Below are 144,179 nucleotides of genomic sequence, written 5' to 3'. Positions count from 1 at the left end.
GGGGAGGGAGTGTTCACACGTCTCCTAGGGACATTTCAAACTGCATTTTTGTTAAAAATACTTCACCACAGAGTGGACAACAAAACAGGATCCGGAGGACATCTCTCATTTCCTTCCTAATAGTAGGATGAAAGCCCAACATACCAGCATTGTAGGTCAAGCATTGAGATCTGCTTTAAATGTCAAGAATAATCCGTTTGAAATGGTTTGGAAATGGTTTGGATGCTTTTGTATCTTCTAATTGAAGGACTTGTATTGCTCCCCTATGGCTGTCCTTCCACTACAGCTTTGTCATTGTGAGTGACAGGGAAATTATTACACGGTATACAAGACCCTTTTATCAAGACTTGAGAACAATTGCCTGCTGAAGAAATAACTTATTTCATGGGAGGAAAGTCTCATGTGAACTCACTTCCATCATTGAATTTAAACTTGAAGAGATGTAACTCCTGAGCCCTCTGTCGCCCTTTTTTCATGGCACCTGCAGCTGGGGCCCTGAAATTACTCCTATGTCTTTAACAGCTCAGGAAGTCTATTCTGCGTGAACACAGCAATCAAGAGCAGAGTCATTTACATCCCAGGGTTCTCTATCAATCAACAATTCTACCTGATTACTATTGTTTTTTTGCATTGCATTTCAATGTGTTTTATTGTGTAGTCTGCAGCAACGGAGAATAATTTGACACAATTCTGAAGATTCAATTCCCGCATCCTGTCGGGATGTATACTGGTACGGCAACTGCTCCGCCCATAACCGTAAGGCTCTCAAGAGGATAGTGAGGTCTGCACGCATCACCGGGGGCAAACTACCTGCCCTCCAGGACACCTACACCACCCGATGTCACAGGAAGGCCAAAAAGATAATCAAGGACAACAACCACCCGAGCCACTACCTGTTCACCCTGCTATCATCCAGAAGGCGAGGTCAGTACAGGTGCATCAAAGCAGGGACCGAGAGACTGAAAAACAGCTTCTATCTCAAGGCCATCAGACTGTTAAACAGCCATCACTAACATTGAGTGGTTGCTGCCAACATACTGACTCAACTCTAGCCACTTTAATAAAATTGATGTAATAAATGTATCACTAGCCACTTTAAACAATGCCACTTTATATAATGTTTACATACCCTACATTACTCATCTCATATGTATATACTGTACTCTATACCATCTACTACATCTTGCCTATGCCATTCGGCCATCACTCATTCATATATTTTTATGTACATATTCTTATTCACTCCTTTACACTTGTGTGTATAAGATAGTTGTTGTGAAATTGTTAGGTTAGATTACTTGTTAGATATTACTGCATGGTCAGAACTAGAAGCACAAGCATTTCGCATTAACATCTGCTAACCATGTGTATGTGACAAATAAAATTTGATTTGATTTCATTTTTATGCATACTCAGCAAATTGGATGCAGTCTATCACAGTGCCATCCGTTTTGTCACCAAAGCCCCATATGTTACCCACCACTGCGACCTCTATGCTCTCATTGGCTGGCCCTCACTACATATTCGTCGCCAAACCCACTAGCTCCAGGACATCTATAAGTCTTTGCTAGGTAAAGCCCCGCCTTATCTCAGCTCACTGGTCACCATAGCAGCACCCACCCATAGCACGAGCTCCAGCAGGTATATTTCACTGGTCACCCCCAAAGCCAATTCCGCCTTTGGCCGCCTTTCCTTCCAGTTCTCTGCTGCCAATGACTGGAACTAATTGCAAAAATCACTGACGCTGGAGACCCATATCTCCCTCACTAACTGTCAGAGCAGCTCACAGATCACTGCACCTGTACATAGCCCATCTGTAAATAGCCCATCCAACTACCTCATCCCCATACTGTTATTTATTTATTTATTTATGCTCCTTTGCAACCCAGTATCTCTACTTGCACATTCATCTTTTGCACAACTATCACGCCAGTGTTTAATTGCTAAATTGTAATAAATTGCCACTATGGCCTATTTATTGCCTACCTTGCATTGCATTTCAATGTGTTTTATTGTGTAGTCTGCAGCAACGGAGAATAATTTGACACAATTCTGAAGATTTCTATGGGTGTCTGCATGTAGCTGATTCTCATGTCATTTCAGTTTAAGTTGCACCAAGTGTCTTTGTATTGTACATCATGACAGTCTTCTGTCATCAGGACACTGACACATCATAATGGCATGACAATGGGGCTGCTTTTGCTTAAATAAGATCTACTCAAATCACTGTTACTTTTCCCAGGTCTCCACAAAGCAGGCCTTGAACATTGGTTTTGAGTTGTGAATAACAAATGTTCATATTTGTATTTTAGACAGGTGGAAAGAAAGGATCAATCTGAATTTTGGTGTCAGAATAATGATTATATAACGCATTTGTCTGTCATGCGTCATACTTCAGGACAGGAGTGGTAAATTAAAACCCATCAAGCATTGCAGCAATATGACAGACAACCACCTCTTGAAGAGCTTAAGTGCTCAATGCAATATGTATGGGAAATATTTGCCACCAGAAGAACATGATGAGCTTTTAAGCAATGGAAAGACATTGAGAAAGTATTAGTGGTTTATGAAATTAGTTTTATAACTGAATACATTATTATGTTTATAGGGAGCAGATGTGGGGATGAATCCTTAACTGACATCCTCATGTCCTCCATCCGCCAGGATGTCACTCTGGCATAAGAACAAAAGGAGCCATCTACTAAGTGTTGACCTCTCTCAGTAACAACATGCACTATGTGTTGACCTCTCTCAGTAACAACATGTACTAAGTGGTGACCTCTCTCAGTAACAACATGTACTAAGTGTTTACCTCTCTCAGTAACAACATGTACTAAGTGTTTACCTCTCTCAGTAACAACATGTACTAAGTGGTGACCTCTCTCAGTAACGACATGTACTAAGTGTTTACCTCTCTGTAACAACATGTACTAAGTGGTGACCTCTCTCAGTAACAACATGTACTAAGTGGTGATCTCTCTCAGTAACAACATGTACTAAGTGTTTACCTCTCTCAGTAACAACATGTACTAAGTGTTTACCTCTCTCAGTAACAACATGTTCCCCGACCACAACAGCTCTCTTGTCAACCTGTACAAAATAATGGACAAATACAGACCTAATTTCTCTGTAACACATTATTATTCTGTAAAACACATTTCCTTAATGTTTCCAGGAACATGACAATATCTCCAACCCTGGGAGAAAGGCATAGACAGCACTTTGCAATTTTACAGATGGTTCAATAGCCTTGTAACAGAGGGGATTGGTGGTGTTAAAATACGCCCATATTAACATTCTGGCTTCTGTACATCCTTCTTTGAGGCATAGCGTCTATTTTCTATTCTGTAGCTTTCTCACAGGCACAGCACAACATACTTGTTAATGCATTATCCTGCCAACAACAATAACATGCAAGGCGGGAACATTATACACCAGGCCAACAGCCTATATTATTGTGCTAACACACTGTTTCTTAACACCTTCAAGCTACTAAACCTCTTTTTACACCTAGTTAGTACTGGACCATTTGGAATTGACATTGATTGGGCAATAGTTGCTGCATTATCAAACTATATTCAGCTAAAGTTATAATAATCAAATACAGTGTACAATTTTCTAAATATGTATTTAAAAAAAATATGTTTCATGAAATACAAGATGCATTTTCATACTGAGAAAACGTTTATTTATTTTTATTTAACCTTTATTGAACCTTTAGACAGGTGGAAATAACAAAACAAAGGAGATGATCGTGGACTTCAGGAAACAGCAGAGGGAGCACCCCCCTAGCTACATCGACGGGACAGTAGTGGAGAAGGTGGAAAGTTTTAAGTTCCTCGGCGTACACATCACGGACAAACTTAAATGGTCCACCCACACAGACAGCGTGGTGAAGAAGTCGCAGCACCGCCTCTTCAAACTCAGGAGGCTAAAGAATTTCGGCTTGTCACCAAAAACACTCAAACTTTTACAGATGCACAATCGAGAGCATCCTGTCGGGAGGTATCACCGCCTGGTACGTCAACTGCTCCGCCCATAACCGTAAGGCTCTCAAGAGGGTAGTGAGGTCTGCACGCATCACCGGGGGCAAACTACCTGCCCTCCAGGACACCTACACCACCCGATGTCACAGGAAGGCCAAAAAGATAATCAAGGACAACAACCACCCGAGCCACTGCCTGTTCACCCCACTATCATCCAGAAGGCGAGGTCAGTACAGGTGCATCAAAGCAGGGACCGAGAGACTGAAAAACAGCTTCTATCTCAAGGCCATCAGACTGTTAAACAGCCATCACTAACATTGAGTGGTTGCTGCCAACATACTGACTCAACTCTAGCCACTTTAATAAAATTGATGTAATAAATGTATCACTAGCCACTTTAAACAATGCCACTTTATATAATGTTTACATACCCTACATTACTCATCTCATATGTATATACTGTACTCTATACCATCTACTGCATCTTGCCTATGCCATTCGGCCATCACTCATTCATATATTTTTATGTACATATTCTTATTCACTCCTTTACACTTGTAAAGGTAGTTGTTGTGAAATTGTTAGGTTAGATTACTTGTTAGATATTACTGCATGGTCAGAACTAGAAGCACAAGCATTTCGCTACACTCGCATTAACATCTGCTAACCATGTGTATGTGACAAATAACATTTGATTTGATTTCATTTTTATGCATACTCAGCAAATTGGATGCAGTCTATCACAGTGCCATCCGTTTTGTCGCCAAAGCCCCATATACTACCCACCACTGCAACCTCTATGCTCTCATTGGCTGGCCCTCACTACATATTCGTCGCCAAACCCACTAGCTCCAGGACATCTATAAGTCTTTGCTAGGTAAAGCCCCGCCTTATCTCAGCTCACTGGTCACCATAGCAGCACCCACCCATAGCTCGAGCTCCAGCAGGTATATTTCACTGGTCACCCCCAAAGCCAATTCCGCCTTTGGCCGCCTTTCCTTCCAGTTCTCTGCTGCCAATGACTGGAACTAATTGCAAAAATCACTGACGCTGGAGACCCATATCTCCCTCACTAACTGTCAGAGCAGCTCACAGATCACTGCACCTGTACATAGCCCATCTGTAAATAGCCCATCCAACTACCTCATCCCCATACTGTTATTTATTTATGCTTCTTTGCAACCCAGTATCTCTACTTGCACATTCATCTTTTGCACATCTATCACGCCAGTGTTTAATTGCTAAATTGTAATAAATTGCCACTATGGCCTATTTATTGCCTAGCTTCCTTATCTTCTTACCTCATTTGCACACATAGACCTTTTCTCTATTGTATTATTGACGGTTTGTTTGTTTATTCCATGTGTAACTCTGTGTTGTTGTTTGTGTCGCACTGCTTTGCTTGATCTTGGCCAGGTCGCAGTTGTAAATTATAACTTGTTCTCAACTAGCCTACCTGGTTAAATAAAGGTGAAGTTAAGAACAAATTCTTATTTACAATGATGGCCTACCCCGTCCAAACCCTAACCCGGACGACACTGGGCCATTTGTGCGCAGCCCTATGGGATTCCCAATCACGGCCGGATGTGATACAGCTTGGAATCAAACCAAGGTCTGTAGAGACGCCTCTAGCACTGAGATGCAGTGCCTTGGACCGCTGCGCCACTCGGGAGCCCCAACTTAGAAATGTCCACTGTGTTCCATCCACATGTACATTTCAAGTACTTTGTTTTTTTATTCCACAGTCTGTGCTTCCCTTTCAACGTCTCTGTGTACATGCTCAGAAGAGGAACGACAGAGAAAATATATACAAACAGAAGTCAGTGGTGTCTGGTTGCTTCCGAGGTGTATTAGCATAAGCCCATCTGATTGGAATGGGAGCCACACCACGTAGGAAGAGGCATGGGAAAGATGTGGGCTGTGCCGGTGGTGGGCGGTTGTCAGAAGATATAAATGGTAGTGCGAGTAAGAACCCTTAAGCCCTGTGCACACTGGCGGCAGTGGAGCACAAATATAATATATGCAATTCAATGGATACACTTCCACTGACAGAGGGATTACACCTCAGACAAGCCCAGCAGATAGCCTGGAGAGCAGTACTTTCACAGTATTGACCAGTGGCTCTCTCTGTTAGCTCTGTCAGTCACCGGGCAGCTTTGCCAGGCATGTGACATCAGTTATAAATTGTGTGACGAGGCATCCTCATGCTAGATTCTATGCCAGATGTAGCAGGGTAGAATGTCAAGTCACGTGACTTAAATGTGTCTTATGAAGTATGACCTTTGTGTGGGTTTGCATTGCAACTCTTCATTTTCACTCATGCTGTAAAAAATGATGTCAATACCTTCTCAATATACACACAATTCCAATCACATATAAGTTTACAGGTATGTTGCTAAATGCTTTTTGTTGACAGATATTAATCACATTTAGAGAAAAATACTTACCTGACTTTTCCTAACTAATTAATAGGAGTCTTATTGGAACAGACATGTATACAACTGAGTTTCACAGCCAATATACAGAAAATACAACTTGAGATTCACCTTGAAATCCTGACAAATAATTAAGAGTTGTCTCATGTTATTAAAGGTCCAAAGCAGCTGTTTTCATCTGAATATCAAATCATTTCTGGGTAACGATTAAGTACCTTAAGGTGATTATTTTCTATTAAAATGGTCAAAAATAAACAAAAATAGCAATTTATCAAGCAATAATTTAGCTAGGACTGACAACATCTTGCCTATGCCGCTCTGTACCATCACTCATTCATATATCTTTATGTACATATTCTTAACCCCCTTACACTTGTGTCTCTATAAGGTAGTAGTTTTGGAATTGTTAGCTAGATTACTTGTTGGTTATTACTGCATTGTCGGGACTAGAAGCACAAGCATTTCGCTACACTCGCATTAACATCTGCTAACCATGTGTATGTGACAAATATAATTTGATTTGATTTGATTTGATTTATGGGAGTGGTCTGAGTGGGAAACTGAAAACTAGCTGTTATATGCAGAGAGGTTAGGAACTCTTTCTTATTGGTCTATTAACTAATTTATCGCTCGGTGATGTCACCAGGCAGACAAACTCCATCCCACCAAAACAGGCTGAAATTTCAGGCGGTCTTTCCAAACAGCTCTCACACCAAAAAGAGCATTATCATAAGTTTCACATTATTATTCCAACCTAATAGTGTGCAAATGTATATAGAACACAGGAAATCACGTTTTTGACTGAACTGGGACTTTAAGCTAAGCTTTGTCGTTAATTGAGTAGATACTTAGAGGGATCTTAGCAAATATCAATTTGCTGCTAATATTGGTCTTTAAGATCAATTATAAAATTAAACAGATTCCGTTAGTGTTGGCATCAAATAGCCAGGACTAAGATGTCTGTGGCCAGAACATATGTGATATTGTTTTTACAAAAAAATAACAAGTAGAAGTTTGTAAGACATTGAAGGAAACCGTATTTCAACTAAATGACAGGCAACCTTATAACACAACAATCTTCAATAATTGTATATTCATACTTACATTAGTGAAAATAAAGTTATTGAAATGAATCCAACCATGTCAAAATATCTTGTGACTTGAAAGGAGACATGGCAGATGGCAGTGCACCATAATGCCCGTTGTAAAATGAATTGTTTTGGCGAAGACGCACATGAGTATTTGTAAATGTTTTAGTAGATGTTAAAAAAAAAAACAGCGAGTTTTTCCAGATTTTCTTAGATTCTCTGGGGAAGGGTCAATCAAAGCAGCTTCATATATGAATGTTATGCATGAGCTGTGCCTATTAAAAGTCATGCATAGTGCATTGAAAACTATAGCTGCAAAATTCTGAGAAATAACATTTTGAAAAATTAGTAGCATTGATATAATTTGATGCAGAAATGCTTAACTTCAATTTGAAGTGGGAAATATCCGACTGAATATATGCCTGTGCGCATGCATATATTGAATAGAAAATCAAAGGGTGCAGTAAGCATAATGTATATAGAAGAGATGTATATATTCCTGACTATTTTCCACCCCCTATTTGTGAATGTGACCTTTTTTGAACTTGTTTTTCATTTCGTTAAAGAATAGGTCACCATATTCAAAGGGTAGAGACCCAGTTTAAATGAATTATAGCTTTGGTACATTGTAGTTCAGTGCAAACTCCTCATTCCACCTTTTTGACACTTTTTGTTTGGTCTATTTAGAAGGTAGCACAGGTGCACACAAAGCTCTTTACTATTTTATTGGTTGGTCACCTTCATCGATGCTCAGTCTCAACTAAAGACTTCACAATTAACATTTTGGATTTGGTTCATGTTAGTCTAAATGACATAAGGGGCTGGCATAATAGACACTGTATTAGATGATGTCAATCCCGACAAATGAATCATAATCGTTTTCAAGTTTGCCATGTCACTTTCAATTGCCTTGCACCTCACTGCACAACTGTGATTGTCTTGGATGGGAAAGTACTGTTTCATCACCTAGACCGAGAGATGGATTGTTCCCAGAAGGGTATGCAGCCCTTTTGCTCTTACCAGCCACAGGGAGAACTAGGCTTTAGTAAAGGGGCTAGGATACTATCCTGACAAAACCTCACCGATTTTTATCCTCACAATTATTCAGACAGTTATATATTAAATATGTTTTGTTTCTCTCTGTGTACTCACCCGCCACCCCAACCCCCCACCCCTCAAGACATTAATTCATCCTAGAATAGACAGTCAAATGTTAGATGAGAAAGTTCCCCAGTAACCTAAATGTCAGGCCACCAGTGGTCTAGTTTATTCTGTGTGATATCCTAAAGCATAAAGGAATATAGACTTTAAAATTGAGGTCAAAGTGTCTCCAACTACTCTCAAAGAGGAACTTGGATATATTCTTATCTCAGAGAAGGAGTAGCTTGCACAGCCAAAGTAATGGGGGAAATGATGAAGATGAAAACTACAGTTTATGACCAAAATATACTGTAGAGGTGAGACATTTTCATTAAGATTGGTGTTTTTCATTTTAAAACCACGTAATCACATCCTCTTAAAACAATGGCAGAACATCTGGAACATACAGTATTTAGTGTTCCTTCATAAAGTTGACAATATAACAAACATTTATCATAATGTTCTAGGAACGCCATTCTTTCACTTTTGTAATCTTATGTCTGCATTCCTCTTTATCTGAAAATAAGAATCTGTCCCTGTCTGGCGCAATATCTCATAAACAATATGTCATTTATTACGGGCTACATCACACCATAAGAAAACAGGCAACAACGTACCATCAGCTATAAACTTTAGGGAAAATGTTTATCTTCCAAAGGACATGTTACATTTGAGTTGAGACATAAATTAATGTGGTCCTAATTTAGGAACAAAAGCAGCGCAAACTGCTGTAGGACACATTGTTCCGGTCAGCTCATTAATTGGCTGACAATTAAGGGAACAATTCCCCCAGGAAGTTTTTTTTTCTTCAGTAAATGTACAGTATGTCTGCGTCATACTGCACTCTTGGATCTATTAGTCACAGTGTTGTGTGTCAAACAAAAAAAAATGGCTTTAGCTTGAAGACTGTGATAAGTCAGTCATCATTTCAATTCATGCAAGTAAATTGGAGGCGCTTTTATGGATTAAGCCAGCTAATGTGTGCAGAGTTCCTCCACTGAGAATAAACGAAACAAGAAAAGGTGAGGTGTATCAGACTATATGATTACTAATACTAGCTCCCTTTGGCAATGAATTCCTATATCCATGCCAACCTGAACAACAGTATCCAATTAACACCAAGAAAGCAAGCACAGGGAACGAGATGACATTGGCAGGAGAGTATTGAGTGTCCAATGGATCACATTGTTTTTCATTTTTGTCTTTCATTTGGAGCCAATTGGACTTCAATAACAGGGTTTCATTGCAGGGAAATTAAACCCGAAAGCACCAGAGGAGTGGAGTCTGAAAAATGATGAAATTAAAGTTGTGAAATTGGTTGACAATTAAAGTAAACAGTGAGCCAAGTCCCACTCAGGCCTTGTTATGAGGAAAGGGCAGTTTGTTATGTGGAATTATAGGCAACTTAAGATCAAAGTGTTCATTCTATACAAAACACCACTAATTGACTGCTCTGTGGCGTTGGAATATGATAATAGTAGCATGTCAGTTCTTTCTGCAGCGATCTTCAGAGGTGTCTATCTCCATTTTTGTTTCAGACAGGGAGTCAATGGGACTTTTCTATGTTCATCCCACATTTAGTTACAACCGCCTCGGTATTAACTCTGTATTTACTCCTTAAGTGAAAAGTGAAGGTGTGTCAAAACTCAAAATGTGTATGAAACTTTAAGCCTGTGGTTCTCAATCCAACTCTGGAACAAAATAAGAAGCAAATACAGCTGCAACCCAACTCATCAAGTTATGCTACAACACTAAATGAGAACCGTTTTACAACAAGCATGCAATTCCACATACTGTAGTAAATGAGAATATTACAAAATGTATTTGAGAGTTCCATGTTTCACATTCGACTATAACTGCGATCCATTGGAGGTACTGTATCACCCTCAGCCCCCTCTCAGTCAATGCCTCAGCATTAGTATGGAAATAGTGAGAGGATTCAAGGATATGACAAGCAGGAACGTCCCTGTAATTAACTCTAATCCGCTTTAGACCTGCTCGCCAATCTGTTCCCCAAGTCTGGTTGGTACATCCGGCATACAAGCTAGTCACAGCAACCTGCACATTTCAACAATGATTTGAGCATGATCCATACAACACAGAAAGCCGAGTACAAATTGTAAACATGGACAACTTGTTCACCCTTCGTATCAGTGGTGTGGAGTCTGCAATAACCAGCTCCTAGGCTTAACGAGAACAATAGCAGGATGTTCAAGATTGCACCATATATATATTACCTTGGCAACATTGGGTTCCACTGATGATTGTTAGTACATAACACTTCTGAAACGCATGTTTGTAATTAGCTGTTGTTGACAGAGACACTGGCTGCTGTTTTATCTTCATCATATTTTTTAACACTGGCACTCGAAAGACTGTTGTTTGTTGCATTTTAAAGTACCCAGGACATAGACCTTCTCAAAGCCATATTTATATTTAATCATAGGGTTCTGTTAGAGGTGAAGGTGTGTAGAAATGCTTCTCTCTTAATTACTGACTGTGAAAGCCCCGTAGCACCTAGGTGACACTGGTGTCGTTGACTGTTAGACATAATTAGAATTTAGCGTCGGCAATAAAGAGGGCCTGTAAATCTGCCCAAGTTTCATTTGGTTTGAGGAAGCATGGTTGGTGGCACGTTCATAAACCCAACACATTCAAATAAAAATAAAACCAGTTTTTGAAATAAAATATTCCATCCCTGTTTCCTTTTTGCATTCTACAGACTAAGCATCATCATCATCATCATCACCATCATCAATGCCTGCAGGCCATTGTTTATTTCAACCACTCTCTTGTGTGCCATCGCTGTAATAAGTATGGTTTTAGGTCAACTACTGTGGTAGTGTCTGTGTGCTTTATTTTAGGACAAAGGTGACCACAACCTCTACTTTGACAGGGTGAAGAGTGCAGTGCTTGTTGGCCCACTTGGTCCTCTGAGCCCAAACAAAGTGCATGGCTGTGGAGCCTGAGATATAGTTCCTGGATGATACATACGCAGGGTGATGCAGGCATTCATTATAAACAACCTGCTGTATTTATATTCAGCAACAGAACATTATTCACTCATCGTTTCCTCTCAAATCTGACATCACATTCATTCACGCGTTATGTTCAAAATCAGATATTGACAATTGTTTCAAGAATATTGATATTTCTTTTTTCACACACCCTTAGGCGTTGACGCACAGGCCTAGAGTTACAGAAAAACAAAGCGAGTGTGCTTCGAAGCGCATGCAATTCACACAGTCAAACATCACTTCATCCTCAGGAAAATCAGATGGATACATATTGACAGAAGGGAAATGTGTCCAGATTGAGTGAAGGAAGTGAAAATGAACCCCCATGCCACATGCTGCATCTGACCAAATTCAATGTGAAGGCTAACAAACACTTCTCACGTTTACTGCCTACTCTTCTTTTTTCCCGTTCTCAGAAACATGGCTATTTTACAACAATGGGGAAGTACAGCTTACAATTCACAAAGTGAAATATCCTTTATACGTGTTTACATGCAAATCAAGACGGTTTTCAGCCATAGTATAGAAAAGTAGCTATATCCAGCTATATGCAAGTCATCCAACCAGAAGGGATTTGTTTGTGTTTGGCTGTCTATTTTCAACCAGCATCCTGATGATTCGTTATTCATCAATTTCCACTGTGATTGCACATCCTGTGCGACAATATAGACTGAGCTCATTTCAATTTTTGTCATGGATAATGCCACTTCATTTTCTGCCACTGAATCACAACAAAACATCCATCAAACTACCCTCATAATATCATCCCTGACAGGGCATTTAAAAACAAATGCAGAAAACACAGGATAACTCTCAATGCTTTGGAAGTGCATTTGACTCAATCTCGGCGTCAGTTATTGGACGTTAAATTCACATTCAGCACCAGCTATTCTACAAATGTATCTCCATCATTACCCAAGATTATACTGATTAACACTGACATTTCATTTCGGTTCTGTAGATGACTTGCAATTGCAATGTTTCTGTGTAACTAAACAAATGTGCACAGTACAATAAAGAGCACAGACAGGATCATTGTGTCATAAAAATCCATATCTTGGGTCTTTGTGCATGTGTCACTAACAACCGAGTACCATTGGTGCATTTTTGATTCAGCAAGCAGGAATTTGGAATAGATTTTGCAATGCTAACTATCCGGTTCTAGAGACCAGAATGAGAAACCACCCTCAGCAGGATGGGCCATGTTTGGATGAATATGTAGAATCATGGTTTCAATAAACACTGATGCAGCCATGCCGTGCAGACAGATTTGCTGTGCTTCTTGTCTGAGAAAGCCAAGACCTCTACGTAAGCATAAATCAATAAGTCTGAACTAACATCTTTGCCTGGAATTATTCTTGAATGACTTGGAATAATTCTGACACCCTGACAAGAAGGAAGAGCAGTACACTGTCTTAGAAGACACACACAGAGAGATGCTCAATGGCTGGCTTGTTGCTAAAACAAGATAATAAGGAAACTGTAACATATACACCAGGAGTCAGGACGCAGGTGAGTTTAATAGTGAGTATAAGCAGATAAACAAACCAGGAGACACGTACTGAACGTGAACAAAAGCAACACTGATGGAAAACTGATGGCTAAATAAAGGGGAACAAGTAATCAAGGTAATGATGAAGTCCAGGTGTGCATAACGATGGGGAACAGGTGTGCATAATGATGGTTGCCAGGACCAGTGGTTAGTAGACCGGCGATGGCACTCGCCAGAAAGATGGAACGGGAGTAGGTGTGACAGAAACTCAACCTATTGACATAATTACTAATGTACAGTACGACACGGACAGACTCTACTGTATATGGAAGCACATACCAACTGACACAGATGTATGTCATGGTAAATAAGCACCACCATCAATTATTCCCCATATATATCTACCTAACAGATCAGGTGTTGTGCCTAATAAGAAAATGAAATATTAATCAATAACTCACAATATTGGCAACCAAAACTGGAGGCTTTTTATTTTTGATTGTATAAAATGTATATTCATAACTGAAGCCTAATATGAACAAAGGCCCAGCAGTTATCGTTTGAGGAACACCGCTATATTTTTGTACCTACTTTTCTCCCCTCCACGATGTATTAATAGATCACGATAAAGTGCTTTGGCGCTCTCCTGATCCCTTAGATATCAATAATAGGCGGTTTAAAGTCAAATCAATAACTTAAAGCAAAATGAATATAATTGCCTCCATGTTATCACGTAAAACAGACCCTTGAGTCCAGCTACATAATTCAGCTCAAACAAACAGTGTCCAGTTCTGTACAGTGTAGAGCCAATATAGCTAATCAAGAGGTTACTGAAGGACATATACAGTTCTTCATTTGTCTTAGTCTCGTTGCCCATTCGATCTTGAGCTTTAGCTACAATAATTTTCTACAAGAGAGAAAAAAATGAACAACCAAATTACCAGAGCCTGTTAAAGGACTAGTTCACTATTTTACAATGTTATGTTAGACGGTTCCTTACCCTGAAAGTAGTCTATGGACCAGGAGAAACTGTCATCCATGGTTCAGTTATCTTTAAACAGCCATTACGAAGTTCAGTTCACTTTAGCCACCGCTAAAAATCTATGGAAGTGACGGGGATATATGAGCATGTTTAGAAAAACAACGCTCAAATCACCTGAAATGAACTCCATATTTGGTTTGATGTTACTTAATTAAAGTTGATTTGGCCATAAACAAACAACAACATGCTCACAAGCCTCCCATCACTTCCATTGATTGTTAGTTAATGCTGGCTAAAGTCAGCTCAAGTTTGTAACGGCCGTATAAAGAAAACTGAACCATGGATTACAATTACTCCTGCTCCCTCCCTCAGGCGCTCGATGCCACCGGTCTACTAACCACCAGTCCTGGCAACCCACATTGCGCACACCTGGCAACAATCATTGTGCACACCTGCTCCCATCACTACGCACACCTTCTCATCATTTTCTCCTTGATTACTCCCCCTTTATTTAGCCCTCAGTTGCCATTAGGTGGTATTGTTCTCTCTCACGTTCAGTACACTTCTTATGTTTGTTCTTGTTTATCCTTTCATCATTAACTCACTTGCTTCGCGGCGTATACGTTATACATAGACTACTTTCAGGGTGAGGAACCATCTAACCTCAAGTTGTAAAATAGTGAACTACTCCTTAAACAATAACCCCATAGCCTAATAGTGGAAACTACCCTGTGAAAACAGGGGTGCCCTGTCAAAATGTAAAATATATGCTGCTTATTTATGAAACATCGATAATATGGACATTCTGTCTGCAACTTGGCACTTTGATTAACTCACTTCATTTGGATCATCTCTCTGGGGCTTGCCCTCCGACCCCAGCTTCAGACTGCACTGCAGGCTGGCTCTTTGTGGCTTTGCCAGTTGTGTACTCAAAAGCTTCCTTTTTACAGTATCACTTTTGCAATGGCATCAGTTAGAGTTACATAATGCCCATCAGCAATTTATTGTAGGCATTTATGAGAAACAAATCTCATAAAAAATATGAAACAATTAAACACAAAACGTTTTAAGCATTTCTTATTCTTCTTGAACTCACAATGCCTGATGTTGTTGGGCCAGACGATTCACAGGGGCAACTACATTACAATGGCAGTTTCAAGGGTAACTACAATAATAGAGCCAATGAAAGTATGAAGCAAAATGTCTCCTTACTCAGAACGTGTAACAGAAAAATGCAGCAGATTCCAAAGTAGAGAACCTAATAGACCTTCAATCTTCTCTTTACAGCGGCAACCCTAATGACTCCTTGTCGATACAAGGGAGGATCCTCTGGAGCAAAATAGAATAATTACTAAGAGACGTTCTCATCATTAAAATAGCTACCTTTGACATGGGTACCTACTTTATTGATCCCCTGGACTTGCAGACTGAACCACTTCAAAGTCTAGGCCTGGTGAAAAAGCAAGATGTGTCAATATTGTCTCTTATGGAATATTTTGGGGATTTTTCAATGAGAATTCCTGTCTCCTTGTTTAACTTTATCACGTTTTTGCCAGACTAATTATCTTCTACTTTCATGCATCGACGGAGAGAGAGCCTTTGAATTACTTGCTCAACTCTTGTCAAGCTCGGCCTATCAAGAGACAACAGCATGCATTATTCATCTCTACAAAACTCCCTGTGCCGTGTCAGAAACTACATCAACAGCCATGACTAGTCCTCTGATAACTACAGTGCCTTCAGAAAGTATTCATACCCATGAACTTTTTCCACATTTTGTGTTACAGCCTGAATTTAAAATGGATTCAATTGAGATTTTATGTCACTGGTCTACACACAATACCCCATCATCTCAAAGTGGAATTATGTTTGTACACATTTTTACAAATTCATTTAAAATGAAAAGATGAAATGTCTTGAGTCAATAAATATATTCAACCCCTTTGTTATGGAAAGCCTAAATAAGTCACATAATAAGTTGCATGGACTCACTCTTTGTGCAATAACAGTGTTTAACATGATTGTTTAATCACTACATCATCTCCGTACCCCACACAATTATCTGTAAGGTCCCTCAGTCAAGCAGTGAATTTCAACCACAAAGACCAGGGAGGTTTTCCAATGCCTCACAAAGGGCACCTATTAGTAGATGGGTTTAAAAAAAAGCAGACATTGAATATGCCTTTGAGCATGGTGAAGTTATTAGTTACACTTTGGAGGGTGTGTATTAATCCACCCAGTCACTACAAAGATACAGGTGTCGTTCCTAACACAGTTGCCGCAGAGGAAGGAAACCACTCAGGGATTTCAACAAGAGGCCAATGGTGACTTTAAAACAGTTACAAACTTTAATGGCTGTGGTAGGAGAAGCCTGAAGAGGAATCAACAACAATGTAGTTACTCCACAATAAATCAAACCAAATCAAATTTGTCACATGTGCCAAATAAAACAGCTGTAGACCTTACCGTGAAGTGCTTACTTATAAGCTCTTAACCAACAATGCAGTTCAAGAAATAGAGTTAAGAAAATATTTGCTAAATAAACTAAAGTAAAACATTAAATAAAAAGTAACACAGTAAAATAACAATAACGAGGCTACAGTTGAAGTCGGAAGTTTACATACACTTAGGTTGGAGTCATTAACACTCGTTTTTCAACCACTCCACACATTTCTTGTTAACAAACTATAGTTTTGGCAAGTCGGTTAGGACATCTACTTTGTGCATGACACAAGTCATTTTTCCAACAATTGTTTACAGACAGATTATTTTACTTATAATTCACTGTATCACAATTCCAGTGAGTCAGAAGTTTACATACAGTAAGTTGACTGATCCTTTAAACAGCTTGGAAAATTCCAGAAAATGATGTCATGGCTTTAGAAGTTTCTGATAGGCTAATTTACCTAATTTTAGTCAATTCAAACTCAGTGTCTCTTTGCTTGACATCATGGGAAAATCAAAAGAAATAAGCCAAGACCTCACAAAAAGAATTGTAGACCATTACAACTCTGGTTCATCCTTGGGAGCAATTTCCAAACGCTTGAAGGTACCATGTTCATCTGTACAAACAATAGTACACAAGTATAATGGGACCAGGCAGCCGTCATACCGCTCAGGAAGGAGACACATTCTGTCTCCTAGAGATGAACGTACTTTGGTGCGAAAACTGCAAACCAATCCCAGAAGAACAGCAAAGGACCTTGTGAAGATGTTGGAGGAAACAGGTACAAAAGTATCGATATCCACAGTAAAATGAGTCCTATATCGACATAACCTGAAAGGCCGCTCAACAAGGAAGAAGCCACTGCTCCAAAACCACCATAAAAAAAGCTAGACTTTTTTCAGCTGCACATGGGGACAAAGATCATACTTGTTGGAGAAATGTCCTCTGGTCTGATGAAACAAAAATATAACTGTTTGGCCAGGATTCTCTGGAGGCTCCTGAACATCCTCAGTGTGTGCTTGTTCCATTATAGCTTCTGCTATAGCAGCACCTTCATCAACACGTTTCCTTCTTTCAGCCTGGGGTCTCTTTACTGCCCCACCGTCCTCTACAAATCAAATCAAATCAAATTTATTTATATAGCCCTTCGTACATCAGCTGATATCTCAAAGTGCTGTACAGAAACCCAGCCTAAAACCCCAAACAGCAAGCAATGCAGGTGTAGAAGCACGGTGGCTAGGAAAAACTCCCTAGAAAGGCCAAAACCTAGGAAGAAACCTAGAGAGGAACCAGGCTATGTGGGGTGGCCAGTCCTCTTCTGGCTGTGCCGGGTGGAGATTATAACAAAACATGGTCAAGATGTTCAAATGTTCATAAATGACCAGCATGGTCGAATAATAATAAGGCAGAATAGTTGAAACTGGAGCAGCAGCACAGTCAGGTGGACTGGGGACAGCAAGGAGTCATCATGTCAGGTATTCCTGGGGCATGGTCCTAGGGCTCAGGTCCTCCGAGAGAGAGAAAGAAAGAGAGAATTAGAGAGAGCATATGTGGGATGGCCAGTCCTCTTCTGGCTGTGCCGGGTGGAGATTATAACAGAACATGGCCAAGATGTTCAAATGTTCATAAATGACCAGCATGGTCGAATAATAATAAGGCAGAACAGTTGAAACTGGAGCAGCAGCACAGCCAGGTGGACTGGGGACAGCAAGGAGTCATCATGTCAGGTAGTCCTGGGGCATGGTCCTAGGGCTCAGGTCCTCCAAGAGAGAGAAAGAGAGAAGGAGAGAATTAGAGAACGCACACTTAGATTCACACAGGACACTGAATAGGACAGGAGAAGTACTCCAGATATAACAAACTGACCCTAGCCCCCGACACATAAACTACTGCAGCATAAATACTGGAGGCTGAGACAGGAGGGGTCAGGAGACACTGTGGCCCATTCCGAGGACACCCCCGGACAGGGCCAAACAGGAAGGATATAACCCCACCCACTTTGCCAAAGCACAGCCCCCACACCACTAGAGGGATATCTTCAACCACCAACTTACCATCCTGAGACAAGGCTGAGTATAGCCCACAAAGACCTCCGCCACGGCACAACCCAAGGGGGGGGGCGCCAACCCAGACAGGATGACCACATCAGTGACTCAACCCACTCAGGTGACGCACCCCCTCCAGGGACGGCATGAGAGAGCCCCAGTAAAGCCAGTGACTCAGCCCCTGTAATAGGGTTAGAGGCAGAGAATCCCAGTGGAAAGAGGGGAACCGGCCAGGCAGAGACAGCAAGGGCTGTTCGTTGCTCCAGAGCCTTTCCGTTCACCCTCCCACTCCTGGGCCAGACTACACTCAATCATATGACCCACTGAAGAGATGAGTCTTCAGTAGAGACTTAAAGGTTGAGACCGAGTTTGCGTCTCTGACATGGGTAGGCAGACCGTTCCATTAAAATGGAGCTCTATAGGAGAAAGCCCTGCCTCCAGCTGTTTGCTTAAAAATTCTAGGGACAATTAGGAGGCCTGCGTCTTGTGACCGTAGCGTACGTGTAGGTATGTACGGCAGGACCAAATCAGAGAGATAGGTAGGAGCAAGCCCATGTAATGCTTTGTAGGTTAGCAGTAAAACCTTGAAATCAGCCCTTGCTTTGACAGGAAGCCAGTGTAGAGAGGCTAGCACTGGAGTAATATGATCACATTTTTTGGTTCTAGTCAGGATTCTAGCAGACGTATTTAGCACTAACTGACGTTTATTTAGTGCTTTATCCGGGTAGCCGGAAAGTTCCCAGTTCTACAGTTCCCTGTGTGTCACTCTCAGGAGTTCTCTGTGCCTGTTCTCTCTCAATTGTTGTGCTGTTTTCCGTGGAATGCATTTGGTTAATGTGACGCCGCCACATTATGCCTGGGCTCACTTGAACCTGGTAAGTTCTGGGTCCCGTTTTTGTATGTACGGTCCCTCTTGTCCATTTCCCTCCTTCTGTAGTCTCGCACCATCACTTCCTGTCCTGTTTGGAGATGGTGCTCCCGGCCACCGGAGAGCATCTTGGCTTGTTTGTTCAGCACTTCAGTACGCCTGTTTGGCTTCATGATGTCCAGCTGTGTGCGGAGAGGCCTCCCGAACATCAGTGCGGCTGGGCTTTCATTTGTCGTGGCATGTGGGGTGTTTCGGTAGGAGGCCAGTAACTTGGCCAGTTTTGTTTGCAAAGTCCCTTCGTCTCGTTTTGCTGCACAGTTCTTGCTTTAGGGTTTGCACATAGCACTCTGCCAGCCCATTGGTGGCAGGGTGGTACGGAGCTGAGTTTGAGTGTTTGATTCCATTTACTGACATGAATCTTGTAAACTCGGCACTTACAGAAGCTTGCGCGTAGTCACTTATCCGGAGTGTGCAAACATTGTTCTGAGACACTCTATCCTCTGAGCTGAGGTGGAGGAGTCAGTGCAAAGCACCTCTGGCCATTTGGAATGGGCATCAACTATAACCAGAAACATGTGCTTTTCAAAGGGACCAGCGTAGTCCACACGAATTCTCTGCCATGGCTCTGCGGGCCATTCCCATGGGTGGACTGGGACAGGAGCAGGCCTGTGAAGGGTTTTCAAACATCCACTACAGTTCTTCACCATATTTTCTATCTGTTGATACAGACCTGGCCACCAGAAGTGGCTCCTTGCGAGCAGCTTCATTTTGACAATTCCAACATGACCTTCATGTAGTTGCTGCAAAACCTGATGTTGGCATTTCTGGGGTATCATGACTCTCATTCCCCACATCAAACATCCTTGGTACGTTGTAATTTCCTTTCTCCGCTGGAAATACGGAGTCAGCTCTTTTCTGCCAGTAGCTGGCCATCCTGACATGATGTAGGTGTCCACTTTTGACAAGGTCACATCTTTCCTTGTCTCCTGTTTGATAACTGTGCTTGTGACCGGTAGTGCCTCGAGCTGAGCGGTATGGAAAATGTCCACTGCATCCACACTCCTTTGTCTTTCTCTTGTACACAGCAGTCTGGATAATCCATCTGCATTTGTGTGGAGGGACGACGGCTTAAACTCAATGTCATACATATGACTGGCAAGAACAAGGCGTATCGCTGTAACCTGGCTGCTGTCATTGCCGGAATGCCTTTCTTTGGACTGAAAATGGAAAGCAACGGCTGGTGATCTGTAACCAGTGTGAAACGCTTGCCATATAAGTATGCGTGGAATTTCTTGACGCCCCACACTAGTGCCAGTGCTTCTTTGTCGATTTGTGAGTAGTTTTTCTCTGCATCATTCAATGTTCGTGACGCAAATGCAACTGGCCTCTCAACTGGCCTCTCTGTGTGCCTTTCAGTGTGTGTGAAAGGACGGCCCCTAAGCCATAAGGGGACGCATCACAAGCCAACTTCACTGTCAGGTCAAGGTCGTAATGCATCAGGACCTGTTCAGATGTGATGAGCCGTTTTGCCTCAAGAAATGCATTTTCACACTGCTCTGTCCACCGCCATGTCCTATTCTTCTCCAGGAGCTGATTTAGAGGCTGGAGTACTGCTGAAAGGTTTGGGAGGAATCTTCTGTAGTAATTGATCAGTCCCGTAAAAGATCTCACTTCTGTGATATTTTGTGGTCGTGGTGCCTGTACCACTGCTTAAATTTTGTCCTGTGTTTTGTGCAATCCATTGCGGTCGATTTCATGTCCACAGAAGACCATTTTTTAAAATTTTCTTTGAAAAACTCACACTTCTGTAAGTTTGCCTGTAGACCATACTCTTTCAGTCTTTTCAGGACCTCTTCCAGGTTAGCCAGGTGCTCTTTGTCGGTGCGTCCTGTTATGTTCATGTCATCCAGGATATACTGGGTTCCTGGGATTCCTTGCAAAATCTGGTTAATAATTCGTTGCCAAATGACTGGGGCTGATGCAATGTGTGTGTTTATTATCAGGTACTGTTTGGAGCTCTCTTCAACCGTTAGCTGCAGGTAAGCTTGTTTCAGTTCGATTTTACTGAAGTGTTTCCCACCAGCTAGTGCAGCAAAGATGTCATCCAGACGTGGCAGGGGGTATTGGTCCACATGCAACATTGAATTCATAGTTACCTTGAAGTCCCCGCACATTCTAACAGACCCGTCTTTCTTCACAATAGGAACTATGGGTGTGGCCCATTCACTTCTGTCCACTTTCGTCAGGATCCCTGTATCCTGCAAGCGATCGATTTCCGCTTCCACCTTTGGTCTCAGGGAGTATGGAACAGATCTGGCTTTGCAGAATTTAGGGGTTGCGTCATCTCTTAGTACAAGTTTTGCTGTGAAGCCTTTTACTGTTCCCATCTGATCACTGAAAACTGTGTTGTATTTCTTCCGCAAGTGTTCCAGTGTTTGGTCTGTGGCTTTCTCTTTGGACTGGAACGTGTGGAGCATTCTCAGGTCACACCAGTTCAGCTTTATTTTTGAAAGCCATTCCCTGCCAAATAATGGGGGGCCAGTCCCAGGCACCACATACAGCTAGCTGTAACTGCTGTGTTTGCAACCCATAACGCACTCTGACCTGCAACACCCCCATTGGGCTCAATCTCTCTCCTGAGTAGGTCTTCAGTAACACATTTGTGTTCTTCAGCTTGATAGCCTTGAAGTGCTCATTGTAGACAGTAGTGGAAATTATAGACACTGAAGATCCTGTGTCCAGCTCCATTTTGAGGGGTTTGCCTTCGATATCTGATGTCATCCATATTATGCTACTGCTGGGAGAAGTCACTGTGTTTAACTCCATTGTACCAATTAATCGTTCATCTGAATACCTGCCACTGTTCTATGCTAGCTCCTTCACAGACCCTTTACTTTTCTCAGTTTTCCTGTTGTGACTGAATTTTGAATGTGCCCCCTTCTACTGCATGTGTGACAAATTTCGTCTTTGAAACAGCAGTCCTCTGCTCTGTGACCATCTCTGTCACACCTGTTACATTTTTCGGCCACACGGGGGCGCTGTCGGCTGCGTGAAAACTTGTGCAGGGAAGTTTGTGATAGGTCAGTATTTATTTTACTTTGCAACTCAAATGCATCTTTAGTCGCGATTTCCATAGCCACAGCAATTTCAACAGCCTTTGCAAACGTGAGATCTGATTCTGTGAGCAAACGTTTCTGAATGTGTTCATGTTTCAGTCCACAAACAAATCTATCCCTTAATGTGTCATTTAGGTTCTCTCCAAACTGTCAATGTTCCGACAGTTTCTTCAACTCTGCTACATATGTACTAACACCCTCCCCCTCATTCTGATCTCTCTTGTGGAAACGAAAACGTTCCGCGATGAGGAGTGGTTTAGGTGATAGGTGATTTTGCAATATCTCCACAATCTCTGTGAATGTTTTATTTGAGGGCTTCAGAGAGGCAGTCAGATCTCTTAGCAAACTGTACGTTTTTGGGCCAATTAAACTCAACATCGCTGGTACTCTCTTGTTATCAGCAATGTTGTTTGCAATGAAGTACTGTTCCAGTCGTTCAATGTAACTTTCCCAGTTTTCTTGCGTGTCATCAAACACATCTATTTCCCCGATGCTAGCCATTCTCTTTACCTCCGGATCCACGGGTCTTTGATCTGCCGCCTTGTTCTCGTCAGCTCTCCCCTCGTCGTCACTGCTTGCTAGCTGTTATTCTACAGGGTCAAAATCTTCCTCTCTTACAGGGTCAAAATCTTCCTCTCTTCCTACGAGGTTCATCTGCATTCGTGATGCACACTGCAGGTAATCATACTTGTCGCCATTGTAGTGTCTTAGCTCTTATTACTTATTTATATAATAAGAAAGACTGAATACAAGAGATTGAACTGGAGCTTCACATTTACTAAAACAAGTTACCAGAATAACATAGAACAACACTGTGCATGACCAAGGGTGCTCCATTCTTAAAGGGGACATCAGTAATTAACAGAACATAACAGCCAGAATGACCATCGTTATGTTTGGAGGAAAATGGGGGAGGCTTTCAAGCTGAAGAATACCATCCCAACTGTGAAGCACGGGGGAGGCAGCATCATGTTGTGGGTGTGCTTTGCTGCAGGAGGGACTGGTGCACTTCACAAAATAGATGGCATCATGAGGGAGGAAAATGATGTGGATATATTGAAGCAACATCTCAAGACATCAGTCAAGAAGTTAAAGCTTGGTCGCAAATGGGTCTTCCAAGTGGACAATGACCCCAAGCATACTTCCAAAGTTGTGGCAAAATGGCTTAAGGACAACAAAGTCAAGGTATTGGAGTTGCCATCACACAGCCCTGACCTCAATCCTATAGAACATTTGTGGGCAGAACTGAAAAAGCATGTGCGAGCAAGGAGGCCTACAAACCTGACTCAGTTACACCAGCTCTGTCAGGAGGAATGGGCCAAAATTCCCCCAACTTATTGTCGGAAGCTTGTGGAACGCTACCTGACATGTTTGACCCAAGTTAAACAATTTAAAGGCAATGCTACCAAATACTAATTGAGTGTATGTACATTTCTGACGCCAGGGAATGTGATGAAATAAATTATTCTCTCCACTATTATTCTGATATTTCACATTCTTAAAATAAAGTGCAGATCCTAACTGACCTAAAACAGGGAATTTATACTAGGATTAAATGTCAAGAATTGTGAAAAACTGAGTTTAAATGTATTTGGCTAAGGTGTATATAAACTTCCGACTTCAACTGTATATACAGGGGTACCGGTACCGAGTCAATGTGCTGGGGTACAGGTTAGTCGCTGTAGTTTGTACATGTAGATTGGGGTTAAAGTGACTATGCATAGATAGTCACGGGGGGGGGGGGGGTCAATGTAAATAGTCTGGGTGGCCATTTGATTAATTGTTCACAGTCTTATGGCTTGGGGGTAGAAGCTGTTAATTGTACCCACAAACACCAGTCTCAACGTCAACAGTGAAGAGGCGACTCCGGGATGCTGTTAACCTAAGTTCCTCTGTCCAGTGTCTGTGTTATTTTGCCCATCTTAATCTTTTGTTTTTATTGGCCAGTCTGAGATATGGCTTTTTCTTTGCAACTCTGCATAGAAGGCCTCTTCACTGTTGACATTGAGACTTGTGTTTTGCAGGTACTATTTCATGAAGCTGCCAGTTGAGGGCCTGTGAGGTGTCTGTTTCTCAAACTAGACACTAATGTATTTGTCCTCTTGCTCAGTTGTGCACCGGGACCTCCCACTCCTCTTTCTATTCTGGTTAGAGCCACTTTGCGCTGTTCTGTGAAGGGAGCGGTACACAGCGTTGTACGAGATCTTCAGTTTCTTTGCAATTTCTCACATGGAATAGCCTTAATTTCTCAGAACAAGAATAAACTGACGAGTTTCAGAAGAAAGGTCTTTGTTTCTAGCCATTTTGTTTCTAATCGAATCCACAAATGCTGATGCTCTAGAAGGCCAGTTTTATTGCTTCTTTAATCAGAACTACAGTTTTCAGCTAACATAATTGCAAAAGGGTTTTCTAATGATCAGTTAGCCTTTTAAAATTACAAACTTGGATTAGCTAACACAACGTGCCATTATAATACAGGAGTGATGGTTGCTGACAATGGGCCTCTGTACGCCTATGGAGGATAATCTGTCGTTTCCAGCTACAATAGTCATTTACAACATTAACAATATCTACACTGTATTTCTGATCAATTTTATGTTATTTTAATGGACAAAAAATGTGCGTTTCTTTCAAAATCAAGGACATTTCTAAGTGACCCCAAACTTTTGAACTGTAGATTTGACAAACATGTTTTAGAAATTTGACAAAAATGTTACAATTATTATTATTATTATTACTTTGTCATTATGGGGTATAGTGTGTGGCTGGGTGAGAAAAAGCCACTGTAAACCCATCTACATAACAACACTAAATGTCTATATCTATTCAGCATTCATCTTAAAACATTTCCGGCCCTCTCTCTCTTGCTGTTGTTTCATTGTAAATGTGTTGAGGTCTCTAGACATTCATGCTCACATAATGTTCTTATGTGTTTAATGTTGCTTTGCTCCTAACGTTGTGCGTTTGCCATCGTAACCATGCAAATCGTTTTTTATTCAATGAAGATGGTCTTGTATAATTAACAGGCATATATTCTGTGGAACTGAATGTATTATGATGACTTGGCCAGTAGAGCCTGGATCTTTTACATTAGAAGGTGCAAGCTTTCCCAAGTCATCTGACTGTCAGCTCAGCTGTTGTTACCATGGCACCCCTGGCTGGTAAAGGAGGAACCACAAACTGCTGCAGACAGCAAATGCAAGAATAGAATAAGAATGGAGAAGAATGGTTGTGTTCTTTGCATAATTTGGAGACCATTTTGTGAAGGCTCTCAAGAGTACAATATGCAAAGTCCAGTTCAGTTAATTCACCTCAGTAGGAGAATTTTAAATACATTGACATGCCATATCTTTGAGCCAGAACTGTTCAAATGATGTACATAACACGGTTATTGTATCTAACTTTGCCACATCATTTGGATAATTGTGTCAAGATAAAGAGAGTATATAGTAGATAATTAAGTTCCGAGAAGGGCAGGATATGAATTGAAACAGGCTATCGTAGAGATACCTTGCACATTAAAGTAAATGGAACTTAAAAAGAATAGACCAAAATAATAACTGGTTTATTTCATCAAAAATAATGCATTAACAATTATTTATTTCTGTCAAGTATATTTGATAAATGTTTTTCCTTTAGCTAAAATTCATTAAGGGAATACCATTCAATTACAGCTGTAAAGGTTTAGAATAACAAAGGCTTTTGGGACACGAGGACAGCATTAAAGAAAATTACAAAAAAAAAACAGAGCTATCTCAGAACCCAAAGTCTTTGAGAATACTGCTGAAACGAGAAATTCTCCAAGCCCACTTTCTTCATCACATGTGTCTTTGAGAGACATGGTGCTGGATCCAAAGAGTTAGGGAGCTTTTCACCAGAGTTTGAGGCAGCTTGTTCGAAACCATTTATTGTGTGGAAAGTATTGGCAGCTTTTCCCCCCTCGAGGACTCAGCAAACTTCTCTTTAATGAAGGGGAATATCAAACACCATTCCCAGCGGTACTCATTGCCTGTAGAGGCTTTCACTTGTTGTTTCACAGCAGTAGAATTACAGTGGAGCTTTTTAGTCTCACCACCAGTTAGCAGTGTGCATTGCACAGCACAGAGTGTAACAAGTCTGTGGGGTCTAATTGAAGTCCGAACAACAGATTGTCTTTGATCATCCTTCCAGATGGAGAGAAGCACAGAGCGATCTCAATGTCAGTCGCTGGAGCAAAAACCTTTGTCTAATCAAAAAGTCGACCTAACGACACCTCTCACAATGGAGGAAAATCAAGCGATGGCTTTCTGGCATCAGAACATACATACTAATTGTTCCCCCTTGACTCAGACTAATAGTAACTAACAACATTAGTTTCAGGTTTTAATGTCACATGGACAAGTACAGTGAAATGCCTTTCTTGCGAACCCCAAAACGCAATAATCAGTAACATGTAATACTAGAAAAAAAACACATGAGAAATAAGAAGAAATATAAAGAACACAATAAGTAAGTAGATAAGCATACAGGGTCAGTTCTAATACCATATTTATAATGTGCAGGGATACTGGAGTGATGGAGGTAGATATGTATAGGGGAACGGTGACTAGCCAACAGGATATAAGATAAACAGAGTAACAGCAGCGTGTGTGTGTGTGTGTGTGTGTGTGTGTATAGAGTCAGTATACAGTGGGGCAAAAAAGTATTTAGTCAGCCACCAATTGTGCAAGTTCTCCCACTTAAAAAGATGAGGGAGGCCTGTAATTTTCATCATAGGTAGACTTCAACTATGATAGACAGAATTAGAAAAAAAAATCCAGAAAATCACATTGTAGGATTTTTAATGAATTTATTTGCAAATGATGGTGGAAAATAAGTATTTGGTCAATAACATAAGTTTAACTCAATACTTTGTTATATACCCTTTGTTGGCAATGACAGAGGTCAAACGTTTTCTGTAAGTCTTCACAAGGTTTTCACACACTGTTGCTGGTATTTTGGCCCATTCCTCCATGCAGATCTCCTCTAGAGCAGTGATGTTTTGGGGCTGTTGCTGGGCAACACGGACTTTCAACTCCCTCCAAAGATTTTCTATGGGGTTGAGATCTGGAGACTGGCTAGGCCACTCCAGGACCTTGAAATGCTTCTTACGAAGCCACTCCTTCGTTGCCCGGGCGGGGTGTTTCGGGATCATTGTCATGCTGAAAGACCTAGCCACGTTTCATCTTCAATGCCCTTGCTGATGGAAGGAGGTTTTCACTCAAAATCTCACGATACATGGCCCCATTCATTCTTTCCTTTACATGGATCAGTCGTCCTGGTCCCTTTGCAGAAAAACAGCCCCAAAGCATGTTGTTTCCACCCCCATGCTTCACAGTAGGTATGGTGTTCTTTGGATGCAACTCAGCATTCTTTGTCCTCCAAACACGACGAGTTGGGTTTTTACCAAAAAGTTTTATTTTGGTTTGATCTGACCATATGACATTCTCCCAATCTTCTTCTGGATCATCCAAATGCTCTCTAGCAAACTTCAGATGGGCTTGGACAGGTACTGGCTTAAGCAGGGGGACACGTCTGGAACTGCAGGATTTGAGTCCCTGGCGGCGTAGTGTGTTACTGATGGTAGGCTTTGTTCCTTTGGTCCCAGCTCTCTGCAGGTCATTCACTAGGTCCCCCCGTGTGGTTCTGGGATTTTTGCTCACCGCTCTTATGATCATTTTGACCCCACGGGGTGAGATCTTGCGTGGAGCCCCAGATCGAGGGAGATTATCAGTGGTCTTGTATGTCTTCCCTTTCCTAATAATTGCTCCCACAGTTGATTTCTTCAAACCAAGCTGCTTACCTATTGCAGATTCAGTCTTCCCAGCCTGGTGCAGGTCTACAATTTTGTTTCTGGTATCCTTTGACAGCTCTTTGGTCTTGGCCATAGTGGAGTTTGGAGTGTGACTGTTTGAGGTTGTGGACAGGTGTCTTTTATACTGATAACAAGTTCAAACAGGTGCAATTAATACAGGTAACGAGTGGAGGATAGAGGAGCCTCTTAAAGAAGAAGTTACAGGTCTGTGAGAGCCAGAAATCTTGTTGCTTGTTTGTAGGTGACCAAATACTTATTTTCCACCATAATTTGCAAATAAATTATTAAAAATCCTACAATGTGATTTTCTGTAAAACAAAATCTAATTTTGTCTGTCATAGTTGAAGTGTACCTATGATGAAAATTACAGGCCTCTCTCATCTTTTTAAGTGGGAGAACTTGCACAATTGGTGGCTGACTAAATACTTTTTTGCCCCACTGTAAATGTATGTGCAGATGATGGAGTGAGTGTGTGTGTGTATAGGGCCCTGTGAGTGTGCATAGAGACAGTGCAAAAGTAAAAGGTTAAAAAGGATACAAGGTTAACTCAGATAGTCTGTGTAGCTATTTTGTTAGCTTATTTTGTTAGCTATTTATTAGTCTTACTGCTTGGGGATAGAAGCTATTCAGAAGCCTGTTGGTGTCAGACTTGATGGTGGTGCTATTGCCATATCAGGCAGTGTTGCAGCCAAATACTCTCAAAGGTACAGCTGTAGAACTTCTTGAGAATTTGAGAGCCCAAGCCAAACTTTTCCAACCTCCTGAGGAGGAACAGGCGCTGTTGCATCTTCTTCATGACTGCGCACACGATTGGACCATTTTAAGTCTAGTGATTTGGACACCGAGGAACTTGAAGCTCTCAACCTGCTCCACTGTGGCCCCATCGATGTAGTCCACGGTCAGATAATTGGTCTTACTGACACTGAGGGAGAGGTTGTTGTTCTGGCACCACACTGCCAGGTCACTGACCTCCTCCCTATAGGCTGACTCATCATCCAGTGATCAGGCCTACCACCGTCGTGTCATCAGCAAACTTGAAGATGGTGTTGGAGTCTTGCATGGCCAATCAGTCCTGAGTGAACAGGCAGTACAGGAGGGGACTAAGCACACAGCCCTGTCGGGCCCCTGAGTTGCGAGTCAGTGTGGTGGAGGTGATGTTGCCTACCCTCACCACCTGGGGGTGGCCCGTCAGGAAGTCTAGGATCCAGTTGCAGAGGGAGGTGTTCAGACCCTAGGTCCTAAGCTTGGTAATGAGCTTGGAGTGGACAATGGTGTTGAACGCAGAGCTGTAGTCAATGACCAGCATTCTCACATAGGTATTCCTCTTATCTATGTGGGTGAGGGCAGTGTGGAGAGCAATTGAGATTGCGTCATCTATGGATCTGTTGGGACAGGATGCAAATTGGAGTGGGTCTATGATGTTTGTGATGGTGGAGTTAATGTGTGCCATAACCAGCCTCTCAAAGCACTTCCTGATTACAGGAGTGCTACAGGGCAGTAGTCATTGTAGCGTGAAGCCTTAGAGTTCATGGGCACGGGAATGATGGCGGTCATCTTTAAACATTACAGTCTGGGACAAGGAGAGGTTGAAAATGACCGTGAATATGCCTGCCAGCTGTTCTGGATGCTCTGAGATCGCACCCTGGAGTTCCGTTGGGCCCCTCGGCCTTGCGGCTGTTGACCTGGTTAAAGACCTTTCACACGTCGGCCTCGGAGACCGAGATCACCCAACCCTCTGGGTCGGTGACGGCCCTCACACCCAGCACGATGTTGTCGTTGTCAAAGCATGCATAACATGCACAGTGTTCGTCTGGTAGAGAGGCGTCGTTGGGCAGATCACAGTTGGGTCTTCGTTTGTAACCCGTATTAGCTGTAGCTCCTGCCACAGGCATCGGAGCCCGTGTAATATGATTCCACCATATTCCTATATTATCCTCTTGTTCGTTATACCTCAGATTTACATCACTCTATATCATCCATAGGTTCATATCCATGCACGTTAATGAATGACTTGCCTCATAAATAATGCAGCAATATGGTCAATGCCCTGAATGTAAATAATGTTCACAACTTTTGTGCGAAGCAAAGGCAAGCTCATTTGACTTACCAGTTGTCATTGACTATCACCAACAGTGTTCTGTTAAGCTGTGATTTAAACGCACAATCTGTAAGATTTCCGACTGTTCATTGGCAACTTAATGATATATATACCAGCAGGATCAACCTGTTGAAACAACAGATTGTGCCTTTAGGCGGGATATCTGGATTCCTCAGTAAGGGCTTCAGGGTGATTCCCTTGAGTGAGACACTCTGGTTTGATTCTCATCCAGCTCATTCCTGGCATTTCTGAGTGTTTGGCAGCCCCTTCATTTCTCTTGACAATCGATTACTTTAAAGTTCAATGTAATTAGTAATTATTCTTAACGTTTAAGCTGAGAATAATAGTTCATCTTAACCCTAATGGAAGAATGTGCCATCTCAGACAACCTTTCCTGAGTGAATGCATGCATCATTCTCTCTAATGTAGGATAAAAGGAAACAGTCATTTGTCTACTCAACTTGTTTTGTTAAAAGTCAAACACTTTTCCTATGTTCGATTCCCCCAAACCCCCCAATCCAGATAGTCCCTTGTCAAATAGATGTTGGATTGAACACTCATCAGAGCTGTGTAAATGAAAGAGTTGCTTTGAGGGCATCAATTACATGTTACACCTACAGTGGCCTCTTGATTTCTATACTCCCAGTGCCACGAGATAGCAATTCGATGTCAACTATCTTCAAAGCTATGAACTCTGCATGGCTGGAATGGAAAGGCTAATTAGCCAATTTCCATTGAAAAGATGAAAAGACAGTCAGTGTCTATTTATCCTGTCATTTTAAACCCCTTCTTCTCACTATATGATTGGCAGCAATAAACAAATTAATTCGAAAATATATGGTGCTGTATGCAGCAGTATGGTGTTGGATGCTGCAGTATGGTGCAGTATGGAGCTGGATGCTGCAGTATGGTGCTGTATGCTGCAGTATGATGCTGTATGCTGCAGTATGGTGCAGTATGGAGCTGGATGCTGCAGTATGGTGCAGTATGGAGCTGGATGCTGCAGTATGGTGCTGTATGCTGCAGTATGGTGCTGGATGCTGCAGTATGGTGCAGTATGGAGCTGGATGCTGCAGTATGGTGCTGGATGCTGTGGAGCAGATATGTTTTTATGGGATGAAAAAGTTCTCAAAGATTTCATAAACATTAAGACCATGCCTTAGATTGTTAGCAAGCGAACTTCAAAGCCAAACCGAATGCCTTTTTTTGTAAGTTCCTGTGGCAATTAGACAAAACAAGAAACATCCCTGAGCAAATCATGTTTATGCCACTCTGTATATAAACACGTTCAGAATATCTTATTAAACACCAGTTGATAATTTTCCCGAGGATAAAACGGGTTTGAAATTGAATTTCTCTGCATGTTTTATTTATTTTACGGCAAATATACATCAAGATTACGTAGTAATTTGCACTTTTCCTCTTTGCAAATGAATCAAAATATCCTTGGCAGAGGCAATGCAAAAGACAGATTAAGCTTAATTAAATGCTCCATTTGGTTAAACATCAGGTGAATAAAGTAGCGATGTGCAACTTGTTTTTTTTAACTTCTTTATATTGAGCCATGTGCAGTTTGTGATGACAAACTGGTACTGCATATCCTATGGTGTTGGCACATTCTGACACATTCTGATTCTGAAGAAAAATCGGTCATTCCACATGAATATTCAAATCTGATTCAAGTGAAGTGCTGTACCTCAGAAATGCAAATCTTAAAAAAAAAAAAATTGCAGCTAAACAAGACCAAAGTGTCATTTAAAACAGGTCACATGTATAATTCAAAGCTGTTGTGTAACAGCAAGAAGAGTCGTTTTCCCCCTTCATTTGTAGAGTTCCCGCTGCTTTCCCTTCTGAGAGAAATGTTAGATGTCTTACCAAAAAGCCTTGTCTCCTGCTGCTAGCCTGAGAACTATCACCGAAGGTGAGTCAACAGGAATGACCAGCAGAGCACCGTGGGAGCTCTATGGTTCTCCAGACAGCCAGTCAGAACAGTTTAGCAACCAACACCCCTCCATAAACACAGGGGAGGCTGTTACAACATACACTTCTCTATACTGACTCGGGCCATATAGTGGAACTTACCGTAGTGCTGTGTGTCAAACTCTGCCTTCAGCATCTTTAGAGAGATGTATGGCTACATGTAGTCCAAAAGACTCCATAGTTTACACTGTGAGTTCCTAAGTAATCCAGGAGGGCATCCAGCTATAACCAGAGAAGCAAAGTGAGGGAATTTCTCTTCAAAAGGGTTTGGATTTGATATGCAGGGATCATTTATAGCAATTAAGACTTGGCATGAAGGTCTGAAGGGGATGAACATTTGTACGCTTCAGTGATTTGTGAATAATATTCTTTGGGGAAAAAAACAAGTTCCCTTAACCATCATCAGTGAATTTTAAAAACAGGAATATTTTCAACTGTACACTTACTTACAAATCAGTCAATTAGAATAAATATATTTGTTCAAATATTTTAGTGCTTGCCCTGAGAGGTCCGTTCTATATCATGTTCAAATTACATGTCATGGGCTAATTTGTAGGAGATAGTTAGAAAGTGCAGATAATAAATGTACTTGGTCCGTTTTTATGAATAAATCATGATCTCCCATGTTTTCCATGTAGTGGGATCCAAATCATTTCCCGTCTGACAGGTAACGAAGCAAGATGCCCCAGAACTAGCCCTTGCACCATCTGTCTCACCACACGCTCTATTCCGGCAGTAACTTCTCATTTACACTGTCCACAGGCCTGCGATCCAGCCCTGCAACCCTAGAAACCAGTTACACACCTGTCCCTTGACAAGTTAATTAAATGAAAGGAATAATTGGTCCATGGCAGAGGATCCTAATAGCTCTGTCAAACTGTCATGCAATTAAAAGAGAAACTTCTAATGGGGACTGTATGGAAGTCCATGTGGCGTATAGGTACTTTATACAGTAAGAACATATCTGGGGTTTCAGATACGACCTGAATTAAAGGAGAAGCTGCCCTCCATCTCTTTATCTCCTCCCTCTCTCCAAGATGGAATTCAATTGATCTGCCTTAGACTAGCCTGACTAGCCGGAGACAGCTGATGAGGAGAGCTAACCCTTGAGTACTCCCGGACGGGTGTAATTTTGAACATTTACGCCAGAAAGAGAAATGTCTAATTGAAGAGTGAAGTCTGGACACCTGTCTGAAGCCTTTTGCCTGATTTCAAGACTGTTGTATGTGGGCAACCTAATGCCTGAACGGGTATATATATTCAATTGCATGCCTCATTGTACCCTCCCACATTCTTCAGGAGGGCTTGCACCTAGATGTTTGCAGACAAGTCTCTCAGTGTCTCTGTGCCAATTGGTGTAGCTGAACCATCAAAACTATGAACTGTAAGTGTCAATGATAACACAAAGAAAGACAAATATACATCAAGAGATTTCTGGATAAGAGCATCTGATATGAGCATCTGCTAAATGTGTAAAATGTCAATTTCAAGTTCATTTAACTGTCAGCGCAGTTATGAATGCTTGGCCAGTCAACCATAATTTGCGCTTGCTTATAAAATTGGATAAGTGGATAATGGCCTAAAAGTCTATTCAACAAGCTAGGGGGTGTGTGTTGGTAATGTCGTTTAACTTCATCCATTTCTTCTTCCAAGAAGTGAATGCAGCGTCCTGATGCAGTGAACTGATTATTGAGTCAACTGTGTTGTTCTAATGCAGTCACATTTGATGCCATACAGATGTGAGCACTGTGAATCAATGCTCCAAAAGTTTGTGTTTTTCTGCTGTGTCAGAGTAAGAGGAGGTGACTAGAAAATACATACGTTTTCCTGGAAATGTACTTTTGTTTGTACTGTGTTCACATCACAAGTTTCACACTTTGTTAAGCAAAGGTACTCCCTTAACAAACAGTAGCCAAGTGTCAGGATCTGCATGCAACGCTCGGTTGGCAACTTTCTTAGTCCTTCTCTAATGACCGAATCCTAACTTGACCAAGCACCAATTTATCACGTGTCATCCAACTCTGAACTCAAATGACTGCAGACAACATCCCTTTACGTTCAGGCCCAAGCCACTTCCTGAATTTAACCACTAAAAGAGAGGCTCCTAATCTCCCGGATGCAGGCTTTTAGCATAAAAGCAAATCAACTCATTGCTGACGGAGCCAGGTAGCTACATCTATTAACAATCCCCGTGGGAATACATTTCCACCACAATCCATGAGAACGTTTATTGGAAATCCCTAGTGCTGCCTGAAAGAAAGGAAACACATTAGATAGTTAACTTCAAACAGTTCCTCTGAAGCAGTGGAAGTTTGTTCACAAGCCAGATGATTAAAGAGGTGATCTCATTTCCATAATTGAATTTGAAGGAATTCATAGTCCCTCCAAAATGATTATTTTTTATTTTTTAAGCTTAATTGGCTACTATTTACATACAAGCCACCAGCTGTCTCCACAAAGGTAAATGAACCCGCAAGGCGTTATGCCTAGCCCTTTCAGCAACAGCAGTAACAAGTGCAAAGGAATTGTAGGATTGCATCTAAATATGTGTCAGCAGCACACAGTGTTTAGGGAATAATATTAAAATGTGATCTGAATACCAAACGAAGTGGACGATCAACAAGTAATGAGCAGAAATCAAAAAAAGGGGCCAGCTTTTCACATTTTTCTCCATCAACGGACAAACAATTGGGATTCAAGAAGGTTTCTTCTTTATTAACGTCATTTCAGCATGGCCAGAAATGTGTTCAACAAAGTATACTCAGTCATCACTCCTAAAGAAAGTGACAGGTTGCCTAAAGGAAACCAAATAAGCCGATTTAATTAATACATTAACATGATCTATCTATTTCATTGGTGCCATAAATACATGCAAATCAAGTCATAATTAGGTTTAAAAATTCGATTTCATGGGATAATCGGACTTCTAAAAACTCAATTTTAGATTTTAATCAGATTTCAACAAGGATATTAACTCAGTGGTAATTTGAAGGGCATTTATTCATGTAGAGTATATTCAGCCTAAGCCTGAGAGCAGTTGATTAATTCAATAAAATTAAATCATTGGAGAGCTTTTATTCAGTAGAAATGTTAAAACACTGTTAGGCACTATGATAAAAGAATGATGTTTTGTTTCAACAATTTAGCATGAAAAACCCCAATTGAAAGATACGGTCAAAGGTCTACTTGAAAAATTCATATTCTTTTCAAATTGATTTAAGAGGTTGTTGTGACCCATACAATACTTACATGTCTCATGCTTTTGTAACTTATAAAGGCTGTACAATTCTGAAAAGCAGCTGGTAGACATTATACTTGGGGATGGCTGAACCCAAATGCTGGCATCAGAAGTCGTGTTGTGTGTCTATTGAATACTAGGACTATCTTTACATCAGGGTTTGTAAAGATAGCAAAATGCCCATTTATAAACTGGGAGATTTGAGCTCTGAATGCTGATTGGCTGACAGCTGTGGTACAGATGAAGTTAGATGTTTACATACACCTTAGCCAAATACATTTCAACTCAGTTTTTCACAATTCCTGACATTTAAACCGAGAAGAAATCCCTGTTTCGGGTCAGTTAGGATAACCACTTTATTTTAAGAATGTGAAATGTCAGAATAATAGAAAAGAGAAGGATTTATTTCAGCTTTTATTTCTTTCATCACATTCCCAGTGGGTCAGAAGTTTACATACACTCAATTAGTATTTGGTACCATTGCCTTTAAATAGTTTAACTTGTGTCAAACATTCCGGGTAGCCTTCCCACAATAAGTTGGGTGAATTTTGGCCCATTCCTCCTGACAGAGCTGGTGTAACTGAGTCAGGTTTGTAGGCCTCCTTGCTCGCACATGCTTTTTCAGTTCTGCCCACAAATGTTCTATAGGATTGAGGTCAGGGCTGTGTGATGGCCACTCCAATACCTTGACTATGTTGTACTAAAGCCATTTTGCCACAACTTTGGAAGTATGCTTGGGGTCAATGTCCATTTGGAAGACCCATTAGCGACCAAGCTTTAACTGATGTCTTGAGATGTTGCTTCAATATATCCACATAATTTTCCTCCCTCATGATGCCATCTATTTTGTGAAGTGCACCAGGTGTTCTTCAACTTGAAAGCCCCCCCCCCCTTTTCCTCCAAACATAACAATGGTAATTTTGGCCAAACAGTTCCATATTTGTTTCATCAGACCAGAGGACATTTCTCCAAAAAGTATGATATTTGTCCCCATGTGCAGTTGCAAACTGTAGTCTGGCTTTTTTATGGCGGTTTTGGAACAGTGGCTTCTTCCTTGCTGAGCGGCCTTTCGGATTATGTCGATCTAGGATTTTTTTTTTACTGTGGATATAGATACTTTTGTACCTGTTTCCTCCAGCTTCTTCACAAGGTCCTTTGCGGTTGTTCTGGGATTGATTTGCACTTTTCGCACCAAAGTACATTCATCTCTAGGAGACAGAACGTGTCTGCTTCTTGAGCGGTGTGACGGCTGCATGGTCCCATGGTGTTTATACTTGCGTACTATTGTTTGTACAGATGAACGTGGTACCTTCAGGCATTTGGAAATTGCTCCCAAGGATGACCCAGACTTGTGGAGGTCTACAATTGGTTTTCTGAGGTCTTGGCTGATTTATTTTATTTTTCCCATGATGTCAAGCAAAGAGGGACTGAGTTTGAAGGTAGGCCTTGAAATACATCCACAGGTACACCTCCACTTGGCTAAAATGATGTCAATTAGCCTATCAGAAGCTTCTAAAGCCATGACATAATTTTCTGGAATTTTCCAAGCTATTTAAAGGCACTGTCAACTTAGTGTATGTAAACTTCTGACCCACTGGAATTGCGATACAGTGAATTATAAGTGAAATAATCTGTCTGTAAACAATTGTTGGAAAAAGGACTTGTGTCATACACAAAGTAGAAATTTCTGAAGTGGTTGAAAAACGAGTGTTAATGACTCTGACATAAGTGTGTAAACTTCCGACTTCAACAGTATACAGTGCCTTGCGAAAGTATTCGGCCCCCTTGAACTTTGCGACCTTTTGCCACATTTCAGGCTTCAAACACAAAGATATAAAACTGTATTTTTTTGTGAAGAATCAACAACAAGTGGGACACAATCATGAAGTGCAACGACATTTATTGGATATTTCAAACTTCTTTAACAAATCAAAAACTGAAAAATTGGGCGTGCAAAATTATTCAGCCCCTTTACTTTCAGTGCAGCAAACTCTCTCCAGAAGTTCAGTGAGGATCTCTGAATGATCCAATGTTGACCTAAATGACTAATGATGATAAATACAATCCACCTGTGTGTAATCAAGTCTCCGTATAAATGCACCTGCACTGTGATAGTCTCAGAGGTCCGTTAAAAGCGCAGAGAGCATCATGAAGAACAAGGAACACACCAGGCAGGTCCGAGATACTGTTGTGAAGAAGTTTAAAGCCGGATTTGGATACAAAAAGATTTCCCAAGCTTTAAACATCCCAAGGAGCACTGTGCAAGCGATAATATTGAAATGGAAGGAGTATCAGACCACTGCAAATCTACCAAGACCTGGCCGTCACTCTAAACTTTCAGCTCATACAAGGAGAAGGCTGATCAGAGATGCAGCCAAGAGGCCCATGATCACTCTGGATGAACTGCAGAGATCTACAGCTGAGGTGGGAGACTCTGTCCATAGGACAACAATCAGTCGTATATTGCACAAATCTGGCCTTTATGGAAGAGTGGCAAGAAGAAAGCCATTTCTTAAAGATATCCATAAAAAGTGTTGTTTAAAGTTTGCCACAAGCCACCTGGGAGACACACCAAACATGTGGAAGAAGGTGCTCTGGTCAGATGAAACCAAAATGGAACTTTTTGGCAACAATGCAAAACGTTATGTTTGGCGTAAAAGCAACACAGCTGAACACACCATCCCCACTGTCAAACATGGCAGCATCATGGTTTGGTGGCAGCATCATGGTTTGGGCCTGCTTTTCTTCAGCAGGGACAGGGAAGATGGTTAAAATTGATGGGAAGATGGATGGAGCCAAATACAGGACCATTCTGGAAGAAAACCTGATGGAGTCTGCAAAAGACCTGAGACTGGGACGGAGATTTGTCTTCCAACAAGACAATGATCCAAAACATAAAGCAAAATCTACAATGGAATGGTTCAAAAATAAACATATCCAGGTGTTAGAATGGCCAAGTCAAAGTCCAGACCTGAATCCAATCGAGAATCCGTGGAAAGAACTGAAAACTGCTGTTCACAAATGCTCTCCATCCAACCTCACTGAGCTCGAGCTGTTTTGCAAGGAGGAATGGGAAAAAATGTCAGTCTCTCGATGTGCAAAACTGATAGAGACATACCCCAAGCGACTTACAGCTGTAATCACAGCAAAAAGTGGCGCTACAAAGTATTAACTTAAGGGGGCTGAATAATTTTGCACGCCCAATTTTTCAGTTTTTGATTTGTTAAAAAAGTTTGAAATATCCAATAAATGTCGTTCCACTTCATGATTGTGTCCCACTTGTTGTTGATTCTTCACAAAAAAAATACAGTTTTATATCTTTATGTTTGAAGCCTGAAATGTGGCAAAAGGTCGCAAAGTTCAAGGGGGCCGAATACTTTCGCAAGGCACTGTATCAGACCATATACCCCGGGTATGACAAAACATGTATTTTTACTGCTCTAATTACGTTGGTAACCAGTTTATAATAGCGATAAGGCACCTCGGGGGTTTGTGATATATGGCCAATATACCACGGCTAAGGGTTGTGTCCAGACACGCCGCGATGCATCGTGCATCATTTTATAAATGTTTTTATGTAACTAGGCAATTCAGTTAAGAACAAATTCTTATTTACAATGAAGGCCTACCAAAAGGCTTCCTGCGGGGACGGGGGCTGGGATTAAAAATAAAAAAATAGGACAAAACACACATCACGACAAGAGAGACAACACTACATAAATAGGGACCTAAGACAACAACATAGCAAGGCAGCAACACATGACAACACAGCATGGTAGCAACACAACATGGTAGCAGCACAAAACATGGTACAAACATTATTGGGCACAGACAACAGCACAAAGGGCAAGAAGGTAGAGACAACAATACATCACACAAAGCAGCCACAACTGTCCGGAAGAGTGTCCATGATTGAGTCTTTGAATGAAGAGATTGCGATGGACAGTTCTATCTTTTATCAAGAACAGCCCTGAGCCATGGTATATTGGCCATATACCAGACCCCCTCGTGCCTTATTTATGAATTTGAAATCATTCCCCATTAATGTCTTATAGTTGGTATTAAAAAAAACATTGCTATGAGCCACAGGTAAAGCGGTCTATCAGGGCTCTGGTAAAACTACAGGCACTTCACAACCACCTGTATTGTGGATTTACACTACATTACAGAAACTGGTGATACGCAACATGTCCCTGAAGCTGGAAATTGAGGACTTTTCAAAGACAAGAATGAAAAAGCAAAGGACTAGATACAAGGTAGCTAGCCTAAACTACACGGAGACTATGAGGAAGCTTTGGATCTTCTTACCAAGGCAATGCACCAATATTGGAACATGGAATGCCAAAACAATGTATTTATTTATGATTGTGTTAGGCCTTTCAACCTTTCGCCTCTAAACATGTCTAGTTTACTTCAGAAGTTCCTTGCACACTTTCCTGCTGGAGCAGGTGAAACCTTCACACGTGCTGTGGTTAATCGTACCACAATGACCTCTGCGTCAGCAGCAATAACAAATCGAACTTGGAGGTTACCACGGAGGTGGAAAGAAATCTGGACAGCATATCAGCTCACACAGTGTACAACGTAATCTATTATGTCCCCCTCCTACCTACATACAATGCTTGATGGTAGAGGTGACTGGCTTCAAACCACTCTATGGTGGAACTTGTATAGCCGGTGCTAGTCTCATTTATGGCAGTGAGGTTGAAGGAGTATTGAATAGAAATGCCTTGCTCATTCAGTCTGTTCTAAGGCATTTAACTGGACATTTATTGTGTCTTTGGTCATCAATGATTTGTGAAAAGTCAAGGCTTTTGAAAAACATAGTTCAAGGTCGAGTTCAGTGGTCGATACCATGAAGACGATGTTTAAAACGAGGTTGATTTGTCGCGCACATACCTAATATTTTTATGCAGGCTGATGTCCACATTACTATTCATTCTTTGTGCTGTGTAACACAAGTCATGTGGAACCCAATACGCCAACAATGAACCCTTTACAATCTAGCTGCGGATCACATACAACTGAGGAGATAACAGGGAGGTATCCATGGCTTGAAAGTCACAGCTCACTGGCTAATTGTATGAAGGTTTATAATAGCATCATGGAGACAGGGCCCCTCCACCAATGTATGGTATCAAATATATGAAATCTTCCATGTGGATCTTTATGGTGAGGTTCTTTTCATCATATTCTCCATTTTAAGGGACATTTGTATCTGTTTCTCCTGGCCCCATCACATGTAATTGTGTTCTCAGTGCATTGCACAGTTCTGATACATTTGTTTCTTTGTTCCTAATAAAATCAGCAGAGTACTTTCAAACGCTGAGAGGTATATAATTACAGCCAAATCAACACTACCGTGGGCCTTCATCCCGTGGTATTTAGCTCTGTATATTTTTTATATGTTTCACCAGGCAAGCCAGTTAAGAACAAATTCTTATTTTCAACAAAGGCCTAGGAACAGTGGGTTGTCATTCTGCCAGCTCTGGGATTCAACCTCGCAACCTTTCGGTTATTATTCCAACACTCTAACCACTAGGCTACCTGCCGCCCCCTGAGGGAAATCTCAACCAGTGGCAGTCCACTTGGCAAAAATAATTCTAAATCACATCATTTCAAGCAGAGCATTCAAATGCCAGCCTGATGATGTACTGAAGAGCACATCCCCGCTCTCTGAGAGTGAAGACCAACACTATTTATAATGCACGGCTTCAGTGGCATTAGCCTTTTCATTAGTCATGCTGTCCATGGCTCTTTCATCCAGCCTGTTTTCCCTATACAAGCCCTAAATGAGAGAATGATTACATGTTACTACATGGCTGGCAAAACAGATTATAAGCATTACAAATGGCAAACTGGAATATTTATTATCAAACAAATACCAAATGTACTTTGTAATACTTCAAACATGCCTGACAAAGGAAAAAATAAATAGTTCTGACGTGCACAGAAATTTACTTGAGGAACACGGTGGCTCTGATGATAAGGGCTTGATACATACAATACATTCTGGCCCATAGCTGTTGATATCACCTTGTCTCTCGGTAAAGATGAAAACAGCCCATACGGAGAAATGATTGGCCTGCAAATGCACAGCTTATTGATACCTCAAGGGCACCATCTTATGGTAGGCTAAATATTTCAGCTCAATAGAGAAATGAATAATGCACGCTTGATCCAAATTTCTTGTTGTATTTTACAGATGTGGTATGGATGTGACTTGTACTTACAAAGTATGTTTAAAATATTTCAGGGAAGGTTTCAAGAATTGTAGATGTTGAATAATGTAAATCATTGTAGAATATCCATCGATTTTAATGAGTTGGGTAAAGATATCATAGAACACTATAGATTTTTACAAAAAGTACATTCAGGAAGGAGAAATAGAGGGGCTACTCAAGTGCTTGAGCACCTAAAGCCTTTCATTACAGGTGAACAAAGCTTACGACACGCATGAAAATATACAGTCAGACTATTTTATTTTTTCTGTACGACCGGGCAAGGAAAAACAACTCTGACGACTCCTTTCGGCTGGCTTTTGGTTTGACTGTCCTGACGTCACGGAACACAGCTGAAAGCTTCTGCTGAAGCTGGTGCGCCAATGCCCCGTCCCAATACTTACAAATCAGAGAGCCACCGGTCTGCAACACCTTCTCAGCCAAGTCAATCAATGACAATGACATTGTGATGAGTTTTTCATGGTCCATCTCCTTGAAACCACTGGCATTGGGTGCCAATATCACTCATAATGACATGAGCCTGGGCACCAGGGAGAAGTTCAAGCAGCTTGGCATGTGTGACTGAGTCGGTGATGTCATGATTGGACAGGAAGTGAGCTCCATCTAGAGGTGCTATATGCAGAAGGTCAATTCCAACGACAGTGCCACGGGGGAATTCTCCATCTGGAAGTAACAAAACATGCAAGAGGTCATGAAGTGTAGAACTGCGGTCATAACTCATTTTCACAGCTTCTTGTGCTAAAAGAACATTGGATAACACTGTCAAGCCTTGACAATACATTTCACTGATGGCACACTGATGTTCTACAGATGATCCTAATGCTTGGCACAGAGCTCTCCACAAGACCAACAATGAACTTAAAATGTCAAAAAACAGAACAATGAGGCAACTGTACATTGATTCCACCCCCAAAGGTAACATTCATATTTATTAGAACAGCGCTGAGAAGGTTCAAGGTTCGGAGGCCAGTTTGGATCAATTTGTACACTACTTCGACCAAATAAAATGTCTTGTTGCTGAACTTAAAACCTCTCCACTGTCACTACCTACAGCAGCCTCCACTCCCTCTGTGCCCTAGAATGTAGTCCCCAGTGTCGCTCTTCCTCCCTCGCCTGCAGCAGACACAGCCCTGAGCATGCCTCTCTCACACGGGACACCTGCTGTACCACAGCATCTTCTAGAGGAGGAGATCAGCCTGGTGCTTCAGCATAGGGATGAGGTTTGGGAGCCGCAGTGTGCATTGAAAAATGTTGAGGAGGAAAACCAGGCTTTCAGGATAGAAGTGTGTAGACTTGGAGAGGAACTGTCCAGCACAGTCAACACTGGCCACATACACGACCTGCAGAAGGAGCTACATGAGCTAAGGCAGGAATTTCTCAGCCGTAACCATCCACTCTACAAAGAGTCCCACAAAAACCAGGACAAGAGCTGAATCAGAACACACCAACCAACCAATGCACTGACCCAACTGACCACTCCATCCCCAACTCACAGCCTGTAATTCTCCAATCACTCCTGCCATCCTTCATAGACCTGACGAAAAACCAGACATTATATTAATGATGAACTCAAATGGGAAGTTTTTATTAGAGAATAAACTTTTCCCAAATAAAAATGTGTCAAAGTTATGGTGCCCCACAACAGAGGGAGCTTTGGAGATGTTGACTGTGGCCCAGCTTGTCTCCCCCAGCCATATCATCATTCACACAGGGACCAATGACTTGTGTCCAATAGGAGCGAGTGGCCACATCACTAAGGGGAGTGATATAAAGGGCCTCCACCATCTTCCCCTTCGCGAACATAGTAATATCTACCCTGCTCCAGAGGAGAGATTTCCACTCTGCCACCATCCAGAAGGTAAATGCCAGCCTCTCTCGGGACTGTGTGCTAAGGCCCAACATACACCTGACCCACCATCCCACCCTCAGCCTGGACTGTCTTTATGACAATTCACAAAGAGACAGTCCCCACCTCTGCCAGGATGTTAAATGATGTTGCTCTGGGTGGCAAGTCCACCTCACATGAGCAACAGAACAGGCACCAACTACCTGAGACAAATCAGATGCTCCTTTAGGCCTGCATCTGGTGGCGCCTCACAGAGATTGGAGAACAGCCAGCAACACTGCCCCCCCACACCACCCTCTACCAAGGAACTGAATACAGATACTCTGAGCTATGCCCAAGCCGTACGCAGTCAAAGAGGCCCCATGCAGAGTTTGGAGCATTGCCGTCCACACCACCCTCTTCAATTCCCCTTACAATCTCCCTCCCATGGTACCAGACCAGGCCCGCCTCAGCACAGCTCAACCTGGCCTATCACAGCACAGCTCAACCAGACCTGGCCTATCAAAGCACAGCTCAACCAGACCCATCACAGCACAGCTCAACCAGACCTGGCCTATCACAGCACAGCTCAACCAGACCCGGCCTATCACAGCACAGCTCAACCAGACCCGGCCTATCACAGCACAGCTCAACCAGACCCGGCCTATCACAGCACAGCTCTACCAGACCAATCACAGCACAGCTCAACCAGACCTGGCCCATCACAGCACAGCTCTACCAGACCAATCCCAGTACAGCTCAACCAGACCTGGCCCATCACAGCACAGCTCTACCAGACCAATCCCAGCACAGCTCAACCAGACCTGGCCCATCACAGCACAGCTCAACCAGACCCATCACAGCACAGCTCAACCAGACCCAGCACAGCACAGCTCAACCAGACCTGGCCTATCACAGCACAGCTCTACCAGACCAATCACAGCACAGCTCAACCAGACCTGGCCCATCACAGCACAGCTCTACCAGACCAATCCCAGCACAGCTCAACCAGACCTGGCCCATCACAGCACAGCTCTACCAGATCAGACCCATCACAGCACAGCTCAACCAGACCTGGCCCACCTCAACTCAGCCCAGCTCTACACTGCACCGACCACTACCCCCTAGGGTCTAGCAAAACACTGTTGAGGGTAGTGCACCACATGATGCAGTCCACACCATGTATCATTCACATAATCAGCCACACTGTCCTCCATACCACCCTCCTCAATTCCCCCACAACCTCCCTCCCAGGCTAGTTTTGGTTACACTCCCTACTCCCATCCCAGGGACAGGCCTGGGACACTCCTGCCCCCCATAGCAGCTCCAGCCCTGCAACAGGAGCCACAGCAAGGCCTCCTGTGCACACCCAGAATAGAGCATTGGCAGCCACCTCCTTTGGCGGGAGCTTAATCAGGGTGGACTGAGCTCTGCCAACACTGCTCTCCCAGTTCCCGCCCCAGCCACTGTATCCAGCGACTTGAGAGTGGTCTGTCAAATGCTGTCTACTCTGCTCTCACATGGGTGGGCCAGAGACCTTGGCAGAGTCTCAACTCACTCAACAAATAGCTGCAGATGACCCTATGCCTGTTATCTCTTATGGGACTGAGCTGAAAACGCCCTCTGACTTTAAATCCCGTAGGGGTCTTGGGCTAATGCGCCTAAATGTGCAAAGTATGGTTTTAAAAAATGGACACAATTAACATTTGGGTGCAGGACTCGTGTCCTGACATTCTGGTTCTCTAGGAAACATGGTTAAATGGTTCTGTATCTGATAAAGACATTGAAGTAAATTATTATAATTTATTTAGATGTGACAGATTACAGAAAGGGGGAGGAGTGCCCATATATGTCAAATCTATTTTCATGGTGTCCCAATCTTTAAATATTTATATTCCCCATAAATGTTAGCTCCTGGTTGTAGAAGTGCACATAAACCAGAATACACACTTATTTCTTGCTGGGATTTACACCCCCAAGCTGCCATGGCAGATGCTATTGGTGCTATAACTGAGTGTTTAACACCTTTTTTTGTCCTCGGAGCTGGTCATTTTAGGGGATCTTAATCTGCATTGGCTATCCCCGGCCTCAAATCAATTTAAGAGCATATACATTGATTTGAATCTGACTCAACTGATCTCAAAACCCACACAAATAAATGTGAAAAACTCTTGTTAACTCCTCATTGATTAATTTAATTCTTGCTAATAACCCCCAAAAATATATATTTTAGTATTTGCGTATATCTTGGTGATCATTGTCCCAAAGTATGTATTAGAGATACAAAACAGCAAAATACTAATCCCTGTTTAATTAACATTTGAAAACATTTTCTCCTCAAGGGTTTTTAAATGACATGTTCTACTCTGATTTAGCCACCATATCCTGTATTCCTGACCCCGAGTTGGAACTACTCTGATTTTAGAGCACTCTCGTCTGAGTGTGCCAGAGTGCAGAATAACTGATGAATTTTGGAATGCTCAACACCCGTTAAATATGGCCGGTGTCAGTAAACCTCAGCAAAAAGTTGTATTTAAAATTGATGCCAGCAGGACAGTTACAGTTTCCAACTCTCTGAATACCTTAAAAACAGCCTAACCAGCTCTGCTAGGGCGAGAAAAATGGTCCGAGTGAGGTGTTCTCTCATTTATGCCTGGAAGTAGCTAGCCTGCTAGCTAACTTTAGCCAGTGAGCTTGGGCGCTTGACTGCCGCTGTGAGGTCAGAACGCTCGGATCAACAATACTCCTCAGCCAGAGCGTCCGGTGTGCACTCAATGCTCTGAGAGCGAAATGCTCTGAATTTACAAACGGACAATCTGAAAATGCTCTGAATTTATGAACGCCCAGAGCGCACTGAGCTCTCTCTGGCAATCCAGAGTGAATTTACAAACGCACCCCTGGTGAATCTTTGTTTTCATTTTAAAAATGTACTATCTGTGATGTGCTAGATGCCTTAAGATTGGGCTGATATGCTTGATCCATTTTCTGCTGCAGCTCTCTGCCCCCCTGATAGCTGAATCATTAACCCATATGTTTAACCTGACGATTATATCTGGTACTATCCCCAGGGTTTGGAAGAAGGCCCATGTACTCCCTCTTCACTAAGGTGGTGACCCTAGTGACCTAAATAATTATCAGCCTATTTCTAAACTTTCTTGCCTCGCTAAAATATTAGAATCCTTGATTAATTCTCAGCTAAGAACTTTCTTATCTTTGACATGTATTCTAAATGTACATCAGTCGGGTTTTAGACCAGGTCGTAGTACTATCTCTGCTGCATCCCTAGTTATAAATGATGTGGTTAACTGTATCGATAAAAGGCAACATTAAGCTGCCCTCTTCATTGACCTTTTGATACTGTTGATAATTCACTGCTAATTCAGAGGCTTTCATCAAGTGGTCTTAGACCAGGCTGAATGTAACGTTTAAAAATGACTTGACACATAGAACTTAATGTGTATCTACTGATGGTGTTAAATCAGGTTTCCTGGATATTAAGAAAGGTGTTCCGCAGGGGTCGATTCTGGGTCCTGTACTTTTTACTGATTACATTAACAATATTGACTGTAAAAAAATATTTTACCTGCACTTGTACACCGATGATACTGTTGTGTATCCTATTGCCCCCACGGGTGACGAGGCTCTATCTGAGTCTGCCTTCATTGTACTGCAGAAAAACTTTATTGCCCTGAAATTAGTAGCCTACTGAATGCAGGTAAAACTAAGTACATGTTGTTCTCTAGAGCGCATACAAATAACTGATGATTTAAGCATGCGTCCTTTGGATGGTTTTCATATTGATCGTGTCCCTGCTTACAGGGATAGATGAAAACTGTCTTTAAAAAGCATACTGATGAGTTAGTAAGAAGCTTCTTCTATAGAAATATAATGGGCTTCTTCTATAGAAATAGGTCCTGCCTCTCGCTAAATAGTAGAAAGCAGATTCTTCAGTTGACGTTCCTATTGTTCCTAGACTATGGCGACATCATCTATATGAACGCAGCTGCCACTTCATTAAAGCCATTAGATACAACTTATCATAGCGTACTATGCTTTATTATGGGCGACAGTTTTAGTAGTCATCACTGCATTCTCTACCAGAAAGTTGGTTGTCCCTCTTTGATGTCCCATTGCTATGTTTTCATTTATAAAGCCGATTTACAAAAAGTCCCACTGTACCTAACATCTTGACTAAACTTTAGACACAGGAGTTAGCACACCCGGTCTCAGGGATGGTTAACTCTGGAAATGAACTAAAAGCTAACTAAAAGCTGATTTACCCTTCTTGCACCTTATTTGTGGAACAATCTTCAAAATGTTCTTAAATGTGATGTTCTGGTGCCTCTAGGTCCATTCAGAAAGCTGATTGAGGACCGTATTACTGATGAATGTGATGTTCTGGTGCCTCTATGTCCATTCAGAAAGCTGATTGAGGACCGTATTACTGATGAATGTGATGTTCTGGTGCCTCTAGGTCCATTCAGAAAGCTGACTGAGGACCGTATTACTGATGAATGTGATGTTCTGGTGCCTCTAGGTCCATTCAGAAAGCTGATTGAGGACCGTATTACTGATGAATGTGATGTTCTGGTGCCTCTAGGTCCATTCAGAAAGCTGATTGAGGACCGTATTACTGGTGAATGTGTTTGTTTTTTAGGACCATGTTGTTCTTTCGGCTTGTGTTTATTTTATTTCTATTGTGCGTATTTTCTGTAGTTTATGTCATTCAGGGCTCATCTGTAAAAGAGACCTTGGTCTCAGTATGACTCCCTGATAAAATAAAGGTTAGATAAATAAATACAAATAAACATGGTAATCAAAAGAATGTCAGACGCAGGAAGATATATATTTGGCCTGGCTGGTAGGTTAATTATAACAGTATGTCATGTGTTAATCTGCCAGTTGGGTAAATACAAGACGTACTCACTAGCCGCAGTTGAGTTGACCCTGTGAACAGCGAGCTGGCTCCAAGCACCCGGTGCAGCACCACAATCTATTGCGTTGAAACCGGGTTTTAAAAGTGTGTATTTGTCATCAATCTCCAGCAGTTTGAAGGCGCTTCTACACCGGTAGTTGTGCACATGGGCAGCCTTCACAAAGGGGTCATTAAGCTGCCGAACTATCCAGCGCTGATCAGCAGTACTCTTTCCTTTTAGATTATGCGCAGCCTTTTTTAGGAGATATACAGAGGTGTGTAGATATGATTTTTGTAACACTGAGTACCACATTATTTAGCTAAATGTAATGGCAACGATGTGCTAATGCTGCTGGCAAACAGCATTTCGTTCGATTTTGTAGTTGCACTTCCTGATCACATGAGTTTGTTGGACACGCTCGATTTAGTCAAAGACAGCCGAATCCGCGATTTAGCTCTCCCGGGAGTCGTGCAGGGTGACATTAGAATCACGCCAACCCGGTGCGCCGCGCGAGCTATATTGAACGCAGCTAATTCATGTGTCCGAGAACGTCAATGATGCACATAATCTGCGCAGATCGATTTATTTTGGAGAAGTTATAACGGGTGGCAATTATTTTGTTTTCAAACGTGTTAAATTATATGAGGATGCGTAATTAAAGATGATACCGTAATACTACAGCAACTGATATCACCAGTTATGGAATTGTTTTGATATGATGTGGCATTATACTTTTGTTTCCAGTCGACAATATTTGAGGGTAACACATTTTCACAGATCTTTAACTAAAACGACCAACTTTATCCTATATTGTTTTTATCAATGTCGAATGCTACAGGTCAGTGCCCGACACATTGAATACGACCACATGGCAGTGCACGACCCATTGAATACGATCACATGGCAGGCATTGCCACAGTCAACGCGGGATTGGAGAAATTCGTTATTTATTCTGGATAACTCAAATCTACGAAAACCATTTAAAGGACTAGATTGACAACCTAAAAGTTTCTATAAAGGCAAGTTACTTGCATGGATTTTTACTTCTAGTCTACTTGAAGAATGCAATAAAAGACTACTTTAGTTTGCTGCTGTGCACTGTTGTAATGTCTTCTTGCGTACCAGAACTCTTACAAAAGTGTTTTGGCAGAAAATAACTTTACAGAATGCTGCTGAATAATCTGAAATGTATCATTTCTAGAGATACTGTAGCTTCGATGCAACCAAGCGAGTGAGGTCATCCATGGATTGTGGTCTACTGATTATTACACACTGATTATGTATATTACAGGTACAATGTTGACCAACAAGCTGCTGACCCTGGTGCTGGTGGTGCAGCCTGGACGGGTGCTGCTGGGCATGAAGAAGAGAGGGTTCGGAGCAGGGAAGTGGAATGGGTTTGGTGGCAAAGTCCAACCTGGGGAGACTATTGAAGAGGCTGCCAGGCGGTGAGATTGGTTGCAGTCCTCGGTAGATGCATTGTAAGGTTTTCCTACTATTTGGTTGAACAATTTGCTAACATATTCCAGCACTGGGCAGCGTCTGATACTACATACCCCCATAAATGTCATATTGTGATGTTACAGTAGGTATGGTCTGGTCTGATTGCCTGTTATCTGAAGCTTACACACTTTCCTGCTACTTTCTCTCTACTTGCAAATGTTTTTTTTTGTTGTTTTCCAGAGAACTGCAGGAGGAATGTGGCCTCACAGTGGATGCACTTGATAAGATTGGAAATATCAAATTTGAATTCATCGGAGAAACAGAGCTGCTTGATGTGCATGTTTTCCGAGCTGACAACTACAACGGGGAGCCAACAGAGTCGGATGGTATTCCTTCTCAATCTCATGCATTCTATGTAGGGCCTGGTTTGGAGACCAGGATAAACTCATAGCCCAACAGGCTATAATCATAGACCCCATAGTTTTCCTGGAAGAGACTGCTGACCCTATACTACGTGCCTTTTTATGAACATTTCTTAGACTGTTGTCTGACGAAGTTCACTAACTTATATATTTTCTCTTATAGAGATGCGGCCACAGTGGTTCGACTCGGACAAGATACCCTTCAGTCAGATGTGGGTTGACGATATTCTGTGGTTTCCACTGATGCTTCAAAATAAGAAGTTCTTGGGCTACTTCAAATTTCAGGGTCATGACTTGATCATCGAACACAAGTTGGAGGAGGTAGAAAGGTTTTAAGACAGACTACTGGCCTCGGAATCATTCATACTGTATCAAAGAGCATTCCCACATGTTGTCTACCTAAAGCATCCCTGGAGAAATACTGCAGAATTCCTACTGATTCCAGCTACCCTTGTTCATATTCAGTGCCAAGAAATCCCCAGGTCTTTGTAAATTTACAAACACTTTGTTGCCAGTGACCATATGCCTGTGAATCAGTAATAATAATTCCCACTGAGCCAAAACAAAATACTGGATGTTTAAATGTTGCTGACATATGTATCCCATTCCACTATTGTGGTTATATTAAATGTTTAAAGTATGTGCGAATGCAGTGTGCTCTTTAGTAAAGAATGCATCTCTTTTTTGTTACTTTATCAAACAGGTGGTATGGTAAACTGGAATGACAATGATTTTGATTGTTCGACATCCTGTTTAATTAAATTTAGTATCAGGGTAATTTTTTTAATTTAACCTTTATTTAACTAGGCAAGTCAGTTAAGAATAAATTCTTATTTACAATGATGGGCCAACTGTGCACCGACCGCCCTATGGGACTCCCATTCATGGGCGGATGTGATACAGCCTGGATTCGAACCAGGTACTATAGTGACGCCTCTTGCACTGAGATGCAGTGCCTTGGACCGCTGCACCACTCGGGAGCCAAATAATACTTATGAGACGGGTGGGTATCTAATACTTTTTATTTAAGTGAGATTAAACATAACTACAATAGTTAATGGTCCTGTATCCACATCCTTCACCTAGTTCCAATGTTCTTTCTCAAAGATCAGATAAAGCATTTGTTCCTCTTATTATTTAAGACTTGCCAAAAAAATAAGGTTATGACAATATCTTATGTTGACACAATAATAAGAACTTGTGAGGAACCAATTAACAGTTCCACAGAGAAGACAAAAAATAATGCATTGAATAACAAAACGTATTGCCCCAGAGCTCTTTAATATAACTCAGTTCTAATTGGGAGACTCCATTTTGTTACACAGCCTCATTCATGTACTTTAATTACATGTAAAACATGCAATTTGCACATCCGTAAAACCTTCAAAATTGGGGGGGAAAAATTAATTCTTCATCAGATCAAATAATGAAAAACTTTACTAACATAATCTTATGCTTTAGACATGGAATCAATGTATACTGTTGAATAAGAGGACAATAAATCATTGGGTATATTATTGAAAAAGATACATCAGAATATTCTTGAATATTACATACACAGAAAAATATTAAATATAATTTTCTTCAAATCTACATTAAGTAAACACTGAACCAACATTGCAGCTCAATTCAAACTGAAACATTGTCAGAGGCATTAACACAGAGCACATTTAATTTCTACCTGAAATAAAATATTACAGGATAATTACTTCATAATTGCACTAATGACTGTGTGGCATTGTAGCATGTTTCTTTGGTACGTTCACCATTGGTCAGGTGGAGTGTTATATCAGCCATAAATCATTAATTATTTACATTTGATCAAACTTCCTCTTGATAGATTGCTCGGCTCTTGCGTAGAAACTGAAGTAGCTTTTCACAGTACTGCAACTAAGATTCGATTGAAGCGAGGAATCTGAAGTCCTTTGCATGAATATCAACACAACAAGCTAGCAAGCCCAGTTGCACAAGTGTGGTCAGTAGGATGATTAATACTTACATTGTACTTCCCAACAAATCATTGAATAGCATGCTGCTACTACATTTACTTCAATATATATTGGTTTGCCTGTCTTTATCAGAAATGAGGCTTTGCCCTGATTAGAATCTTTCTAAACATTTACGCTAGTCATTTTAAACACAAAAGGTTATATTGCCAACACCGGGCTGCGGCAAGGAAACCTATCGTCTCTGTGTGGCAACATCTTCAATCAGCTTAATTAGTGGATTCTTACATTCTTAAATGTGTCTGCCTGCAATAAGACACTACATTATACCTCAACATAGGCGAATGATCCTCCAAGAAGTGTAGGTAAGAATTCCCTCATATGGTAAAGGCAGTGAGCTACAAAATAACACAGAAAGGTCCAGCTTTTCAACAAAATGTTCCCTATATATCAATTATGAAATCAATATTTTCCTCTCCTCATACAGCAAGGCAGCAGTACACATTCTTCAAAGCACTCTTCCACTTCCCAATGAGCTCCTTTGACTGATCAACCTCTGACATCCCTAGTGAGGATGCACGTACGGTATAATATATCTCGAGCTGCAGACCACATCCATTCATTGAAATCAGTGATATAGTGGTAAAAAAAAAAAAAAAAAAGAGGGTAAACTGATAGCTGGGTAGCAGAGACTTCAATGCATTTTTCCGCAAAAGATGGATAAACTGTCCCACAAAGAAAAAAGTGAGTAAACTACATTTAAACTACATTTACTCACCACTGATTGATACTTAAGGCACAGTTTGTAGTGTCTTTCAAGGTTTTATGAAAACAGTTCACCATCAGTCCCTTCTGAGACTTTGACTGTCTCTTGGCTTGCAAAGCAGCATATTCGTCGCTCGTTGAGAGAGAAGGGGACATGGGTGTCTACTTGGGTGTAAGAGGAGGGGATTGCATTTCATCGACACCGAAGAGACACCCAAGCTTCTGCTGGAGATCATTCCACACGGCACCCATCTAGTTATCGAACAAACAAAGTAGTCTGTTACAGTGAAAGCATCCTCTGGCCAACAAGACAATCATCTTATAATTGTGTATCTATTAAAGATTAGAATCCACACTCACACACACACACACAGCAACCTATGAACTGTGTGCTCCACTACTTCAACTCAATCCTTAGAAATCCATGCCTGACACTATATTTCCAGGTGAGTCTCACCTCTTGGTGACCTTGGACCTGTGAGTTGACGAAGGCTCCCAGGATGTGAGAGGTGATGGGCAGGTATGTGAAGATGAGCTGAGTCTCTTGGTGAAGGCAGAACAGGGAGAAGTAGTTCCGCAGTTCCATGGTCTGAATGGCGTTCTCCTGCTGTTGGGGGAGGATACAAACCATTACTTCACAAACCACAACCATATGATGGTTATCAAGAGGAACAGCCTCATTGATCATAAGACTATGCTGTCATGGCCTTGTCTGTAGAAGTCAGTGTTGAAAAACATGACATATGAGATCCATTCTAAGGGCTGAAATACCCAAATGTCAAATGCAATATCGTCCTAAAATGGTTTAGTATGAGAAATGTGGTAGGATATACAAGGACATCAATCCTTATACCAGGGTATCAATCAACTCCCCAATGATGGCATATAGGAAAATGCTGTTCCCTCCTTCATCTCAATGTCAGAGAGGACAGTCTCTCCGAAGGAGGGAGGGTGGGTTGGCCTGTGATGTCAGGATAATGAAGATTAAATAATGTCAACAGTGTTGATTTGACATGTGACAACCCTGAGTAAATGAGGAAGGAAGAGCGTTTTCAAGCACACTGAGTGAGTGAGTGAGTGAGTGAGAGAGTGAGAGATAGAGAAGGAGGTAGAATGAATGACAAAGAGGAACCTGCACAATGCGAGACTCCAGTTGCTCCACTGACACCTGCTCTTTGGGCTGCACTGTGGCACTCATCATCTGCCTCTTCATCATACCGTACTTCTGCAGCGCTCTCTGGTGCTCGTGCAATACTCCCTTCTCATGCCGCTCACACAGATCCTATGGGATACAACAACACACACACACTGGGTAAGAAATGACTAAATAACTACCCTATTTTTTAAAACATTATAGTCATTTAACAGACACTCTTGTCCAGCGCGGCTTACAGTAAGTAGTGAGTACATACTTTTTCGTACTGGTCCCCCGTGGGAATCGAACCCACGACCCTGGCGTTGCAAGCACCATGCTCTACCAACTGAGCCACATGGGTCAAATATGTTTTGCTAACACTCTAAATTAAGTTGCTGTTATACCTGTGTAGTACATTTGTAATAATACTGGTAACATTGCATTAACATGATTCATAGTTCTTCAGTAACTGCATATTTTACATTTCTCAAACTCACTCTGTATGATTGCAGCAAATCCAAGAATAGATTCAGTTTTTCCACAACATCGTCCTCTTCTCTCCTCCCCTTAAGATATCAATGAATGAATTATGTTTTGCATGCAGGTAGTTTGGCAATAGCACTGTAGAGCAGGTGGTACGTATACAGTGAGCTGGATTGTACCTGCTGAGCACCTTTGTCGGCTAGCAGAGCAAACTCCACGGAAAGGCCTTTCAGAGACTGACGGAGAATGCCCCAGGTGCTTTGGGATGAGGCCAGAGAGGGAATGGGTGAACTGTCGGAGCCCAGTGTACTGCAACAGAAAGCATAACTAGAGAAGCTGGACCAGTACGGTGTCTTGGCTGACAAAAACGATTTGAAGTGAAACCCGGAAAAGGAAAAGAAAACAAATCCTTTACAATTGCCAACATTTTCTTCCCCAAAACTGTTGTATGGGTGGGCTAGCTAGCATAATACATTTCCTTGGGCCAAAACACTTGCGTAGAGAGGGGCGATAGAGAAAGAGAGCTTTATGCCCTTAAATGCTGAGTTCTGTACCTGAGCTCCCTTCCAAACATTAGCAAATCAGTGGCGTTTTCCTTGGAGCGCTCGGCCATCTTCTCTGCCCGGTCCCGCAGCTTGTGAAAGCTGTTGTGGATATTCCTGATCAGTTCTCTGCTTGATGAAAACTGGGCCTGGATATCAGCTGGGAGATAATCCTACAGCACAGATGTACCAAGACTCACACTGCTGCGTCTCAGTAGGATATCAAATAGTCATTTGATGCACTATTTCATAATAGAAACAATACAAACCTTTGCCAGAGTTGCCATTGTATTAGTCATGAATTCATCTCCCATTTTCTTGCAAGCATCACGCATTTTCACTTGAACATCCTGAGAGTAAGAGAGAGTAAAGTTGTGTGAGCAGTACGGTCATTATCCATGGCAAGCCCAATGTGAACTTGGCATAGACAACTAGCAGAGATGAACCAAGGTGGTCTTTTCAGTAGCAGAGACGTACCGAGCCGTTGAAGGTGAGAAAGGTCTTGACCAGTTCGTCCTCAGAGAAGAAGGGGTGTCGTGCCACTAGGTTGATGAACCGGCCCAGAGCACGCCGCCTTCCCTCTATAAAGTCCCTCTCAGACATGGAGGTCAGGACTGTAGACAGACAGAGGTCAGTTAAAGAGCCAGCATATTCAGTTGTTCTGCTTCCGTAAACAGAAGATATCATACCGTTTTATGTAATACATTCAGGGTTGGCTCTTGAAGTAACTCATCAACCTGGATTACTTTTTTAAAAGTGTAATCGGATTGCTTACATTCTTAAAAACAGCTAATTGCTTGACGGGATTACTTCATCTATCTATTCATCTATCTATTGATTTGATTTGATATACTTCATCTTGATAAAACTTTTGTCATCATTGCTGTCATTTAGCGTACCATCAGCACTTCTCACATGCTCTCAGAGATTCTATTATTCTGCTGATCACCCATTAAGGGTGGATGGCTTCTTATGTGGTTGAATGAATTGGTAAGGCTTCCAAAACATTGACACCTGGCTCACTGGTCAATGCAAAATCATCTGGACTACAGAGTTCCTGCTTGCTGCTTTGAAGCAGTGCAGTTTCAAACTCTCTTTCCTTTATGAAATGCTTTCTGATTGCACAATATTTCAAAATGTAGGCCTAATCATGGGAAAAACACTATTGAATGCCACCAATGTTGATACGGTTTAAAAGAAAAAGGGTCTAAGCTTTCTGGTCTGAATTGTATTTAATATCCAACAAAGAGCACTCAAGGTGGGTGTATAGGCATATAGATTAAATGTACTGTTAAGATATACATTTACATCAATAATACGCTATATTTTGAGTTAGTGATCTAGCTAACCACTTCCTCAGCTGGTGAATTAGTCCCAAATAAACTAGCCTCAAAATGTAAATTAGTGCCCAAAAAGATGTAGACAAATGTATATCTATTGAACAAAAAAAATATAACAATTCTGTAACCCTATTTTCATAGTAAAATAATAACAATTGCCTAGTTGCCAAACCCCAAATCCTTGACAATCACCAGTTGAGGTTGCAATTCAAAATAGCTGGAATCATGCAGTTGTACTTGAACATGATGTTAGAATAAACCATGTATTTCTTGAATCATACCGTGTTAGTAGTCTAGTACACCTCTGAATAAAAAAAACGCTGAATTGCTTTATAAGACGATAAGGCTACCATTGTGGTGCAACCAAATCATGGGCTGGTGCTAACAAGTGACAATGTTAGTATGGAGCCCTGTGACTATGCTCTTACACATAGAATATAACATGAATTATAGGATCTTTAACCTATGCTCTCACCCCATTTGGAAATAATCATGTTACTAAATTAAAGAATACTATATTATTCAAATATGTCTGGATGCTAGAATTGAAAGTAATGCAAAAGTAATCGAAAATGTAATTGGATTAGGTTACTTATTTGGAGTAATTCAAATGATTATTTACCATGTAACTGTAATCAGTAACGGATTACATTTTTCAAGTTATCCGCCCAACCCTGAATAAAGTAATAACAATGGTATCTAATAATGGTAATATGAAGACAGAGTTCATGTCTGCTGTGGGAACACAGGTGAAGTTGGATTAATAGAATTGGAGTTTCTTTGGAGCAGCGGGACCCCCAGCTCTGATGCAGAGTGGAATACTATTACTTACAGATCAAAGCCTCACTCTCCTCCTAATAATCAAACGTTCTGACTGACATCCTCCATTTACCTCCTTTCAGCATTCTCTTAGGCGGCAGTGCAGGCACCATTCTGTAGGCAAACCTCTGCAGCAAGAGCTCGTGGAAGACATCGAAATCAGTGTACCGCCGGTAAACAGAGATCTTAAAATGCTGAAAAAGTTCAAACAAATATTATTTGTGAATAACAGAGATGTGCAAAATAACATAATGCTTTGGGTTGTGAATTCAACAAATATATTGACAATGGATGTGTTTGTCATGGGTTGGCTTTAGTTCATACTGTTTGGGAATGCTCACTGCACAGAAACAACACCAACTCTGTTCAGTTTAGGCATCCAGTGTAAACGATGCAATGTACTGTATGTATACATGAATTCTTAGGTGGACCCTTACCAACAAGCATTAAAGCCATTCGTTTCACCAAGCCAAAAATGCAGAAATAATTGAGGAGCCAGGAACATATCCAGAGGGAATTACAGGCTTTTTGGAGTTATGATCAAAATTCCTATACAAAAATATGTTGCTTGTAATGCACAAATGTGACCTATTTGAAGTAACAAGGTATATACATGGTAAAGTCTGTGCTTGACCTTTTCTATGAATAATTTCCTTGACTGTTCTTCTAACAAAGGCCATTTATGTTACTCTCGTATGTAATTAAATGCAGCCTTCACCTGGCTGGTGATCTGGTACTCCACGTGTTTGAGGAACAGACCCTTTTTTTCAGGAATTAGCTCCACCTGGACTGTCTCCCTGGCAAGCAGCTTGCCCAGGGTCTGGGGCACCGTGAGGGGGCTCTCCTGAGTTGGCTGCATCCTCAGAGTCTGGAGAACCTTGAACTCGCCAAGTTGGGGCTTAGGGAACTCTGTCAAATCAAACATGAGTAACCAATGCTCTCATCTACTAATTTCTCTAGAAGGCAATCAGCACATCTATGCTCACAGACAAAGTGTACACATCCAGCTCTATTGAACTAATAGACATAATTTATGATTTCCTGTAGTGCAGGTTTGAATATTTAAAAAAAATCCTACACACATCCAAGTTGTGTGGGAAAAGCAAGCATGTTCCAGTGTACATTTGACATTTCACCTTAGTTGCCCTCTGATCCCTCAGACACTTGAAATCTCCCACACATTTTTTTGGCTACTTTTATTTAATCAAGGGAGCCCAATTGAGAACAGTGTCTCATTTGCAATGGTGCCTGAGGACACACTTGCGTGAATTCATTTACCAACCGAGTTTTAAACTGCCCTATCGGCACCAGGGAATCCAGGTGAAAATTGTTTGTAAGGTATTCCAGAACTGTGGTGCGTTAAAACTAAAGGCGAATTTACCAAACTTTGTGGAACCGGGACCTCAAGAGTTAAGAAAACCTCGGAGCGGGATCGGTATCTCATATTGAAATATTTCAACAGGGAAGTGAGGTATGTTGGAATCTTGTGGAGCAGAGCTTTGTAAACAAGGAGTAATAAAGTAATCTACAGGATTTTCGTGAGGTCCAGCCAACCTTCTGATACATGATGCAGTGATGAGTACTAAACCTGTCAGTGAAGCGCGCTACGGCAGATAGCATCCAACGGTTTAAGACTAGTGGCTTGCTGCAGTCTGGTAAAAGTATTTGCCCCCTTTCAGATTTTCTCAATTTGTGGCATATTTTTGATACTGAATGTTATCAGATCTTCAACCAAAACCTAATATTAGATAAAGGGAACCTGAGTTTACAAATAACAAAAAAAGTTATACTTATTTTATTAATTTAATTCACACAATTATGCAACACCCAATTCCCCTGCGTGAAAAAATGAATTGCCCCTTACACTCAATAGCTAGTGCCACCTTTAGCTGCAATGACTGCAACCAAATACTTCCTGTTGTTGTTGATCAGTATCTCACATCGCCTGAGGCAGAAAAGCATCCCCAAACCATCACACTACCACACTACCACCACCATGCTTAACCGTTGTCATGAGGTTCTTACTGTGGAATGCAGTGTTTGGTTTTCGTCAGCATATGTTATCCAAGTTTGCCAAAAAGCCCCCGGAGACACCTGGATAATCATCAAGACTCTTGGAAGAATGTTCTATGATTGATTCAAAAGTGTAACTTTTTGGACAACATGCCTGAGTATGCCTGACGAAAACCAAAAACTGCATTCCACAGTAGGAACCTCATACCAATGGTCAAGCATGGTGGTGGTGGTGTGATGGTTTGACGATGCTTTGCTGCCTCAGGACCTGTACGACATCCCTTAATAGAAGGAACCATGAATTGTGCTCTGTATCAGATTATTCTACAGGAGAATGTTAGGCCATCCGTCTGTATGCTGAAGCTGAAGCACAGCTGGGTAATGCATCAAGACAATGATCCAAAACACACAATTAAGTCTACATGGCTAAAAAGCAATACATTTTAAGTTTTGGAATGGCCTAGTCAAAGTCCAGACCTCATCCTAATTGAGATGTTGTGGCAGGACTTGAAACAAGCAGTTCATGCTTGAAAACCCAGAAATGTTGCTGAGTTACAACAGTTCTTCATGAAAGAGTGGTCCAAAATTCCTCCACAGTGACTGATAAACAACTACACGAAGTGTTTGGTTGGAGTCATTGCAGTTAAAAGGTGGCACAACCAGTTATTGAGTGTAAGGGGGCAACTACTTTTTTACACAGGGGCATTGGGTGTGGCATAACTTTATTTATGAAATAAATGTAATAAGTATGTAATTGTTGTGTTATTTGTTCACTCAGGTTCCCTTTATCTAATATTAGGATTTGGTTGAAGATCTGATAACATTCAGTATCAAAAATATGCAAAAGTAAAGAAAATTAGAAAGGGGTAAAAATACTTTTTCACGGCACTATATATATACATAGTAAAGAGCACAGGTCCCAATACCAACGCCTGCGGTACACCTTTTGTAATATTGAGGAAACTAGACTTGACACCATTAGAAAGCACACATGACTCTCCCTAAACTCAAATGTCTCTTAAGTCTTTCAAACAATTATGGTGGTGTGATTCATGTGATCCTGAATGTAACCCTCCTTGACATTCCACAGAGATATGAGCAGAGTTAATAGTCCTCCTACCACAACCAAGAAACCAGCTCTACCATAGCTCAGCAGAGAAAACGTGACATCAATTTCACAGAAAGCGGTCAGCTGCCATATTGGCAGCACTTGAAATAACACAGAGGGCCCTAAATAATCATATGAGCTTTGGAACAGAGCTCTAACTCAGGGCTGTGTTCGGAGTAATGGCTACCTCTGAAAAACAAAAGACGACCACTCCTCTCCAACTTAAGTACACTGTAACACTCAAAAACCTAGCCGCAGAATGTGAAAGTAAATTGATTCATACAATCAAGAAATACAAGTGTACTTAAGAGAGAGGGAAGAGTTCTTCCTGTAACTTTCATTATGATTTTCACAGAGCTGTTCCAGAGGAATAAAAAATGGCAGGGAAAGGTCTTTTACAGAGACATGGGAAGGGAGCTGGTGGATTCCCGGACGCAATGCCCAGAGGTTAGAGGAAACCGGCCAACAAATACAACACACTCTGATAAAACTAGGACCAGCTTTTAAGCACAGCACACTTGCTTCTTTTGTGTGCAAATTCAATGTGTACTTTAGCTTGTCACATGCATATTCAACTTCACACAAGAAATATATAGTGAACTGAACTTTCTCACACAAGCTGTTCATAGGGGTCACAAAGGTTTTTGACCTTAGATACTAAACAGCCAAGCTACTCATTAAGCTACACATTTACTGCTATGTCCTCCCTTGAAAACAACTAGTTCAAAGGCTTACCTTGTATGCAGTTCTCTAAGAGTTTCGGGCTTGGTTGCTTTCCTTGCTGAGCAAGCGCGATCAACGCCAGTGCTTTATATAGGGACAACTTGCTTAAGAATCCATCAGTGTAGTCAACATGCTCAGCAATCTGAAAAAGACAAGGACATTACAGGACTCTCTTAACAGGTCATTGCTCAATCCAAGGTATAAATTCAGCAGTGGTTGACGAGAAAATGCAGAACACACTTTAGTAATGATTTCATACACACTTTAGGAATGATACAAAAGAAACATCAAACTGAACCATGTGGTCTCAGCTGAAATACATCAATGAAGCGTTTCCATGGATAACGTGTGACACGTTGTATTTTTCATGTCCCATGTGCTCTTGAATAACACAACTTTTAAACGCCATCCCCTCAAATACCATCACTTTCCAGTAAGCTTTACTGAAGCAAATACCACTAATTAAATGGCAGCAAGGAGATAGTTAGCAAAAACCGCCCTTTCTAATAACTGGTGTTGGAACTAGTATTGTAATTACCCCCTTAGTACTTAGTGGTAAAAAAAATATAGGCTTGAGAGGGTCTTTGAATGGTTTGTATCAAAGAGCGCTAGATGTTTTTCAAGACTTTTCTGTTTAGTGTCTACTTCCTATTCTGCAGAATGTCTTGTTCACTTTTCTTGGAGTTCCAAGAAGGGAAGAGGATAGAAAACCCATAGGTCTAATACATAACAAACCAGCCTGTGCTTCTGTTTCATAACAACAAAAACTTGAGCCTAAAAAAAAAAAAAACACAAACAGCCAGAACTCCCTTTCCACATTTGGCAGCCATTCTAAATCATAGATGTGACAACAAAGTAAAGAAAACATTGTGTTCACCTGGCCCTGCACAGCACTGGGGAGATCTGTTCTGCTGAGCAACCTCTGGAAGACCTCCACCTGCACTCGTTCCTCTATCTTACTCCGGATGGCCTCATAGACCTCCCTGTAGTATGGAGGCACTGATCCTGACAGAGGAGGTGCACAAACCATTAGGCATGGATTTATGTGGATGAAGACATTTTTATTAACTGCATGACTTGTGGTTAAACATCATGGCAAGATCAATTTCATTTAACATACACAAAATCAAATGTATTGGTCGCGTACATATATTTTGCAAATGTTATCGCAGGTGCAACGAAATGCTTGTTTATAGCTCCAACAGTGCAGTAAAACCTAACAATACAGAAACACACACACTCCAAAAGAAATATCAGAATGAGCAATGTCAGAGTCCGACTATATATAGATATTTTACACATTGTACAAAACATTAAGAACACCTGCTCTATCCATGACAGACTGACCAGGTGAATCCAGGTGAAAGCTATGATCCACTTAAAATCCATGTAGAGGAGACAGGTTAAAGAAGGATTTTCAAGCCTTGAGACATGGATTGTGTATGTGTACCATTCAGAGGGTGAATGAGCAAGACAAAATATTTAAGTGCCTTTGAACAGGGTGTGGTAGTAGGTGTCAGGCACACCAGTTTGTGTCGAGAACTGCAAAGCTGCTGGGTTTTTCACGCTCAACAGTTTCCGTGTGTACCAAGAATGGTCCACCAGCCAAAGGACATCCAGTCAACTTGACACAACTGTGGGAAGCATTGGAGTCAACATGGGTCAGCATCAACATGGGCCAGAAGGTGTTCCTAATGTTTGGTATAGTCAGTGTATATTTATATAATGGTGTGAAACTATGGACAGTATATGAATAGAAAAGGTGTGTACAGCAGTAGTTATATAAGATGAGCCTTGACTAGAATACAGTATATACATACGAAGTGGGTAAAACAGTATGTAAACATAATTAAAGTGGCCAGTGTTCAATGACTATGTACACAGGGCAGCAGTCTCTAAGGTGCAGGTAGGGCTGAATTCTGGGCTTATAAAATGATACCTAGGCTAAAAAATAAGCCTTCAACATAGGAGCCACTAATAATATAATTATTTTATCAAAATAGATTAACCTGCATTTTTGCAAAATCACTGATCTGGCTTTCAAATAAGTCTACGAAAATGCTATTTTTGTTATAATTTTTACCAGAACCATGCACATCCACTAATAATGACCAACTTCTCGTTACGGGCATTATAGAAAAATAAAGGTGTAAAATGTAACTTTTTGGGCAAAACAGCATGTTCACATAGAAATGTGCGTTATAGATCTGACATTCATGGAAAGCAAGTCTAAGAAGCGGTAGATCTATTTTATTTGCGCTATTTCTATGCTTCCTGTACTTAAGTTTTGTTTTTGCGTTTTTGTACATCAGCTTCAAAACAGCTGAACATACAATATTTTTCTTATGGAAAATATATTTCACAGTGGTTAGATGGTACAATGATGCTCTCCACTATATTTGCTTGTTTTGTCACAAACTGAAATTAGGCAAACTATTCAAATTTTAGTAACCAGGAAATGGCTGAGTGATTTCTGCATAGTGCATCTTTAACACAGATCTCATAAACAATCTCAAGCACCAGCCCACCTGCTAGTGAGTAGCCAGATAATCTTTCTATTTAAAGTCTAGCCAACTTGGATCTACAGTGCATTTTGTTGTGTTACAGCCTTAATTTAAAATGTATTAAATTTAGATTTTGTGTCACTGGTCCACACACACACACAGTACCCTATAAAGTCAAATTGTAATTTTGTTTTTAGAAATGTTTACTGGTTAAAAATGAAAGGCTGAAATGTCTTGAGTGAATAAGAATTCAAACCCTGTTAATGCAAGCCTAAATAGGTTCAGGAGTAAAGATTTGCTTAACAAGTTACATAATAAGTTGCATGGATTTACTCTGTGTGCAATGATAGTGTTTAACATGAGTTTTGAATGACTACCTCATCTCTGTACCCCACACACTCTGTAAGGTCCCTCAGTCGAGCACTTAATTTCAAACACAGATTCCACCACAAAGACCAGGGAGGTTTCCCAATGTTTCTCAAAGAAGGGCACCTATTGGTAGATGGGTAAAAAAAAAGCAGACATTTAATATTCCTTTGAGCATGGTGAAGTTATTAAATACACTTTCGATGGTGTGTCAATACACCCAGTCACTACAAAGATACAGGTGTCCTTCCTAACTCAGTTGCCAGGGAGGAAGGAAACTGCTCAGGGATTTCACAATGAGGCCAATGGTGATTTTAAAACAGTTACAGAGTTTAATGTCTGTGATAGGACAAAACTGAGGATGGATCAACAACAATGTAGTTACTCGACAATACTAACCTAAATGAGAGTTAAAAGAAGGAAGCCTGTACTGAAAAAAAATATTAAAAAACTTGCATCCTATTTACAATAAGGCACTAAAGTATAACTGCAAAGAATGTGGCAAAGAAACAAACTTTATGTCCTGAAATACAAAACAATGTCTAAGGCACCACTCCAGAATCTCCCATAAGTGTTCAATTGGGTTGAGATCTGGTGACTGAGACAACCATGGCATATGGTTTACATCGTTTTCATGCCCATCAAACCATTCAGTGGCCAATCATGCTCTGTGGGATGGGTAGCCAAAATAATGGCTTGCCCAGCATTTTTATACATGACCCTAAGCATGATAGGATGTTAATTGCTTAATTAACTCAGGAACCACCTGCTTTCAATATACTTTGTATCCCTCATTTCCATTATATGTAATTTTCATAATGAAAAAAAAATTACTATCGACAACTTTCCTATGGTAGTCTGGGTACCAACTAACTTTCCACTCCTGTCATTTGCCAAGAGGCTGGTAAAAATAGTAAGAAGAAGCAAGACGGAATCCTCTGCTCTCCCCACACCCAATGTTATGTTTACAATGACATGTATTAAGTCAGAATACCTAACGTTAGAATGTTTCTAATTAAATGTATGAATTAAATTAATGCTTTTCTATTAGTCTAATTTGCATAAATATTGTGATTGGATGATAACTGTGAGGGTTATCGAATCAGGATCAAATCTTAATGATAGACTGTTCATATGAAGAGTGCCTAAAGTCTCTTAGGCAAATGACAGGAGAGGCATGTAGTGGAATATAATAGCTAAATAGAAGACAACCAGGTTAGTCCTATGCTATGGAACGTTGAATACGTGAGTTGGACAGGTCATAGAAATATAATCTAGATTGTAATCCTATGGGACAGTAACATCCAAACCAGGTGAGAACATAACAATGAGCAGACCAATGCAACGGTATAGCAGCCTACCCTACTGTATAAAAAAACGAGTTTATCTGTCAAATCACCCTTAATTACACCTATATGTTCTTGTCTATTACTGTTCTGTACTGTTATGTACATTTTACGTGGACCTCAGGAAGAGTAGTTGCTGCATGTGCAGTAGCTAATGGGGAACCTAATAAACTAAACACCCTTGCTAAACTTGTAATCTAATGCTCAGATGAGTAGCCTGCATTTTACAATTCGCAGTAAACCTACTATATTACTGTTGATCTTAAATTGACAGGTTGTATAGTTACATCACGAATCGTAGGCTGCACTATTTAGCTCTGAACAGTTCACACCGCGTTCTCTTAGTCTGAATTCAATGAACAAACATACCCCCCCCCGAAAAAAGAACATTACTTCGCCTGTCGCCACGTGGAACGTTTACAAAAAGTCGAAAACATATTCTTAAATCTAACATAAAGATGTGGAACATAACATGTATTTAGCAAATTACCTTCATTGAGCTCGCTTGCCATAGTTCAGATTGTCATGTGAGCACGACAGCACCTCCATGTGATTTCCTGAAGAAAAAACCTCGAATAATTTCCTATTTCTTAAAGTTGTAGTGAACTTTGGACTTTTGCCAGATTTCAGACCTTATGCAGCAGTACTGTATATGTCCAAACATTATTGTAGGCACTAGACAAGATATGGATTACTGCAAACTGGATATTAGGAATCGCAGGTGAACAAGTGTTATTGTATATGGGCCCTCCCCCACAAAGGCTTGAAACACCTCAAATATGCCTCTGCCCTAGAATATAATTGCATTCCCATTCTCAGTCCAATTTTGGAAACCGAGCAATTATGACATAGCCTAACCGCAGTGGTGTAAAGTACTTAAGTAAAAATACTTTAGAGTACTAGTTAAGTAGTTTTTTGGGATATATGTACTTTACTATACTATTTATACTGTTGACTATTTTTACTTCACTACATTCCTAAAGAAAATGTTGTACTTTTTACTCCATACATTTTCTCTGGCATCCAAAAGTACTAGTTACAATTTGAATGCTTAGCAGTCCAGGAGAAAAGTGTGTGAATTTGACCTATCAAGAGAAAGTCCCTGGTCATCCCTACTGCCTCTGATCTGGTGGACTCACTAAACATAAATGCTTCCTTTGTAAATTATGTCTCAGTGTTGGAGTGTGCCCCTGGCTGTCAAAAAATAATAATAAAAAGGAAATTGTGCCGTCTGGTTTGCTAAATATAAGTAATTTGATCTATAGCATTTACTTTTATTTTGTACTTTTACTCAAGTAGTATTTTACTGGGTTACTTTCACTTTTACTTGAGTCATGTTATATTAAGGTAGCTTTACTCAAGTATGACAATCGAGTACTTTTTCCACCTCTGCCTAACCATAACTTGATTTGAAAAAAACTCTAGCCAAATAAATCAAAGAACATCTCTTTGAGGACCAGTGCACCAAATCTATTTATTGGATATTGATATACAAATGTGTATATAATTACATTGGGTTCAGATGGTCTACAAGTCTATTTTGGGTTCAGATGGTCTAAAAGTTTGAAGGCTGATTTGTCTCCTCCAATAGATCCCGAAGGAGTGAAAAAAACAGTCAAGTAATTAGCAGGACCCTAAATTGATAATTACAAAAATGTTGTTATTGTACAGTATGTGTCATAATGAGTTCCTGGATAGAGCCCAATAGTTTGTTCATTTATCCCTTTACGCAGCAGGTCGACTTGATAACTCGCTCTTACTCAAAATATGCCTGGGTGTGTGTAGCTTCACCATCTCGCCACCAGAGGCCACTACACACAAATAATTTGCAACGAGACAGCGGCGCTGCGTGAGGAGTGGGGTTGTTGTGGGTGCGAGCGGGACTGCAAATCTGCATCGGATGGTGTCGAGGTTGCAGCGTCGTAGTCCCCTGAACAGTTCACCGAATTGTTGTTTATCTTTAGTGAATGAACGGGAATTGTCCACTTTAAACTACTTTGCAATACAGTAAAAGACTTGGTCGCAATCAAGGCATTTAGGAAAATTGAAGAAAAGACAAAGGGCGCAAATGGAACTGGAGCAACCACGGAAGGAGCACGGATATATTCGCTAAGCTAGTTAGCAAGCCAACTAGCCTGCTGCTAACTTGATACATTGGAACACGAGTAACAATCAACTGGCTATGACTGATAACGAGGAAAGGACAGTCAAATTATAATCCAGAATGAATTATTGAGAATCAAATCAAATGTTTTAGCTACGCATTTTTTCTTACGAAAGTATTTGAATGGATTGGATGCGTTCTGTAGAATTGCTCAACAACAATAGTTAGCCGGCTAGCTAGCTAAGGTTACTTGCATGTTGAGTTGGGAAGCTATCCCGTTAGCAAAATAACGTTACGTCATCTGTACAGTAGTTAACCAGACGGACAGGCAACTACAATAAGGTGGATGGACTGTCATCTGCGTGGGGGTGTTCGTGAAGTTAACGTTAGTTGACTGGGTAGCCTATTCCTCCTTCAGATTTTTTTGACACAGTTTAGTATTACACATGACAGAAGTGAACATGGTAGTGTTATATGACAGTGGATATAGTTAGCTACACGTTTGTTAGTACCGTAGGGAAGAAGTGACAACCGATATCTCAGGTACAGTTTAACGTTGGACCACAATGCATTAGGTCTGACGTTCTGCTTTAGGACATAGAAATCTCTTTGTTTTTGCTGGGCCGCTTGCTAACAATAACTTTATGACGCGGGCTCAGTCCATTATTTCATTTTTGACTGACCACACCGATCACAGTTTCCCTAAAGCGTCCACAGCCCTCATACCATGGCAGCGGTTGTCAACTACTCACCGCCGTGGTGGGTCAACCTGCTACACCGACTCCCTCATTTCAACCTTCAATTCGAACAGACGAGCAGCGATTTTCGCCCGGAGGACTCGTCATATCAACAGGTAACTTTATGACATACACTTACTTGAACTGTGTATGTGTGTCTTGTGAATCAGAAGCAATAAATGTCTGTCAAACATTATACCTTTGTAAACAAAGGAGTTGCCAGTGGGTTGCTGTTGTTTGATGTATGATAATATTCTGGGATGATGCAATTGATTGAGGATTTTGGGGAGTTTAACAAATGGGGCAGGCATCAGCACAGACCAATGCAATGTTATACCCCGGTGCATTGACAATTCCTATTAAACTTGTTTGGTGCAGAGCCTTTGCAAGAATACTCAAGACTCCTTATTAACTGTGGTTCCCTAGGCGTGGTACAGTACATAGACCTAGTCCCTACTGAGACTGGAGGGGTGACTGACAACTACTTTTGCAGGCTATATTTCTCAAACTGTTGTCAGGTTGATTTCCCATTGCAGAAACAGCCACTGTTACCTTCTGACAAGACATGACATGTATGGATTTGAGGGATGGGTGGAGGTGGATTAAAGACAGTGGTCTTTAAACCGAGTTATAACAGGGATCCCATATTTCATAAATTGCAGCATAATCATAGCTATTCAGCTAGGTCTGGTTCTCCTAATTTAGTTTGTGTGAGGGGGAGCATAATGCCCATTTACTGTGTGGCTGTTATGGCTTTGGCCTGTGCAACAGCAAACAAACTATGGACATTTTAAGTTAGCTAAAATGGGGATTTCCAAAATGAGCTTGTCTGCCTCCAAAGTGTATGGAGGAGGATGAGATTAACAGATGGCTTCCCCTTCCCTGTCAGCTGCTGTGGGTATCACAACGACAGTTGTCACAACAGGCTCAAAAAAAGGGCTGTGTCTCCTGGCACTGTGTGTGACTGTCTGTTGAGTGCTCAGGGAGAAGGGAAAGGGAGATTGCCAGAGCTGCTCATTCACAGCTTCTAGGACCAAGATAACCTGTCAGTTATCAAACTTAATACTGGGCCGTGGGCCTGCTGACCCAACACTTCATCCAGCCTACACGTCTCAAGATAACCCCAGATTAAGTCATGCTGATGGAATTGAATTTACTATCCCCGACCTACAGAAGTTATTTCTCAAATTTCTTGAGATGACTCTGTCCTAACCAAAGGAAGCTGTGGGCCATGTCAGTGTGAATGCGACTCAGTCATGTCTGTAATGTGCCATGTGTTCGCTGATGATTAGTCTGTTAGGCATTATTTGCATTCTTTTCTGCATTCTTGTCACACTGTAACTCTGTTCCTCAGGAGACAGAGCCCGGCATCAATAGGTCATTAAGAGCTTGATATATGACCTTTGACCTTAGGTTGTGATCCCCAAGGTCATCTGGCTGCCCAATTTTGACATTTTAGTCACTTAGCAAACGCTCTTATCCAGAGTGACTTAAAGTTCATCTTAAAGAAGAATTTCACTATTTAGAACCATAATCTGTATTTTTTTTTATGTAAATGGAATGTTAATGAAGGTTGAGATTGCCTGCAATGACAACAAGCTCAGTCCGATGATGCTGTGACAACACCGCCCCAGACCATGGCGGACCCTCCACCTCCAAATCGATATCGCTCCAGAGTACAGGTCTCGGTGTAACGCTCATTCCTTTGACGATAAACGCGAATCCAACCATCACCCCTGGTGAGACAAAACCGCGACTCGTCAGTGAAGAGCACTTTTTGCCAGTACTGTCTGGTCCAGCGAAGGTGGTTTGTGCCCATAGGCGACGTTGTTGCCGGTGATATCTGGTAGGCCTGTTGTAAGGCAGGTCCTCACAAGCCCTCAGTCCAGCCTCTCTCAGCCTATTGCAGACAGTCTGAGCACTGATGGAGGGATTGTGCGTTCCCTGTGTAACTCTGGCAGTTGTTTCCATCCTGTACCTGTTCCGCAGGTGTGATGTTCGGATGTACCGACCCTGTGCAGGTGTTGTTGCACGTGGTCTGCCACTGCGAGGATGATCAGCTGTCCGTCCTGTCTCCCTGTAGCGGCGTCTCACAGTACGGGCATTGCAATTTATTGCCCTGGCCACTTCTGCAGTCCTCATACCTCCTCCTACCTGCCTAAGGCACGTTCACACTGATGAGCAGGAACCCTGGGCATCTTTCTTTTGTTGTTTTTCCAGAGTCAACAGAAAGGCCTCTTTTTAGTTTCCTAAGTTTTCATAACTGTGACCTTAATTGCCTACTGTCTGTAAGCTGTTAGTATCTTAACGACCGTTCCACAGGTGCATGTTGATTAATTGTTTATGGTTCATTGAACAAGCATGGAAAACAGTGTTTAACCTCTCTAGGGTAGGTGAGACGGTAGCGTCCCACCTCTTCAACAGCCAGTGAAACTGCAGGGCGCCAAATTCAAAACGACAGAAATCCCATAATTAAAATTCCTCAAACATACATGTATTTTACGCCATTCTAAAGATACACTTGTTGTAAATCCAGCCACAGTGTCCAATTTCAAAAAGGCTTTACGACGAAAGCAAACCAAACGATTATGTTAGGTGAGTGCCTATTCACAGAATAACACAGCCATTTTTCCAGCCAAAGAGAGGATTCACAAAATGCAGAAATATAGATAAAAATGAATCACTAACCTTTGATGATCTTCATCAGATGACACTCATAGGACTTCATGTTACAATATCCATGTACGTTTTGTTCGGTAAAGTTCATATTTATATCCAAAAATCTGAGTACATTTACCCCTTACGTTCAGAAGTTCCAAAACATCCTTTGATTTTGCAGAGAGCCACATCAATTTACAGGAATACTCAAATTAAACATTGCTAAAAGATACAACTGTTATGCATGGAATTTTAGATGCACTTCTCCTTAATGCAACCACTGTGTCAGATTTCAAAAAAGCTTTACGGAAAAAGCAAAAAAGAGTCTGCGCTCAGAGCCCAAATAAGACACAAATATATCCACCATATTATGCAGTCAACAAAATTCATAAATAGCATCATAAATCTTCACTTACCTTTGCTGATCTTCGTCGGAATGCACTCCCAGGAATCCCACTTCCACAAGAAATGTTTGTTTTGTTCGGTAATGTCCATTTATGTCCAAATAATTACTTTTGTTAGCGCATTTGGTAAACAAATCCAAAGTCACGAAGCGTGTTCACTAAAAGCAGACGAAATGTCAAATTTCCGTAACAGTCAGTAGAAACATGTCAAACGATGTATTGAATCAATCTTTAGGATCGTTTTAACATAAATCTTAAATCATGTTCCAACCGGAGAATTCCATTGTCTTCAGAAGTGCAATGGAACAGAGCTCCCTCATGTGAATGCGCATGGTCAGAGCATGGTCAGCTCATGGCAGATCTTACTCATTCCCTTCTCCTTCAGCCCCTCTTCACAGTAGAAGCATCAGACAAGGTTCTAAAGACTGTTGACATCTAGTGGAAGCCTTAGGAAGTGCAACATACCAATATCCCACTGTATCTTCAATAGGAGCTGAGTTGAAAATAGACCAACCTCAGATTTCCCATTTCCTGGTTGGATTTTTTTCTCATGTTTTTGCCTGTCATATGAGTTCTGTTATGCTCACAGACATCATTAAAACAGTTTTAGAAACTTGTTTTCTATCCAAATCTACTAATAATATGCATATTCTTGCTTTTATGGCTTTGTAGCAGGCCATTTACTCTGCATGCTTTTCATCCGGACGTGAAAATACTGCCACCTACCCCAAAGAAGTTAAACCCTTTCAATGAAGATCTGTGAAGTTATTTAATTATCTTTGAAAGACCGGGTCCTGAAAAAGGGACATTTCTTTTTTTGCTGAGTCTATAAGTGAAAGCATTATTGCTAAATGTTTTGATAAGCAGTGATCTGATAACTACATACAGTGGGGCAAAAAAGTATTTAGTCAGCCACCAATTGTGCAAGTTCTCCCACTTAAAAAGATGAGAGAGGCCTGTAATTTTCATCATAGGTACACTTCAACTATGACAGACAAAATGAGGGGAAAAAATCCAGAAAATCACATTGTAGGATTTTTAATGAATTTATTTGCAAATTATGGTGGAAAATAAGTATTTTCAAATGCCGGAAATTGGAAATTGTTCCCAAGGATGAACCAGACTTGTGGAGGTCTACAAAAACAATTCTCAGGTCTTGGCTGATTTCTTTTGATTTTTTTTCCCATGATGTCAAGCAATAAGGCACTGAGTTTGAAGGTAGGCCTTGAAATACATCCACAGGTACCACTTCAAATGACTCAAATGATGTCAATTAGTCTATCAGAAGCTTCTAAAGACATAACATAATTTTCTGGAATTTTCCAAGCTGTTTAAAGGCACAGTCAACTTAGTGTATGTAAACTTCTGATCTACTGGAATTGTGATACAGTGAAATAATCTCTGTAAACAATTGTTGGAAAAATGACTTGTGTCATGCACAAAGTAGATGTCCTAACCGACTTGCCAAAACTATAGTTTGTTAACAAGAAATTTGTGAAGTGGTTGAAAAACAAGTTTTAATGACTCTGACCTAAGTGTATGTAAACGTATGTATTTATATATTAATGTATGTATGTATGTATGTATGTATGTACATATCCTCCGTAGGAAATCGTATAGATACTACAATAGGCATGATCATTTAAGTTGACATTGCACATTGGGTGGACCGACGGCAATCTTTGTGGCACTAATTTGAAGTTAAAATTACAATTCACTTAAAATGTCAAAGGTGTTGCAGTGGTGTGAAGGGATAGGTCCATTGGTGGTTAAAAAAAAAATATTAAACAACAAATGACAAATCTAGAATTTAGAAAAGTTTGACAAACTTGTTTTGTAAGCTTTTAAACAATATCAAACTCAAGTATTTATATTTTCCAGTGAGGAATACATGGATCTCATGATATGGTGGGGTATGCAGAACTTTGAGTACCTCGATCTCCTGGATGTGTTGGCCTTCAGGTCCAAAAAGTCACTTTCTGACCACTTCTTCCATGGGCAAACAGGTATGGAAAGTTTAGTTTTGAATCAAAAGAGATGCTGTCAAAAAGTGATTGAATTTATATGGATTTACCCTAAGGTCATTTGCATGAACGAACTGCCCTCGCTATTGCCCACCACCAAGTCCCACTACCATAGATTTAGAGGTTACGCCAATGAGTGTGTAGTAGAAGATGAGTGAGTGCAGCAGCCCAGTGCAAGCGAGCTGCACAGCTGAAGATTGGGGAGGGGAGAACCATCCCCCTGCACTCTGCAGCATGGCACTTGTTCACAGGGTCAGAATTAATGGATATTCTCAGCTCATTTACTTGAGGGTTTCACTCAACCCTCACTGAAGAAAAATCCACTCTGTCCTTGATGCGCTGATCAGTGACCTTTTTCCCATTTTTCTCTTTTTAACGGCAAGTGCTAAGACTTTAGTGTTGAAGTGGATTTCAAAATGAGAGATAATTGGCAGTCTGTCGACAGGGTATGACAAAAGCCAGGATTTGTTTTACCCCCGCCTCAAGTGTCCACAAATTTTGAGTAGGCCTATGTTGCCAAGTACGCCAATTCTCCCCTTAACCTCTGATTTGGCCCACAAAGGAGATCTATAGGCCTAACCAGGCATATATTCAACATTTGTCCTGAGGCATACATACAGTCATCACACCTTTCATTCTGATATCTAATGATGTCTTAATGATGAAGACAGTCATCCACTTTCTTCATTGGTGCTTTATAGTTAGAAACGTTTTGGCAATAGTGAGAAACGAGTGAAGATTGCTGTCTGACAAAATCCTTCGCGTCAGAAGGCCAACATGGAGGGGGGTTGTCAAGAGGCATCTTTTGTAAATTGTGGACCAGAGCCAAGGTTTTCCGAGGTGGAAGAAGAGAGGTAGTCTATCAGTCTATTGCCATTTTGATGGACGGGAGTGGGACTGGAGCTCAGTTTGTTTGGGTGTGGGCAGACTGGTGTGAGGAAAGTAGACAGGGCCAGCATGGTTTCAGCCTCCTACCTGGGTCAGAGAACCAGGAGAGCCCAGGCTAGCCTGAGGAGTGGGAAAATATATATTCTTTAGATTTAGGCCATACTTGGCCAGAAATGCCTTTTTTAAAAGTAGGCTACTTTGGTTAGGGCAAGTATGTTGACATCCACACTGCCAATAGCACAGTGAGATTGATGTATGAGAGAACCAATTTTTATTTACCTGGTGTGGTGGAGTGTTAGCCAAAAATGAAATTGTATTTATCCATTTACTTTGTCTTTACGTAGTGTCATCTAATGATGTGTCTTCATGCACAGGAAGTGGAGAAGGGCAACAGGGTGATAATCTGTTATGTCAGCTTGTTCACCTGGTGTGACACAAGACTCCTAGTTGTTACAGGAAACAGGCTGTTTGTCACTGCATCCGTCTGCATATGTTCATCAAGCAGTTCATTTTAGATGTGGGGAATTTGACCTGGAAGTGAAACCTGATTGTAATGGACAAAGTGGACAGTTGAGTCAGCACGTGTTATTTTCTCTCTTCCCTTGTCTTGGGATTTGGGTCTGCTATTCTTTCTTGGCAATGTGTCTAATTCAAAGCCATACTTAAAACTTTGTGATTCTACTTGAGACGCAGACGTCTCAAGTAGGCACCTGGAAATGCAAATGCGCTACGCTAAATGCTAAATGTACTCGTTAAAACTCAAACGTTCATTAAAATACACATGCAGGGTATTGAATTAAAGCTACACTCGTTGTGAATCTAGCCAACAAGTCAGATTTTTAAAATGCTTTTCGGCGAAAGCATGAGAAGCTATTATCTGATAGCATGCAACACCCCAAAATGCCTGAAGGCGACGTAAACAAAATAATTAGCGTAGCCGGTGCTACACAAAAACGCAGAAATAAAATATAAAACATTCATTACCTTTGATGATATTCTTTGTTGGCACTCCTATATGTCCCATAAACATCACAAATTGGTATTTTTCCCGATTTAAATCCGTCCATGAATGCCCAAAATATCCATTTGTATAGCCTGTCTGCTTCAGGAAAAAAGCTCTCTTCCAACACGCAACGTCATTTTTAAAAATTATATAAGTTGCCTATATTCTTTGACAAAACACTTCAACCTACTTTTGTAACCCAACTTTAGGTATTTGTAAACGTTAATAAGCGATCAAATTGATCACTGGGCGATCTGTATTCAATAGCAGCTACTCAAGAAAACAATGTCCATTTTTCAATCTTCCAAAATCGATTGTTGTAGGCTGGATGGAATGACGGATCTATTGGTAATGTCTCAAAGGATTTTTGTCAATGAAAATTACGTTTTTGGCGACATCGTGTGGAAGCTGTAGGAATTGCATCCGTGTCCATATTAAATTTGGTTTCCTTTAAACAATACATGAAAGGGGCGCATGGATACTTTTTTCAGTGACCAGTTTTTCTTGCGCTTTTCGATGAAACACACGCTCTGTTATAGTCGCAGCCGTGATTTAACCAGTTTTAGAAACTTCAGAGTGTTTTCTATCCACACATACTAATCATATGCATATACTATATTCCTGGCATGAGTAGCAGGACGCTGAAATGTTGCGCGATTTTTAACAGAATGTTCGAAAAAGGAGGGGGTAGGATGAAGAGGTTAAGTGCCCTTTAATTGAACACATATGGACCACGATTTGCTTTTTTTGGTATGTGAAAAACAGAACTCCCATCCCTGAAACTTGAATCGCAACATAAAACAAGGACCATTTCCTTTTCTTGACAATGGGGAGTGAAAATGAAAGAAATCATGACTAAAAGGTAGAGAATGACTTTTAAATTGAAGGTCATTATTAGTCAGCATTGAATTCCCATCATCTTGGATCAGAAGCTGGGAAGATGAGAAGGGGTTGAAACAATGCCAGCATCCTGTTCACAGGATGGTACGGCTCCTCTCCAGCCCCTTTTGAACTTCACTTAGTCAGACAGTGACAATGACTATTTTCCATTTATTTAACCACTCGAGGTATGAATTTTCTCAACTTGCATTTCAGCATATGTAGTATTTGAAAATGTTTGCGCTGTGTATCCATGAAGTAGTGGTATAATATCACTAGGTAACACAGATGGCTGCCCAGGAGATGGAGCTCAGTGAGATACTGTAATTTGAGTTCAGATTTTGTTTCTCCAGGGTGGGGAAACCGTCTCAATAAAGCGCTTCAATGGAGAGGCCTCAATTCACCAAGAGCCCAGGGGCAGCCCGTTAGGCTGATCTTATTGAAAAATGCATCTGTTTAGAGAACCAGGGTGCCGGTATTTTCCTGTTTAATATATCCGACTACTAGGGGAGGAGAAACTGTCTGGATCGAAATCTGTGTAATTACAATGAACTCCCAACCTGTATTCCCCCACAGGAATACAAACATGAGCGAGAGGCCTGTGTGAACTACATATGAAGTGCCTGCCCTCTCCCTATGTGCTGCATGCAGGCTGAAGGATGGGACTGGTGCTGGACCTACAGTACTCAGCAATAGACCCGTTTCTCTAGGACAATACTTAACATGTCATCAGGCCGTGAGATGCATTTGATAATAGGTGTTATGCTGTTTCTGTTTGCTCATACACTGCTCAAAAAAATAAAGGGAACACTTAAACAACACAATGTAACTCCAAGTCAATCACACTTCTGTGAAATCAAACTGTCCACTTAGGAAGCAACACTGATTGACAATGAATTTCACATGCTGTTGTGCAAATGGAATAGACAACAGGTGGAAATTATAGGCAGTTAGCAAGACACCCCCAATAAAGGAGTGGTTCTGCAGGTGGTGACCACAGACCACTTCTCAGTTCCTATGCTTCCTGGCTGATGTTTTGGTCACTTTTGAATGCTGGCGGTGCTTTCACTCTAGTGGTAGCATGAGACGGAGTATACAGCCCACACAAGTGGCTCAGGTAGTGCATCTGATCCAGGATGGGACATCAATGCGAGCTGAGGCAAGAAGGTTTGCTGTGTCTGTCAGCGTAGTGTCCAGAGCATGGAGGCGCTACCAGGAGACAGGCCAGTACATCAGGAGATGTGGAGGAGGTCGTAGGAGGGCAACAACCCAGCAGCAGGACCGCTACCTCCACCTTTGTGCAAGGAGGAGCAGGAGGAGCACTGCCAGAGCCCTGCAAAATGACCTCCAGCAGGCCACAAATGTGCATGTGTCTGCTCAAACGGTCAGAAACAGACTCCATGAGGGTGGTTTGAGGGCCCGGCGTCCACAGGTGGGGGTTGTGCTTACAGCCCAACACCGTGCAGGATGTTTGGCATTTGCCAGAGAACACCACGATTGGCAAATTCGCCACTGGCGCCCTGTGCTCTTCACAGATGAAAGCAGGTTCACACTGAGCACATATGACAGAGTCTGGAGACGCTGTGGAGAACGTTCTGCTGCCTGCAACATCCTCCAGTATGACCGGTTTGGCGGTGGGTCAGTCATAGTGTGGGGTGGCATTTCTTTGGGGGGCCGCACAGCCCTCCATGTGCTCGCCAGAGGTAGCCTGACTGCCATTAGGTACTGAGATGAGATCCTCAGACCCCTTGTGAGACCATATGCTGGTGCGGTTGGCCCTGGGTTCCTCCTAATGCAAGACAATGCTAGACCTCATGTGGCTGGAGTGTGTCAGCAGTTCCTGCAAGAGGAAGGCATTGATGCTATGGACTGGCCCGCCCGTTCCCCAGACCTGAATCCAATTGAGCACATCTGGGACATCATGTCTCATCCACCAACGCCACGTTGTACCACAGACTGTCCATGAGTTGGCGGATGCTTTAGTCCAGGTCTGGGAGGAGATCCCTCAGGAGACCATCCGCCACCTCATCAGGAGCATGCCCAGGCATTGTAGGGAGGTCATACAGGCACGTGGAGGCCACACACAGTACTGAGCCTCATTTTGACTTGTTTTAAGGACATTACATCAAAGTTGAATCAGCCTGTAGTGTGGTTTTCCACTTTAATTTTGAGTATGACTCCAAATCCAGACCTCCATGGGTTGATAAATTTGATTTCCGTTGATCTTTTTTTTTTTTTGCGTGCCCATAGTAAACTGAAAAAAAATCTGTCAAAAATTGCTAATATATGCATATAATAATTATTATTGGATAGAAAACACTCTAAAGCTTCTAAAACCGTTGGAATTATGTCTGTAAGTATAGCAGAACTCACAGGGCAGGCATTCTTCCAAACTAGTTTTGTGGTCATGAAAGTTGGGGCAACTTTGACGTCATCGCCCCCACCCTTCCCAACCAGCTATGGATCTGGGGACACTTTCTATGTCTTCCACTAGATGTCCTCATTCAGTAGAGCGTTTAATCGTTCAAATCCCGTGAGAATTGGCCCTATGGGAGTGAATTGAGTGAGTGCCGCGAGAAAATACCTGTGCGTTAGGGCGCGAATTGGTCCCAGCCATTCCTTTGTTCCAGCACTCCGGGGGAGAGCTAACAATGACCGGTTGAATAGAAAATTGTTTTCTATGATTACAACATCCTAAAGCTTGATTCTGCACATAGTTTAACCTGTTTAGTCGACATATAATATGTAATTTTGAAGTTTTGATGCGCAACTTTTCCAGACCAGAGGACATTTTGGGTGCATTTCAGCTGATATTGTTAGCAGTAGCTAATACAAAGACACAAGACTTGAAACCAAACGATGTTTTGGGTAAGTATGAACCCTTCCAGTACATTCTGAACGAAGACCATCAAAGGTAAGGGAATATTTATGCTGAAATCTGTGTTTCTGTTGACTCCAACATAGCGCTCAGATATAAGCAATATTTCTTCGCTGTCTCAGAATATTGAATAGTGAGCGATTTCTGTAACGTTAAAAATAAATGTAACAAAGCGATTGCATTAAGAAGCAGTGTATCTTTCTAACTATATGTAGAACATGTATATTTAGTCAAAGTTTATGATGTCTATTTACGTTATCGTGCCGCGCTACCTATATTTTCTGCTGACTTTTTTGAGTATTTTCTGAACATGAATTCAATGTAACTGGACATTTATGGATATAAATGGCATATTATTGAGACTGAACATTCATTCAAACAGAACTTTTGTGCGTTTTGCCAGCAGCTCATCGTTGAGCGTCAAGCATTGCACTGTTTATGACTTCAAGCCTATCAACTCCCGAGATGAGGCTGGTGTAACCGAAGTGAAATGGCTAGCTAGTTAGCGCGCACTAGTAGCGTTTCAAACGTCACTCGCTCTGAGCCTTCTAGTAGTTGTTCCCCTTGCTCTGCATGGGTAACGCTGCTTCGATGGTGGCTGTTGTGTTGCTGGTTCGAGCCCAGGGAGGAGCGAGGAGAGGGACGGAAGCTATACTGTTACACTGGCAATACTAAAGTGCCTATAAGAACATCCAATAGTCAAAGGTTAATGAAATACAAACGGTATAGAGGGAAATAGTCCTATAATTCCTATAATAACTACAACCTAAAACTTCTTACCTGGGAATATTGAAGACTTGTGTTAAAAGGAACCACCAGCTTTCATATGTTCTCATGTTCTGAGCAAGGAACTGAAACTTTAGCTTTCTTACATAGCACATATTGCACTTTTACTTTCTTCTCCAACACTTTGTTTTTGCATTATTTAAACCAAATTGAAAATGTTTCATTATTTACTTGAGGCTAAATTGATTTTATTGATGTATTATATTAAGTTAAAATAAGTGTTCATTCAGTATTGTTGTAATTGTCATTATTACAAATAAAAAATTGGCCGATTTTAATCGGTATCGGCCTTTTTGGTTCTCCAATAATCGGTATCGGCGTTGAAAAATCAGAAATCGGCCGACCTCTAGTCCGCACGCATGAACAGAAGACTGGAGGCCAGGCGGCGCCTAAAATTAGATCCTTATTTAGCATTTGCCCAAAGGAGCTGGGCTGTCTTGCATTTTGTAAATCATTTCATCTCAAAGGAGCTCAGAGCAGCTGTTGTTGAGGGAGGGTGCGGTAATACTGGATTCATTCTCATTTAAGGCGTTACAACAGGAAAAGGTGGAGAAGAACAATAATCCGAAAGACCATTTCCTATGCACATTTGTTCTCAACCTGATATCCATGAGGTAGTGAAGCCAAATAATTACCACTGCTACCTGGGCATTTTAATAATATACAGTATTGCATTGGGCAAATCACTGCAAATGTACATCTGACAGCAGTAAAGAGTGAGTGAGCGGTGCTAAGCCCAAACGACAGTGGCCTTCCCCTCAGTCACCCCAGGGCCCTGGTCACTTAAGACTTTGTCTGGAGTGGAGTGACAGTCATTCTTCTCTTTTCCCTCTGCTGGAGAAGTAAGTCGCCTCACACGAACCCTGACTCTCTTTACCCCACTTCCTATAAAGTCACAAGCTCTGGTCTGGCCTGAGCCAACACAATGCTCTCTCCAGCACCCCGTTCTGGAAAGGGAAAGATGGCAGCTTGTGAGCGTCCAAAGATTCCAGTGCTCACATGGAAACAGGGGTTCACTGGGCCCACACAAATCAAGTTATTTGATATCAAGCCACGCCCAAATTTCATACAGGATATATCCATTACGATGAATCATAAGACTGAAGGTACTGTACAGCAGACAGATTGGGAGCATAATCTGCTTTACAGTATCTTCTGTTTTTATGATTCTGTATATCCTGTTTGAAATTTGGGCTTGATTTGGAATAATTGTGGCCTTCCCCTGTATTATGAGAATGGGCTTTGAGTGAAACTTCACAAATGAGGCCAGGGAAACACAGATTATTCATGTGTGAGGACGTTAGAGACTAAGATTATATGGTTTGTATGTGTTTCAGGAGGCTTTCTCAGAGTATGCGTCTTATGGTGGTGTGTTTGTGCTTGTTCATGATGGGGGGTTTTAATGAGGCTTGAGGTTTTTCTCCTCTGCCTTCTACGTTATTCTCAAAGTTATGACGATAACCCTTAATTAACTGTGATCTGGTGTAAATGAGCTATGACGAGCCAAAGGGCATAGCTAATAATCAGAGAGACCATCTCATTGCCATGTGACTCCTCTGGGTGGTCAGAGTGTATATCTGCTTTAATAGCTTCTCATTCCTTGCAGACTGGATGTGCAAGATAGCCTAGCGGTTAGAGCGTTGGGCCAGTAACCAAAAGGTTACTGGTTTGAAGCCCCAAGCCGGCATTGTGGGACAATCTGCCGTTCTGCCCTTGAGCAAGGCAGTTAACCCCCAACAACAACTGCTCCCCGGTCTCAGATGACATGGACGTCTTTTTAAGGCAGCCCCCCCCCCTCACACCTCTCTGGTTGAATGCATTGTTGTGCAACTGACTATAAGTATCCCCTTTCCCCCAATATCATTCCAACGGGCAACAGCTATGCAGTAAAAAAAAAAAAATGGTCTAAATTAGACTATTGTTCTAGGACCACAAAATGGATCCTGGATGCTTGGCTCCTGTATCTATACATCCTACAAAGTCTCTCTGAAAGCTTTCCCCAGCAGGTGTGTGTGTGTGTGTGTGTGTGTGTGTGTGTGTGTGTGTGTGTGTGTGTGAGTGATAACTGCAAAACTTTCCGTTGCTATTATTCATTATGTGTGTGAGATGACGTCTCATCGTCCTCTTGTTCCCCCTCAGTCCATCCTGCTGCTGGGAGGCGTGGCTCTAGCCTGCCTGGCCCTGGACCTCCTCTTCCTGCTGTTCTACTCCTTCTGGCTGTGCTGCCGGCGGAAGAAAAGCGAGGAGCAGCCCAACGCCGACTGCTGCTGCACCGCCTGGTGTGTCATCATCGCCACGCTCGTCTGCAGGTGAGTCCCACATGGAAAGACGTACGGCTCTGATCACTCAACATACCCTTGGTTCACTACCTAAAATACAGGCCTAGCTGTAATGAGGTGGGCCATCTCTAATTTCAACATGTAAAGCCTGGGACTGCAGACGACAATGCAAGGATTAGCAATGTTCACCATCACCCCTTAACATCCTCGATTGGCCCTGTAGTGCACCGACATAAGCGCGTTCCATGCATGATGGAGCAGTTTGTGCCTTTTTTAATCTCCTCCTTGATACCTTTGTTATCTAACACATTGCCAGCAGTCTTCCTCTGAGATGAGTGAACACCACCCACGGTGTCATGCGTGACTGGCTTTAAGACCTCATGCCTAGTCTGCCGGAGGGAATTTATTAGGGGTTTAACGGTACATGTATTCGTACCGGACCGTTCGGTACAGGGACCTCGGTTCGGTCCATACTGTGAACCCGAATGAATACATAACAGATATTTACAGTCCAAAATAAAAACACTAGACCTGTGTCTCTTGAGTACATTTCAGGCTATTCCGTTAAAACAGCTAGTTCCTTTGCATAATTTTTTTATCAACATTTTAATTTTAATTGGCGCATATCAAACTGTACTTTTGTGAGGTGCAGAAGTTAATTATTTTTGTATGATGGTGAGTGGTGGGATTGATTAACCAGAATTGGAGGGTCTTCATTCATCGTTTAAATCTCCAGTTTGGGAACATTTTGGCTTCCCAGTAGATTACAGCGCCGATGGACAGAGAGTTGTGGATAAATGCTTAACAGTATGTCGTTCAAGGAGATTAGCCTATGCAGCTGCCAACACCTCATGTTGACACCCCAGTATACCGGAACAAGACAGAAACGCTAAGAAATAATAACAACATCGTCTCCCCTCTGCATTCAAGCATTCTTTGGCAGCTGATTCTGACCTGGCCAAAGAAATTACAAGAGCGATTGTAAAAAATAAACAGTCTACCAGTCTTCGGTTTATAGCTGCAGACATGCGACCATTGACGGTGGTTGAGAATGGGGGGTTTCAGCCCCTCATAAAAGTGCTCGAGCAACTATCATGGTGCATTAATAACCAAGAGGGATGGGTACATTTTATATATATATAGGACTGGGAAAAATCCACTTGAATGGCCCTCCAACAGGTAAATTCCCACCTCTCACATAGTTCGAAACGCAGCATCAGAGTGGAAGCTTGAGAGGCCCAACATAACAGTTCTGTCACAACAGACAATGCCAGGAACATTGTGAATGCTGAACATTGTGAACAGCATTTAATTTTCCCACTGTACCGAAACCAAACTGAAACGTGACTCCAAAACCGCAACACGTACCGAACCGTGGGTTTGGTGAACCGTTACACCCCTAGAATTGATGGATAGTTTACTCTGCTGGAGGCTGTGCTCTAAGGAGAGCAGAACTGTGACCTGTCTCCGAACTCATAATGGACACAGGAGGTATTTGACACACACACTGTCAGATGCCACTTTTATTGTTGTTTATACCACCCCCCTTCTGAACTGAGGATACAAGAGCAGATCTTCATTTGACATTGGACTTCACAAACCATGGGTTGCATGCTGTAGTCTGGGGATGACAGACAGGACCCCCACAATTCTTCTAAACTTTGACCTGTAAATTTAATCCCTTTGAGAAATTATTCTGTTTTTGTGTAGGCAAACAATTTCTCTGCAGTGGAAGGGATGTAGTTTGGTATCTTGTAGCATCTGAAAGCTGCTGCTGCTGGTTTAGTGTCTAACTATTGTGGTGAGATGGTGGTATTTTTAGAACTAATCTTCTGCTTACTTCATTGAAGCTCTCAATTGGAGGGTAGGCTACTTGGGCGCTTGCTGCATGGTGTTAACCCCTTCCCGTCTGGTGTTCACATTTTTTAAACAATCTAGCATCTACTCAAGCAGAGAATGAGAGGTGCACAGGGTTAAAAGGCTTGACACCACAAATCCCTCTACTAGATATTTTCTGCAGTCTGCCTCAAATGAAATAATCCTCAATCACGGCTACTTTTTTGTATCTAGGCTGTTAGCTTTCCTTTCTTAGTCTAGGTTATCTAACTACTTACAGTTGAAGTCGGAAGTTTACACACACTTAGGTCATTAACTTATTTTTCAACCACTCCACAAATTTCTTGTTAACAAACTATAGTTTTGGCAAGTTGGTTAGGACATCTACTTTGTACATGACACAAATAATTTTTCCAACAATTGTTTACAGACAGATTATTTCACTTATAATTCACTGTATCACAATTCCAGTGGGTCAGAAGTTTACATACACGAAGTTGACTGTGCCTTTTTAAATAGCTTAGAAAATTCCAGAAAAGGATGTCATGGCTTTAGAAGCTTCTGATAGGCTAATTGACATCATTTGAGTCAATTGGAGGTGTACCTGTGGATGTATTTCAAGGCCTACCTTCAAACTCAGTGCCTCTTTGCTTGATATCATGGGAAAATCCAAAGATAACAGCCAAGACCTCAAATTGTAGACGAGTCGGGTTCATCCTTGGGAGCAATTTCCAAACGCCTGAAGGTACCACGTTAATCTGTACAAACAATAGTATGCCAGTATAAACACCATGGGACCACGCAGCCGTCACACCGCTCAGGAAGGAGATGCGTTCTGTCTCCTAGAGATGAACGTACTTTGGTGCGAAAAGTGAAAATCAATCCCAGAAATGTCTTCTGGTCTGATGAAACAAAAATACAACTGTTTGGCCATAATGACCATCGTTATGTTTGGAGGAAAAAGGGGGAACTTGCAAGCCGAAGAACACCATCCCAACCATGAAGCAGGGGGTGGCAGCATCATGTTGTGGGGGTGCTTTTCTGCAGGAGGGACTGGTGCACTTCAGGAAAATGATGTGGATATATTGAAGCAACATCTCAAGACATCAGTCAGGAAGTTAAAGCTTGGTCGCAAATGGATCTTCAAAATGGACAATGACCCCAAGCATACTTCCAAATTTGTGGCAAAATGGCTTAAGGACAACAAAGTCTAGGTATTGGAGTGGCCATCACACAGCCCTGACCCCAATCCAATAGAACATTTTTGGGCAGAACTGAAAAAGCTTGTGGTGCAAGGAGACCTACAAACCTGACTCAGTTACACCAGCTCTGTCAGGAGAAATGGGCCAAAATTCACCCAACTTCTAGTGAGAAGCTTGTGGAAGGCTACCTGAAACGTTTGACCCAAGTTAACCTGTTATGGCTGCATCCCTTGTTCTCAATTTCCTCCTGAAGACATACCCTAATCTAACTGCCTGTAGCTCAGCCCCAGAGGCAAGGATATGCATATTCTTGGTATCATTTGAATGGAAACAATCTGAAGTTTGTGGAAATGTTAATTGAATGTAGGGGAATATAACACCAATAGATCTGGTAGAAGAAAAAAACTTCAAAAATGAGCGAGCTACATGACATTGAGCATGAAGTCACCCAGGTGTCCCACACAAATGTACCCAAGTGGCCGAATTGGTACAGTGATTCATTTTGAAGGAAAGAACGATATACAAAATACATAAATGCTATTCTAACACTCACCCCCCAAAAATATATATTAAAAAATATATATATATATTTATATATAAAAATAACAAGAGTAACTATTTACACATGTTCTATTTACAATATTGTGAAGACCCTCAGTCCTCTACACAATATTGTGCTGCTGGTGCCATGGCCCATGGCTTTACACCAAAAAGAGACTGCTGAGGCTTACTGAACAGGTGGTGCAGGTGATGGGGCACTTCCTGTTATAAAGGGCACAACGGCATCTCCCTACTGTGCCCTTTTTGCCCTGAGGCACATTCATGCCTGCAGAGATTAATCTGGTCAGGTGAACACCACTGGTTGGAGCAGAAGGGACAGAGGTAGAGGGGACAGAAGGTGCTACAGTGGACTTGCTGTAGCTAGCAAGCTCCTGGATGAGCAGCTCCCTGAAGGCTAGCTGTGAGATGGGAGGCTGTCCACAGCTCTTGGCCATTTCCTTCTGCAGGATGAAGGAATTCACCACAGCAATGTCAATGCAATTATAGAAAAATGTCTTGTACCATTTCATGGTCTTGTGGAGAACATTGTAGTATCATATCCTACCTCCCATGCCCTTGTTGTAGTCCTTCACAGCAGCTGGAATGGGGACATTTTTTGTGGTCCATGCCCCGCTACCGTCCTTCACACGCCTGACGACGTGATCACCACTGGAGGACTTGTGGATAGTTGTGCACATGACCACCTCTCTGGGATCCATCCACTTTACAAAGAGCAGGCCATCTTCACGAATCCATCTCATGGTACCCCGCTCAGCCCACTTAGGCATTTTGTTCACCTTTGTTTTTGGAAAGCCCTCTCTGTTGGTCCGAATGGTGCCACAAGCCCACACTTCCCGCTTCCTCAGCTCTGTAAACAGGGTAGGGCTTGTGTAGAAGTTGTCCACAAACAGTTTGTAGCCCTTCCCCAGCAGTTGAAAATCCAAAAACTCCATAACGGAATCATAACTCAGTCCATTACCGGTAGCAAAACTGTTTATCCCCCCCATAAACAAAAAAATTGCACGTGTAGGCACACACACAATCTGCCAAAACAAACAGTTTGTAACCCCATTTGGTTGGTTTGTTACGCATGTATTGTTTGATGCTGATTCTGGCCTTTGAGGCTACCATCCTCTCATCGATTAACAGGTTCTGGGCAGGCTGAAAATAGGTCTTGCAGGCCTCAACGATGCTGGGGTAGAGAGGTTTGATTTTGCAGAGCCTATCAAAACTTGCGGTGCCTCTTCTTGTCATTCTCCCCATCAACTTCTGGGTCACTGATGTGAAGCGCCCGTGAGATAGTCAGAAATATTTTAGAGGACATGACAGTGGTGGTGAAAGGCAGTTGATAGAGAGCTGACGTTTTCCAGTAGTCCCTCAGTTTTCAACTTCACCAGCACCATGTAAATGACCAGTGAAAGAAAGCAGAAAAGATCTGACATGGAAATGCCTCTTTCTTTCCTGCCTGCTTCTTAGCCCCATACTTATTGGTGTTCGCCACCAGGGAATCAACAACTGACGAGGTGAGAAAGTTGAAGGGGGCTGTACTTTGCAGTCATGTCTAGTTGAGGTCCTGGCTGCCTTTTTTATCTAAAAGCTGGTGGAATTGGTTCCACATCTTCCAACACAGTGTGTCAACGACCCTCTGGCCCTCTGTCTGCGGGTTTCTGTCTTCCCCACCTCTGACTTCAAACCTCTACATGGCAGGGTAGGTGTGGAGCCAGTGACAGCAGGGGTCCGGCAGGATGAACAAGCTTCAGAGGGGGATGGACACCTAGACATTGGTGGCGCATAATCAGAATCACTGCCACTGTGGGGGGAAAAAAAATAATCTGTAAGAATACTTTCACGTATGAGCCCTGTATCAACACGTAAAATAAACAATGTACTATATAGAGTACAGGGAACATAATCACTATGGTGAAGTGCTGTTCCATGCCATGTTTATATAAAATACATTTAAAAAATATCACACACACACAATGTATAGCCAAATGTGTACCTTACACATTTCATTACTGATGATATTTTTATATATTGCAAATAAAATAAGAATCTCAACAACAACAAATCTCATAAATAATATTTTATATTCATTTCAAACAACGACATTAGCATGATAAGATTTTACCAGTCCAGCATGGCATCCTCTCTGTACAGAAACATGTCTTCCGCCTGGGAGTCAAAACTTGCCTCGCTGAAAGATTAATCTTCCTGAAGCAACTCTGTCTCGCGTTCTCAATCAATTTCTTCTATAATTTGGGTTACATCTGTATATCTAGACTTTGTTTTAGCTTTTCCTGATTTATTCACCATAATTTAAATTATATAAAATTGCTGAAAATGCACTTCACTATGTACTGCTATGCGTAACACTCGTGGCTCCGTCAAGTAGAATTTGCAATGGCGAATGAACTTCTTTTATGCCAGAGTTTACGCCAAAGGCTGGTCTTCGAACGTATAACCATTACATATTGCAGTTTACCTCAGCTCAATGGCTATCTTCCAAGCTAGATTTCAAGATGATCAGTGGTCATTGGGCCAAAATACAGTCAATCAATGACAGACCGCTCCTACCATTGGTGCGCAGTGAGGTCATTGATTGGTGTCTTCAAATCGGGTTGTTTCGGTCAATGCGTCCTGGAAAAAGAGCCATCAAGTGTGATTGTGTTACTAAAAAAACAGAGGATTGCAATGAAACCAACCATGACTGGATAAACGTGTGTTTAGTCTGTGTATTTACCAAAAATGTTTCATCCAAAGTTGAATGAGACGGAAATCACGACGCAAGCGGTTTACATATGTTTCGTGTTAGGCTATAATAATGGATTTTATCAAACAAAACTAACATTCACTGTGGAGCTAGGACAATTGGCATTGCCACCAGAGGAATATTTTCAAAGGTAAGTGATTTATTTTATTGTTATTTCTGACTTTTGTGATACTAATGCTTGGTTGGAAAATGCTAGTAATACTTTTGTTAGATGGGTGCTCTCCTCAGATAATCGCATGGTTTGCGTTCGACGTAAAGCCTTTTTGAAATCTGACACAGCGGCTGGATTAATAAGATGTTAAGCTTTTAAATGATGCAAGACACATGTATTTACGAGAATGTTTAATATTACGAATGGTGTATTTAGAATTTTAGCGCTCTGCAATTTCACTGGCTGTTGGCCAGGTGCGAGAGAGGTTAAAGCTGGTGCGAGAGAGGTTAAAGCTGGTGCGAGAGAGGTTAAAGCTGTTGAAGTGGTTGTTGTCTGACTGAGAGACTCTATTATGAAGATGAGGACATATTGATTCTGTTTAGAGTAAGTTGATGCCACAGAACACTGAATAAGTGGAATGAGGAAGTTGGAGAGGCATTGTTGTGCAATGTAATCTTCTGTATGATTATGAACAGTGAAGTGTGTTACACAGAAACCTTTTTTTGTGGTCATGCTCAGCTGTTATTTTTATTTATTTTATTTAACCTTTTATTTAACTAGGTAAGTCAGCTGTTGAACAGCTCTAGGCTGAACCACAACTGGTTTAATGGCCAGCCATATTTAGGCTTTAATTTGCATCATTGGTATATGCAAGTTCCTGCGCTGCACTGCAGTCAGCATTGCCGTAGAATCATGACAGTTTTAAGCGTCTCTGTCGGAAACGTTGGTTCCTTACCAAACACCATGCCAACGCCCCTATTCTCTGGGATAGATGTGATAACCGTGAGGCCTCGTCTCTGCAGGTAGTCCTCCAGCAATGTATTGGAAAGTAATGAAAAAGTTAGGAAAACAAAGGATTTCTCACATTCAACCTGAAATCATGTGACAAATGAACCCCCACTGTAGTTTCCATGGCAACATCCTCTCAGAAGCCAACTCAGGACACAGAAGAAGACCCAGAGGGGCTGGCTCAGCGCAGGCAGGGCTCTGGCTCAGAGTAGGCAGAGGGATACTCAAGGACTCTGGTGGTTTAGCGTTAGAACCCTTTGAATGACAATATTATTGTGGTGTATTTTCAGGAATTAGGCTACCCCAAGAATTCTGCAAAGTGTCAATCTTGCGGAGCTAATCACACTAGATGGCATACTATACTGGACAAAATGTAAACGTAACATGTAAAGTGTAAAGAAATGCAAGATCCCAGATATTTTCCATACACACAGATTATTTCTCTCAAATATTGTGCATAAATTTGTGTACATCCCTGTTAGTGAGCATTTCTCCTTTGCCATATCATATCAAGAAGCTGATTTAAACAGCATGGTCATTACACAGGTGCACCTTGTGCTGGAGACAATATAAGACCACTCTAAAATGTGCATTTTCGTCACACAACACAATGCCACCTATGTCTCAAGTTGAGGGAGTGTGCAATTGGCATGCTGACTGCAGGAATGTCCAACAGAGCTGTTGCCAGAGAATTGAATGTTAATTTCTCTACCATACGCCGCCTCTAACAACGTTTTATAGAATTTGTCAGTACTGTGCTGTATTTATGTCTGTAATAAAGCCTTTTTGTGGGGGAAAACTCATTCTGATTGGCTGAGCATGGCTCCCATGACTGGGCCCCTGCCCCTTGACCGATTTCCTTCTATGAACTGTAACTCGGCAAAATCTTTGAAATGTTGCATGTTGCGTTTTATATTTTTGTACAGTATACTTCAATGGGATGGCAAAGTATCACATTGGGGTAAATGCTAAGGACGATATACCCTTTCACTATCAAAGAGTAGCTCTGTGTCTAGTACAGTGGGAAACCAGACCAAACTGTTGTCTGTTTCTGAGTCCTTCTTTCTGGAGTCCCTCCCAACCAATAATTTACACGGCTGTCTGGAATAACAACAGGCTAGTCCACCACAGTCACACAGACAAGCTTTGGAATCCCTGGGTCTCACAAAGGGTCATGTTCTGAGTGGCAGTGACAGATAAGTGAACAGTGCTTGCTGTCTGTCAAAATAATGTACCTAGAATTCCTAGAAAAACCTTCCTTTTCGATTATGCAGCCCCTTTGTGAGTGATCTCTTAAGACAAAGCTATTAGCCAGAATGGCCACTCTATAGTGTCTGAGGTCTGGGGCACAGCCCAGTATTTATGACTGATGAAAGGTTTTTCGTCTTCTCACCTCAGTCTCCCTCCATCCGTCTGTGGGATAGGCACTTCCCAGCCTTCTGTTTTCAAGGCGCTGTGACCCAGGTGGTACCTTTCCCTGAACTGTAATTGCATCTCTGGTTGAATCTGAATGATGGATATCTGTCCTCCCTGAACCCCAGTGAGTATTGACCATCTGCACCTGTCGCTGCCTTAACAGTGAGCTTCTGGAGTCTCTCTGCCCGCCTCTCCTGCTCTGCCCCTCCTGTGAGAACGAATCCATCCACATGATGCAAGTCTCTGCAAGCCCAGGCAGCTGAAAATATTTCTTCCCGGCTGTGGGAGTCTTATCGACTCGCATCTATGCTTGTAGAGAGAAGAGATTCATCAAACTCTCTTCGCCCTACCCTCCTTTCACAGGCTATGAGAGGGTCTCTCCCCATTAGGAAGGAGCACAACCCATAAAAAGCAGCGAAGATATCATGAATTGAACAAGACTACTCACTGTGCTTAATATTGTGTAATTCATGTGGTCTGCTAGGGATGGGCCCGGTTAACGAACGTTAGTATTTGATTATTTGCGAGTGTACATATTTTAACATTGAAAAGGCTTTGTCTGAATTAACTAAAATGATCCATGAAGTGACATTACTACATACAAGTAAATACCGTGGCATTTGACATTCTTCATTTAATAAAACAACAAACCTTTTAATATAAAATAGACACACATTAATATTAAAAAAGACACACTGGTAGCCTTCACACATTTCACGTGTGTAAATCGGTAGGCGATGTGAACAAAACCTTTAAACAGGTCAACATTCACAAAGCCACTGGGCCAGACGGATTACAAGGACATGTACTCAAAGCATGGGCGGGTAAAGTGTCACTGACATTTTTCACCTCTCCCTGACTGAGTCTGTAATACCTACATGTTTCAAGCAAACAACCATTGCGCAAGGAAGCGAAGGTAACCTGCCTAAATGACTACCGCCCCATGGCACTCACGTCTGTAGCCATGAAGTGCTTTGAAAGGCTAGTCATGGCTCACATCAACAACATCCTCCCGGACACCCTAGACCCACTCCAATTTGCCTACCACGCCAACAGATCCACAGATGACAATCTCAATCGCACTCCACACTGCCCTTTCTCACCTGGACAAAAGGAACATGTGAAAATGCTGTTCATTGACTACAGCTCAGCGTTCAACACCATAGTGCCCACGAAGCTCATCACTAAGCTAAGGACTCTGGGACTAAACACCTCCCTCTGCAACTGGATCCTGGACTTTCTAACGGGCCACACCCAGGTGGTAAGAGTAGGCCACAACACGTCTGCCACGCTGATCCTTAACACTGGGACCCCTCAGGAGTGTGTACTTAGTCCCCTCCTGTATTCCCTGTTCACCCACGACCGTGTGTACAAACACAACTCCAACACCATCATTAAGTTTGCTTGGTGTCCACATCACCAACGAACTATCATGGTCCAAACATACCAAGACCGTTGTGAAGAGGCCACAACAACACCTTTTCCCCCTCAGGAGACTGAAAAGATTTGGCATGGGTCCCCAGATCCTCAAATGGTTCTACAGCTGCACCATTGAGAGCATCCTGAGCGGTTGCATCACCGCCTGGTATGGAAGCTGCTCGGCATCTGACTGTATGGCACTACAGAGGGTAGTGCGAATGGCCCAGTACATCACTGGGGCCAAGCTTCCTGCCACCCAGGACCTATATAATAGGCGGTGTCAGAGGAAAGCCCATAAAATTGTCAGAGACCCCAGTCACACAAGTCATAGACTGTTTTCTGTGCTACCGCACGGCAAGCGGTACCGGAGCGCCAAGTCTAGGACCAAAAGGCTCCTCAACAGCTTCTACCCCAAGCCATAAGACTGCTGATCAATTCATAAAATCGCCACCGGACTATTTACATTGATCCCCCTTTTGTACACTGCTACTCGCTATTTGTTTGTTACCTATGCATAGTCACTTCGCCCCCGCCTACATGTACAGATTACCTCAACTAGCCTGTACCCCTGCACACGGACTCGGTACCGGTGTATACAGCCTTGTTATTATTATTGTTACTTTTTATTTTAGTCTACTTGGTAAATATTTTCTTCGTCTTGAACTGCACTGTTGGTTAAGGGCTTGTAAGTAAGCATTTCACGGTAAAGTCTACACTTGTTGAATTCGGCGCGTGTGACAAATAAAGTTGGATTTGGTTTATTGTGAGCCAATCAAAGCGGCACTACAGTCAGAGGCTGGATATGTAGCCTAGCAGGTGAGTGGGGACATTTCTAATCAATGCATACAGGAATAGAAACGACGGAAGTTAGACTGTTTTTTAATCTGAAGCTCGCCGTTAATGTTCCATTGTAGGGCATTACATAGGAGAAGCGTGAGAGATTAGTACTCTGCCAATGACTGTGCCTGTTATAGCAGCACGTGTCCCGCGTTGGACTGTATCCGTAGATGGTTCTGATGGAAAGGTTGCCTTGTGCATGGCCCAGCAGTGCCCAAGAAAGTGTTCAATCAAATAGTTTGATGCCACCACCACCCCTTCAAATGAGAAGCCAACAGCGGGCCGGGACATAACTCTCAAGGTGGGTATACGTTATAAGCTTAGTCCTGAGTTCCACTCTGAGTTCCACTCTGTCTACAAGTTGTTGTACTTGTAGACAAGGAAGGGGAATGCGGTCTCTCACACACTGACCCCTGCCCTGCTACAGCAGCAAACAGTTTTACAAAAAAACACATGTATTTCAGATATCCGATATTTAAGAAAATAAAAAATAAAATATTTCCAATGCCCATCCCTAGTCTGTGTGCATGGAAGCCTTTTAGGGGGGGGAGAAAACAAATCCGGTCTGCCATTAATGATAAACAGTAACCAAAGTAGTGGATGGTTTTGTAACAGAGAATCTTAACTGTCATGCACTTTGTGTTGTGTGTTTAATAATCTGCCAATAAAGATTTGGGAGGATGAGGAAACAGCTCCTTCAGCTGTAATTTAGAAAACATGACCTTTGTGTTGTGGGTTCAGCCCCCAGGCCACCCAAACAAGTAAACAGTTTATAGTCTGTTTCCTCTCTTTGTTTAGTACTTCTCAGGTCATGGCATCATTGTCAACACAGAGGCCCAGCCAGGAGTCTCAAGGCGCTGAAATGGTAGTCGTTCTGCTCATCTAGGGACGGACAGATACACAGACAGCATACACATGAGACTTAAGTTCAGTTATTTTATCTGATAAACCAACAAATAATAATCTTGTTACAAGATACCAAGTCAGACACTGCTTAACAGGTCAATCCAAACTATGTTGAACATATGCTGTCTGTGTAACATACACAGACAGCAAACTGTGGACAGTCACTGTCTGTAGCTCATACATAGATGATCAAAGCGGAAATAGGAAAGCAGCCACAAACACAGAGCAAAATGGCCTCATGACAAGTGACAGGAGAAGGAAGGACGGACAGATAGACATTAAAAAGGGCTGATATCTTCTGCTCATTATCTTTTTCAGTGTGTTCCTGTTCACCTGTTGACCACATGGAAAAAGAGGCCTCGGCTCTTCATGGATCCACCCAAATAAATGGACACTTTTTTAAAGAATCCAACCATCTGCTTTGTGCAGTTTATGTTCAGCATTGTGGAGGTGTGAGAACACAGCCTAAAAAAAAATTCCACTCCGTATCTGTCTGGAAACAAAGCCTATTCTCTCATGTATAGATGAGAGGCCATCATGGTAAATAAGAATTTGTTCTTAACTGATTTGCCTAGTTAAATAAAGGTTAAATAAATAAATAAAAAATGTATAATAATACTATGTAAGTAATCCTCTGGGATTTGACTGTTAGGCCAGATACTTGTATAAGCATACAGTCTCAGAGGAGTCATGAGAAAGGGAAGAACAACCTGAGAGCAGAGCAAAGAACTCCCACACTTACTGAAAACTGAGTAATGTCTTACGAATGGAAGACGCCCAAGAGAGACACATTAAACGCTTCCATATCCCGAATAAAGAGTTAATTTATTTGGGAGAGCTTGTGAAATCCAAGCATGAGCTTTTTGCTGACTCAATTGTGGAATCTTCCTGTTTTTGTGACATTCATTTTAACACTGGGCTTCGCTGAATCCTGTTTTCACTCCCCATGAGTTGAATCAGCTCAGAGCCATCTTGTTGGATTCAGCTGAAATCACTGCAGAGCGGCTCACAAAAGCATGGAGACTTGATGAGCATGTGGGCTGCATGACAATTACTCTCTCCCTGTGTGTCGTCGTCGTGTGTGTGGTGAGAGCGTGGGGAAAGTGGGATTAGAACAATGAGTAAAAATGCCGCATGTGGAATATCAAATTCAGTTTAATGCCACGTGAATGACAGGCAGTGTAAGTTTATGGTCCAACTGTCATGAAACTTGAGAGAATCTCTGCAATTTTGTTTTACTGAAGTCTTGCACAAAGCTCATGATTTGAGGGAGTCCTCGCAGTCACATGCCCATCTTCTGTCACTTTGTTACGTTTTGGCTGTGCAACTTGAGGTTGTCGAGATCAAAGGAGTTGTTGCTGCTTGCATAATTAAAGATGATGGAAATCCCAGGCAAGAGCCTAGGAAGCAGAACTGCCTTTCATGTAAATCCGTTTTTAGGCTTGACATTGAGTGTGCGATAACATCTTTCTGGTTTGTCTTCAGCCTGCTGTAAACTCACTGTGCTGGTCGATGACAGGGAGATGGAACTCATATGTCATTTCTGGCGTTTTCTTTGCGAACACCTAAACATAAAGCACTTAAGACGTTGTCTTGCTGCTTTGTGGGTCCTGAATCACTGACCTTACAGTGAGAGAAACAACAACGCTCTGTACATTTCTGTGAAACGGCACAGGGGTGTAATATGAACGACAGAAACCGGATGTGTCTAGAAAACATTACAAACTCCTAAACTATCAGGGTGGTCGAAGAGAACACTAAACCAACAAACTAGTGGGGTTGTTGTGTATTTAATCTCTGGCTGTGTTTCCTGTTCTAAGTTTCCACCACAGTTTACCAGTCCCCAGAGGGAGATGTGCTTTGTTTGCCCTGAACACAAACCCATAGTTCCAGCTCACCTTTCCATCCCTCAGAGTATGAGAGGAAGAGATTGCCCTAGCTAGCAGCAGTTCAGGAAATGGCCAATCCCATCCACTCATTGGCTGCAGGGTGAAGAGGAGTGGACTGGCTCCCATTTTAACAGGAGGTGTTTCCCTTGTCAACATGACATTTGATTTAATCCCCTCTGACGTCAGATGCTCTTGTGTAAAGAGGACTGGGGATGTTATGTCACAGTCATGAAGAGTTAAGCCTAAACAGACCTGCTTTAAAAAAAAATTACAAAATACATTTTTTAAAAAATGGAAAGATCTGAGCTTCAAATTCTCTGCTTGGTTTTATGGGGGGGTGAACATTTGATATTATCTATCTTACTGGTAGGGTGGTTCGTTGAAGTCTGTTTTTTTTCACAAGATGTCTAGACCGTGTAGGAGGGCTAGATCAGCTTAGTCTTCACAATATACACTGAGGGTACAAAACATTAAGAACACCTGCACTTTCCATGACATAGGCTGACCAGGTGAAAGCTATGATCCCTTATTGATGTCACTTATAAAATCCACTTCAATCAGTGTAGACGAAGGGGAGGCAACAGGTTAAAGGACGATTTTTAAACATGGGGACAATTGAGACGTGGATTGTGTATGTGTGCCATTGAAGGTGAATGGGCAAGACAAAAGATTTAAGTGCCTTTGAACGGGGTATGGTACTTGGTGCCAGGTCCACCGGTTTGTGTCAAGAACGGTTTGTGTCCAGCCAACTTGACACAACTGTGGGAAGCATTGGAATCAACATGGGCCAGCATCCCTGTGGAACACTTTCGACACTTTGTCTATAGATTTTACGCAGGGGATGATTGAATGTCTTTCTCCAGGTTTGTTCTGAAGTAGTTTAACTTGTCTTATGTCTATAATGATTGACTCTGCTTCTTTCTCCCCTCCCTGAGGTAATTGTCATATTGTACTGCTTTAACTTTGCTCAAAAGTGGTTGCCATGGCAATTTCATAAGTCATTGATGGTGCATCAAAATGTGATATCACTTGCTGTTGCTGCATCAGTTTCACTCTTTGTTCAGAGATATTCTCCTCATCTGTCCTTGAAGATTCTCTACTTCAACTGAGACATTATGTTGAGTAAGCCTAGTTTCTGTTGATGTAGCCTAGTTATTGCTGCAGCCTTACATGCATGACACTCAAACTTCTCTTTTGAAATGTTCAAAGTTTTGGTTACTACTGGAATGACCTGGTCTTGGCTCCATTAGTGTTGAACAAGCTAGATGTTTATCAATGCCAGAGGAACCATTTGTTTGGCCTTACCCCAGACCCACACCCTATACAGATCATCCTGGCAGATGTACTGACTTGCAGGAATGATGGGAACTCTGCTACGGCTGCAGGAAACCATGTAACCATAGCTTTAGATGGCGTCTGTCTGAGAACCATAACTGAACGTACCTGCTTTAAGCATACTGTAGGATAATAGCAGTGAAGCTTTGAAATCCTGCAATACAATGTTAAAAGCCAGTCTGTTTGACCAGAACGTCTCCTTTGATACGCTGCCCTCAGGCCTCCTTCCATCTTGCTTGTACAGTTCCTCCAACTGCCTTATAATGATGTCATCATGTAATCGGCCTATTTACTTTAGTTTATAGCTCTGAAGGACTCTGCATGGAGCCTGTCCTCCATCTGATGCTGTGTGTGTGTGTGTGTGTGAACTGTAAATGGACTGTCCTTCAACAAGCTGCTGTACACATGGAACGCTCCTCCAGTTTGCATGTGTTCAGCTGAGAGTGACCATATGGTCACCAGGCTATTGTTTGGCCTGGCTGTCTGGCTCGGCAGTCTCTCAGTCAGCAGGGAGGCAGTGATTGTGACGCCTATTGAACTGCTCACAATGGGAGGGAGTTAGAGAGAGAATATTTATTATTTTAATTATGTCAATATTGTAAATCTCCAAAGTAAGCTTTGGCAATATGTACATTTTTACATCATGCCGATAAGCAAATTGAATACAGAGAGAGAGAGATGCTGTAGTGACCCCTGGTGGTGAGGTATTTGTTTCCCAAAGGGGAAAGAGGTTAAAAGTAGTGACAACTCCTCCTTAGACAAGGCTGATATCATTCTCATTGTTGATTCAATTGATTACCCCCCACCTGTATTGAGCAACAGTCCCACTCTCACCAGGTCTTCAGTTCCTACTGAGTTTCTTGGGGTTCACTGTTGAGCAAAATTCAATCGCATTCTAATCTAAAGGACAACTCAGACTTCTAAAGACCTACTGGTATCAGTTTTTAATAGGTAGCTAATATTCAGAATGTTTATGTAAATAATTAGATGATATTTGCATCAGAAATTCAGTGTTGTATGTTGCCACCTCGAATGCATTTGATTCCACTTGGGAACCATTCTAGCGCAGTGGTTCCCAACCTTTTTTGGTTACTGTACCACCATCTGAATTTTTCTCTGCCTGGAGTACCCCTGAAGTACCCCATCATATGCATTTTACCAGTAGGCCTATGGTCTCATGAGTCTTCTCAAGTACTCCCTGTGGATAGGCCAAGTACCCTCAGGGCTCCTGGTACTCCTGTTTGGGAACCACTGGTCTAGCACTAGCTGGCAGGCAGTAGGTCTTTGTGATAGCCAGGATGGCTCCCCCTATAATCTCTGGCCTCCATGAATGGGCAAGGGTTGATGTCCTGTGTCAGTGCAGCCTTTGTTAGCTCTGGCGTGGGGCTCTGGGCATTGCTGACCCATTCCTCTTGGTTGCTATGGACTCTGTATAGGGAGGCTTACTGCTGGAGCTCAATGCTGCCTGTTTAGTAGCATCTATCCCTGGCAGAGTTGATGCAGGGTTCACACGCCTACCCCGTACGTCTGTCTGTCGTGCTGTGCCAACCCCTCTTCCTCCTCCTAACCGCTTCCTCTCCTCCCCTTTGTCTTCCTTCAGTGCCGGCATTGCTGTTGGTTTCTATGGGAACGGCGAGACCTGTGACGGCGTGAACAGGCTGACGTACTCCCTGCGCCACGCCAACCGCACGGTGGCAGGAGTGCAGAAACTGGTAATACTCAGAACTCCCATTGAAACAATGACACCCCAGCAAAATCTCTACTGTCACAGCCATAAAATAGGCTGGGTCCACCATTCACAGTCATCATGCTGTTGATCACTATAAGGAGCAGTGATTCCCCTGCTAACCCCAAATAGATACGATATAATAAACACTATTGATTTTGTCTAGGAGTGGGTTGTTTGTGACTTTGGGTGTCCCTCCCTGTGCCTGCTACCTAGGTATCAGACGGCACGGGCTCCCTGAAGCAGACGGTGGATGGCAGTCTGGGGCAACTGGAGGGCCAGTATGCCAAGCACACAGACTATCTGTCTATCATCCAGAAGCTGCAGGGCCAGCTGGACGAGCTGGTGAGGCAGATGGTGGAGATCCCCTTCTGGGGAAACAGAGACATCTCCCTGGAGGAGCTGGCCGTCAACATCGAGCTCTACGACTGGTACAGGTGAGAGATGGGCAGACTGGGAGACTCAATATATGACATCTCATGACATACAATTTCTATTGTTCACCAAAACCATTACCAGAACCGAGGCCTGTTTGTTTTAGTACATCGTTTGGCTATTGTAGGTGAATGTAGTTGGAGTTTGTTTTCCTGTCATGTTGTATGATACATTGCTTGTATTTCAAGTTGGGTATTAGGGAGTTTTTATTATTAGCTACTTTTGCTGCTGCCTCATTTACATACAGGAGCTCACAGCAACATGGGTTTAATGGAGTGTGAACAGAACTACACAGCTTCCACTCTGAGAGGAATCCTGCACTAGAGGATTAGCAGTTTACATGAACAGTACGTCATTCCTCGTAGATTGATGTTTATGCTGGTGTCGTGCTGCAGAATTCCACTGCTAGGCCCTTTAGAGAGAGAGTCATCTCAGTTGATACTCAGAAAAGGCTAAGAAATCTAAGAGACCTCAGATTTTTCTGGGGAAACCCTTCAAATGAACCATTTTAGTGGGAGGAGACACTGGATGAAACACACAACACAGTCCTCCCTCCTGTAACTTGTGTTAACAACCCTGCAGTGTAAGATACTTTATATATCCTCAGTACATTTCACAGTTGGATAGTTGGTCTCCTGGTGAGACCGTCCAGCCAGCCAGTCAGTGATATTCAGTTGGCTCTGTATGAATGTGAAAGTCGTTAACAGAGATGACTGCAGTCAACAGTGGAAAGGCCTTTAATCAGTCTGATTCAGCAGCCGACCCTCCCTGCTACTTCCTCTCGACATCTCAAACACTTCCTCCCTCAGCATCTCGCAGGGGAAGTGGACTTCAAATCACGTCTCCTTCTTGTTTTATGTATGTTTGACACAATCCCCATGTTTGTATCCTTTTGATTTCTTTAGCAGTACCAATGTGATTTGTACAGTGGTCATAGATAACTTCTCCTTCTTGCTGTACTGTGCTGCGTTTGTCAGCAGGCGTTGGGGTTTCTTCAGTCAGTTGGTCTATAGTTCTGTTGTGTTTGTGGTTGTTTGTGACTGTTGTTATTGTTGTTTTCCACTTCAGGTGGCTGGGCTACTTAGGCCTGCTGCTTTTCAACATCCTCATCTGCCTGCTGGTGCTGTTTGGCCTCATTCGCAACTCCAAGGGAACACTTATTGGGTGAGTCCTACCATGTGAGGGAGTGAACCAAAAAGAACTGTGGGGAGGGGGACCATATATTTATAGCAATTGTCATGCTATTGAATTATTTAAACAAAATGAAAGCCTCCAACGTGTCAGAAGTTTTATCTCAAGTATCACTTTGTTCGCCCCTTGCAAATTACGTTTGACTGTACGCGGAACACCCTTGTCATTGCGATTATGTGAGACGAATTCACACTTCATAAAGTGTCAGCCAGTCACAGTCCATTTGGCACGTGCATTAAAACTAATCTCTCATAAAATTCCTCTGTCTCAACTCTTGATAATTCTGCAGGGAAGTATGTTAGATCCTTTTTTTAAAGGCTTCAAGGACACAGGCTCAGCGCTGCCTGTCCTCCTCTTCAGTCCCTCCCCTTCTATTTCATTTAATGATCTGTGACTGTGGATACAGCGGGGTCAGTTTGGGTGGCTCATTTTCATGTTGGTCAGTTCCAGAGTGTTGGGCTTTATGGTTCCCCCAGGTCCCGCTCTCCTATCCCTCCTATGTCCTTTCATCTCACGCATCCTCAGTGAATCAGACCCAGGTCATCCTCAAGCCCTGCCCAGAGACCAATGAAGGGGTACTTCCTCTAACATAATTAACCCTAACTCTCCTTGTGAGATGAGGGAAACATTATCCCAAGTCCCTGTGGGTGTTTAGGGTTGAAATCAAGGTCTCCCTTTTCATAGCTCAACATTAAACCCTCCAGCATTTTATTTAGATCAGTCATAATGTGTAATAGCCATCGTTTGGGGTTAAGGCTAAGCAACTTCCAGTCCAAGGCAATGTTCCCTCAATTGTTTTGCGGCATTGAGAACATTTTTGTCTGCTGAGAGCAAACTTGAACGTTATGAAAATTCCAGTGTGTGTTAACTGTTTGATCTGAGGCTGTACCCAGTTTTTTTTTGTTAGTTTTAACAGTGGCCAAGTGGGCTGCTGTGGTCAAGTGGGCTGCTGTGGCCATTTGATCATAATGTCGTTCTACCTGAGTGGCCTACCGTAAAAAAAACAATGGAGAAAATGCATCCCATAACATTTTAGCATGGAAATAACTATTGAAATAACTGTTCTATGATACAGGCCTACATTCCATGAGACTTTTGAAAACATGCAGGGCTTGACATTAACCTGTTTAGCCACTTGTCCTTCAGACAAGGAGGTGACTGGAACTGTTGTTGTATTGTGTTGAGGCCACTTTACAAAATAAAAAGTTCTGTTACCTAAATCCCTCATTTGTTTAGGAAAAACATTCCCTATTCCCTTGACCCTTGCTCTTAACGTGACGCATTTATGCATCGCATGCACATGACCAATAAGGCCTGACCTATAGCATATCATAATTACATCAATCAATTAGTTATAACAAACTCTGAACACCGTAACACATGGCAGCAAAAGGGATGCAGAGGACGTGACAAGTAAACTTGAAACCGGAATGTTGACTGGTTGCTCAGGAGGTAAAGGGGAAGTCAAGCGTGTGGAATAAATTTCAGTAGTTGTGGAAAATACTGGAGCTCAAGAAAAAGAAGGTAAGGAGCAAGCACCGAGTGCCTTATTTTATTGAACTAAAATGCTTGATTTGCATTTCAAATCCTTAATGACTCGTATGCTATATGATGACATGAAGAGCTGAATGATTGATACACTGCTGTAGCCTATATAACTATTGAAATCTAGTCCTCGGTGAGTTACGGTATTAAGACCAAACAGGAGGCGCTCTTAGGCCAACAGCTCGATGGTGGTTATACAATACTGCCATACTAAGCCTACTAATGATAATGACATTACTTATTATTATTTTTATAATGAGGATCGTACTAGTAATAATAACAATGAGATCAAGAAAAGGGAGGGTTGTTATTATTATTTTTTCATTATTATTATTATTGTAAATATAATTTTTCGGACAATTTGGAACCGTGTAAACACTAATAAATGATAAATAATACCAGAGGCTGTTCTAACAAAAAAAATATGTAAAGACTTTATTACAGTATAGCGTAGATTAAAAACAGCCCAATTTGTGAAATTGTTTATCCGACTTGTTGTGGTTGCGTGAGGCTTGGTGCTCACGGAATCAGTAGGCTATTAAGCAAACACTCAAACAGGCAACAGAAGCAGGATCTGTCTTATTTCTGTAGATATATATGGATGATTTATAAAGCCGATCCCATATAACATTTAGGGCTATTGATTACAGACCTAATTAAGATGGCGTTTCCTCTCTCCTCACTTTTCTTAGACAATTAAGGCAAGGGCTGTTTTCTCGTCTCCAAACTCTGCTGCTGCCTCCCACATATGTTGCTTTACTTTGCTATTATGCACATAGCAACATGGTTTAGGAAAAGCACCAATTCAATAGCGTACTGATATTTCAGAACCACGGACAGCAACCTCTATCCAACTCAGGAGAAAGGTAATTTGTTATAAAGTAATATTATTTTTATTAGTGTTGCACCTTTGTTGTTATGTAGTATAACCATATACAATTTCAGTAGCACTTCTTAGTGATGGACTGTGCCATCCACACAGCCTCCACAATGGATTAGTCCACTCAGACAGGTGCCAATCAGACAGATGTCTTGTAAACAATGATGATAAATCAAAAGAAATCTCGGTCGACCAAACAATCAACCAGTCTACTAAATGGGGTCTGCCCTAAAACGTTGCTAGTGTAAACTAACGGGGTGAATCTATAGTAAACTTGAGTGAAGTTCAATCTCTTGCGTCTCTGTGCGGGCTGATATTTCTTCTGGGTGACAGTCCTGTTCTAACCTCTGTCCTCACTCTCTCTCTCTCTCCTTCCGCAGTGTGTGTCTTCTGGGCATCCTGGCTCTGGTTATTAGCTGGGCCTCCCTGGGTCTGGAGTTGGCTGTGTCTGCCGTGAGTGTCTCCATGGGAACATGGCTCTATATCTCTATGTTGAGGCTTGGAACCCAGAGCTCAGTCCAAGTAGTGTGGGAGTTAGAACCTGTACAACCTGTTACCTGAATCACTGCAGTGGGCCAGCTGACACTGAACAAAATAGAATGTTTGGCATGAGGTACTATTATCAGTATGATTCATGAAGTTAGGGTTGTTAACACTTGCCAAGTTTATCTAGGGACAATTGCAAGGCAGACTAGCTACTACAATTTATAGCTGGTACAGTGTGCCGTTCATTGTGCGCAGCATCTCTTTATCAAATATTTAGGACCCAGTGGGATCTGTCTTTATGCAAATCCCCCTCCCACACCATTTCAAATGGATAATTCCCTCCCCTGCGTATGATTCATAGATGACCCCCCCCCCCCCCCTGCCTCGTCTTCCTTCCGTGACACGATGATGCATGTGATCTTTATTATCTCCTGATGGAATCCTCTAGTGAGACTGATTTATCCTGCAGACTAAACATTATTATGTTTAGTCTGCAGTCTATTCTATCTACTGTGTTGTTGGGAAATGTCCTGTTATGCTTTCTGACTTTTTTCCCAGCGTGTGACTGTGTTTTACTCCCTCTCTGCAGACCTCCAGTGACTTCTGCGTTGCTCCAGACATGTTCGTCACCCAAATGACCGAACAGTATGGAGTGCTCAATAAAGGTGAAGATTCATTAAGAGGAATCGTCAGTGTCTTAGATTTGTCACGTTTATTGAGAGATCGATCATAAAGTGAAATCCAGACACTGCTCTCTGTGAGATTCACATCTAACTCTACTTTTAAGTTGTTTTGTGCAAGAACGCCGAAAGGCAGGTTTTTGTTCGATTTCTCAGTCACGTAAGCTTTCATATCCTGTTTGTTTTGGAGGAGAACCGTCTGCTGACTATGAATTGCGTTCTCTCTTCAACTTGACAGAACACTACAACAGTTGTAGAAAATCGTTGTAGGGGGAAATGCTGTTTGTTTGTTTATTTGATAAAATGAGTTTCTTTTGTCGTCGGGTACTCATCTGGAGGATGTTTTTGATAGCTCTGACAAATGATTGGATTCATTCTCTTCAGTAGCATGCACGCTGGGATATGATGCAGAAATAATGACAGAGCAACGACACAAATGCCAAAAGCACTTTAATATGTGCCAGACAAGCCCAATCACTTTGATGCTCAATCAATTCCCCATCCCACCCTGGGGAGAGAGATAAACCTTTTTCTTTTCTCTGGCCAGCGGTGAAATGTATTGCTTTCAGATTTATGGACCTGGGCTGGGGTGCATGAGCTACCTCCTCAAACATGTAATAGGATTCAATAAATTACCCCCAGAGCATCTGTGGCCGGGCAGACAAGCCAGGGGTGACAGGCTGCGCTGAATTTTAAGTGTCTAATGCGACCTGTGGCGTAATTGGCCAAACTGGTCCCATGATGAGGAGAGAGATGGAGCCAGGGGTGTGTGAAGTAGTGTGTGTGTGTGTGTGTGACTGAGATAAGACCAGTGGAGAAGGGGGGTGAGGAGAGTGGTTATGGTGAAGCAGGCAGAGTGGGTGGGTGTGTTTGTTCCTACTACAGTTGAAAGTACTGCATCATTTGACACAGTCACCAGTTGGGCTGGGAATTGCCAGGGACGATATAATCACGATACTTAGGTGCCTTCCGATTCTCACAAATCTCACAAGGGAGCCACGAGAAAACAAGTTTTGATCAGTCATGGAAATAAAAGTGCTGAAAACAAATTGGCTCTGTATTTCACAAAATAAGCTATGAAGTAAAAATACTATTATTGCAATATTGTCAAAACGATACGATATATCGTCAAAAATAACACAATATGTAACTATCGATTTAACAATATTTTTCCCCCATCAATAGACCCCAGTTAGTGTCATCCTTTTTCTAAATCACCACTCCAGCTTTCCCTCTCCATTGTCAAGTCATTGCTGGAGAGAATAGAGCTCTCTACCCTGTCATTGTGAATGCCTCTCTGTCTACTCTCCATAGGAATACTAGAGGAGGCGCTCCGGTAAGGAAAGCCTACATTAACTGTAGATCCTAGCTAGTCGAACGGTTGTTAAGACCTACAATTGAAGTCGGAAGTTTACATACACTTAGGTCGGGAGTCATTAAAACTTGATTTTCAACCACTCCACAAATGTCTTGTTAACAAAATATAGTTTTGGCAAGTCTGTTAGGACATCTACTTTGTGCATGACATTTTTCCAACAATTGTTTACAGACAGATTATTTAACTTATAAATTCACTGTATCACAATTCCAGTGGGTCAGATGTTTGCATACAGTAAGTTGACTGTGCCTTTAAACAGCTTGAAAAATTGCAGAAAAGAATGTCATGGCTTTAGAAGCTTCTGATAGGCTAATTGACATCATTTGAGTCAATTGGGGGTGTACCTGTGGATGTATTTCAAGACCAACCTTCAAACTCAGTGCCTCTTTGCTTGACATCATGGGAAATCCAGAGAAATCAGCCAAGACTTCAGAAAATAAATTGTAGACCTCCACAAGTCTGGTTCATCCTTGGGAGTAATTTCCAAATGCCTGAAGGTACCACGTTCATCTGTGCAAACAATATTATGCAAGTCTAAACACCATGGAACCACACAGCCGTCATACTGCTCAGGAAGGAGACGCGTTCTGTCTCCTAGACATGAACGTACTTTGGAGCGAAAAGTGCAAATCAATCTCAGATGAACAGCAAAGGACCATGTGAAGATGCTGGAGGAAACAGGTAAAAAAGTATATATATCCACAGTAAAAACGAGTCCTATATCGACATAACCTGAAAGGCCGCTCAGCAAGGAAGAAGCCACTCCTCCAAAACCGCCATGAAAAAGCCAGACTACGGTTTGCAACTGCACATGGGGACCAAGCTCGTACTTTTTGGAGAAATGTCCTCTGGTCTGATGAAACAAAAATAGAACTGTTTGGCCATAATGACCCTCGTTATGTTTGAAGGAAGAAGGGGGAGGCTTGCAAGCTGAAGAACACCATCCCAACCGTGAAGCACAGGGGGTGGCAGCATCATGTTGTGGGGGTGCTTTGTTACAGGAGGGTCTGGTGCACTTCACAAAATAGATGGCATCATGAGGTAGGAAAATTATGTGGATATATTGAAGTCATCATATCTCAAGACATCAGTCAGGATGTTAAAGCTTGGTTGCAAATGGGTCTTCCAAATGGACAATGACCCCAAGCATACTTTCAAAATGGCTTAAGGACAACAGAGTCAAGCTATTGGAGTGGCCGTCACAAAGCCCGACAAAACCTGACTCAGTTACACCAGCACCGTCAGGAGGAATGGGCCAAAATTCACCCAACTTATTGTGGGAAGCTTGTGGAAGGCTACCCAAAACATTTGACCCAAGTTAAACAATTTAAAGGCAATGGTACCAAATACTAATTGAGTATATGTAAACTTCTGACCCACTGGGAATGTGATGAAAGAAATAAAAGCTGAAATAAATCATTCTCTCTACTATTATTCTGACATTTCACATTATTAAAATAAAGTGGTGATCCTAACTGACCTAAGACAGGGAATTTTTACTAGGATTAAATGTCAGGAATTGTCATGAACTGAGTTTAAATGTATTTGGCTAAGGTGTATGTAAACTTCCGACTTCAACTGTATGTGCATCACCTCATCTCTGTTCAGTACAGTATCTTCACCCACTGCCTTGAGGCTGGACTCAGGCATTCAGGGGTGTTACTGTGTTCTGTTTTTCCTGCGTGTTAACATGCCTGTGTGCTTAAAAGCAGAACTGGAAATGATTGCAAACGAATGTAAGGTGGTTTTAGACTTCAAAGCGAGCTGAACAATTGTGGCATTGCAAGACTTGATTTTAAATTGGTACGCTATTGGTGATATGACTCTGCGAGAGTCTCTTTCTCTTCAACATGGTGTCCAGTACATGTTTGTGACCCCTAAGAATGACCTTGCCTTCCACCCCCAAGGTTGTTGTTCTCAATTTGCAAAAGGAAGCCTTTGAAAAGGTCACCCTTTTCATGACCTTTATTCCGTTCTATCCTTATTTCATACCTGTCACTCGGCATCAGGAGAAGTGGCCGCCCTGGACAAGCCGTTGGTTTTATTGCTGCACACGATTTCCTGTTTATTTTGCCCTGGTAAACGGACGCTACAGGCTATACAGTGGGGAGAACAAGTATTTGATACCCTGCCGATTTTGCAGGTTTTCCTACTTACAAAGCATGTAGAGGTCTGTCATTTTTTATCATAGGTACACTTCAACTGTGAGAGACGGAATCTAAAACAAAAATTCATAAAATCACATTGTATGATTTTTAATTTGCATTTTATTGCATGACATAAGTATTTGATACATCAGAAAAGCAGAACTTAATATTTGGTACAGAAACCTTTGTTTGCAATTACAGAGATCATACGTTTCCTGTAGTTCTTGACCAGGTTTGCACACACTGCAGCAGGGATTTTGGCCCACTCCTCCATACAGACCTTCTCCAGATCCTTCAGGTTTCGGGGCTGTCACTGGGCAATACGGACTTTCAGCTCCCTCCAAAGATTTTCTATTGGGTTCAGGTCTGGAGACTGGCTAGGCCACTCCAGGACCTTGAGATGCTTCTTACGGAGCCACTCCTTAGTTGCTCTGGCTGTGTGTTTCGGGTCGTTGTCATGCTGGAAGACCCAACCACAACCCATCTTCAATGCTCTTACTGAGGGAAGGAGGTTGTTGGCCAAGATCTCGCGATACATGGCCCCATCATCCTCCCCTCAATACGGTGCAGTCGTCCTGTCCCCTTTGCAGAAAAGCATCCTCAAAGAATGATGTTTCCACCTCTATGCTTCACGGTTGGGGTGGTGTTCTTGGGGTTGTACTCATCCTTCTTCTTCCTCCAAACACAGCGAGTGGAGTTTAGACAACAAAGCTCTATTATTGTCTCATCAGACCACATGACCTTCTCCCATTCCTCCTCTGGATAATCGAGGTGGTCATTGGCAAACTTCAGGCGGGCCTGGACATGCGCTGGCTTGAGCAGGGGAACTTGCGTGCGCTGCAGGATTTTAATCCATGACGGCGTAGTGTGTTACTAATGGTTTTCTTTGAGACTGTGATCCCAAGCTCTCAGGTTATTGACCAGGTCCTGCCGTGTAGTTCTGGGCTGATCCCTCACCTTCCTTATGATCATTGATGCCCCACGAGGTGAGATCTTGCATGGAGCCCCAGACCGAGGGTGATTGACCGTCATTTTGAACTTGTTCCATTTTCTAATAATTGCACCAACAGTTGTTGCCTTCTCACCAAGCTGCTTGCCTATTGTCCTGTAGCCCATCCCAGCCTTGTGCATGTCTACAATTTTATCCCTGATGTCCTTACACAGCTCTCTGGTCTTGGCCATTGTGGAGAGGTTGGAGTCTGTTTGATTTAGTGTGTGGACAGGTGGCTTTTATACAGGTAACAAGTTCAAACAGGTGCAGTTAATACAGGTAATGAGTGTAGAACAGGAGGGCTTCTTTAAAAAAAACTAACAGGTCTGTGAGAGCTGGAATTCTTACTGGTTTGTAGGTGATCAAATACTTATGTCATGCAATAAAATGCAAATTTATTACTTAAAAATCATACAATGTGATTTTCTGGATTTTTGTTTTCGATTCCGTCTCTCACAGTTGAAGTGTACCTATGATACAAATTACAGACCTCTACATGCTTTGTAAGTAGGAAAACCTGCAAAATCGGCAGTGTATCAAATACTTGTTCTCCCCACTGTACCTCACTCGGCAGCACTGAGGTCTCTGGGAATAATTTCAACAGCTCTGGTTCCATTCTTCATCTTATCTGTTGTTCCTCGCTGGCTGTAATATGTCTATCTTTACTGCCCTGTCCTAGCCCCAACAGAAAAAACGTTCTATTCTCCCGCTTTCTGCTTAATGTTTCGGCCATTGTTTCTCTTTTACATCACTCTGCCATTGTGGTAGTAAAATCCTGAACCGAATTATTGAATCTTCCACAAAGATAAGTTATGAGTCTGTCGTCTCTGACTGGCTGCTTTAAACACTATTACAAGCAGTAAATGAGAGGTCTTCTATTCAGCCTGTTGTATATGGCCATCCAAGGATATCATTGAATGAGCAGTTAATTTCCCTTGTCAGTGCCATAATTCCACTGTTTATGAGACTCACAGGGTGGGAGCTCAGTTTAGAGGAGCTACAGCAGATGTGAACTGGCCCATCCATAACCAGAGCAGACTTGCTCTTCTCTCTACCACTCTGTGTGTGTCTGTGCGTGGGTGCGGTGCGGTATATCCGGAACCCATTTGACTGTGTGGTAATCAGTGAACGTCACAGACCAGTGTCACATCAGAAATAGGATGCCATGTGTTATGTTGGTGGTGCTGGTGATATTCTCTATGATTAATACTGGGGACCAGAAGTAGAGCCACTCTGATTCAAACCTGCGCTATGTTTGAGTCACGAACTCCCAAATATCATTATTTATTAAATTGCATGAGTGTGTGGCCCACACAGTGTGGGTGAGAATACATGTCTCTTTCTCACACCGTCCCAGATTGAGTTCCCTAAAGCAGGATACTGTTAATCCTACTGGTACAGTGTGCCTGAGCGTGCTGCTAGCTAACCCATTAGCATTGTTTACGGAGCTCTGAACTGTCCCCATCGACCCAGGTTCTGTCCCAAATGGCACCCTATTCCCTATATAACGCACTACTATTGACCAGGGTGTAAGGTAGGGTGCCAATTAGAGACACAACCCCAGTCTCCCCTCCTCACAAGCCCCCAGTCTCCCCTCCTCACAAGCCCCCAGTCTCCTCTCCTCACAAGCCCCCAGCTAATCGGCAGCCATTGATTACTCTGCAGGCCCTCCCAAAGATCATTATTCACCCTCTTCAGAAAAGCAACCCCAAAAATATCCTTAGTCTGTCTCTCTCTGTCTCTGGGGAAGCTGACCTGAGATGATACCACATCACTGTAGGTTATGGAGTTCCCAGCTGACATTCAGTAGGCTGGGCACTGCTTCAGGCAGTGGCATATAAAGGCTATGGGATATCAAGGTCAGGGAATAGAAATACCATCCAGTAAGTCACCATGGTGGTGAATGAGAGGACCTGCTTTCACAGGGGAAATGGTTGGAGAAAACATGATGTCCTCTGTGAGAATGTGGTAATGCAATTCACCTTCTAGTAGTACAGTGACCCTGCTAGAACTAACTAGACTGAGGTTGTCTGCGGTACTGCTCACATCATCTGATCCAGGCCTGTTGTGTGTGTTTTTCCACAGACATTTTGCAGTACTACATGACATGCAGCGTGGGCCAAACCAACCCATTCCAACAGGTAGGCTACTTCAAACAGACTTTTACTGGCCATCATATTTTAGCAAAGCGCTTTGATATAGGCCTCACAGGCAGCAGGGATGTGTTGGTTTTCTAACATGTTTAGTATTCATATCTTTTTCAGTGTACAGTATATGCGTGAATCAGGCTAACGTGTAACTTTGATGCAGGTTATAATTTATCTGATCTGTTGAGGCTGAACAGCGATGATGATGAACATATGCGGCCTTTATAGATTCATCTGTGGGCTTCCGTCTCAGATGAACATTTCACACCAACGCCTCGGCCTTAAAAGCAGCAGCTTTAACCCAGCGGGTGAAGTTGGTGGAAATTACGTCGTTAGAACACGTTCTGCCTGTTGGCAAGAACCTGAGTCTTATTAAGAGGAGTAAGACTAGTCAACCACAGCTACTTCAGAGGGACAATATCGTCTTTTCACTTAGACTTTGTAGCTTTTAATTGACTAATTAAGGTGTCGCAAAACATTGATGTACAGTAGATGTTTACTGACAAAACATATCTCCCAGAAAAGCTTTTTGTTCAAAGAATACGGGTCAAGGCTGCGAGACTGTTTTTGGGTCACAAAAAGCACATTGTGACGTACACTCTGTACCAGTCCACCTAGAGAGGAGTGGTCTTGCTGGGTAAGACAGAACAGAGTGCACACTCCCTGTGCCTTTCATCTTTTAGGCCAAATGTCAGCTTTTCCCCGGAGGTGTAAATGTAGAACTGTGAAACGACCACTAAGGCCATTGCCAGTGTATTAATGTGATTTGAAGACCCTACCATAACACCCTATCCGTGACGTGCTTTTAATGGACTGTAGTATTTGTTCCCCCTCTTCTCAGTACAGCACAAGCCCAGGCTAGCTATCACAGCAACATCTGTTAAGAAAAAGGGTTGATATATATGTAATATATCTCACAGGTACCAGGTGTCAATGTGCCGACATTGGGTTGAGTGTAAAGGGACATATTTGACCATCAGAAAGGACTAGAGTTCGCTAGCATGGTTTAAAAAATATATATATATATATATTCTGTGTTAGGGTCAGGAGGTTTGTCACGAAGACATTGAACAAGTAGCGCAGTACTCAGTGCCATGTCTGATACAGGCGGTCGTGTTTCCCCTCTTGTGTTGTAGAAGTTGTCCGGGAGCCACAAAGCCTTAGTGGAGATGCAGGACGACGTGTCTGAGCTGCTCCGCTCGGCCACCAGAGAGTACCCCCAAACTAAGGTGAGCGTCCTGACTCCTGACATCCGTCACTTTACTTCCTGCTGTGAACGCCACCTGCCAGAGTACTGATGCTAAACACACCCTGCCTTCCCCCTGGTCTGGACACACCGGCTGTACTATTGTAGCAATTCTACGGGTTGCACGGTCCACTGAATGGAACCAGTGGACCAAGAGGCAGAGAGAGAGGAGACGAGTGCACCTGGCCACAAAAGTCTGCTGCCACGTCACCTTTGCGTTATGCTCCTGTTACTTTCACTGACCTCCTCTGTACAGCCCTGTGTTGTATTGTCCAGCGCTTCTCTTTCCACTGTGTGCACAGAGCATACTTCAGTGGGACAGTGAAGAGAGAAAATGCTGAGTTCACGGGAACACGGGAACACTCATCAGCCCTCATCAGCCCTCATCAACACTCATCAGCCCTCATGTCACAATTAGTCATTTAAAATAGACCTCTGGACAGACGCTGTTCTCTGCCGGCCGTTACAGCCCATAGGAGAATCCGGACGTGCAGACAGACGGCGGTATAGCCTAAATTTGAGGTTTGGGAGGAAGTACCTTCATTTCAATGGAATGTGGTGTGCACCATTAAAATCCTGGAGTCTGTCTGCACGAGGCGTCAGGGTTGCTGACTCTGTTTTGGGAGTTTTCTCAAAGTTTCGCCCGACTCTCTACTTTTGTTGACGTCATACCAATCTTCTTTACTAGTGTAAGTAGGACACGAAAAATTAAGTACTGCCAGTATCTCTCTCACACACACACACACGCTCACTGAGACAGTGGTCTGGCCTAATTTGCTGTGTTAAATGTAGACCTGGCCCTGTTTTTAAAGTGTTTGTGTGTTTGTGTCTTGCAGGGGAATCTAGAACAGATCCAGGGGGTGCTGAACACCACAGAGATCGGCCTGCATCAGCTCACTGCCCTGGTGGACTGCCGAAGCCTGCACATGGTGAGCTGCCTTCCTGCCTGGCACACCAGGGGGACCATGGCTAACATCCTTACTCCACAGGGGATGTCGTATGGTCTCTGTGTTGCGTGGTCACGGTCTACATGTGTACGTATCCCTCTCTGGGATGTGGTTGTTAGTATGTACGGTACATTCGGTGCATGTCCAGTCCGATGATGTTGGCAGATGTGTTTGCAAGCTGTGTCTAAACGGTCCAGTGAGTCGTTGTGTGACCCGCAATTGGCTTTCCCTCTGCCTGTGTGATGGAGAGGACCATGTTCACAGTTCACACTCCTGTGCACGTGCGTCTGTGCTCCGCTTAGCTGAGCGCAACTCTGCTCCACTGCTCTTGGTTCAACCCTGTATTCAGACCTGCTCCTCTCTGCCTGCAGTGCATCCGCCGCCCTGGGCTGAGCTGCATATCTCTCTGATCTGTAGTAGCAGCCCTACCTGACTGCTCTTCACGTCCTCCTCTGTTAACCCCTATGTGGCCGGTGCCCACTGTCACACTGTCAGAACCCTGCCTGGGTCTCACTGTTCCTACTGTCACTCCCACTCTCATCCCCACCACTCACAGCCCTCACAGCGGAGGGCAGGAGAACCTGAGCCAATCAAGCAGTAGCCCAGGAGCTCACATTCAGCCGAAACCAGGGCCACTTTCAGTAGCAGATAGAATGTCATGACGTGAATAGAGCTGACGTGGTTTGTTCTTCTACAGAGAGAGATGTTTGTTCTGCATCGTATATTTCTTTCTGAACATTGTGCTGAGCGTGACCCAGGAGGATGGTGTAACGCGCCTGCCTCTACATCACATGTAAACATGCTGTACCTAGAGGGAACAACCAAGACGTCTCTCAGTGCAAATGCAGGAAGCAGAAGCGGTCGTCATGAAATGTTTTCTTTAAAAGCTGGACAATATTATTCCCAACTTACTCTGCTTTGGTCATGTTGAATAGCACTCCCGGGTATTGCGCATGTCGTCGAGCTACTTCCTCTCGATAATGACTGTACTTTGCTTGGCTCTGAAGCAGCACCGTCTTGGCCTGCTTTCTCACTCCTCCATGCCATGTATCATTAAATAGTCATGTCTAACCTCCCTCCCCCCAGTATGTGTGTCAGATAGGGCGCTGTGTACAGTAACCCTGTGTAGCAGACAGGCAAAATGTAGCATCTGTTTGGTAGGTTAGTTGTGTCTCTATGACGTGATGTGAACCTCTATCCTGTGCACTAGTTGTCATAGATACATGTATATGACATGGCAACGAACCAGACAGTGGTGATGGGAGGAAAGATCCATGCAGTTACATATCGGGGTATTATTTTTGAAAAGATAGCGCATAGTTTTGACAGTATCGCAGTATTATCTGTGCGCTAGTTGTCTGTACCTGAACCAAAACTCCACTATTTGTTTTCTATTTCCATGACTGCTAACTTGTTTTCTCATGGCTCTGTCTTGTCCCTCTGCAGCAGCAATGTTTTTGAATGATCGCCTCGCAATAAAGTCACAGTATCGAATCGCAGTACAGATTACAATTGTGAGGTTCCCAATACATATCGTATTGGCACCTAAGTAACGCCCTACTAGACAGTGGAGTATACTATGTGCAGACAGATCTGTGACCATGTTAGTGGTATTGTGTCCAGGCATTGCAAAACTTCACATTTGCTCTTGCACAATTGCATCAATGTCCTGTCGTACAGGCCTACTGTACATGGATGGATGGATGGATGGATGGATGGATGGATGGATGACATCTACTAATGATCTAATGTCATTAACTGTGTTGTGTTCCAGGACTATGTCCAGGGTATAACAGGGTTGTGTTATTAACTGTGTTGTGTTCCAGGACTATGTCCAGGGTATAACAGGGTTGTGTTATTAACTGTGTTGTGTTCCAGGACTATGTCCAGGGTATAACAGGGTTGTGTTATTAACTGTGTTGTGTTCCAGGACTATGTCCAGGGTATAACAGGGTTGTGTTATGATGGACTGGAGGGCCTGATCTACCTGGTGTTCTTCTCCTTCGTCACGGCTCTCATGTTCAGCTCCATCGTCTGCAGCCTACCTCACACCTGGAACAACAAGAGGTCAGAATCCTTCTCCCATACACACTACTATCCTCCAGTACCACATACAGTCCCTCCAATTGGACCTCAATGCTATTTCTGTTTCTATGTTAGTGCTCCATGTCTATGAGCAAAATGGTTCAGAAAATTAACAATGTTTTAGGTATTTCAGGGTTTGAGAAACCATTTAGAATTGCTTCCAATAGAACTCATACATTAGTTAATAGAGCTTTTGCCTGAATCGTGGACTGTAGCCTCGGAGGCCCATTTTACATTACACGGAAATGACTCAAATGATAATGATTTGCCTGTAGACAGACAGAGACAATACTATTATAGAATTTAATAATTTTTTTTCCTGAAGAGTTTCTAAACCCCTGACTAAATGTGTTAGCTGATTTTAGTCTTCCGTTGCTAGTGTGTAGAACACTGGCAGCGTGTTCCATGGGACCTGGCCAGGAGGGCCCAGCTGCTTCCCCAAATATCACTTCCTGTTATCCCCCTCTCCCTAATCGTGCAAAGCTTTGCCTAAATCTATTGCAACCATTGCATGGAGTGGTGTAATTTTGGAGGTTGACGTTGTACTTTATGAAATCCATCTGATTTCCCTCCGCTGGGTGCCCCTATCAGCAGCAGATGGATAGGATGAATCATAATGCCTTGTAAGAGAGATGAGAGTTAGCTGTCCTAAGCCACGTCTCCAGTTTAACTCCACTATGTAATTAGCAGAGTTCTGAGGATACTGGTGGATATGTTATGTTCTACAGTTTTATCTCAGCTCGCTGTTCCTGTTACACAGCGAAGTTTTTTTTTTTTATATAGGAATGCATCTTCTAAATGACATATAGTTGTTTGAGTAATAGCTCATTGTTGTAATGATGCATGTAGTTCTTAATAACCCAACATTAAGCTTTACTGCTTTTAATGCCATAAGCCATCCCATTGATGTGTTTTATATATGAACACGGCAATGTTGGAAATTAGTTACGGCCCCCCCCAGTATATACTCTGTCTTCGTAATGTTCTGTATGGGTGAATGCGTGCTGCCCTGAATGGGATGATGTCATTAATTAGCTGTGTGGAGGAGAACGCTGTGGGTGGTGTGTTGAACACTAGAGGGAGACAAGTCACCATGACCATGTCATCATCATCAGCGCTATTCACTGCAGCGCCACAAGGGCTGTTTTTGTCTTCTTTTGTTGTCCATGTTTTATATCTTGACCGTTGTGCTACAGGGGGAAATGTCTTTCGTTTTTTTGAAAGTGTGACAATGTGGGCTTTCAGTGGTGCCCTTGCGGTAGTCACGATCACAGCTCATGTTTGAACAGAAATGGCGAAGTGAACCAATCTGTATTGTAGCAGATCAATCTGTAATATTCGTGTGGAAACTGAATACATTTCTATCTTAGTGGAGCGTGATTTTATTCCTTAAGCTCAGTGGGGATTTGCTGCTATCCCTTTTTCAAAGAGAAGACTTCTTTCGTCTCCCCTTGGGCAGTGAAGTGAATTGAATAGAAACGTGGCTGTGGATGAATGCAAAACGTGACTGTGAATGTGCCTGTTATTGTGCCGCTGCTGCTCTCCCTATCAGTGGGAGAGGGGCTCCCTCTTGTGGCCGTTTTGTCACTCTGCAGGGTTGTAGTCAATTCCATTTCAGTTTGGAAATAACTGTCATTCCAATTTTTGTCCCCCATGATGAAATTGAGAATGGGACTGTGGATGTGTCCTTGTACGTTTGTCACACGCAATACCTCAGACAACGCTGGCCCGATTTTGACTAAACTTGGGTGAATGGTGCGTCTTTCCATAGAGATCCGACATTTACAAAATGACACTGATTTGCCCAAGGCAGGAGCTATAGTAATTAACTGATATGTGTTAGTCACATGTAATATCTGATTTGGTCCAAGCAGGGGGCGCTGCATCCTTCTTAGGGTATGACATGTTTTCTGTTGCCTTTTCCTCAATGATTTTCTATGAGAAAGTGTGGAAGTCGAATTGTAATTTCTGTTTTCTTCCTGAATTGAAACGGAATTGACTCCAACCCTGGTCGTATGTGTCCTGGTGGACCTGTGACTCAGCAGTGTCTCTCTCTATTTCTCTGTCTCTATAGGAACGAGGCGGACAGCGAGGAGGAGTCCATGGCCCACGGAGGCAGACTGCAGAACCATGACAACCTGTACCGCGTCCACATGCCCAGCCTGTACAGCTGTGGCAGCAGCTACGGCAGCGAGACCAGCATCCCTGCTGCAGCCCACACCGTCAGCAACGCCCCCGTCACAGAGTACATGTGAGTACAGTAACACCAGTCCCGTGGAACACTCGTCTCAAAGAGAATCACTGGGGAACAGTGGGTGCACTTCCCCTCCACTTTCTCAGTGTTGAAAGGTTCAAAGCAGGCTGTGCTGGTGAGGATTGAGGAATGTGAGATATCATGTGACCCAGGGCTGTGCTAGCACAGAGAACGATAGGAGCGGTGCTCTGCTCTCCCATAGAGGGTCACATTCTGGCGGCCACGAGCGATGCAGCTGTTGCTCTCCAGCTGTGGCCCTTTGAAACCCAAGGCCAACAGCCTTATGAATGGACCTCTTAGGACGGGGGCTGGGGGAGGGGATTTGTTGGTACTTCTGGTTTTGGTGGATTGTACAGCACAGTACAGCCTGGGATGTACTGTGGGATTCTGTGTCTGTGGTGCCTGTAGGGGTGTAAATGGTATCATGAACTATTTGTATATGTGGGTGTACATGCTTCTGTGGCATGGAAAGTATATTTTGAGGGTCAGTAAGTCATGTACGTGTTTGCACCTGTTTCTGTGCGCGTGTGTGTGCGCGCAGGTTCTGCAGCTGTAGTTCCATCTCCGCCTGTGTTTAACCTTGGAAGTGTGTGTTTGTTCTGTTACACAGGACCCAGAATGCCAATGCCTTCCAGAACCCGCGGTGTGAGAACACCCCACTGATAGAGAGAGAGTCCCCTCCTCCCTCGGTAAGTGTCCCAATGTCTACGTTATACACTGATTGGCAGAACACCTCCACTGACTGGGTCATTTGGCAGCCGTTGTGTAGGACACGATAATGATGATGATGATAATGAAAGATCTTTTTTTAAAGTAAACAGTCTGCCAACGGGGTCTGGTTTTGGAAATGATGGCTCAGTGTAGTAAGTGCATTGTTTTTGCCTCTTATTTTGACATATTCAAGTGAGTTTGGCTCACAGTAAGGGCTAGAGTCAACATGACGATCCTAGTTACCAGTCTTCACAGGTTGTGTGTTGTAAGTCAACCTGAATCCCTCCGTCAGTGGTCCCTGGCCGGTCGCCCTCCTGTCCTGGAGGCTGAGCCCCTCCTTGGTGTCCGTGTGTCTGCTTGGGCCTAGACTCTGCGCTGTGTATCTTCTCTATACTGTCTTGTCGCTGTTGTTTTCTTTCCTGCAAACCCACACAGTTGTATTTGACTGCCGACATGGACAGTTACAGCCGCAACAGCTGGCAGTTAAAGCCCTCGGCGAGTGAGAGATCGTTTTGGTAACCTCCTCCGCTATGCTAACAGGTACAGACAATGCCCCCCCCCACCTTCACTTACTGGCCTGTGTTCCCCTCCAAACCAAGTCTCCCACCCCAACCACCCACGCCTTATCCAGAGTTACCTGCCACCCCACTGCCCTACTGTGTCTTGCTAGTGTGACCCCTCACCTAACGCGTGTCCCCTGACTGTGGCCTTGGGCAGCATGCCTTCCTATCCCCCAGTACTGCAGCTGTTTTAGGTGGTACACATCACGTTCTTGTCCTGTCTTCAGGCCCACCATGGCCTTTCTTTCAGGAACATTTAATCCTACATCCAACAGAAAAGGACATTCACGTAACTGCGTTGCAGTCTGCCGAGCCCTTCAGACTGTTGCATTCCACTTTCCACCGGAACCAGGGAGGGTCTGGAATGGAGTGGACACTGAATGACATCTGAGTGGACTTTTTTAGGGTTTGACGGTTTTGAAAAATGAACAAGTTAATTACTGTAGAAGAGAACAACTTTATCCATTTTGTTGCCAGGAGATTCCCCTGGTCCAGGACTTGTACTGGTTCATTTTGGAAGTCTTGACTTATTCTGTGAGCCAGAACATCTTTCTGCTACTGTCAGGTTGTTCCACCTATGTCTCCGTCTCTCTCCTGGCCTTCAGAGCTCATAGATGTACACTATAAAGGGTCAAATGGCTCCTGAGTGTGGAGTGGGATGATCTCCACTTCACTTTACCTCTACGTCTAAGAGACTCCCATTGAAAGTCACGTTGATCTGGCAAGGCCACTTTTCAGTACAACCGTGTGCAGGATATAACGTCTGGTTCTATCCAGTTGGCCGAGCATGGCTCTGGCAACGCTGATGATCCTGGGTGCACACATGACTGCAAGTCGCTTTGGATAAAAGCTGAATGGCATGTATATTCTAAAGGGGTTATAGGCAAGTGGAATAAGTCCTGTTTGTTCTGTAAACCTGTCACATCCTTTCACAGAGTATGTACTGCAAGTGCACCTGGTTTTGTGTCTGCTCCTTCCTTTGCAATAAATACATTGTAATGTACACCGATGTGACAACCCAATTCTAGTGTGGTTTATTATGTCTAAGTACAGTATGATAAGCCCTTACTTTCCCATGTAGATACATACTATATATACACTGGATAAATGGATGGATGGATATATATTGTTGATATGGTAGATGCAATGGATACGGTCGGTAGATACGATAGATGGATACAGTAGATGGATACAATAGATACGGTAGATACGATAGATAAATATATACTGTATCTATCGATCGTATCTACAGTTGAAGTCGGAATTTTACATACACTTAGGTTGGAGTCATTAAAACAAACTATAGGTAAATACTGTTGATACTGCAGATAGAACCGCAAGTAGATACCGCGGGCAGATACCGCAAGTAGATACCGCGGGCAGATACCGCGGGCAGATACTGCAAGCACTGTAGATACTGTAGGTAGATACTGTACATACTGTAGGTAGATACTGTAGGTAGATACTGTAGATACTGTAGGGATATACTGTAGATACTGTAGGGAGATACTGTAGGTAGATACTGTAGATACTGTAGGTAGATACTGTACATACTGTAGGTAGATACTGTAGGTAGATACTGTAGTTACTGTAGGTAGATACTGTAGGTAGATACTGTAGTTAGATACTGTAGATACTGTAGGGAGATACTGTAGGTAGATACTGTAGTTAGATACTGTAGATACTATAGGGAGATACTGTAGGTATATACTGTAGATACTGTAGGTAGATACTATTGGTAGATACTGTAGATACTGTAGGTAGATACTGTAGATACTGTAGGGAGATATTGTAGTTAGATACTGTAGATACTATAGGGAGATACTGTAGATACTGTAGGTAGATACTGTAGATACTGTAGGTAGATACTGTAGTTAAATAATGTAGGTAGATACTGTAGTTACTGCAGGTAGATACTATTGGTAAATACTGTAGTTACTGTAGGTAGATACTGTAGTTACTGTAGGTAGATACTGTAGTTACTGTAGGTAGGTACTGTAGTTACTGTAGGTAGATACTGTAGATACTGTAGGTAGATACTGTAGATACTGTAGGTAGATACTGTAGGTAGATACTGTAGTTACTGCAGGTAGATACTATTGGTAGATACTGCAGGTAGATACTGCAGGTAGATACTGTAGGGAGATACTGTAGGGAGATACTGTAGTTACTGTAGGGAGATACTGTAGGGAGATACTGTAGGGAGATACTGTAGTTACTGTAGGGAGATACTGTAGTTACTGTAGGGAGATACTGTAGGTCGATACTGCAGGTAGATACTATTGGTAGATACTGTAGTTACTGTAGGTAGATACTGTAGGTAGATACTGTAGATACTGCAGGTAGATACTATTGGTAGATACTGTAGTTACTGTAGGTAGATACTGTAGTTACTGTAGATAGATACTGTAGGTAGATACTGTAGTTACAGTAGGTAGATACTGTAGATACTGCAGGTAGATACTGCAGATAGAGATAGGCTTCACTACAGACTATCTCTGTGGTTGAATTCCAAATGGTATACAGGTAAAGCAGTTAAGGGACAAAATGATCTATATTTCAGGTTTACATCACAGACTGAGCATGCAGTTCATTCTTTCCATTTCCAACCAACATGCAGACTGAAGCTTGATTTTATGCACCAGGCAGTTACATTTCTGATCTCACACACAGACTGTTCAGAGCCATATCTGAGGGTAGGGGAATCTGAGATATTGGGAACATACTGCTGATCCTAGGTGTTCACAATAGGCTGGCCAAATGACTCCCAGGGTGACATTCCCCCAAGGCAAAACCCCAGTGCTGTATCCCACATGCATTTGTTTTGCAGCGTCAGAATGGGGGACCCTGAATGTTTTCTCTGTTGGTGTTGTGATGTGTGGAGCTTGTTCATTCTCCAGCCCTCAAAACCAAACCCTCTCTATTGATTTGTTAAGGTGACCTGTTGTTCTCAGCTTGTTACATTAGTCATGCTTTTTGATGTCAGGGAAAATACCTGCACTTTCAAACATAGAACATATCAAATATACACCCCTGAGGCAGAGGCAACATGTAAAGACTACGGTGTTCATTACAATGTTTTCCGGAGGCCCTTTCATGACTTTTCCATTTTTTACAGTTCTTTATTGGATGAAAATGTTTTATCTGTGAATACACGGGTAATCCCATGCTGATTTGTTACGCCTTACTTTTCTCTTTCTCTCAACAGTACACCTCCAGCATGAGGGCCAAGTACCTGGCCAACAGCGGACCGGGTCCCAGTACCTCCACCCCCGTTCCTCCACAGCACCAAGAACACGACTCTGCACACCACTCACGACAGCACACTCCACACCGCCCACCACATCACCCAGCGGCGCAGCTCTAGACAACACCAGGGGCGTGACCCACCAACAGACACACCAGTCTGGAACCACCTAGCCTCTGGAACTTCTTCTCCAATGCCCCTCAACATCTCTGTGACGTCATCGCCATCCTCATCCAGGCTACAGTCTCAATCTCCTTTCCTCTTCACTCTTACTAGCCCTCTCCCCCAGCAACAACTTCAAACATCTGAGCCAAATATGTCTTTTGAAGTGTGCTTGATGGCAGAGCAAAGAAAGGAACGCGAGGCAGACGCATCATGTAAATAGTTCTGTCGTCATTACAATGTTTTCCGTAGGCCCTTTCATGATGTTTCCAGATGGCCAGTCTGAGCTGGGCCACAGCGGAGCAGCTAGCCAGTGCAGGGTGAGGGCCAGTGGGAGGTTATTTCCAGCATCGTGGGATCGCTGTCATCTGTTCCATGGGCTGTTAGTGGACTGACTGAGTTGGTGGCCCTTGTTCCCCTGCTACCACCGCCTCGCCTCAGTGCTGGGCCATCCTCGTGGCCCAGGGACAATACAGACTAATGAGGCAACTGGCCTCCAGCTCTTCATAAACGATCTCTGCTCCTTTTCCTCCTCCTCTGCTCAGTCCACCAAATATCATCTTGAACGGAGTGATAATGTCTTTATGAGGATATGTTGCTCAAACAACATATTTTGGTCTTATTTGTCTGCCACTTTTGGGGTCTCCCTGTATTTGATATTGTATGAAGGAGATATCCACAATCAAATGGTCTCCATGTTAACCACTGCAAAAACCACTGGTTATGGTGCTGTGAAGGAGAGAACACCTGACTAGATAATGAAACTAAACTGCCATTGCTTTGGTGAGGACTGAGACAGTTATGGGAATATCTAGCACTGATAACTATTGATAGTGATTTTGTTCAATATGTTGCTATGTACTGTACTCTCTCTCTCATTGCTGGAGGAGATGTTGAGCAATGCCTTACACAGAGAGCTGTGGAAAGGCCTAGAAACTGCTGTTCCCTCACACCCTTTTACAGAACTAGGCCTCTGTCATGGCAAGTTGGGATCCATGCACGGTTCCTCCAAAGGTTGGATGTACCTCAACAATACTATGGCCCTGATATGTCTGAACGACAAACACCAGTGTTTCTCAAGCATTCTGTGTGAGTGTTCTTCATTATAGTGAAACATCTCAGTTCCTCATGTAATCCTGTTATCTGGAGGACTTGCAACACGACCAGTAGAACGGCGGATCGAGGAAAGGGCATTAACATCAGTTGTATTGTCCGGTCTCTCAATCCTTGTGTCTGACGAGATCACATTGACATATCATTACTACTGTCTAACAAGCTGAGAGACTACTGATTACTCATCTACGTAGCCATCAGCTTGTTATTGCATTTGTCTGTACAAACGGACTGTGAGTGGGACCAGTTATCTTATTTCACCATGTCTTATAGTAGTAGGTCTATGACTGGAAAAGACTGGGATCTCTTAACTCTTACATTAGTCCTGACCTGCATGTTTGTGGCTGTTGTCTCCCCCCCCCCCCCCTCCCCCAGAGGGAGGTTTTTCATTGGAGTGATACAGTATGCCACTATTCCTGGAAAATGACTGAAGCTACATGGATTTTGAACTGGAGAGTTTTGCTGTTTCGATTCCAGCGTCTGCTCTTGGATGGTGTGAACTGAAAAGACGGATGAAGCTCACTAAAGACGAAGAGCTGTGAACGGTGGGACCCGCTGTCCTCTCATCAATACCACAGACCACTGTTATCAGAACTGTAATTCTCATTACAAAATGTTCACACTTCTATGGTAAGGTTTTGTTCTCAAACGGAAGACTATTCAGACGAGGAAAGGAAACCTTATGAAACTAATGGAAGCACAAGCTTTTTTTTCAACAGACAGATATGAGGACTGGTTCCAGGTTGCTGAGAGACCAAACAAAAGAGGAGTTTTCCTCCACCATTATAAGACTCGTTTAAAAGATCATTTGCAGTGCTCTTCTGTTAGCCAGGTATCTTGTGCTGGTGTTGGTGTTCCTCTGCGTACAGTGGTCGGTGTGTTTGCTTGCCAGTCTCCTGTCCTCCCAACAGATCTCTGACCGCCTCGCACAGTTCTCCTCTGCTGAACCCTATGGATATAGTCACAGACTGTAACATCATGTTACATCCAGTGTCTGGAGGCTGTACATGAATTAGTATGCATTTCTTCTAAAGAGGGGTAGAATACATGTATTCTAGTGTACAATTATGCATGTTACAACAGCCAAGACAACTGGACATCCTAATGCGCCAGCATTTCATTGTCACAAAGATGTGTTTTGGCGTAAATAACTATTTTGGAGAGAAAAAATGAAACTGCAGGAGTTGTTTCACAATGGGTAAATTGAAGAAATGCTGTAGTGACACGGGTTAATTTGTACTATTTACCTTTTCAGCAAGAGCATCCTACTTCTCTGTGGACTCCTAAAGCATGGTGCCCCTTCAAACGTAGAGTGAAATATTGTTGTACGTTGTTGCTACTGACGCTTCTCTTGGCGCCCCTTCGTTCTGCATTGTAATCAATATGAGAGGTGTGGTTCTTTCTTCAGACTGTGCCAATAACCAAACACAACACCTTACCTTTACAAGGATCTTTTTAAATGTCTCACGTAGGCCTGTTTGTACAGTTCACAGCACTGTGGTTGCCTGAGCAACCAAATTAAGAAAATGAGCCCTACATTTTGAACTGAAAATGTCTTGTTCTTTTATTCTCTGTGTGAAAGACCATTTATTATAGTAAGGATGCATTTTTACCGTTTTAGAGTAGTCATATTCTCTTTGTTAATATTGTAATGCTAGACCAATGTACAGACTTTAAAGGGATACTTCAGGATTTTGGCTATTAAGCCCTCTACTTCCCCAGCGTCTGATGGTCTAATAGACCACCGTCTCTGCATCCAGTATGAGGTAGATCTGCGAGCCAATGCTAACTAGCGATAGCTGAATGAGTGGAAGTGTGTGGTATCTACTAGCAAATGCGCTGACGCTAGTTAGCAACTTCCTTCAAACTGCACGCAGAGACATAAAAATGGTATCCACGAGTTCACCTGACTCTGGAGAAGTAGATAACGGGCCTTAATTGACAATATCCCTTTAAAACATGTTTGCTAAATGAGCTGGTGAAGTTGACATTTCCTTTGTCATTGTGATGAAATCTCTTTTTGCTTCATACAAAAAAAAAAGTAATTTACCATTGATTCTTTTTAGTGTTCATTGCATATATTACGATGTGTAGGAGGCAGAAAATGTTTGTTTCTTTAATGTGAATACGATATAATTAGTCTTTCATTGCTTTGTTTTGATAACATTTCCCTGTAGATTTACTCATTTGTTTTCATATTATTTTAAAGCAATTACTAAAATATTGTACATGTTGAACCTGTGGATTTATTGAGCTTGAACTGTGTTTTGAAATTAAACCAACCTTAACTGTTGAACCCTGACTTGTCTTTACATGTAAGGAATAGACAATGTTGATCATAACTGTTTTCAAATGGACAGAAATGCATGATTTATACGAGAGTTTGATTTTAACTTAGCTGCACATAGGCGTCCACTGTAAAATAATGTAGACAATCAATGGTGAACAAAGATAACAGATTGTTTGCTCCACTTGGCTGACATTGTGACTAGCACTAGGTAGCAGCAGTACTACACAGTGTCTCAGTAAATATATCTGTGCTATATAGTACCCTGAGGTGATGGATGTACAAGTATTTTGATATTCAACACATCAGGCTTTGTTTCAGGCAGTAATATGGCTCAAGTGTATTTCTGGGATGTGCTATTGTTCTCTATAGTGTGCAGATTGAAAGGCTATAGGACTGGAGGAGAAAGGCTGTGTTGTCTGTGTAACCTCACTGGGCCGACGGCAGGCGAGAGGCCAGTGTCACAAACAGGACAGACATCCAGCATTGTCTCCTTCCTGTAGGGCAGAACGTCAGGCAGCTGCTGTCTCTCCAAGACTGGCGTCCTGTCTAGTCTAAGGGGGGTTGGAGGGATGGGAACGGGGATGGATGAGTGAATGGTCCCTCGATCCTGAAAGATCATAAGCCAAAGTACTTTAATCCTAGTATTTTGTTCATCCCATTTTACAACCAAATGTAATGTTAGGAACTCAGACTTTACGATACATGAATTTCACAAACATGACAAATGTCCAACAAATCCTTTTAAATCAAATCGGTTTTGTCATGTGTTCTTCCAACATAGTATGAACAAAGAGAACTGGTCAACACTTCTTCCTGGGTCGTAGGATGATGATAAGTGAACAGCTGGAGAAGTAGATGAACTCAGCAGCTGTCCGTTCCTTCTGGCCACTCACTGTACTGTCATCAGTTTGGAAGGTCCATTTAGTATCTCACACCAGATGTGAACTTTTTGGTAACCCTTTAGGATGTACATTAAGTATGCATGGAGACAACGATGCCTATCAGATGATATTATTTGGTCTTACATGTAAATGGTTAATGATGCTTACGATATTCGATAATTTTTTTAAATGACTTTTTCTAATTCTTGTCTGAATATGCAGCAATCACATCTACCTCCTTCCTTCCCTGCTTCTCAAAGTTTCAGTTTGACTGAGAAGTAAAGAAACTAAGCAGAACGGTGTTTAAATAGTCTTGTTTCTCCTGAAGAGGCAGCCAAGTTTTTCACAAATGCACCGGAAATGTATTCAGCGAGAAGGAGCGCGCTAATGAAATTTCACACAGTCTTACTCTTGAGGAAATTGAATTACTCCCCATTGTTGGATTGGAGGAATGCATTGCTAATGCATTGAGGTGGAGGGCTGAATAGCGGAGCGGGGCGCGATGGTGCCAGGGCCCTCTGACCCCCAGCAGACACTTCCTGAGTCGGGCCTGGGCGCACAGCCAGATGCTCCTACACTAGCACAGCTCTCTCTCCTCTGGAGGATTCTAACCCCAGCTATCTCTCCTCTGGAGGATTCTAACCTCAGCTATCTCTCTAGGACTCAGAGCAGCTGCATGACAGACCAGACGGAAGAAGCCTATTAGTGTAGATGCCTCTCTAAATTGTCATCCCTTTTAGCGAGAATTAGAAAAGTCTAATTCTAGAGGATGTCTCAGTGTATTCTGAGCCCCCCTTTTTTAACACAATGTACAGTAGTGTCCTGTGGGACTGAGCCAGGCAGAGAGCAGTGAATGCAGGTCTCTGGGCATCTTTGACTGGAGGGACGTCCTACCAGGCACATTGTAGTTGGAGTCATGGGAGGGCCTGGGAGTCAAGGAGACAAGGCGTGTTGCTTGTCCCTCCTTTGTGGCTGGACTCAAAAGAGAGGGGCAGCTGTATCCTGGGGGGGGGTGTCTGTGTTACTCACATCCCACACACACCAGGAGGGGGGAATGAGGGATCGCTGGAGCTACTTTGTTACCCACTCCCTAACCTTTTATTCCATGGCTGTGTGGAAACCCAGTCATTTCAAAAGCAATCATTGGTATTGGTGCAGGGTAGTTAACTTCTCGAGCAAATCCCCTCCCTCTCCTACTTTTAACATTGATCTAAACCGTATCCCTTTTTTATTCCTAGGCTTTGAAGGGTGTCTTGCCTCCTGGGCAAAACTAATGCCTTGAACCAATGTTTTTCCACCACCTCTGGTTTAACAAGGTTCATTTTCACATTAGTTTGCCACACTTGCTGTGAATGTGGCCACATTCCTCCTGTAGAAGCAACAATAGCTGGAAATGGCATTTACAGAACAAGCTATTGTGTTAGAAAGCAGGGAGACTTCTATATCGCTACAAAGAACGGGTCTTCTTCTGTGGTGACGATTGTGTTGTTGCTGGTTGGTTGCTGGTTGGCTCTTAGGCCTGATATATGGAATGATTGAACTGAGCCCCATTTGAAGTGTGGCACACCTATAACAGTAATCCTAGATCACAGGTGTATTAGTGGGATTTGGTATAGGTTATGAATAAACAGCATTATGCAATAGCTGTAATATACTGTATTTAAACTGAAAATCTCATGAGGCATACATGGCAGTAATCAAGCTTCAGTCAACACTCGTAGCTTGGAGTCATATATCTCTCTTGAGTGTCTGCCGGGGCAGAGGCCTGGGGAAGGTGCTGTCTGTCCAGAGAATTCATTTGCATCCAGATTTGCATTCCATGCAAAAGCTTGTGTCTCGCACACCCCTAAGACACTTACACAAGAAACCAGACTTCTTCAGTTCAATGTGTGCTCGAGTCCCTAAGTTAGGACTGTTTCCCTACATGTGTAAAGGAAATGTTCTATTTTGTTGCCTCCACTATCAAATGAACCTTTCTTGCATGTCTTTTACGCGACACAACCTGGGGTGTAAGAGCTGACGGTGATATTTGCATATCTGAGAGTAGCATGGTTTGAAATACTGATCTCCTCTGCTATTACTGTTATGATGTTAACGCAGAGGGTGTGAGCCCAAGCGTGACTCAACAGCCCTGCAGGTGCCAATGTTATCACTGTAGAACACTGGAGCGGGAAGAGTTAAACCCCAGGGCATAAAGTACTGACTTCATGAGCTAATCCTTGTTCCCCAAGTATGATGGAGTTAGCGTTTCTCCCTCGGATGCTGGCCCATGTTGACTCCAATGCTTCCCACAGTTGTGTCAAGTTTGCTGGATGTCCTTTGGTTGGTGGACCATTCATGACACACACGGGAAATACACATGTTGAGTGTGGTTAAAAACCCAGCAGCATTGCAGTTCTTGACACAAGCTGATGCGCCTGGCACCTACTACCATTCCCCATTCTAAGGCATTTAAATCTTTTGTCTTGAAATGTCACTCTCTCAATGGCACAATCCTTCTTTAACCTGTCTCCTCCCCTTCATCTACACTGAGTGGATTTAACAAATGACATCAATAAGGGATTGTAGCTTACACCTGGATTCACCTGGTCAGTCTATGTCATGGAAAGAGGAAATGTTCCTCGTGTTTTATATACTCAGTGTATGTTTCTTTAAGTGTCGGAAAGTACTTTGGGCCTTGGGCAGCGATGGTATATGAGTGAGGAATAGGCGGGACAGCCTTTCATGTCTTGAAATAAGTGGATGTTTTCAGATGATTCAAATGATTCAATGTCATGAAAAGTGTTTGAGTACATTATCATTGTCACTATAAGTCTGTTGATGGATAATTCAATTACAGCTTGTGCCAACTGGAATTAATTTCCCAGCACTCAGATCAAATAATACAATAATACTAGTTACAGGCACAGCCTTTCTGGATGGGGGGGATCAAGCTATTGGCTGAACACACAGGAACTGTTTTACCTGCTGTGGGACACTGTAGAAGGTCCCTTACCTTACCCAATGGACCTTTCAATAGGCTACGGTATATACAGTGCCTTGCGAAAGTATTCGGCCCCCTTGAACTTTGCGACCTTTTGCCACATTTCAGGCTTCAAACATAAAGCTATAAAACTGTATTTTTTTGCGAAGAATCAACAACAAGTGGGACACAATCATGAAGTGGAACGAAATTTATTGGATATTTCAAACTTTTTTAACAAATCAAAAACTGAAAATTGGGCGTGCAAAATTATTCAGCACCCTTAAGTTAATACTTTGTAGCGCCACCTTTTGCTGTGATTACAGCTGTAAGTCGCTTGGGGTATGTCTCTATCAGTTTTGCACATCGAGAGACTGAAATTTATTCCCATTCCTCCTTGCAAAACAGCTCGAGCTTAGTGAGGTTGGATGGAGAGCATTTGTGAACAGCAGTTTTCAGTTCTTTCCACAGATTCTCAATTGGATTCAGGTCTGGACTTTGACTTGGCCATTCTAACACCTGGATATGTTTATTTTTGAACCATTCCATTGTAGATTTTGCTTTATGTTTTGGATCATTGTCTTGTTGGAAGACAAATCTCCCTCCCAGTCTCAGGTCTTTTGCAGACTCCATCAGGTTTTCTTCCAGAATGGTCCTGTATTTGGCTCCATCCATCTTCCCATCCATTTTAACCATCTTCCCTGTCCCTGCTGAAGAAAAGCAGGCCCAAACCATGATGCTGCCACCACCATGTTTGACAGTGGGGATGGTGTGTTCAGCTGTGTTGCTTTTACGCCAAACACAATGTTTTGCATTGTTGCCAAAAAGTTCCATTTTGGTTTCATCTGACCAGAGCACCTTCTTCCACATGTTTGGTGTGTCTCCCAGGTGGCTTGTGGCAAACTTTAAATGACACTTTTTATGGATATCTTTAAGAAATGGTTTTCTTCTTGCCACTCTTCCATAAAGGCCAGATTTGTGCAATATACGACTGATTGTTGTCCTATGGACAGAGTCTCCCACCTCAGCTGTAGATCTCTGCAGTTCATCCAGAGTGGTCATGGGCCTCTTGGCTGCATCTCTGATCAGTCTTCTCCTTGTATGAGCTGAAAGTTTAGAGGGACGGCCAGGTCTTGGTAGATTTGCAGTGGTCTGATACTCCTTCCATTTCAATATTATCGCTTGCACAGTGCTCCTTGGGATGTTTAAAGCTTGGGAAATCTTTTTGTATCCAAATCCGGCTTTAAACTTCTTCACAACAGTATCTCGGACCTGCCTGGTTTGTTCCTTGTTCTTCATGATGCTCTCTGCGCTTTTAACGGACCTGTGAGACTATCACAGTGCAGGTGCATTTATACGGAGACTTGATTACACACAGGTGGATTGTATTTATCATCATTAGTCATTTAGGTCGACATTGGATCATTCAGAGATCCTCACTAAACTTCTGGAGAGAGTTTGCTGCACTGAAAGTAAAGGGGCTGAATAATTTTGCACGGCCATTTTTTCAGTTTTTGATTTGTTAAAAAAGTTTGAAATATCCAATAAATGTCGTTCCACTTCATGATTGTGTCCCACTTGTTGTTGATTCTTCGCAAAAATATACAGTTTTATATCTTTATGTTTGAAGCCTGAAATGTGGCAAAAGGTCGCAAAGTTCAAGGGGGCCGAATACTTTCGCAAGGCACTGTAGATGGATCGGTCTGGGTGGAGTCTGCAGCACTCCTCTTAAGGCTGGATCTTCACTATAGTCTGTTCAAGGACAGTGTCTTCACAAATAATAGCCACTCTGTAGTTCAAGCGAGCTTTCACTTCTAGAGATAGTTGACACCTGGATTATGGTAAAGACAGCCTTCCCAGTTTTTGAGTAAATGTTGAGAAAGCGGATTAAGCCCTCAGCCAGTTGCTGTGAGTGCTCCCTCCCAGTGGGGCTATACAGAACCGTCCTGCCACTCCAGCCACTCCTAATCCTACAGACACCGTGGGCTGTTAATTGGAGACTGTCTGGGTGGGTGATCTGCAGGGGAAAGCCCAGGTGACAGCGTGCGAGTCACCAGCGTCTCCGCAATCCCCGGCGCGCTGTGAATGTTTGTCTCCTGGCAGTTGTTCCAATGACGCCTTCCATACCTCACCAGATTTGAGCCTTATGCCAGGATTCACCATGAACATCACTGCAGGAGTTTCCTAATCCACACCACCACTGCCCCACTGCCCAATGCCATTCCGTTGTCAGACAGTCATTTATTAATTGACACATAAATGTAGATAATACCCACTGGGTACAGACGTCAATTCATCGTCTATTCCACATTGGTTCAATGTAATTACGAGGCTGTAACACAACCAGCCGTGACTGGGAGTCCCATAGGGCGGCGCACCATTGTCCCAGCGTCCTCCGGGTTTGGACAGTGTAGGCAGTCATTGTAAATAAGAATTTGTTCTTAACAGACTTGCCTAGTAAAATAAAGGTTTAATAAAACAAATATTTTAAAAATTGAATTGAAATGTGGAAACAGCATTGACTCAACCAGTGTGTGCCCAGTGGGTCTGAATGAAAACAAGGCAGACCTCCCTAATAAAACAGACTTTTCGTGTGTAGTTTGACACATCTGAACCAACAGCAAGCAGTGGGGTGCGAGATGTAACACCTATGAGGCTATAGATTCTCCGAGGTGTTAAAGTGTCTTATCAGCAGGATACAGACAGTTCCAGATCATCACCGTCTATAGCCATCTCTGACACTTCTCTGTAGATAAAATGATAGTTGGATTAACTGTTGAATGTGTCCACCAAATGAGTCAGAGTGAGTCACAATGCAACTATCTGACCTCAGGAGTGTTTAACAGGTTTGCTTTCATGTTTCATTATCAAGGCACCAGTTGTTCTGGTGTTTACATTGCACATTTTTTTTGGGGGGGGGGGGCCATGATTTAAATATAGTTGTAGTTGTAATGTTTGGAACCCTACTCGCTCTATTATTGGCCTACACGTTCTCAAGTAGGTTGGGAGCTTTTTTAGACAGGAAGCACCCATTAAATGGACCGTCTGGGAAAAGGCGGAACTCAGACAGTCTGTAGCGTCTGAAGTGGAGGGGAACCAGTCAAAACAAATAGAAAACCTTTAAGTCCGTGTGTGTTTAAAGTACTTCTGAATTCATGTCAACTGCCACATGGGAGTTCTCAGAACTAACTATCATTAAAAGGGTGGCAAAGCAGACAGACAGAGTCTAGATACATCAGCTATTCCTGATGACTGACGCCCAGGGTTAAAGCCACAAGTACGGCGTGGGTGAGGGCAGACAGTTTGACTGACACTATTCTGGAGAAGCTAACACAAGGAAGACTGGAGATCGAGTGTCGACTGGCATCAGTGTTTGGAGAAACAACATCCACTATGCGGACAATTCCTCATTTAAAAAACTGAATTTGGATAGTGGACTGGTTTGGTTCCTAAAATCTTTATCAGTGATAACAGGATGAGGCACAACATCCCCCCCACCCCGGTTCTGTTTCAACATTGTGTCTAGTCACCAGAAGAGATGAGGTTACAGGGCTGTAGCATCCTGTTGTTGCTCTCTGATAACCCTCTCACCAGTTACATGTCTTTCTGTTTGTCATCTGTCACCTGCTGTGGTGTCTGTAACTACACGTCTAAGGTTGTCTGTCTCATACACTTAGGACTTCCATTCAGTGGGACTGTAGCTTATCTCTCAAAGCATATTTTAATCTTTTGACTCACCCACTTTACATTTACAGTCATTTGTCAATTTTGAAAACATTTCATGTGAAGGGATGAAGGACCCGTCAGTGAAGCTGAGCATGTGAGACAAATTACCAGAGAAAACATCCAGACCACAAAGCCATAATCATAGCTTGGCTTGGTGATATGTAGTGGGAAAAGTTACAGGCCCTTAATGTGCCTGAAGCTCAGTTTCAGACAGACATCTGTCATCTCTCTCTCTCTCTGTTCTCTCCTCTCCAGTGACACATTAAATGATAACTGACCCTCCAATATTTATGGAGGTTTGAACTGAGGGTGAAATGTATTATATGACACAGGCGTGTTAAAGCCATCACTCAAGGAACCATATCCATTTAACCAGTGGCTATTGGTTGGGTAAAACTGTATCCTGACTAACCCAGAGGAAGGAAGGGGTTCTTGACTGGCACTGGACCCATGTGAACAGCATAAAAATGGCTAAAGTACATAAACTCTTGTACAATTAAGTGGTAAGTCGCGGATGTGTCCTCGTAATAACATGTCTTCTTCGGCACTGAGAGTGGTTTGATCTTTCACTTAGAAAAACAAAGGTTTTTATATGAATAACAAATCCTTAATTGAAGAGTAATGTCATCTCCTACAGCTTTGGCTCTAAAGTCTGGTCTGACTCACAGGGTTACAGAAACGTTACCTTGGTCTGTCATTTCAGAACCTAGAGGGATGAAAACTTCTGAGCTTTTCTGCACTTTGATACAGGTGAGACTGCATTGGTTGAGTGATGGACGTTGTTGGGTCTAGTATCCTTCAGATCAGGCAGGGCTACTGTTTATTTACAGTAAGAGGGGTACAATATGGGATACACAATGCTTTACCCACAATTTATCATTGCCAAACTGTTTTCCCAAGGCTCTCTGTCACACTGTAGGATGAATGATTTCCTCCATCTTGGCATAGAATTCTAATGTCTGAAGAAAAGCAGTGGCTCGGTCTGTCAGACACACAGAAATGTCACATCTGATCACAACTTCAGTGGAATTAGGATTGTGACACATGGAGAACTGCGGTTTGTTTATTTTCTCGCAATCCTTTCGATTGCAACAATGTCCTTTCCCATACCCAGTGTTGTAGACTAATAAATAAAGTCGGAGTTGTGGCTTTTAAGTGCTTCCAATTAGCATTATAATTTACACCCTGGGCCTCGGCCAACATTCAGACTCACTGGGAGAGGTTGTTTGCCTAAATGCTTTAGTGAGACAAGCACAGAGCTTTAGACAGAGTACATAAGCATTTGGGCATTACCATTTCGCCCTTTTCTTTGGCATGGTTGTGAGAGATGACCGAGTTCACAATGATAGTTTTTAAATCATCATGCCTGGGCGTGCCCTCTGACAGTTACATATCAAATCATGGCAAGTTATGACACCCTATGTCATCCCTTCTAAATAATGACGTGATTGAATAAGCTGATATTTCGTTCACACACACAAACACCATCTGTAAAATACAAGGATGGTTTATTCCATTCTAGCCTTTATGTAGAAGGAGATCTGTAATCTCATGCTATGAATGGAATGTAATAGAAAAAACACAAAACAAAGATCGTTTCTCAGCGGTTATCCAACTTTATTTCAAACTGTGTCATGTTCAGGCACCACACGGGTTCCTATGGTAATAACATCAGGATTTGATCAAAATCCCTGAGAAGCAAACAGAACCATCCAGACACTGGAGGATAAATAACAGCCCTTTAGCGCAGTTACAACAAGCAGTAAAAAACATGTCCAGGTCATCAAAATCATTTACATTCTAATCCTCAATATACACATTTAGCATTTCAACAACAAAGGCACAGTACACAAATACTGCTTTATAATTAACATGTACAGTCCTACCCAATATGGGTTGTTTACAGAGGAAGAACACCTCTGTGTGTGTAAACACTGGTGTTGCTCTTGCAAAGCTCAATACAAAACCAACCCGCATACTCACTGAGGAATAAGTTAGACCAGTGTACATGGCTCTCCGTCAATCCATTTTGTGGAAAACGTATCAGAGAGTATTACATGTGTTGATGGTCATCTAAAAAAGGTAAATATAAACTCTCAGTGGAAGAGTTGGAGGTCGTTTAGCTACTTCACAAGAGCAAGCAAAAGTTAATTTCAAACCCAGCTGTGCAATTTTTAAACAAGACCATCTTCAAAACGAATCAACAGTTGATTGTAACAGAGAAGAAAAAAATCAATATCTTTGCTATATATTATTTTCCCTGATTCTATCAAATGCAAGGAATGTTATTAAATACAACCAAATCTAGAGATATCGATCTTTTTGGGGTTATGTCATTACATCCGTTGGTTTTGACACAGCTGTGAAACATATCTAAGGACGTCAATTCTGTCAACTCATTCATTTAAAACTATCAGTAAGGGGAAAAGTGCTTATTCCTGATATACCTCAGATTTTATAACCTGACGGCACATTTGGAAAACTGCCTTCTGCCAGCTCAAATCATATTAGTAATAACACTGACAAATCATTAACAAAAAGCACCAAAATATCTTCAGATTATTGTTTTTGTCCGGAGTCTTCTGAAATGAACAAAAAAAAATAAGCCACAACCAAAAATCCCAAAATGAAAACCATTTCCTCCACAATCTCAGACATTCTGACTGATTATTCCTATAGAACCTAAAAGGATCGCCTTGAATGGCTTCCAAAACCCAGAAGAAACTAAAAGAAATTGAACAATAAAGCAAACAATTCAACGGAAATTCAACAAATTAATCACGTAAAGCTGGCAAAAGGCTTGGATATATAAGTAGTACATTCTATAAGAATTGCAAATACAATTACAAGCAACATTTAAAACACAACGCACTGATTGCCTGAAAAGCCATAATGCTTTAAGCTCCTTCCCACTAAGTGCCTGCCTGGCTCCTCTGCCCCTATGCCAGGGGAGGAACCAAGACACCACACAGGAAGGAAATGTCCCAAGGCGGGCCGCACAGCAGCCCAGTAAAACTATCAGAGTCCGTGTGCCACTGAAACAAAAATACAGTGACATCACAGTCCGATACCAAACACGGGTCCCCACCAGCCTTTCAGATACCGAGGCACGGCGGGGACGAGGATACCAAAGGAGCCGGTCACCTAGTAGGCAACCTGAAGCGGGCACCAAGGGGTGTCTGGGTACAGCAAACAGTGCACAGACTTAAACCTGGAACACAAGGCGAGAGAGAAAGAGACATGGAGGTTAGATTAACAGAGAAAAAAAAGATATACCCTCTTTACAGTCAAGATAGTTCAAGTAGAGTAGGATTGCCATTTGTGTATTAGTAGTCATGCAGAGTGTAATGTCTCACCTTGATGGGTCTTCCTCCACAGGGAAAGCCCCTTTCATATTGATGATGTTCCTCTTGTTCTCAAACATTCCATAACTCAATGTGATCTGGAATAAGCAAATACGGGAAAGAAATAAGCAACCCTTCCCAATAAGTTCTGATAAATAATTATATTCTGATAAACAACTATTCTCACAGTGAAACGACAGACGGACATACGTTCACATCTCACCTGTTTGTGAAGTTCAGATCTGGACACCTGTTGCAGGTTCTCCAGATGGGAGTGGAAAAAGTTACTGCGGGTCAGAGGCACCCCCAGCACCGACTCAATGATGTAGCCGATGGTGCAGTCGTCAGGCAGACGAATCTTCTCTGCTGTGTTCATAAAATGGCCGCCACTGGCCCATGGGCTCATCTTCAAAGCCAGGCCTCGACTCACACAGAAGCCGGCTCCCCCAGTAGCAAACCAGAAGTTTACTGGTCTCTGGAAGAAGAGAGAAAAAAAGAGACAGCGAGCATGTTAAGTTGTTGTTATGCAACCTTTCTGAAGCATCTCAAACTTTTAATAACCAATTGAAAAGTTGTCATAGGCCAGGAGGACTAAGTGCACCTACCATCTTGTTGTCTCCTAGCCTCTCTGTGGCCTCGATGGGCCGGTCCAGGCTGGGCTTGCCAATGTACATGTCCTGGGTGTGGGGGTAGTGGGACAGCAGCTTCACCAGAGTCCTCGTGTTAACGTAGTTATCATCATCCACGTGACAAAACCACCTAAGAGGGGAAAACATTGTTAAAGCGTTACAATACTTCAATTAGAACAATAATCACTATCAAATCTAGAATGATATACAGCCTGGGTAAATTCAGCACTTTAATTAGACACTTACTTTTTCCCAGACTCAATGAACTTGTCGTACTCCACAGCCATCTTGCAGGATAGAGCTTGGCGGCTGTGTGCTGCTGAACAGTTGGTGTTGATGGCGTGACTCCCTGTAGGAACAATGAGGGAGGAGCTGGTGAGTTACAAACTAGTACCTTACTAGCTAGTTTATGTAAGTAATTGTAACTATAGCGCTGTTAGAGCCTTAACGTCATCTGCCACTAAGACTACATGCCCCAGGAGCTCAAAGCAACACATTCCATGGGGATTCAAATATGGGCTTGGTTTCTCACTATCAAATCTGGACGTTTAATGATAAACTAATTCCAGCTACTGTTCAGGTTAAGATAAATATAAAATGAGAACTAAAATGCTTCTGAAAAATCCAAAACTCACCAACTTTCTTCTTCAGCTCCTCATCTTCTCCGTCTGTGAAGATGTATGTCTGAAAAGGAGGGAAAATACATCAGATCACATTGTGGGAGTGGAAATCCATGAAATCAAAGCCCCTTACAGAACAAGTGGTGGCACAAGAATCAACTGGAGTCCGAACTACAGATGTCCTTGTTCACCATACATCGAATTCAGTGTGATGACCATCTATCAGCAGTCGTTTATGCATGTGGAAAACACATGGAGTTAAAACAAGCCCCACTCTAATAAAGGCCTCTTATGCAAGGTTCCCCTCGCTCCATGGCAACTGTGCAGGCCCCCCAAAAGTATCCCAGACATAGAACAAAGAGGGAGGCAACCATCTCGACACCACTAACCCCCAACACCATTAAGACCCAATTCCATTCTGGATCTGTACCCACTCCCTAGCTCCAACATGTTGACTAGAAATAGAAATCGATGGCCATCATTCAGATATGATCATTTCAGCACCACCTGTGTGACACAGAGTAAGGTCTTAGCAGCCAAAGAATAATGCTGTTAAGGTTAGAATACTGCAGGCTGGTGTTTAGTTAACAACAAAAGGCAGCCTCAGTGGCAGACTTAAAAGAGCAGGTAGGGATTAGGAGTTGTTTTATGGTGGGTAGGGTTTATGGTGGGTAGGGTTTAGCAGGTGCCAGGCAGCCCTCAGTCAGTCAGACAGGGCTGATGAAAGGGCCCCCATGGCCTGTTTGCGTCTGCCGTTGCCTGTTTGTGTGTGTGTGTCTGCCGTTGCCCGTTTACTCTTCCCCTCTTGTGAGACAGCACCTGCCTTATCTCCGCCGTGTGCCCCAACATGCCAGGTAGCAGCGCGCACTCAGCCCCACTCCCTCCTTCCCTTTCTCGCTGCTCGCGACCTCCCAACAGTTTATGACAACTGAACCAACCCCACATTCCCACTAATTGCTTTCTGCCACTGACTGTTGAGCAGCAACAGCCATCTGAGATCTGTATCTTAACAATGCGGCTGGCTAAGTTCATGCCAGAGGGTTATAAGGCAAAGACATTCACTTTTCTAATAACTCCCCTCCCATTTCTACAGTTCAGTACTATCTGCCATCGGTGCCAAAGATTTATCTGATTGGTTTGCACAACAAACAGGGAGCAGATGTTGTGCGATGGATGCTGCAAGGCCTTGGGCCTGTGTTTGTTTAAGGAAGGGTGGTGGTTTCACTGATAAAGGGATCAGAGGCTGGCGCTGTTTGCTTTAAGTCCCGCTGAATGGACAGCCTAATCACTGAGGCAGCTGCCAGAGCGACCTGGGTACTGACAGACAGGGGTCGAGTGGGGCTGATGGAGGGGGGGTCTCACTGCTGATTAGTAAATCCAAATCTGTGTGTGGTCATTCACCCCCACTTCAAGCTTCTACCCATCCCCCGTTCACCCCCTCTCTCACCACCCCATACGCTGTACCTCTTCAATAGAACAATGCCGGGTGTTTTCATGCTGCGTAAAGTCCTCCACTGGGTAAATTCTAACTATGTTTGCTGGTATTTGCATACAGCTGCAGCAGTTAACTAAAGAGAAGTCTCCAAAGGGCTAAATGGCTTTTGTCTTAACTGAAACATTAAAGAAGTCACTGAAATACTAATTCATTCACCCCCATAATTTCATAAATAACAAGTCCTGCCCCGTGAGGAGAACAACCCGTTGTTTTTTTTATGATGACTGTCTGAACCACAAATGAGATGAGGGGGGGGGGGCGACGACTGCATTCCTCCCCACCAAAGAAAGGGCTGGCACAGCCCAGTCTGAGCAGAGTATGGTGCCTGGCTGGCTGTCTCAAGATCCCCGGGAAGGAAGGGCACGGACTGCACTCCCCTCCACACATCTCCCTCCAGCAACAACCACGTACTCCGCCCCCTTCACTCAACCATGTCGCGTTCTCCCTTCCCTTTAGCCTTTAGCACAGCACTAAAGTCACTGGAGTGTTGACTACAGTACAGGACAGAGAACAGGCCACCTACAGACACACAATGACACTTTCCCACTCTCTGACCAGCTGGATATTCAGACTCATTCCTTCATACTGTGAAAGGCTATTTGATTAACTCAACAATGGAGCCAAGTCTTCTTCAGAACTGCCAGACGTACAGACGCTCGTTTTGGGAGTGCTGGCGAATTAGTATAATTTCAATTAAAAATGGAATGCATATCAAACCACTATGATGTCACTGCCAGTGCCAGGCTACCAGCTGTTCTGTCCAGACACAACCAAAGTCAATACCCTTATAATGCCCATTGATGTGTAGTTTAGAGCTAGATTTCAACCTGTGTTTTGTAGCTGGTTATGTACTGCAGAGCCCAGAGTACTACAAGCCAGAGAACGCTGTTTCTGCACAGTTTGTTCTCTCATTGTTTTGAGGCTCACTCACGAGGGAAGCTGCATTGTTCCAGGGGGGAAATCTGCTGAAACACCGGAAACAACGGCCTACTATTTGAACAACCCATAAATAATAACAAGTTGTAAAAAAATAAAAAATTATGTCACAGTACTTTTGCTTACTCACTAACTTATGACTCACAAAAAAATGGGCCTTTCACTACACCAACTATTCTTTGAACCAAATAATCCCCCCCCCCCCCCCCCCAATAATTTATTTCATTTGATGTAATAAAAAACAAACTTCTGACCATAACACTAAATCGGATATATTATTCTGCCAGACACAGTAAGCCACAGGCACAATTCTATCATGGTAATCACAGATTGGATCTACCCTCTATTTACATGTAAACATTATCTGATAGCACGTCCGTTGGCTTAAGGAAAAAGTGTATCTCCTGTGCTGGAAATACAAATCAGGGCTCTGATCTGCCCAGTTTACAGTTCTAGTCAGGCCTCAACTGCTGGCAGAATGCCATGATATCTCTACTAGCTACAGACACCAGCTACAGACACCAGCTACAGACACCAGCTACAGACACCAGCTACAGACATGATCAACTGGATTCAGTCAGCTGAGCTCCACAGGTGTTCATCAATTGAGCATTATCATATAGCCTGGGTGCAGATGTCCATGTGTGCTGGGAATGACCTGATTCATATAACTGGCATTAGAACCATCCTTTGTTCTCTAACTTCTGGCCACCTGTCAGCCTTCCTCCAGGAACTCCCATTTGTATTGTGGGCCCAGGCTGTCCTTTATGCCGGCACTGGATCCCACCAGCTGCCTGATTAAAACCCTGCAGTTAACCCATCTCAGAGAGAGAGAGAGAGAGAGAGTTGACTTACATCATCCACTACAGTAAGCACAACACACTCAATGTCCATGTAAACTGCTACTCCCCAAACTCTATTGACAGCCCATCTTACTGAGCATAAACCTGTCCTGAAGTAGGGGGGGGGGGGGGGGCTAGGACAGATGTCAGATAGACTTTCCCTGTATCGTTCCCCTATATCGGATGTAGTAAACTCACCACAGAACATTATGGAATGGAGGGAGTTTTTGGAGGGAGTTTCTTGAATGGGCTACTGTATTTGATCATGTGATGCATCTTATGTGTTCAAAGTTCCATTTTCTCACCCCACTTCCTCTGCATACAAATAGAGACAGTGTTGCCATGACTAACCTTCAAAACACCCAAAACAGAGTGGGGTTTGGCTTGAGATGGAGAGAAGAGTTCTCAAAAGAAGGTGGATAAAGAATGTATGATTGTGCCCAAGGAGAATTTAATTTACTTTTGAAAAATATGCGTGACAACTCTGGGTAGTGGATAAAATCACTATGACTAGCCTCTGTTTCCTCTCGACTATGGCTGTGAGTGCCTTTGTGCACCAGTCGAAAACAGCTTGGTTCTCAGGGCTGCATTTTCATACTCAGCGTGCTACTCCCAGCACAAACTTCCCTATAGATGCATCCCTTTGTCCCAAGCATCCCCTTAACGAAGCCCCACCCCCCCACAGTTTTCCCATCCCTTGGCTGCTGGACCCAGACTCAGCTCCCACGTTTCCATGGGGTCGGCTGAGACAAGGGGGCTGGGAAAGCTTTTCTTCCCCCCTTCAGAAAGACGCTTTGTTAGCCCTGGAAAGGGGACAGCACTGGAGCTGCTGCTGTGAGACATACATTGCACCAGGGCATTCACAGGGACTCCCAAAAGAGGGGGTGAAAGAGAGGGGAAATGAGGGGGGTGCAAAGGCTTGAAACTGCTCCCTATGTTCTCAGGGGCATCACTCAAGGCAGAATAAAAAGTGGCAGAGCCTAAGGAACTCTGCACAACTAAGAGGGTAACATGGACAGTTCAGGATCAAACAGTTATCACCCATTTCACCTGACATGAGTGGAAAATATGTTTGAGTGGGTCAGCCGTAACACTTAACTCTCATTGGTGGCTTGTTGTAAAGCATATTTTATGGGAGAATATTCGTTTTTTTGTAAAATCATTGTGGTAAATTGCCTAGCCTAAGCCTACTAAAAGAAACCTAGTGGAAATATGTGATTGTTTTATTCTAGGTTATGTCCATGGAAGATTTCAAATTAACCATATTCTTCTGATTTATTTATTTATTTTTATTTTACCTTTATTTAACCAGGTAGGCAAGTTGAGAACAAGTTCTCATTTACAATTGCGACCTGATAATAATGTAGTATTGTTGGCTTACCTGCTGCATGTTTCTAGAGATCCAGGTATCCAGAAGGAGATTCAGTCGAGACTGATGGAACTTCTTTGTGGTCTTGACAGCGATGAAGATGTCATCTGCACTGATGTCCTCTGCGGGGGACGCATCTGTCGCTGACTGAGCGGACCCTGCAGGCTTGTCCACCTCTCTCCGTCCCCGGGTCAACTTGGAAAAATACGCAGAGAATCCTTTTTTCGTCTGCGCCTCCGAGTTGACCTGTTGCTGAACAGCCTTCACTCCGTCCGTAGCCAAAGTGTCCATGCTCTGGAGTGAGCGCGTCCCCATCTCTCTCTGGTTTGGAACCTCATCTACCTGAACTCTTTGATGCTGCGCGACTACCAAGAGCAACATAAGACAGGTGAATAGTCCACTGGTTATAGAAACAACCGTTTTCTTAGCATAACCTTTCGACATGTTGATATATTTCAAAACTACAATATGTAGTTGTATACTGAGAATAACCTAAATTGAAAGTCCATATAGTAATTCTCTCCAGATCGAACAAAGAAATCAAACAGCCGTCCCGTGCGTCTGCATTATTGTAATACAATGCAATTTTGTCCTAGCCCAACTTTATAACCTACTCTTCAAGCTAGCCACGCCTCATGGGCGGTCTGTAATGTGCAATTGCGCTATATTGTGGGGACGCTGAGAAAAGACTCTCCCCCCGGGCAGATCTAAATCGTAGACACGCCCACGATATGAGGTGTGTGTGTGTGTGTGTGTGTGTGTGTGTGTGTGTGTGTGTGTGTGTGTGTGTGTGTGTGTGTGTGTGTGTGTGTGTGTGAGAGAAATAAATTATTTTAAGCCCCTTGTTACTTTTGAATTCCTTGCCCGCCAAAGTTTTCACATTCTGCTTAGCCTACAGCTATTTTCTATAGGCACTTTGCTTGTTCTTGAATCTACTATAAGTTGGCCTTTATAGTAATTTGATAAATATGATGCTGTGTGAGCATGTGACATATACATTTGAATAAAGAAGTATTATTATCTGGAGGATAAAAAGGTTGCAAGTTCAAATCCCCAAGCTGACAAGTTATAAATGTGTCGTTCTGCCCCTGAACCCTGAACAAGGCAGTTAACCCACTGTTCCTAGGCCGTCATTGACAATAAGAATTTGTTCTTAACTGACTTGCCTAGTTAAATAAAGGTCAAATAAAAAATAAAAATGGCATCAGATCCTAAGGTTTTCCTTATCAGGGAAGTCCCATGGCAGCTACAGATAAGAGGGAAATATTTACTCTAAGAAAGCAGCAGGTGGACATTGTTCATGTTTTCAGCACCTTGTCTGCAGCTGGTGATGGTGAAGAGTAAGCATTTTTCAACTAGGCTTGAATAATTAACAAACCTATCTGGCTTTAGTTGGCCCGTTTGGGGAAAGAACATCTGAGCCTCACAATCTACAAGAGATGGTGCCTAACTGAATACATCTGGACTATATTTAGGCCACTTATACAAACATCCTTGTGAATTAAACGTTTCTTTAGTTTGGTTACAGAGCAGGATTAGGAGTTTACAATGATTGATTAGGCCTACCATTGGAAACTTCCATTTAGAACCGGTGGATTCTGTAACATTTGGCTATGTTCAACGTCTTACAAATGTCTCTCAGATATAAAAAAGTTGGACTCCTCATTGAAATTCTTTGTGAACTCATTCAAATTCTGCCAAGTGTGGACAGCTTGTTCA

General features: G+C 42.5%; 5 protein-coding genes and 1 non-coding gene across 12 annotated transcripts; 2 read left to right on the top strand and 4 right to left on the bottom strand.

Annotated features, from left to right (window-relative positions):
* Positions 1 to 42,061: 42,061 nt before the first annotated feature.
* On the bottom strand, positions 42,062 to 49,157 carry mrm2 (mitochondrial rRNA methyltransferase 2). The gene is given in 3 exon segments (XM_021624928.3): positions 42,062 to 42,504; positions 42,506 to 42,669; positions 48,759 to 49,157. Coding segments are annotated over 3 exon segments (735 nt in total). The 5' UTR covers positions 49,060 to 49,157; the 3' UTR covers positions 42,062 to 42,234.
* Positions 49,158 to 49,641: 484 nt separating this feature from the next.
* nudt1 (nudix (nucleoside diphosphate linked moiety X)-type motif 1) lies at positions 49,642 to 51,390 on the top strand. 2 transcript variants are annotated; one of them, NM_001165153.1, is given in 4 exon segments: positions 49,642 to 49,766; positions 50,039 to 50,195; positions 50,431 to 50,576; positions 50,776 to 51,240. In NM_001165153.1, coding segments are annotated over 3 exon segments (471 nt in total). In that variant the 5' UTR covers positions 49,642 to 49,766; positions 50,039 to 50,043; the 3' UTR covers positions 50,949 to 51,240.
* A 226-nt stretch (positions 51,391 to 51,616) lies between these two features.
* LOC110538233 (sorting nexin-8) lies at positions 51,617 to 66,854 on the bottom strand. Of its 4 annotated transcripts, XM_090193310.1 has the most exons (14): positions 66,193 to 66,854; positions 64,368 to 64,482; positions 62,364 to 62,491; positions 61,499 to 61,628; positions 58,361 to 58,551; positions 57,716 to 57,836; positions 55,961 to 56,097; positions 55,753 to 55,833; positions 55,496 to 55,656; positions 55,121 to 55,250; positions 54,956 to 55,024; positions 54,456 to 54,605; positions 53,781 to 53,930; positions 51,617 to 53,575 (listed from the first exon to the last, which is right to left on the bottom strand). In XM_090193310.1, the coding sequence occupies exons 5-14, from the start codon at positions 58,499 to 58,501 to the stop codon at positions 53,486 to 53,488; spliced, it is 1,230 nt and encodes a 409-aa protein (XP_090049436.1). In that variant the 5' UTR covers positions 58,502 to 58,551; positions 61,499 to 61,628; positions 62,364 to 62,491; positions 64,368 to 64,482; positions 66,193 to 66,854; the 3' UTR covers positions 51,617 to 53,485. The 4 variants fall into 4 exon arrangements, with proteins under 4 accessions (XP_090049436.1, XP_036794189.2, XP_090049437.1 ...); XM_036938294.2 differs by lacking the exon at positions 64,368 to 64,482 and having other exon boundaries at positions 66,193 to 66,310; XM_090193311.1 differs by lacking the exon at positions 54,956 to 55,024 and having other exon boundaries at positions 66,193 to 66,309.
* On the bottom strand, positions 54,746 to 54,820 carry trnaa-ugc (transfer RNA alanine (anticodon UGC)). The gene has a single exon. It is a non-coding gene; the product is annotated as a tRNA-Ala (tRNA).
* Positions 66,855 to 67,527: 673 nt separating the features above from the next.
* On the top strand, positions 67,528 to 125,659 carry ttyh3a (tweety family member 3a). 3 transcript variants are annotated; one of them, XM_021624923.3, is made up of 14 exons: positions 67,528 to 68,659; positions 82,203 to 82,372; positions 99,036 to 99,147; positions 99,378 to 99,598; positions 100,665 to 100,760; positions 103,593 to 103,665; positions 104,288 to 104,363; positions 110,980 to 111,035; positions 112,178 to 112,270; positions 113,124 to 113,216; positions 115,165 to 115,301; positions 117,394 to 117,570; positions 118,184 to 118,262; positions 122,053 to 125,659. In XM_021624923.3, exons 1-14 carry the CDS (start codon positions 68,534 to 68,536, stop codon positions 122,209 to 122,211), a joined length of 1,668 nt encoding a protein of 555 aa, XP_021480598.1. In that variant the 5' UTR covers positions 67,528 to 68,533; the 3' UTR covers positions 122,212 to 125,659. The 3 variants fall into 3 exon arrangements, with proteins under 3 accessions (XP_021480598.1, XP_090049434.1, XP_090049433.1); XM_090193308.1 differs by lacking the exon at positions 122,053 to 125,659 and adding an exon at positions 118,720 to 118,844; XM_090193307.1 differs by lacking the exons at positions 115,165 to 115,301; positions 117,394 to 117,570; positions 118,184 to 118,262; positions 122,053 to 125,659 and adding an exon at positions 115,009 to 115,059.
* Positions 125,660 to 134,818: 9,159 nt separating this feature from the next.
* On the bottom strand, positions 134,819 to 143,042 carry lfng (LFNG O-fucosylpeptide 3-beta-N-acetylglucosaminyltransferase). The gene is made up of 7 exons (XM_021624922.3): positions 142,473 to 143,042; positions 137,834 to 137,882; positions 137,445 to 137,547; positions 137,175 to 137,328; positions 136,793 to 137,044; positions 136,582 to 136,667; positions 134,819 to 136,436 (listed from the first exon to the last, which is right to left on the bottom strand). The coding sequence occupies exons 1-7, from the start codon at positions 142,902 to 142,904 to the stop codon at positions 136,370 to 136,372; spliced, it is 1,143 nt and encodes a 380-aa protein (XP_021480597.2). The 5' UTR covers positions 142,905 to 143,042; the 3' UTR covers positions 134,819 to 136,369.
* Positions 143,043 to 144,179: the final 1,137 nt, after the last annotated feature.

The sequence above is a fragment of the Oncorhynchus mykiss genome, chromosome 12 (assembly GCF_057628025.1).
Source record: "Oncorhynchus mykiss isolate SJ-2025 chromosome 12, ASM5762802v1, whole genome shotgun sequence".
NCBI lineage: Eukaryota > Metazoa > Chordata > Actinopteri > Salmoniformes > Salmonidae > Oncorhynchus > Oncorhynchus mykiss.
The sequence above is the reverse complement of the archived record's forward strand: the minus strand, read 5'-3'. Positions and strand labels throughout refer to the sequence as shown.

Coding starts and splice junctions, on each gene's coding strand:
- ttyh3a (XM_021624923.3), top strand. CDS start 68,534: ATGGCAGCGGTTGTCAACTACTCACCGCCGTGGTGGGTCAACCTGCTA. Junction 99,148..99,377: donor TGGCAGGAGTGCAGAAACTG/GTAATACTCAGA, acceptor CCTGCTACCTAG/GTATCAGACGGCACGGGCTC. Junction 118,263..122,052: donor GAGAGTCCCCTCCTCCCTCG/GTAAGTGTCCCA, acceptor TTCTCTCAACAG/TACACCTCCAGCATGAGGGC.
- LOC110538233 (XM_036938294.2), bottom strand. CDS start 66,214: ATGGCAAGCGAGCTCAATGAAG. Junction 56,098..57,715: donor TAAGAGAATGCTGAAAGGAG/GTAAATGGAGGA, acceptor GTCTGTCTACAG/TCCTGACCTCCATGTCTGAG. Junction 55,025..55,120: donor CCGACAAAGGTGCTCAGCAG/GTACAATCCAGC, acceptor TGATATCTTAAG/GGGAGGAGAGAAGAGGACGA.
- nudt1 (XM_090191342.1), top strand. CDS start 50,026: ATGTATATTACAGGTACAATGTTGACCAACAAGCTGCTGACCCTGGTG. Junction 50,196..50,430: donor ATTGAAGAGGCTGCCAGGCG/GTGAGATTGGTT, acceptor GTTGTTTTCCAG/AGAACTGCAGGAGGAATGTG. Junction 50,577..50,775: donor GGAGCCAACAGAGTCGGATG/GTATTCCTTCTC, acceptor TTTCTCTTATAG/AGATGCGGCCACAGTGGTTC.
- lfng (XM_021624922.3), bottom strand. CDS start 142,904: ATGTCGAAAGGTTATGCTAAGAAAACGGTTGTTTCTATAACCAGTGGA. Junction 136,668..136,792: donor GATCTGAACTTCACAAACAG/GTGAGATGTGAA, acceptor TGCTTATTCCAG/ATCACATTGAGTTATGGAAT. Junction 136,437..136,581: donor GTGGAGGAAGACCCATCAAG/GTGAGACATTAC, acceptor CTTGTGTTCCAG/GTTTAAGTCTGTGCACTGTT.